Source organism: Tachypleus tridentatus, chromosome 12, assembly GCF_004210375.1.
Source record: "Tachypleus tridentatus isolate NWPU-2018 chromosome 12, ASM421037v1, whole genome shotgun sequence".
In the NCBI taxonomy this organism is placed as follows: Eukaryota; Metazoa; Arthropoda; class Merostomata; order Xiphosura; family Limulidae; genus Tachypleus; species Tachypleus tridentatus.
The window spans coordinates 2,726,544-2,848,439 of NC_134836.1; the positions used below are offsets into that span (position 1 = coordinate 2,726,544).

General features: G+C 32.5%; 2 protein-coding genes and 1 pseudogene across 15 annotated transcripts; 1 reads left to right on the forward strand and 2 right to left on the reverse strand.

Annotated features, from left to right (window-relative positions):
- Positions 1–12,031: 12,031 nt before the first annotated feature.
- On the forward strand, positions 12,032–53,610 carry LOC143235108 (kelch-like protein 24). 5 transcript variants are annotated; one of them, XM_076472929.1, is made up of 14 exons: positions 12,032–12,095; positions 13,529–13,641; positions 13,840–14,003; positions 17,860–17,982; positions 23,635–23,936; positions 31,164–31,335; positions 33,959–34,145; positions 35,221–35,367; positions 35,628–35,759; positions 36,766–36,942; positions 43,486–43,632; positions 46,673–46,838; positions 50,293–50,395; positions 53,039–53,610. In XM_076472929.1, the coding sequence occupies exons 5-14, from the start codon at positions 23,638–23,640 to the stop codon at positions 53,069–53,071; spliced, it is 1,563 nt and encodes a 520-aa protein (XP_076329044.1). In that variant the 5' UTR covers positions 12,032–12,095; positions 13,529–13,641; positions 13,840–14,003; positions 17,860–17,982; positions 23,635–23,637; the 3' UTR covers positions 53,072–53,610. The 5 variants fall into 5 exon arrangements, 4 of the variants coding, with proteins under 4 accessions (XP_076329044.1, XP_076329041.1, XP_076329043.1 ...); XM_076472926.1 differs by having other exon boundaries at positions 13,840–13,982; XM_076472928.1 differs by lacking the exon at positions 43,486–43,632 and having other exon boundaries at positions 13,840–13,982.
- A 130-nt stretch (positions 53,611–53,740) lies between these two features.
- Positions 53,741–83,086, reverse strand: LOC143235109 (serine/threonine-protein phosphatase CPPED1-like). Of its 9 annotated transcripts, none has more exons than XM_076472932.1 (7): positions 82,834–83,086; positions 81,826–81,902; positions 71,913–72,122; positions 70,716–70,841; positions 63,969–64,198; positions 60,280–60,472; positions 53,741–59,700 (listed from the first exon to the last, which is right to left on the reverse strand). In XM_076472932.1, the coding sequence occupies exons 2-7, from the start codon at positions 81,890–81,892 to the stop codon at positions 59,492–59,494; spliced, it is 1,035 nt and encodes a 344-aa protein (XP_076329047.1). In that variant the 5' UTR covers positions 81,893–81,902; positions 82,834–83,086; the 3' UTR covers positions 53,741–59,491. The 9 variants fall into 9 exon arrangements, with proteins under 9 accessions (XP_076329047.1, XP_076329045.1, XP_076329046.1 ...); XM_076472930.1 differs by having other exon boundaries at positions 82,800–82,851; XM_076472931.1 differs by lacking the exon at positions 82,834–83,086 and adding an exon at positions 82,630–82,746.
- A 5,739-nt stretch (positions 83,087–88,825) lies between these two features.
- On the reverse strand, positions 88,826–120,091 carry LOC143235111 (serine/threonine-protein phosphatase CPPED1-like; annotated as a pseudogene). Its single transcript, XR_013018921.1, has 6 exons — positions 119,180–120,091; positions 118,486–118,562; positions 113,145–113,354; positions 103,196–103,424; positions 99,766–99,940; positions 88,826–93,552 (listed from the first exon to the last, which is right to left on the reverse strand). The product of XR_013018921.1 is annotated as a serine/threonine-protein phosphatase CPPED1-like (transcript).
- Between the last annotated feature and the right edge of the window lie 1,805 nt (positions 120,092–121,896).

A 121,896-nucleotide genomic window follows, 5' to 3' on the forward strand; every position in this document is an offset into this window, starting at 1 on the left:
ACACCAAATTCTAGAGCTGGCAAGAATGCATCTGCTATCATGTACCCGAACCTTCTATCATCCATTGCCCCAGTGCCACACTGCCCTGAGCTCGCTGTACTTACTCTGCCAGATATGTGAAAATGATTTACATTACAATCGCAAATCTTGAGAAACTACTCACTCTGAAACATTTTTGTTCATTTTTGTGTACCTATAGTAAAATTACATGTAAATCTTGATTCATATGTTGTTTTACTCTGACCTTATGTAAATGAAAATGTGCAAATTTGCCCATTTTTACAGAGAAAATAGGTTAATTTCTAAATTTCATTATCCAGGTCACAAAAGCAAAGTTTGAAGGAAATAATGGCCATTTTCTGTACTTTTACAACATAGCAATTAAGAAATAACACACTATCCAGGAACAAAATTTGTGTTATATAGTGTAATAGTTCTATGAGATCAACTTCAAAAGTTGATTGCATAATTAAAAACCTTTAACTAAACTATAGCAATTTATGGGACAGCTTTTAGAACAGTACAGTAACAATGTGATGAAAAAGTCTCCAAAAATAATATATTGAAAAGTAAAGAAACAATAAGACAATCTACACAAAGTAAGTATTCTTACAAGGCCTGTGATGCAATAAAACAATTCAACAGAGCCAACTGTAGGGGGGATGATTGTATGCACCATACCCCCCACCTAAAATGAAGGGGGGATGTATCTTACCCATCCCCCCAAGGTCTACGCCCCTGCATATACATATATATATATATACATGCGTATATGTATAAAGGAGCCCGGTCTAAAGAGTGGTCTCGTCAATTTTAGCTGAATCATACACAGTTAAGCACACAAAATACTGCTTCTAGAAATAACTAAATATATAAACTATCTAAATGTTAACGCTCATATTTAACATCAACTGAAACGGTTGTGCATGTCTAACAAGAATACTGTGCCACATTACACGTTAAGTTACCAATCTCTTTACTTCAACATTGGTTTGTTAATTTCCTTTAAAATCAGATTAATGTTGTGATACATAACTGGGTAAAGCTAAAGTTATGTTTTTGAAAACTCCTATGTTCCTAACAAGAACAAAAAAGATTTATATTAATTTTTAATACCAACTAATGATTAAGATATTTCTCAGAAAGGGGTGTGGAGGTTATCAAATTCTGAATAAACTTGTTTGGAAATTCTTTGAACACATTTTTTATTCTTTTATTTATATTTTTAACTTGATAATTTTGAGTAGCTGCAAAATATTTACTAAGCTTTCTACGTTGCTTCAGTTTATTTGAAGTATGATCATAAAGGTTGAAATCTAGTTCTCACTAACCTATTTAATATGCATATATCATGGCTTGGCTGTAATCATTTCAGGACTTAGTAAGTTAATGTTTCTTTATTGTGTTGTACACTATGTATATGGGCAATTTTTAAAATTTACAGCAGAGGTTATCTGTATGTAGACATTCAAGGTGAAATAAGTGTACTTACTCATCTGCAAACTATGCTAAATTCTGTTCTCAGTTTAAGTTTTCAATCGTAAACAATATTAATGAAGATGTGCATCTTCTGAACATTGCCACTACATTTAGCAAGACTTTAATTATTTTTTCATAATGCTTTTGTAGAGACGGTAGAAACAAACATTGTAGTATTTTTTTTAGTAATACGATTATGTATCTTAATGACAGTGGCATTAAACTTTGAGAAATATTGGCACGGCTGGATATTGTTCCATACCAAGTTAGTCCTAGTTTAGAATTAATTCCGCTCAGAATCGCATCGTCTTCATTAAAGTCAACTGCCAGATTTCCCTTCGAGCATTATCTCGTGCGTTACAACCACGTATTATTACTCTTTTTTCCACTTTAAAGATAACAAATTACGTGTCATTCTGTTGTGATACTGAAATAAAAATGTTTTTGTTTCGCGGTGAAACAGTTGTGGGTATTCTATTCATTTTGATCTAAACAGATTTATTCGTGTACTGCATACAAATTATTAGAACATTCTGTTTTGTAGATTTGGTACTTACATGATATTATCATTCTTACAGTTGTAGTCACATTTCTTCACATTATCACTCTTATAGTTGTAGTCACATTTCTACATATTATCACTCTTACAGTTGTAGTCACATTTCTTCACATTATCACTCTTATAGTTGTAGTCACATTTCTACACATTATCACTCATAGTTGTATTCAAATTTCTTCACATTATCACTCTTATAGTTGTAGTCACATTTCTTCACATTATCACTCTTATAGTTGTAGTCACATTTCTTCACATTATCACTCTTATAGTTGTAGTCACATTTCTACATATTATCACTCTTATAGTTGTATTCACATTTCTTCACATTATCACTTTAATAGTTGTATTCACATTTCTACACATTATCACTTTAATAGTTGTATTCACATTTCTTCACATTATCACCTTAATAGTTGTATTCACATTTCTACACATTATCACTTTAATAGTTGTATTCACATTTCTACACATTATCACTTTAATAGTTGTATTCACATTTCTACACATTATCACTTTAATAATTGTATTCACATTTCTACACATTATTGCTTCGCAGTACACTCACACTGTCATCTCCATTTACGCTAATTTCTTATTCTCTCCTTACATTCACACAGTCAACTTCTCACTTTTTCTCACATTCACAACATAACATTACATACGTCCATCATTACATACATGTTATAACCTTTATACACATGAATTCCATCTCCTTTTCCTACTTTTTCTCACATTCAGAACATCACATTTCTACACATTATCACTTCTTATTATACTCACCTTGTCAACTCTATTTGCAACAATGTAATCTCCTCTCCTTACACTCACACTTTTCAGTTCATTATGTCTCACACTCCTATTATTACATTATTATCTCTTATTACATTCGCCTTGTTACTTCTGCTTAAATTCAAACTAAAACTACTCCGCACGCGGATACTATTTTGTTTTTATACCCGAACGCTAATAAATCCCAGTAAAGCGATATTGTGAGTTTTACACGTTACATTGTGGAATTATACACATCATCAGAATTACAATGAGCTTGAATAAAAAAAATCATCATACAACACTGACTCTTTTATAAATGAAACTCTCCCATAGAAACTAATTGTCAGTTAAAAATATAATTGAGAATAATATAAAAGTCAGTTAGATTTATAAATGCCCTTCTCCTCCTGTGAGACAGCAATATGATTATAGACTTACACTAGCTGAGTGGATAATAGCTATATGTTTTTAAATCATGGACGCCATGAAGAAATGAACAATCACAAGGTTATGCTATCGCAAAGAAAGGATACAAGATTTTCACAAGTGCGGAATCTTCATATTTTCACATTCTTACCTGGTTATTTGATTGTTTACTTCAACAGGGGTCTGTTTTAAAAAAAAAGAAAGTTACGGATTTATTTGCTAATCAAGAAGAGGGTGGTCATCTTTTAATTTATGCTAGTACGCACATTTTTTGTTTATTAATAAAAATAATCTAACTTCACATCACACGAGTAGTCTCATTATTCCTTACATAGTTTAAAACTCTGTCGATATTTAAATTCAAATTACTTCTTATATTCCTGTTCGACCCTTCAGTTATCAAGCATTCCTGTCTGATACTTGCTCGGAAAACATTTTACCTAAGTATACAGATAAAAACACAGTGTAAACTGAAGCGCTATGTAACAAGTTTTGGGGTAAAAGACTCTACGGTTTATAATGCATAAACACGTGTCTTCATTGGGTAACTAAAATGTTAACTGGGGTTAGAAGACTGCACGGTTTATAATACGTAAAACATGTATTCATAGGGTAAGCTAAAGTGCTAAGTAACATGTTTTTGATTAAAAGGTGTACGGTTTATAACACATAAACACATGTATTCAAGAATAAACTGAGGTAACAGGCTTTTGGCTAAAGACTGTATTGCTTATAATACGTTAAAACAGTTTTTGGCTTAAGGTCTGTGCATCTTATAATACGTAAAAACGTGTACTCACAGGGTAAACTGAATTGCTAAGTAACAACTTTTTGGTTAAAAGACTGCATGGTTTATAATAACACGTTTATTAACATAGTAAACTAATTTTAGCAAGAGTATCACACAAGCAAAACATTCTTATCGGCCTGTGTATCAAATGGTATAAAGAAAAACTGAATGTGTTCAAGAACAAGACGAGCAAAAAGTTATCAGCGACGTGTCACTGGTCAAATCTTGGACCCATCAGTCTGCAGTCCAGCTTAATAACCACTAGCTGATGTATGTATAACTTGGAAGAGGAACTAGTGAATATTAAACTAAATAGATTTAAAATATTGTCGTTTCTGGAAAAGAAATGTTCTTTAATTGTACAAAATTTAGATGGAATGCTATAAGAAGTTATCTCGGTTTAGACGATTCGCCAATTTTCGGTTTTGGAACGCTGGAGATAGCTAAAAAGCGGCATATACACCGGAGACAATACCAGGTAGTTCTTCATGTTTAGCTTCAGATAACATTTGTGTTGCTATTCCTACATAGAGAGTGTTAGCACACTTTCGGATAAGCATTATTTTATTAACTTATTGAAGAAATATTTTAAAATTAGTTTGTTTATAGTTAAGCACGATGCTACACAACGAGCCATCGATGCTGTGCCCACTACTGCATCGAAACCCGGTTTCCAGAGTGAAAAGTCCTCAGACATACCACTGACACAAGGTTGTTAAAATGAGAAAATGTTTTAAAATGCATACCTGTTACAATAAATACAAAGAGACTACAGACCCTTTAATGTGTGTATTTCCAATTGAAATACTTCCCCTTTAGTTTCCGTCGCGCCAAACATGCTCGCCCTTTCAGCCGTGGGGGCGTTATAATGTGACGGTCAATCCCACTATTCGTTGGTAAAAGAGTAGCCCAAGAGTTGGCGGTGGGTGGTGATGACTAGCTGCCTTCCCTCTAGTCTTACACTGCTAAATTAGGGACGGCTAGCACAGATAGTCCTCGAGTAGCTTTGTGCGAAATTCAAAAAACAAACAAACAAACCCCTTTAGTTAGAGTTTTAAATAGTGCAACAATATATGGCATAGTAGAGTGAACTTTGTTGATATTTATATAACTTATAAGCTCTTTTTATAAAACAACTCAGAAAAAAAGCCCGGAAATGTTGTTACACCTGGTTTGAAAAAAGATGAAACTTTCGTGTGAATTATGGTTGAGGACAGATTTCTAATCCATTTTGCCCTTAAAATTAGTTTATAGTTATATTGATATGCAATTAATAATATTTCAAATAATCTAAACAGATATAAAATAAACCTGTGCGTTCATTTTCAAAAAATAAAAGAAATAGATAGATTACATTTAAGCGTAAACGAGATATTGGCCTTGTCAATGAAATAATATATGCAATTTTGTTGTTGTTGTTTTCGCTCTTTCTTCGGTTGGAGGTAATTTATTTACAACAATCAACGGCCTCTTTATCTCCATTTGCTATCATGATTCAAATAAGCAATCTCATGAGGATCAGCGATACTTCTACAGATTTACAACGCTATAATTAGGGTTTTGATCCCCCTGTGAACACAGGAGATAGTGTGATATGTCTTTATTTTAAAACACACGCAAATAACGAAGGTACACACTAATATAAGTTTAAATTTAGTTAATTAATAAAACATGTTTTTTTCATCATGTTAAAAAACATGTAGGTTCAAGAAGTGTTGAGAGAAATGAATAAAAAAAAACCCTGTAACCCAAGCGCTTTCGAAAAGTGAAGAATGCTCTCCGGTTATAGAGTTTTTATTCATTTATTCCAAAACGGGTTTACTTTCTATATGGAAAGGGATGGACTTCTCTGACACTTGAAAATTTTATATCAAATAATATTTTTTATGCCGAAAATGCCGACTAGCGTTTCGTTTGATTGTAGCCCTCTCAAAATATTTGGTTCACAATTATTAACCAAAGATTATGATACTAAACTTGTCATTCACGCCACCAACGCTAAATGAGATTGCGATCCAGTAACTATAGTGATCTTGGATGATTATTGAAGTTGTGTTTGCTTATAGCAAAGCCACTTCGGGCTATTTGTTGAGCCCACCGAGGGGAATCGAACCCCTGATTTTAGCGTTGGAAATCCATACATTTACCGCTATACTAGCGGGGGGCTGGATGATTGTTGAAGTCATTGTCATGTTCTTTTAACCAATGTTTGGGAATTATACTTTTGGGTGGGGAGATTATATGCTTATCAGGGTAGAAAGGCAGCATTGTGGGATAGCACATTCAATGTTATTTGCCTTTCTAAAAATAACTAAAGAACGCAACTCTTATCACAAGAGAGTTCTCTACACCAGGGGTCACCAAACTACGGCCCTCGAGGTCAATTTGTCCGGCCCGCCAGCAGCTAGTCGCTTGGAAATAAAAAGTGACATTTCATCAAACGTCCGACTGTCATAACAAAATAAATCACACCGATGGTCGCTTTAAGCTGGCAAACACAAGACGTTGTGATAAAAAGAAACAAGACTGTCACGCGCATTTTTAACCAATAGCAAAATTCTTCTTTCGTCCTTGTTGCCCGTTTATTCATATCGAGGCGCGTATCTATGAAAGCATTAGGATTTCGAAAACAAGTACAGACTTAACCCTCGTCCTATCGACTCGTCTTGTAAATTCAGCGGCCTAGGGTTACCGCTTCAGCAAGCTCATTTCTCTTAGTAGTCGGTTTATGCGCTTTTCGTAACTCGTTCTTAGGTAAGTGTCGTGGGAAATGTACGTTTCAATATATTTTGTTTGTGCGTTCTTGGACTAGTACAATACTTTTCTCACAGCGTTTTGTGTTTTTCATTTTCAGATCCTGTTTTTTTTTTACCCATCGTTATGGCTGCTTTCAAAAGAAGTAAAGTGAACTCTGAGTGTCGTGCTTTCAATGAAGAATGAGGAGAAAAGTACTTCTTTGTGGAAACAAAAACCAGAAAGCTACTTGTGTGATATGCCCCGAAAGTGTTGCCGTTTTGAAAGAGTACAATCTTCGGCGTCATTATAAACAAAACATCTATCAACATATTTTAAATTTTCAGGACAGTTTCGTTCTGAGAAATTTGAATCCATGAAACGTGTTTTTGAATATCAAAAGAATCTCTTCACGAGAAAGTTTGCTGAAAATGAATCTGTCACTCGTACAAGTTACAAAATAGTGCATAGGATGGCAGAGCGAGGAAAACCTTTTACTGACGGCAACTTCATCAACAAATGTATGATGGAAGCAGCAAATGAGCTGTGTCCTGGAAAAACCCAATTTCTTTGAAATTCAGCCTTTCAGCAACTTTAGTTGTACGGAGAGCAGAAGATCTTGGAGAGAAATTATCGCATTACAGATACGCCAAAAAGCTAGAAACTTCCTGTGGTATTCTCTGGCATTGGATGAGTCTACTGATCTCTCGAGTACGTCACAACGTCTCGTGTTCATTCGTGGAGTTAATTTGGACTTTCAGATCACGGAAAAGTTGGCATCAGTTTGCAGAATGCATGGAATAACAACTGGAGAAGACATTTTCATGGAAGTGCATAAAACTGGAATCAGTTTAGAGGTATAACAGCTGATGGAGGAAAAAACATGGCTGGAGTAAAGAAGGGTCTGGTGGGGCTGATCAGGAAACAGTTGGAAGATCTTCAACTTCCAAGCGCTCTGTTCATACACTGCATCATACATCAGCAAGCACTCTGTGCAAAAGACTTTGATATTTTTTGTGTATTGAAACCAGTTATTTCTGCAGTGAACTTCATTCGGGGTCATGCACTTAATAATCGCCAGTTCAAGGCGCTTCTTGAAGAAATTGATTCTGATTTCTCTGACTTGCCTTATCACACGGCGGTGAGGTGGCTCAGCTGCGATAAAGTCTTGTCTCGTTTTTATAAACTGAGAAGAGAAATAGATATATTTCTTATCGAGAAATATAGAGCCGATCCACTTGTGTCGGATCCAACCTGGTTGTCAAAGTTGTCATATTTGGTTGACATCACATCCCACATGAATGAATTGAACTTGAAACTTCAGGGGAAGAATAACCTTGTCTGTGATCTCTATAGAATCATTAAAGGTTTTCGGAGAAAGCTGTCATTGTTTGAAGCACATTTGAAAGGAGGAAACTTCTCTCATTTTCAGTGTTTCAATGCATTTCATGCTGGAATCACAGAAGATGTCAACCTGGAGTTTCAGAAAAAAGATTATTGTTGATTTAAATAAGCATTTTTAGAGAGATTTTCGGATCTCGACAGAATCGAAAGTGACATTCTCCTTTTTCAGAATCCTTTTGATTGTGTCATTGATGACGTGCCAGTGGAACTTCAGCTGGAGGTCATCGATTTGCAAGGAAATGACTTGTTGAAAGCAAAACACAGAGAGGGACAACTTATTGAATTTTACAACTGCATACCTGAAGATGATTTTCCAAAGCTGAAGCAGTTCGCGTCTGGTATGGCATCAGTGTTCGGAAAAACTTATGTCTGTGAACAAGCATTTTCAAAAATGAACTATGTGAAGTCGGTACATCGATCAATGTTGACTGATGAACATTTGAAAGCAATTCTAATGATTTGATGCAGCAATTCAAAACTGAATGTTGAAGATATTTTGAAAGCCAAACGCCAATTTCATAGATCTCACTAAAATTTTTGCGGCTTAGTGAAATTCAAATATGTACTCACTATGTGCGATGTGACAATTGTTTTTTGCTAATGTCACCTTCCCTGATAACCTTTTGGTAATTAAAAATGTTGTTGTATTTCTGTTTGTTTTTTATTATATGTGTGTATTGCATGCTACTCCCGCATGGCTAATGTGGCATCCTAAATTTAGTGTTAAGTCTTTTACAGAGAATTTTCGTTCTAGCTTATGAGTATTGAATATAATGATCATGCGGCCTGCGCTTCTCATTCTGGCCCCCTGTGAAAAAAGTTTGATGACCCTTGCTCTACACCATTACATTACCTCTGGCAACTTTCACAGTGAAAGTGAAACAATGCTCACGTGGTTTTATCCAGTTTTGTATCCGCCACCAATACAATTTTTTATACAAATGAGTAGAAGAATGCCAAGGTGATAAAATAAATAAACTAGAATTTTAAGGAAAAATCACCTTTAAGCCACTACAGTAGTAACTTATCTACTTTGCGACGTTTTGAGCAAACGCTTTTTTTCAAGCCAGAAACAAGCACGTAGATTAATGACAATTAGGAAAACGTTTTTGAAACGAAACAACACACAAAACAGAATGTCACGCGAGAAAGAACTACGAAAATTAAACAATATGGTAAAAACAATATGATACAATATTAAAAATTATTAGAAAGTTAAAACTTTACATAACAAAGAAAGAAATTACATAAACATATTAAGATAATATATGAAGGATAATTTTTAAAATTATAAAAAGCTGAATTGTTTTTTAATGCCCAGAGGACTTAAATTGTTTGTTTTTTTATTATGTGTGTATGTGTTTTTTAATCAAGATGCGACATAAGTGTTTTCGCTTACGTTCATTCAGCAAGCATTCAATTGGTTTCTCCTTCGTAGATTTGGTCACAGTTGTTACAAATGATACAATAAGCTAAACATTTTTAGTTACAGATGAAATTGCTACTCACACAATACGTTGATTTATGGGTTGTAACAGATGTTCTGTGATCAATATAAGGGCAAGTGTTACATCCATTCTCTTACAACTGCACGTACCATCTTATGTAGCAAATGATAGCCTATGTTGTTCTGAAGTTGACTAATTAGAGTAAATCTGATGTTAGTGTCTCGTTTATAAGAAATTACAGGTTTGGTATGAAATATGTGACGGATGGTATTCTCCTATGTTATGATGTGGAAGTTGTCAAACAATAAACACATTATTTGTGTGCTGAATGAATGTGAATGTGAATGTGTTGATGATTAGTACGTTGGTTGAAGCGAGGTTGGACGCGTGTGGTTGGAACTTTTGAATTTTTTATGGTGTTATAATTACCGATATAATTTAAACTAAGAAATTCTGCAAAACTAAATACAAATGTTTATTGTTAGTATGTAAATTATCATTATTATGATGAAGAAGAGAAGTAGGGTAGCCACGTTTATCAAACAAGTTGATATATCTGTTTTATAATTTTGGTCGATATTGCAGAGCCTATACAATCTGATTAGACTGGATTTGGGAATGTTTCTTTTGACTTATTGAGGATGACGTTGGTTTGTAATCTAGAGACGTCGTGAGACTGCTATCATCAGTCACGGAAATATTTATGTCAAAAAATGAAATGATGGTGCTTTAAAGGTCATATTTCCATAAAAGTCAAATACACACACACGTGTATATATATATATTAAAAGTGAATGATTAGACCAAACACTCACTTGTAGTAAGTTATATCCACAAATCGCATAAAGTACTAAAGAAACTGCGTTTTCACGTTTGAATGACTTTTTAACTGAACTTTAATTGCCGCACAACAACTTTTTTAATGTCCTCTTTACTGTACGACTGCTATTTAAGGAATAGAAACAATTTAACGTATATTGTGTTTCACAAACCGATTTATTCGTTTTTCCCTTGGTCAGTCACAAGCAGCAGGCAATCTCAGCTTTTTCATATTTTTTTATCAATCAGTTTCTAACAATGATGTAATTTAATGGGGGTGCCTTTGACTGGACTTGTTTTTGATATTCTCTAGCTCTTAACTTATTTTGGTTTATTATGTTATCTTAAACATTTAAAATTAATTATTAGAGAAATATTAATTACACATATTATATAGGTGTCACAATTTTAAGTAGCTGTATATACACCCCTCAATAACTTTATTTATTTATTTTTTAAGTTCAATACCGCAGTTCAGTGTATTTAAGATTAAAATAAATTAAAAGTTTAGCTCTTTTGTAATTTTATAATTTTTGCCACCCAGAAGGCGACAGTATTCGATCTTTAAGTTAGATACTTAAGAATAAATTAAATGTTTTCATGAGTTCCTACAAATTATGTTTGTAATAGCGCGTTAAAATGACTTAAGGTTTTTATGTATTAGGCTGCCCGGAAATAAATGTCATTTTTGAACTGCGAAGTTTGGAAAACAGGCTTTAATCAAAGTAAGCACCATTTGCCTCAACACACTTTTTGCTAACGTGTAACAATGCTGTTTATACCCCTGCTGTATAAATTAGAGTTTCTGTGGTCAATGAACTTCTGAAAGCTTCTTCTGCAGCTGCCTGGTTTTAAAAGCATTTGTTGCTAAAAAAATTGTCAAAGTGCTTAAAAATGAAAATATGTATGGGGAAAGGTCTGGAAAATAAGGTGGATGAGGCAGAACCTCGATTCCAAATTTGTTTAACTGTTGGAGTGTTATCCTTGACAGCTCTCATAACGCCGGTTTTGTTGATCTTCAGTCAGCTCATGCGGAATCCACGTATCCAATTTTTCGTCTTTTCAATCGGATTCAGGTGGTTGGCAATGCTTGATTTGCTTGTGTCTAGCTTTTCTGTAAGCTCACGTATTGTTGTGCGAGGGTCTGCCTCAATTGCTTCCCTGAATGTGTTTTCATCTAAGGATGACTTCCTTCAACGACGTTCGTGGTCTTCAAGACTTTCATTTCCACGTTGAAACTTTTGAAACCAACGCTGAACTGTGCGTTCAGTAACAGATCCATGGCTGAATGCCTGCTTGATGTTCCGTGTAGTGTCATTAGCTTTTCGTCCAAGTTTGAAGTCGTAGAGAAAAATCAGACGAAAGTCCTTCTTGCCCATGCTGCCTTGGGGGTTGCGGAACTTACTCTGAGTAGAGTTGAAACAGTATACAATTAACACACATTGTAAGCGACAAACTTTGGATTAAACCAACCAATCAACGATAAGTTACTCAATATTCAGCTTCTAAATGTCATCGTGGGAATTCCGACATTTATTTCTGGACAACATAAAATGCATGTATAAAACACGACATTTTTGCAATAAATCTCAATAACCTCAACTAATACTGAGAGGGCGTTGTATAAGTAGAACTTAGGTGTTAGGTTGTTATGGGAATGGAACTGGTAATTTTTGTTTTACTTCGTGATTTAGTATTTTAGCTATATGTTCTACTTTGTATAGGCTTAGTAAAATATGTATTGGAAGAATGTGGCCTGTTTTTGAACCATTAACCCTTAATATGTGTAAATGTTAATTTGGTAATTCTCTGGTACTGCACTTATTTACTAATAGTACTAGTAACTATTGCTATTAGTAACTAGCATTAGAATTTGTTAATACTAGCACTGCTTCATTGATATTGGTTGGCCTGTTTTATTTCTAAGTTACAGCATTCATAATTATCTATCAATATCTGTTAGTACTTTCCATCTCTCACAAACATTTTTATAACTAATTTATTAATGTATGTACACTATTGTGGTTAATATGAGTACAGGAACCTAAAAGTTTGAATTACACACACACACACACACATATACTTCTTTTTTACTATTTGTAGAAAAGTAAATCAGATGTTAATGACTGATACGAATGTATTTTCCTCAGCTAAGTTGATGTAGCTATGACATGAATAACTCAACCTTGCATGAGCAAATTTTAAAAGATTTGTAGATTTACAAGTTAGGAACTAATAAAGAAATTATGCAATATTTCTTCTACATATATGTGGACAAATAATATAAAAACAAAGACTCGTTAAAACTGGGCAAGATCTGACTAAGAAAATGTCTGAATAGTAACTCCACTATTTCTACTACTAAACAATGCAATGTAAAACAAAGTTTAGTTGCAAATCTTTAATTGAAATTATAATCAGTGATGACGAGAAACCCACTTGTTGAGAAATTTATATGCAAAAACGGCTCGTTTGGGCTGAGGAAACACTTTTACATAGAAGGTCGAAACGTTGTTCGCTCTTCTATGTAAAAGTGTTTTCTCAGCCCAAACGAGCCGTTTTTGCATATAAATTTAATTGAAATTGTTTTTTATGCAACCAATTTTAAGGTTTTTGAAAATTTCTTCTGTGAAACGTCACTTCCTCTATGCAACAGATATTACAAAATACAACTTCAATTTTCAAACAATTAAAATATATTTACTGTTTTTTTCACATGTATTTCAACATAGGTATCATTATAAGTGTAAAAAAGATTGAGTGTAAATTTTTCTATAAGTTAGGAATATGGTTGTAAATAATGATGTAAGAATTCTTTATGATATCTTAGATGAACTTAACCTTTAAGTTGAAGAAAAGAATGAAAATTGAGCAGTTGAAATAATTTAATTGTTGTAAACTGTGAATACTAGCATGAACTCTGTATAGAGTGTAAAGTATTTATAAAGAATAAGCTGATGTTCATTGTTTGTAATTGTTTTATTTAAAATTTTCTTTTCTTCAGCCAGTTGATATGCTATCTGAAAATAGTAGGTTTACATATGTATATAAGATGTATCTATCTATTTATATATATTTATCTATGCTACTTTTTTTCAGAAGGGAAAAAACATTGCTAAGAGATTAAAGTGAAGACCTCAGTTATTCTTAATCAGTTATTGAAATGGATTTCATGATTTAAAGTTAACAGGGATAACTGTAAAACATTTGTGGTATGTACACTTCATTTCATTTCTTTTTCTGTTATATAATTATCAAGAAGTTGTCAGAATTATAACAGATTTTATTGATTGTATCTTCAAAATGCCTTATTAATTATTTATATATATATATATATGTAGGGAACTGATTATTCCTTAGGTATATTTTTTTAATTACTTTGAAAAATGTATTTTATATATTTCATCTAGAAATGCTGTTAGGAAGTCCTAATGATGAAGAAGGTCTGGTCAATCAGGAACAAGTAGTACCTTCTAATGGAGAATCAGATTCTAGTTTTAGCACCCTAGAGCAGGATGCATACGTCTTTGTCGAAAAATCTCACTCATTTGAGGTTTGCACATTGCTGTGATAAGTATGCTTTACAGAGTATACAAAATAAAGACTGTTTAAGTATATAGTGAATTTTTATTTATGACTTGAAACTTTTTAAAGGCATGATATTCCTTATAACTGTGTATTAATGGTAGGAATTATTATCTTCAAATGTAGTAGATTTATGGATATGCTTTGTCACTATTATAACATTAGAAGTATTAGTGGAAATGTAAATTACTGAAATTTAGTATATCTAGAAAATACTGATAATATAATTATTTTGAAATTTCAGGTTATGAGATATTAAATAATTATAGCCTTTTTTAAGAGGTTTGGACTTACTATATATATAAAGGATGAACTAGAGCTTGTTAGAATTACAAATATAAAAACTGGTAGTTAAGAGGTTAGATTTGTTTCAGTTACAATAAAGATTTTAAGGAAAGTAAGTTTTGAAAAGTTTTGTTTGATAATTGTGATAGGTTACCTGATCAAACAGATTCAGCCAATGTAAAAGTGTATAATGAGATAAATGTTTCTACTAATAAGAATAATGATGCAATAATTATGGGAGAATTTAATTTTATCTAGATTGTATGGAATAAAATAATGAGGAAGAAAGAATTCTTGAAGTTATTTAGGATAATTTTCTTTTACAAATCATGAGAGAGCTAATCAGATAGGAATGATATTTTAGATTTATTGTTAACCACTATTGTGGATATGGTTGCAAAAGATGAAGTGTAGAAAAATTTGGGGAAGATTGATTGTTGTTTAATTAGGTTTGATGTACTGCTACATGTTTAGAGGAAAAAGAAGAGCATTTTGAATTTCAAAAAGTCAATTTTGAGTCCATCAGACAAGATTTGTAATTAGTAAATTGAGATATTGAGTTAGAAGGTAATCTGGGATATGTAATTGAAAATCTTAAGAATAACTTACATTTATTTCAAGATAGGCATATTCCAAAAAAAAAGAAGAAAGAGATAACAGGTAAGATCAAACTTAATTGTCCTGCAACAGATAAATGCCATAAGTTAAAGAGTTTTAAATTGACAAACATGAAAGCAAGTGATTCAGTTCAAAAATAAACTAAAAAACACAAACTGTTTTTGAGAAACTGCTGGCTCATAATATTAAAAAATAACAGCAAAAGGACATTTTTCAAATATTTTAAAGGTAAGCAAAATGTCAGATTGGTGATTTGGCCCTTAATGGATGGCAAGGTCTTTGGTAATGACTATGGGATGACTAAGTTTTTAAAGTTTTTATAAGAGAAGTTATTAATAATAACCTGATCCTGACCATTTTGTTGGTGATGCTAGAATTTGTCCAAATCATGTAGATATTAATCTCTTGGTGGTAAATGAAAAATTGAGAGATAAAGCACCAAGGTCAAACAAGTTTCACCCATGTTTTTAAATGAAATCAAAAATCAGATATGTGAGCCATTTCCTCTTTCATTTTTGGTATGTCAATGTACAGGTGTACAGTATATCTAGAGAATACTGATAATATAATTATTTTGAAATTTCAGGTTATGAGATATTAAATAACTATAGCCTTTTTTAAGAGGTTTGGACTTACTATATATATAAAGGATGAACAAGAGCTTGTTAGAATTACAAGCAGGCACTTTTTCAGGCAGCCACCTGAAAATTGGACAGTTTCTAATGTTTTTTCTATTTTGAAAGAAGGAAATAAAATTGCCCTAGAAACTATAGGACAGTTAGTCTTATTCCTGTAGTGAGAAAATTTCTAGTGGGATAAAAAGAAGCCTTATAAAATCATTTAGTGAAATATGATATAAATGAATGCCAACCTTACCGATGCCATGTTAACCTTACTAATGTTGTGTGTTTTTTTTTAAGGTGTTACATTTAACCTGGACAATAAAATGATTTTGGACTTAATGTAGTTAGATTTTCAAATGTTTTTAATAAAGTGACAAAAAAAAATATAGAAAATAGCACTAACACGTGCTATTTAAATACTAAATACTAGTAAATTGGTTGGTAGAAAGCAAAAGGTTGTTATTGGTAAAGTACACTCAATTTTGCTATTAATGGAGTGTCTCAGGGACCAGTGATTAGGCTTTTTTTTTTATTTGCATTATGATATTGATATAAGCATAATTAGTAAATAAATAACTTTTATTTTGAAGGCATTAAACTCTTGGGTATTTCTAGGTGTGTTCAGGATGTTGAGGTATTACAAAATGATTTGGATCATTTATTAAGTTGACAAGTGTTTGGTAAATAACCATTAAATATATTATAATAATAATAACTTCTGATCAGAGTAAGCTATATACTTAATTTGGTCTGCATATTTACTATTTATGGGAGCTTATTAAAAGTGTGTGACTGAAGAAAAGTATCTTAGAGCAAAGTAGTAGAAAAGTCATCCAACCCATCAAAGCAGTGTTTTGTTGCTAGTAGTAAGGCTAATAAAATTTTTTGGCATATCTGTAGACAAGTTAATAACAAGTTAAAAGTTAACATTATTTCTATACAAAAATAATAGATAGATCTCACTTGAGATGCTGCATACAATTTCAATTTCCTTATTTAAAAAAGGCTGTTGACTTATTGAAACGATTCAGAGGAGGATTGATGGGTTGATGCGAAGGAATGCACATGTTGAAATCTTTTAAATTTATTTTTCCTTAAGAACAGAAGTGTAAGAGAGATATTAACGAAATTCTAAGGATAAAGGCTTCTAGTTTCTTTGTGTTTTATTCTGATGATGACAGGACAGGACATGAGTTTAAAATTTGGAAAAGAAAATTACATTCTAGTTGGAACAGTTTTATCTTTCTCAAGGCTGGGTGTACAAGACAGCACTGAAAGAACAAATGGTCACTTGTTGTGTGTTATGTTCAAAAGTATTCACATTGTTACCTGTGGAACAGAATATGTTAAATATTTAAGTGAAAAAGATACACTGGGACCAGAATTCTGGTTAACAAGTTTGGTAATCTACCACTGAGGTCAAAAGTACAAGCTGTCCTTTTCAATGTTTACTTGTGAAGTTTTTGTTATGTGTATTATTACTCATAGCTTTATACCACAGGCTTGTATATGTTTTTCAAAATCCATTACAAAACCATAAGTTATTTATACAAGCCATCCACATGAATCTTCTGCAAACAGAACACATACATACATTTATTAAATAAAAGGTTTATTATATTATTAAGTGAAAATTAAAGTCTTAATTTTTAAATGTAATTGTTGATAATACTTCAAATTTGGTCTTGTGATATTTTGTTGTTTCCAGTTTTGATAACCTTAACACTATCTGCTGCCTTACAATATAATTAATTACATTCTGATGTCTACTGCAGTATGAACCTCTCTACTTAACCCAGGTTTATAATGTGATCACATTTGATAATCTTATGTTCCAACTATGTATTTGAAGTGGTTTTTAGTATGTTTCCACCTATGACTTTGCTTTTGTTTCCAAAGTTTGTATGTTTCATGAAGGGCAGCAAAATTACATTATTATTATGTAAATAAGGCCATTCCTGAAGTGCTGAGAAGCAGTCAATATATTAGAGCCAAATGCCACATATAAACTTTATTATTTTAAATATTGTGGCCTATGAATGGCAGCCAGCATATTAAAACTCTGCTTCAGTTAGCCACATCCATATGAAAATATGTATTATGTAAGTCTGATATCACTAAAACATCTAAAAAGATTAGTTGATATTGTAGATAAATATTTTGACAAATTTGTATTTCTGTAGCTGACTACAAAAAACTTTTAATGTTATGTGTTACAAATCTGACAATAAATTACAATGAAAAAATGCTTATTAAATAGATTATCTTTTTGCATATTAAAATAACTTGTGGATTTAAATTGTTTGATTGTTCTTAAAGGTACTAGCTGGCTTGAATTCTTTAAGACTAGATGGTACATTCTGTGATGTCACTTTGTGTGTTGATGAAGAAACCTTTTATTGTCACAAAGTGGTACTGGCTTGCTTCAGTCCTTATTTTAGGGTAAGATCAAAGTATTTATTCAAATACAACAATTTACCTTTAACATAACTTCTGTGATGCTACATTGCCTAATATAGACCTTCCAGTTGCTTTTGCTAATCTCTTTCTATCATCTCTTTTCCATTTAATAGCAATATGTCATTATCTGTAAAATCTTTCACACGATATTAGTATCAGGCTGTATTCTATTAGGATAGTCCTGGTATACTCAGCTTTAGCTGTCATATACATCTTTTTGTGTTTGATGGGAATAAGTCAATATTCTACCTGCATACCTTTGTGTAATTAAATTGTTTTTTTGGTGTTATTGTCGTTTAGTAGAAATGTTTGTTAAATAAATCTATTTCTTGTTCTGTTAACATATCTTACTATAATGGATGTAGAGTGTATGTCAGTATCTGTGCAACCAAAACTCCTGAACTATCTATTAATTGCACCATAAACAAAATCATTAAAAAATTCACACCTTAGGTATTCAAGATTCAGAAAATTAGAAAATTGAGTGTGGTATATGCAATAACCATTTATTTATAATAAAAGGGTAGCACTTTCAATACATATGGAATCATTACAGTTTATATCAGTAAAATTTATGAAAATTTTGAGCTCCGTACATTGAATAATTTTGATGCAGTGAGTTGCTTATTACTGAAGAAAGCAATCTGAATACTTTTTCTGTACAGTACTTCCCAGAAAAAATCATTTTCTAGAAAATGTTTACTTTTTCTAATTTTTTCCATGAGAAATGAATGCTGTGATTAGGACAGCATTTCTGCTAGTGATTCAATGACCAAAATTTTTCTGTTTTTCTCCAGTCCCCTTTCCACATTTTTGTGGAGATTCTAGTACAGAAAATGTGTCATATTTTGAGTTAATACTTTTATTTTACAATGAAATTCAGTAGATTCGTACCTCTGTAACACCATTCTCATCTTCTTTTTCTTGCCAGAGACATTTCTTAATACAAGTAAATATAGTCCGGTGATATATCGACTTAGTCTCAGTAAAAAGTGTGTATGAACTTGATTGTACTAGGATTATACTAATAAATGGTATAAAACACATGATTAATATATAATATGATCATGAAAAGGAAATTTTGCAGGTAATGTAATATCAATAAAATGTTAATGCAAAACTGTATGTCGTAGTATGTTGAAGAGCTTTCCTGAGTATTAATTTTTTTTTATTAAAAAAATAAAATACATATTAAATCAGAGAAATAACATAGCATTATTTGGTATAAAATATTTTCTTTCCTTTTCTAATCTTTCAGTTCTCATTCTAGAATAAGTTATAATTGAATACAAGCAAAGGCTAAAGAAGGACTTTCTTTAAATATAAGATCAATCCAAATCTTTAATCAGATATTTTCATAAAAATTATTACTGAGCATTATTTGTAAGTAAGGAAAAGTGCTATTTTGGGGTAGGAAGTTGTATAAGGTAAGACTAATATTTCTTTTAGTTATAGTAAATACAGAGATTTAGAGAAGTAATATCTAGATTACAATAAGATGTATATTAAGCTTATCATGATGCTCTTATATTATTAGCATATTTTTTCATATCTGTAGACATTAAAAAAGTGCTAAACTGGGTCAGATTAACATAATGCATAAATACTCTTGACTTCTGGGGTGATAGCTTATTCTCACGGAATAGCTTTAATCCTTGCATATCTACCTATGTGATTTGCATTCCACTATCTTTGAGCTAATTTCTACCTAAATGTTATGCATAATAACATCATCATGCAATGATAACCTTTCACCAATAAGAGAGTGATGTAGTAACTCTTTTTCAACACCTGTGCTCGAAATAACTTCATTCATTTCCTTGACATTGCTTGTCTGGTCAGAAACTACCCTGTTGGGTTTGGCCATGTGGAGGCCTCTATATCTCTTTTTTTACCAACCATTGGTCTCCATTTTTCCAACAGATGAAATGTTCAATTTCTCACTTTTGATCTGGCTCTCCACTTCTATTTACTTGTCATTTATCTTTATTGATTATGCTGAGGATGTAATCCCAGGTCACTTGGTCAAGAATGCTGTTAAGGGAGTATTTACCCCTACATCTTATTAATACTCTCATCTTTTCATAATTCCCATAAAGATTGGAGACTGGTATGGGTTGTCAATCTGTTATCACTCAACCACTTCCTTATCATCCTTTAGCTCCATTTGAAGAATTTCTTTTCTCTTTTTATTTCAACTGTGGATGAACAAAGTTGATGTTTCAGACACTTTTTTATACATGCTATTTTCTTGTTTCTCCAGATGTTTCTTTGTCTTGTCCATCAGGATTTGGTCTTCCAGGTAAGTGCTCTTCATTTTAGCATTGGATCTGCTCCATGTGCCTTTATTCAAGTTGAGAGACATTTGCCTAACTCATTCATGGATTAGGGCTGAGATTCCATTATTACATGGGTGATTAGTTCTTTCCTCACTCCTTCTAAAATTGACTCCTTATCTCACACCTGTCTTCAGCAAGAGGATGCTTAGCTGGTCAAGCTTTCCAAGTTTTTTTCTCACACTTACCCTATATTTGGTAGATATGGATATGTTTCTCCATTGCCATTTCAGTCAGGCTTAGCCTTCCCTACATTGTTTATGAACAATAAAATGTCGTGTACCCTGGCTTTGAGCTTTTTTTTCTCACTCTGCAAACACGTTTCTTTTGCGTTTGAGAACTCTGTTTTTTTTAACCACTCATTCATTCAGGTTGCAAACATATCCCCTTCCTATTGAAGTTGTAATACTAGTGGCACCTTTTCAAGATCTACTGCTCTCGAGTGTGCACCTCTCTTCTCTTTTTGAGACTTTTTATAAAATCTAGCTGGGCTAGAATGAGCCTGATAGTGAGTTAGAGTGAGTGAGTTTGTTATTCAGTTGATGAGTAATCAGTGCACAATTGTCAGTGTGTTAAATATCAGTCAATTACTTAATCAGTGCTGTGAAGGTAAGAGTTTGTGCTTTGACAAGGAAATAAGAGATACAAAATTAACAATTGAAATTTCTATTAAATTTTGTTTACTTGTGAAGTGAGGCCTGTTGGTGAATGTTGGTTATACTAAATGCATAACTTGAAGTTGTAGAAATAAACATGTTTTATGATTTAGAGAGCTGATATTTCCATTATTTGTTTTATCAAACATTCCAAGAGGAACTGGCCAGTAGTAAAAACTATTACAGCAGTTTTGATATTCTTGAAATATTTTATAGTACTTTTAAACAAATAATTAAAGGAATGTAAGATTTATTGCTGTTTTCTCTGGTGTTCATCAGCTTTAACTACTTCCCTCATTATCCTGAGTATACTTGGTCCAAGTGATATTGTAAATAATTATTATACCATGTTAAGTTTGGATACTATTAAAGTATTTCACCTAAGTGCACTTGATGTGAGTCTCAAATTCTATTTTATACTAACTCCATCAATAAATGGCAGCATAATCTGTATTTTTTGTAACCTGCTTCTGATAAGAACAGCTTGCATACAACTTTTGCAGATTCCTACAACAGGTTGCATACAACCTTTGCAGATTCCTTCACACTTCATTCAGACAATTTTATTCACCCTATGAATACATGACTGATGCTGAGTTCAACCAACATTTTCTGCTCCTATGCTCATATAACTTCCAAAGATGACCCTATCTTCAAAGAAGATTACAACTGGACTTTCCCAGCTTCACCATCAACATTTAACCATCCTAGCCACTTTTAAATGTTTCGTTACACCTAATGTGTGTTAACCTTGTGTTTTTCATCCTTGTGGCTTTCACTAGGTATGGCCAGAGCAATTTTATTCAACACTGGCTGTGAAAGTGGGTTTAATAGGGGTACTCATGTTTCCCTCTACAGCAAAATATTTACTCTGAAGTTTTGGGTCCTGTGATCCAAACCCTGAAAAGGTGCCTTTTTGTGTTAAATTTAATGTCAAGTTCAAGCTAAATACATTTCCATTCTAGTTTAACTTTTTACAAGTTTAAATTTCTACTTATTGACTTAAAGTGCTCTTTTCAAAAATAGCATGAATTTATGTCATCCTAGATGCTGTACAAGAATTCAACTAATTAGTCAAATAGTAGTTAACCCTCTTTATTTAGAAATAATTAATAGATAAATACTTTAAGTTCCATGCAGCTCTTAATATCTTTCATTCTACAGTAGAGCCATACTTTAATTTTGTATGTGGGGCTAAAGAGAAACAACATTTTGTGAGTGCTCCTGGATATCTCTCAAGCCCTTTAAAGACTTGTCAAATGTTAAACCAAAATATCTGCCAAGTTAGTTAGAGAAAGTGGATATTTCTGTTGAAACCATGATGTACTACTCTGTGTCACACCCTACATTTGAATCTACCATACTACAACAAACATCTAGTTCAATGCATTATAGATTTTTTATATTTATAAATATTTTGTATTTCACTTTGCCCATATGCATACTTTCAAGAAAATGAATTGAAAAAATATGATGTCTTTTGGAACATACCTGGAAACAAATGGTAAGGGAAATGGTTTAACTGCTACTATTACCTATTACTGGTTCAGTAGGCTTGTATACTACGGTAACATGATTGACATTGAAATAAAAAGCAAACTAACTTTATACATCAACATCATAGGGAGGGATGTTAAAATGTGTGATCTTACAAATATTAAGACCTATATATCCATTAACACAGCTTAACTTTTGAATTACTGTATTTCAATAACTCATAAGCAGACTTTTTGTTTCTATAGTTTCTGAAGTTTATTGATATTCTTTGAACAGTCTTGATGATTTGATATCATTTTGAATACTTCAGACTAGATTTGTTTTTTACACAATATGGGTAGAATTATGGCTCTTACTCTTTTTGTTCCTGGTGTCATTTCACACCTTCTGGTCATGATTGATTTAATTCATCATGCTTTTTTTTCTGGAGTAACTAATATTCCAAGAAGAGGCTGGTAAGTTAGCTAGAAACTTCAGGATTTTGGAAGGAGCAGCAGAATGAAAAAGAATTCTTTCTAAACTATGTGGATTAATGAGAAAATTTTAAGCATCAAAATTAGTACATTCAACAATTTCATGAACCATCTTGGTCACTCCATCTAAATTGTCATTATGAATTTTTTGCACAGTAATATAATTTTTCATGTTTAGTAACAAGTTTAAAACTATTGTGATGGTTTTATTGCATAAATCACGAATAAAGTTTATCAAGTCAAGCTCTTTCAGTTATGAAATTGTGATATTTTTGAAAATTTTGTATTCAACTGGATTTTTTGTAGCTGAGAAAAATTAAAAAAATTCTTGGGCGTACTACACTTATTTTCTCAATTTTTTTATCATTACAAATTGATGTGGCACATTGCTAAAGGAACAATTAGAACAAATAAGTTGTATACAAATTGAAAATTAAATGTTTATTTTTTTTAATAAAATCACCACTTACTCTGGTATGTGTAAAGAAGTTTTTCATCTTTCATTCTCCAGTGACAAAGACAACACTTTACAGTTTTTGCTTTATAACTTCCTCTGTTGTTTAAATATTCTTCAATGTATTATTCCCTTTTTTAAAAAATAAAACCTTTCTTACATTTAGATATATATTTTTAGCCTTTATAGGCAAGTTTTTGTTTTGTTTTTATCTTTAGGCAATGTTTGGAGGTGATCTTGCAGAAAGCCAGCAAGAGAAAGTTGTTTTAAATGGTGTTGAAGCCACAGCCTTGCATTCTCTTCTACATTATGCTTATACTGGCCAGGTGACCATAAAGAAAGACAACGTTCAGGCTCTTCTATCAGCAGCAAACCTGCTTGAGGTATTACCTGTCCGAGATGCTTGTTGTGGTTTTATGGAAAGGCACATGGATGAAACAAACTGTGTTGGCATTCACTGTTTTGCTGAAACTCATGACTGTGCTGAGCTACAGCAGAAGTCAAAGGACTTTATTCTAAGGTATGCATAATATATTTGGAACCCATGTATAAACAAGAAAACTTAGACTATTTTTTTTCAAGACTTACTTACTTAACAGTTATCTATAACTGGGAAAGGTTAGATGTTTTTCTCAGGTATGTTTAAGTGAAATTGATTAAGAAATATTCTAATGATATATTTGTGAGACTTGTCAGGAACGTAGAAACTTCTCAGTCAGGGTTTTCAAATAGTTAATATATTTATACAGGAGAGACTCAAAACTTTTATTTATAGGTTTTTATTAGATATTTATCTTATGAATATGATGAAAAGAAATATGAGTTCTATATTTTGAAATCTATGAGATATATTTCACATTTGGAGAAATAAGTTAAAAGGTATTTACTCAAGTTTTGTGAAACTCATATTTCATGAAATTTAAATAACTTTACTTCTTTAGTAATAACTGTAATCAAAATAGCATTAACCATTTCCAGTTTTCAAATGTCAAGTGTACACTTACATTAGATGTTACAATTTAAATAAAAGTAATATTTTTAACTTTATTTTAACAATTTATTACACACAAAAAGTTTTAGAATTGACATTTTATCATTTTGTAACATTTATTTAGTGTAATTCACCAAAACAGAGTAGAGAAAAACATTCAAACTTAGGTAAATAAATGTATCTACACAGTTTCAATGAGGGTCAGCTAACAACAACATACTTATTGATTTTGTTAGAATTTTTCTATCAATCTTTTTATACTTGCTGAAAATCTATCATCTCTTAAGAATATAATTATAATGTTTTGTTTCTCTTTTACACATTTTATTAGATACAGTTTATGTTCCTACTCCTTTTTGTATATTCTTGCAGCATGTCAGCTGAAAAAAACAAAACACTAATAAAGCTTTGGTTTGCATGTAGCTAACAGGTAAAGATTGAATACCATTGGCTAGAGCAGATAGCAAACTATTTGCATTGATGTAGAGTGAATAAAGTGTTATGTGAAATAATTTATGTTTTTGTGGGAAATTATTAGAAGACTTGGGGAAAAAAAACCCCACAAATATAGGAAATTTTTTATAGTTTCTTTAGGCCTTTTTTTTTTCTAAAAACGTTTTCATATTAAGTTACATTTATATGAGTTATTGCAAGACATCGGGTAAGCTTTATTGGGTTTAGACAATAAAGCAGCAATGGTAGTATATTCAAGGGACTTGAATTGTTATTTATGAAATATAATTTCTAAGTTTATTGTATTAAAACAAAAAATTGTACATAAATTAATGAACTTACAATTCATTGAAAACAAAGTACATTTATCAGATATAAACAGACTTAAACCAAAAAATATTGTTACCTAGCATGATTTTACACTATCTTGAAAGGTCAGGTCTTACTTAGTTTACCAATAAATTTTCTTAGTTTATGCAGTGTTATAGAAGGTTATCCTTGCAATGGAATTGCTTCATCAATATGCTTGTCCCAGACTGTATCACCGATGCATCACATGAGTAAAACCCATCCCTGCCTTGAATTGAATAAATCTGTATGGTCTGCTTTTAAAAATAAGGTTTCATGGTCACACATTGCACTGTCTCAGATGTTGACATTCTTCCAGACTCTCCACTGTGTTTCACACCTTTTTTTCTTCCAGTGAAGTTTAGGATTCCTTGCCATTTTCCAGTTCCAAGCTGCTATGGACCATGGAGACATCTTTCTAAATAGTTTAAGGAAATAAAAAAGCAATACTGAAATACCATTCATTGTAAAGTAGGGTGGTTGTATTTTGCTTGTGTAGATAATGTGTTATCCTCCACTATAAAGCATACAAAAATCATAGAAGTGAGATGTCAAATTTCGGTTTACTCCTTCGATTAGGATACCTCATTCTACCCCCACGTAGATGCCAGCTCCCAATGGTCAGGTTTTGAGGAGTTGATTTCTATATAGTAGACATCTTTAAGATGCTGGATCAATATATCATTTTCTATTCTTAATGTGCTTTGTTTTGAAGTCAGGGTGGTTTAAGATCCCATCCAGTCTTCTGAACTTGAGGTGAAGGGGATATGATCCTCATTCTACCCTTGCATGGATGTTGGTTCCTCACAGCTTGGGTTTCCAATGTAGTTTATTTGCTAAATGTAGTCTGTCACACTCTATCCACTTTACACCTAGTTTACTTTCATTGTTTTTTTCCTACTCTACTTGGATATGCTCCTGTGTCTATGAGTGGCATGTTTGTAAATTCTGGGTTATTCCATTCGGGCTTGTCTTGGCCTCTTATGCGTCAGAGCTATCAATCACCGTCTACATTCGTTGGGACTCTGGTTCTCATCCTTATATGGATAACTGGCTTCTTATGGCTCCTTTCTGTTTGACATCTGCTGCCCACATCCATTTACTCTTTCAGGAGGCAGTATTAGTTGGTTGATTAATGAATATGTATTCCTTATGGGTTGGGGGTGCATATCTCAGTTCTGAGAAAATTTCCAGGACTTGATCATTAGCCAAATCAGGAATTTTATGTGTTGGAGCTCTCAGCTGTTCATTGATCTATGTCTTAGTCCCTCCATCTTTTGATGGGGAAAGTGGTTATGGTGCATTACGACAACTCCACAGTAGTTAGGTATATCACTAAACAAGGTGTAACAAATCCAGGCCCCTTTGTGTTTGGACTTTGGAACTCATATACTGGGTTATGGGCACTAGATATAGGTCATGACTTGCCATTTTAATGGTGGTTTAAATCTTGTTGCAGATTAATATAGCATCCACTCAAGGTTCTTCTCACGGAGTGGTCTCTAGATCCTCGTGTTTTCTAGTGGCTTTGCTTGCTTCTGGGTACCCTACTTTTGTAAACTATCTGAACAACAAATTTTCATCTTTCTAGTCTCTGATATCTCATCCTCAGTCTTTAGATGTGGATGCCTTCTATCAGATTGGAGGGACCTTCACTTTTATGTCTTTCTTCCTCTACTTCTCTTCCCCAAAGTTATCTCCATCATCCACATCACTTCATGTAGGTTCCCTTGGTAGCAGTGTTTTAGCCAGCTCAGTCTTGGGTTCCCCTGTTAGAACCTCTCCAAGTGTTGTCTCCCCAGCTCCTACCTCTGTCTTTATTTTTCCTTTGTCAACTTCCATTCCCCTATCACTGTTATGGGTTGGGTTCATCAACCTTACTTTTCCCTCTCCTTGTGTCTTTATTCACCATATTACAATGTCTCCAGCTGCTTGTTTTTTCCATCCTCTGGAGGTGGTAATTCAGACAGGAATGTAAACTACTTACTCCATATACTTTTGTCTCTCATTACCTGCACCATCTGGCTGTACCCTTCTCTGGTGGACATCATCTACCTTTTTTGGTGATTCTGCATGCACTGATTTAGACTTTACTCTTTTGTTTTATTCCAGGAGTTTTTGATAACTACTCAGCTTCCACTCAGTGATGAATTTTGCTTGGTCAGGTATGTTTTCCTCTAAACCCACTCCAAATATCTTTATGGTTATAAGGCATGCTGTTGAGATAGCGTGTTCTGCAAGATCACTTAATGGTATACATACTTGTATATATATTTTTTTCTGTATGTAGTATTCTGTTAAGTACTTGGTGGACTACCACTCATGGATTATTATGAGTAAAAGAGAAATGATTGCTGCTCATCCTTGCTGCTGCTTCCATTGAATAAATAAAAAAAGGTCTGTGTCAGGATACGTTTTCATAGACAACCATTGCACTTTCTGAGACGTGACATTCCTCCAGACTCCACACTGTCTTTTATCCTTCCCTTCATTGAGTGGATTTTGGGAATTTTTGCCACTTCCCTATTTCTATCATAACTGTTGGGGTGATGGAACATGGAGGTTTCCCTGTGTGTATTAACCACATGTCATAACATTACATATCACTACACTCAATTGAGACAGTGGAAAAGTTTAGAACCCTCCCTTTTTCTCCTTACTGGAGTTTTATTTCCTGAGGTGCTGATGTAGGTGTGAGCTGGACCATCCAATGCTGGATCTTCCTCATAATAAGATAGTGGCCTGTTCCTAGAATTGAGGCTAATAGATGTCCCTTCTCAGTAATTCTGGTTGCAGGATGTTTCCATTTATGTGCACCTACAGTTGAGCTTTAGAGACTTCATCTGTCTTGTAATACAAGGTGCAAGATATACAATACCTTATTCTTATGGCTAAGTAGAAGTCCAACATCTACCTTGTAATGCCAGATGCAGGAGTTTTCTTCCCTCTGTTCTTATAGTTGAGTTTGTTCTTTTCCTGCACGTAATACTGGGTTCAAGATGACTCCTTGTTCTTATAGTTGGGTTGAAGCTTAAACACAACCCCGTAATTTTTGTTTGGTTTGTTTTGCTTCCTGTCTCCTATGGTTAGTTTGGGAGGTTGCCCAGAGGTTCCTGTTTGCCTATTTCCTCATCTTAATTCCAGTTGCTTGCAGTACAAAAGTCTGTTTACTTATGGTTGGGATTGATATGTATATTATTCACTGTCCGTTTGCCTTAGCCACAATACTTTTGTTATTTTGGACAGTACTCTGCCTTGTAATACCAAGAACAGAACATGGAATCTCATCTTTATGGTTGGTGTTGGGTATATGCTGTTATTTTGTTTTCTAGGTGCTAACAGTTTAGCACCACTGCAATTTTTTGAGGGCAAAGAGCATACATATTTCTGACCTGGTGTGGTTCTCCTTGAGTGTGATTCCCCTCTATTATGAATCACCTATCTTCAATTCTCTATGGACGCTTTTTGCAGGGTATCTGTTGTTTTATATGTTACATCAGTCTCTCTACCTATTTAGTGTGAGATTCTAGCTGTTATATAAATGGAGATGTGTATTATATCATACTTTATCATATTCTTGCTGTAAAAATAGATATCTGATAGATACTTACCTTTATTCACATACTTTCTACCTTTCCTCCTTACTTCTGGGATTATTCTGCTTTTTTGTGTACCTAATCTTGAAAGTGAGGTACATGTAAAATAATACAGTTAGAGCCAGCTGCTCTAAGAGGATGTGTCATGTTACTATTAATGGGAGGTTGTCACATGCTCTGTGTACACTACATGAACAACTTATGGAGTAGAAAGGCTAGTGTTTTCACCAAGAAAAAAATTATTTTCAATGTTTTATAGGACAGTAGGAAGTTGAAAAAAGCTGTTATGTAAGAAGAGGTAAGTATCAGATATTCATTTTCAGTGTAAGAAAATGATAAAATTTATATTCTGAAATAAAGCATTTTTCATGTTGTTTTACCAAAAATTATAGAATGCTAAATAAAAATTATATGAATTTGCTTAAGCTGAAACTAGATACTGTGTAGTAATTTTATTGGAAGTTTCATGCAGTTTGGTTACATATTTCTACTGAGAAGGAAAAATTCAAGATGTATCATTGATTTTATCTAGTCCAGAAAGGATTAATTAGAATGAGATTGTACTTGAACAGAAAGTAAGAATAAAATATTTCATGTATCATTGTAACTGGAGGGGTTAAATAACTAAATAGGCTAAGGTTTGTTTAACACCTTCAATAGGTGTAAGGTGTAATAATGAAAAATAATAGTAAGCTAAAGAAATTTAGTACTTTCTATACAAATGATTTTGGAGCATCACCATGTTGCTACAGTTCATATAGCCACTATTGGTCATGCTCTATATGATTTATTGTACTTTTTGATACAGTCTTACAGTGTAGTTTCCATTACAAAAGCATTCATTTTAAGACTGTTATCTTCAAGCAACATACCTCTCCTCTCTTGACATATTCCATAATCTCTCTAGTCTACAAATGAATGGAAATACAATCAACAAACACTTTGCATGTGGTAATTGTATCACAGATCTAATGGAAGTATTGCTGACAAAGAAACAAATTCAATTTATAAAATTATGTTAACTATATAGTCAGATGTAATGGAAATACATGACCGAAGATAACCTAAGAAGGTTGAAATATTGTTCTGTACTTTAATTTAATACCCATACCAGCTATCTTGACGAAACATTTTTACTTTGAGTCGGTTTCTCCTCATCATTAATTACTAACATAAGTCAATTGTAAAATCAGTACGAGAATTTCAGAGTTTTTTTTATAAAAATTAAAATTTAAGCTTGTGTTTTATATATACAGTAGTTTTTTTACACCAACTCCCTGGAGGGTAGACCTATTAGACCAGTCCAATATGAATCAGATTAAAACAAATTACCTTACCACTGGTGGTAATATAAAGTGTTCAAGTAGCTTAGATTATTGGATCACCCTTCTTTTTTACAAAGGAAATTTGGACTTTTATGGGGCAATATGCAACAACCTTAGTATTTATATCAGATAATTTCAAAAATATACATATTTTGTATCTTTAATACATTCTATAATTTAAATCTCTGGTTTCCTGTATAATAAATTGCTTTCATCATACTGCAATGCAGTGCAGCAGTACATTATGCTGACATTTTGTCTGTTTATTTTATCAAATTGTTGTTTACAAAGCAAGTTATTGGGTATTAAAAATATTTTTATGTGGTGCACTTCTGTAATGATAATCTGAAGAATAGGTTTAGCCATTTTAATTTAAAAGTACAGGTTCATTTGATGAATAAGCCCTGCATGGCCAGGTGGGTTAAGGCATTTGACTCGTAATCTGAGGGTCGCGGGTTTGAATCCCCATCACACCAAACATGCTCACCTTTTCAGCCAAAGGCACATTATAATGTAACGGTCAATCCCACTATTTATTGGCAAAGGAGTAGCCCAAGAGTTGGCAGTAGGTGGGTATGCTACCTTCCCTCTACTCTTACACTGCTAAATTAGGGACGGCTAGTGCAGGTAGCCCTCATGTAGCTTTGCACAAAATTCAAAAACAACAATCATTTGATGAGAAAAATGAAACGTTATAATATTAAAATTAATTTTACCAATTGAGAAAAAAAAATGGTTGTCTAAATGAAAGGATGTTTGTATTCTCCAAATTAATATACAAGTTCCTTACTTTTATTTTGAAGTGCTAGTGTTATACCTGATTAAAAATCACTTGGTAGTACCAAAGATATTTTGTCTTTTATAGTACAGTTTTGATATACTTTAACAGTTGGTTCTTAACTAATGTATTTTTTCATGTTTTTCAAATAATACAAGTTTTTGTTTTAATATTGCCATAATTCTCATTTGCAAAATGTAACAGCTTTTGTTACTACAGACTTTCTGCTGTCTTTACTAATAATCCTAAATTTTAGGACCTTCTCTGACGTATTACATCAGGAGGAATTTTTGAATATCAGTGTTACCAAGTTAATAGAACTTGTCTCAAGTGATAATTTAGTAGTTTCCAAAGAAGAAGAGGTATTTGAAGCTGTCTTGTTGTGGCTTAATTATTGTCTGGATGAAAGGGAAAAACATTTTGAAAAGGTAGATACTTTAAGTTTCTTTTGACAGACTTGTATGGAAATTTAATAGTAATTTTCTCCATACTGTTATTTCTTGTAAACTGTTTAATATTAACAATTTTCGTACACCTTTTTTTTAAATTTTTCCCAAACTTATAAGAAGTAATTCACATGTTAAGGTATGTTCATTCATTACATACAGAAATAGTTAGTGTAGTACTGCCAGCCTAGAAAAAATAAGGTAGGTCTGTTACTTGGGACATATTGATATGTAAATTACATTCCAAACTTCATCCTTCAGTAAAGCCTTAGGCCTTTTTTACCAAATGGAAGAGTACTTATAATAATGTTCATGCCATCTTCTTGAAACATTATTGTTCAGATCGTCAAACACCATCTGTGATAGACAGTTTTACATATTTCTGTTTATTGTTAAAGAATAAAATTAGTGTGTAAATTTAGTTTTGAAGTACTTTATAAATTATCTTCAAACTACTATATATTTTCTCCAGTTTTGAACTACATGTTTTTCAAATACTGAATATGCTTTTACTATAAAACCCAAACTGTTTACTGTAAAAGTAGGATGAAAGTGGAGCAAGAGATGATTTCAGAGATTACTTTAGTTATAATACATAATGAATAGCAGGTTAAAACAGTTTTTTGTGTTTTTATTACATTTAATAACCTTATTCTCATTTATATTTTTCTGTAACTTCATAATTATTGAATAAATTTCATCACAAAATATTGGCCTTTTGGTATCTTGGTAGTAAGTCTAAGGAAAACAGTTTTGCTAGTTGTTATCATGCACAGACAGACCATTATGTAGTTTTATGCTTAACAGCAAACAAAAATATTGAGTATATCATTTTGTGAAATGGAAAAAGTTGCACTTCTTTTAACTTTTTGATGGTTATGTGAATGTTCCAATACAAATAGTAAAATATTAAAAAATAAATATATGTGTATATAAATGAAACAACTTACATTGTTTACAAATTTTTTATTCAAGAAATATTTCCTCAGAATAGTGTAAAATTTTTCATTGGTTTACCAATAGTTTGTTTTTAGTTACAAAATTTAAGAATATGGTTTAGTACTTTTAATGACTTTATTGTATTACTTGTTTTTATATAAATTTCAGAGGTTTTAACATAAATCAAAAGCTCAGTTTGTTGGAAATATTTTTTATGCAATTTAAAAAAAAATTGCACATGCCATACATTTCTGTATAGAAGAAAAAAACACCAAAAGTATTTTTATAGTATGGTACAAGTATTCAGAAACTGTGCCCCAGATTTCATGCATGTATATATGTCAGTGTTAGGTAAATATTACATTTAGTGGAAAAGCTGTAACTGTGTACTGCCACTCCAGTGGTTATTAATAAGTTAATAGAAGTTTTATTTAAAAGAAAAAGAATTGAAATCAGGCAGGATTCAGTTCAACAGTTCCTGTTGTTAGCAAACATTTTAATCCAACTAAGCTACTTAAAATGTCAATGTGATTCTAGTTTTGATTATTTATTTTGCTTTCCATCATGTCAGCTTCATAGTCATGATGTTTTTTCTAGTTGTGAAGGATTTTAGCCATTTGTGACAATGTAAGCTATATATGCATCATCATCATTAAGCATCCTAATGGCTCTAGCTGAAAGACTCCATTTTATAGTTATCTGATTAACTTAGATGTCTTATTTTTTAGACTAATTATTAGTTTCTTGGTTGTGTTTATCCATCAGAAACCTTGCTATGTTGCATTTTATATTATTTTATGTCTGTTAAAGGCTCCCCTGGTTTTTCTTAGTGAAATGCTCCATCTTACTTGGTTCAATTAGGTCACCAGGATTAGATCTGAACAAAATACTTTTATCTTGTATTATGGAATGTCTAGTATGTAACCTGAAACCTGTTTCATGTGTGTTTGTGAACTTCTGGTTGGTCTTTTTCACAAAGTTAAACCAGAATATCTTCTGCATTTATCTTCTTCCTTATATGATAAGGATGCTGACTCCTGTTTACTTCTTGCCATTTTCCATCACCCTTCATAAAAACTAGTTTCTTATCTAGTCACTGATGTGTTACTTATACTGTATTTGAGGTCTTCTTCAACTTTCAACTAAAATAGATACTCTAAAGTAAACATATTCTCACATCTCCAACTATTTATGTGAAAATTACTTAAATAACATTTATTGTTCAGAAGATGTAGGTAATTTATCACTGGTGAGTATATATGGGCACATAATATTAGAAAAGAAAATAAACATTTAATAAAATTTTATTTTTACAGTGCTGATTTTATGTTTTAAATATGAATTTTTGTATCTACTTCCTAAATATATAGCTGCTTACTTTCTAATGTGTATATGACCATCATTTTTAAAGAACTGGATTTAAATTTGAGAAATAAATGCTCAAAAATACCAATATCTATGTGAAGTAGAATCTAAATAGAAATTAAAATAGAAAGACTACTCATATATAGGTTTTCAGGCAAATATATAATGGTACTTGAAAATTACCTTCATAAAGAATTTGCTATAAAATGTAGTTGATTTTGTAGTACACTCTTCATTCATCAGATCCTGCAACCTTATGAAATCTACAAAAAGTTGAAATCACAGTGGTACTGAATTTCAGGTTCTACCATTTGTTAGACTTCCACTTCTCAGCCCTTATTATCTTCATGATCATGTAGCAACTCTTCCCATAGTCACTGACTCACCAGAAGGAAAAAGGATTTTGGATGAGGCCATATCCTATCACCTCATGCCTGACAGAAGAAAAGAGCACGGTAATTCCCGTATGATACCAAGGAGATCCCAAGGTAATTTTAAAGTCAAAATGTGTGGATTTCTGTTAATTCAGAGATGAATATAAACTTGATTAAATTTTACTTTTAGAATTCTGATTTTATGTCTGATACCAAGGAAATCCCAAGATAATTTTAGTTTGAACACTGTAAACATTCTTTTAATGCTAGTAAAGCTCTTTAGTTAAAGTAATGAGGGCATAATGAATCTTTTTATACATTGCACGATAAAAATTAAACTGAAAGTGTGTTCTAAGCTGTTTTATGTAATTTCTGTGGTACAACCCAACAAGATTTGAAGCAGTCAGTAATCATTATTATGCATGTGAATGCTTCATAATAGAATTTTCAAAAGTACAAGTGAGATATTTTACTTGGGTATTGTGCCAGTTCTGAAAGCCTTATAAATCACAAAGTTAAAAATTAAAATATAAAATGTAACTAAAAGTTAGAACCTCTGATGTCTGTAGGTTATCGTATAGCACACGTATGTTAGAAATTACATATGTCTAAATGTGGATCTTATATGTGTTATATATTAGCTCTTTAAAGGTCACAAGGTACACAGATACTTTAAGCTGTTTATTAGAATATCTTATAGTAATTAGAATCTGCATGTTTGTTATGAGATACAAATAAACAGATAAAAATTAATAAAAACAACTTTCAGATATATGGTGGAATTCAACTGTTGCAAGGCTGTAATCTACTTACATATGTTCAGTGGAATTTGAAGAGATATGATAAAATTATAATACTTTGGTGCTGTGCAATGTAGAACTTCCATAAATCATAAAGTAAGTGTATTCACTTGGAAAATAATACAAGTGAAGTTGTGTGATTGGATAGAATTTTGTAATAAATATTACAAGCTTAATACACTTGTGTCCTGTGTGTTGACGTCTGTGTTACTGGAAATAATATATTATTGATCTAGTGAAGTCATTAGCTGAATTCTTACTTTAGGATTCATTTTGGGAGTTTTTATTAGTAGGAACCTACTTGGAACTTGTGTACTTTTGTTGTTTTTCCTTTAATTCATTGTTGTAGGAAAGTATATCTAAATAAATAAGTATTTTATGATTATTAGGAGTTGTAGATGTGGTGGTTCTTTCTGGAGGAGAAGATGACAAAGTGATGTTGAAAACAGTTGAATGTTTTGATCCTGGCCTAGTTGTTTGGCATAGTTTACAGTGCTTACCTTTTGCAGTAAGCAAACATGGCATGGTGGTGACAGGTAATTGGTATACCATTTTAAAAAGTAATTAGATAATTATTTCATTGCTGCCTGGTTTAACAAAATGTTTGTAAGTCTATGGAAGATTGTTTTAGAAAGCTTGAGTATGGATCCTTTCTCTTAAGTTCTGATATCACTGTTGCATGGAAGATGTGATAATTTCATTAAAATTATAAATATAATATTTATTAGCATTGTTAAAATTATTCATGCATATAATGTTGTTAATTTTAATTATGATATGTTTTATTGGTTACCAGGAAGTAACACCTTATATGTGGCTGGAGGAGAGTGCCCTGATGGAGCTTTGAGTGATACTGTATGGAGGTATGACCCAGTGTGTAACCAGTGGGTGGAAGTGGAGCCAATGAATCAACATAGATCTGAATTAGGTACTCAAGTACCTTTTCAAAAGACTGAGAGGTACACCTTTCAGTGCTTTTAGAATGTGCTGAACATTTCTGTAGGAGCTGCTACCTCACATTAAATAGTATTCTTTGTTCAGAAGTGAATGAAAATTTTGAAATTCTCATAAATATGAACTATTTGCAAATGGTTGGTTTTCACAGCAAATATATTGTAGTATTTTAAAGATTTCAGTACACTTAATATATTTCAATGTAAACTTTAAAACCACAGCTGTTTCTATATTATCTTCAAAGTGCAGTTTTTGAACATCTTATTTTTATGTACTATTTTTTTTATAAGTAAGTAAGTTCTGGAGTGTAAAATTAAGGAGTCTGATTATGGCATTTCTTAAAATTAATATTCTGGGAATGATAAAGAAGGGTGTAAGTCTCAAATGTTGTACATGTATTTTTTTTCTTTTATCTGAAAATGCAATTTATTTTGTTTTTTCTTAGAAGTTTGTTTCAGATAAGTGACAATGACTTAATTAATATTTATTATGTTAGCTGAAGTTTTGTATAATGGATATTTTGATTGAACAATATGTTCAAAATTACATTAATTACATTTTAATGTACTGAACTCATCTATTGCTATCTAAATAAATCAAAAATTTATTGGAGAATTGGCAGAAGTGTATACCTTAAGTTAAATGTATAAGAAAAGTGCTTAGTGAATATAAATTTCTTCAGCTATATGCTAGCCATAAAGTGTGTGACTTGTAACAAAACATGTCAACTGAGGACTACAGTTTTAATCAACATCAGCTCTTCTCAGCTCAACCATCAGAAACATATGGAACACTTTAGAAAATGATTTATGTTTGGTTAGGGAGCTATTCAAGTAAAAGTTTTAATATTTCAGCCACTTAATTTCAAAATAGGTTTATGACCAGTTTGCCAGAAATACATTAATAGTATTAGAGTGAACTGTTACTCTTTATAGCAACAAATATTAATAGCTAGGTAGTAATTCATACAAATGTTTTAGGTTTAGCAGTTTTGGATGGACACATGTATGCTGTTGGTGGTTGGGAATGGGAAACTAGGTTATCCAGTGTAGAACGTTATGACTTCATACAAGATAAGTGGAGGTTTGTGGCTTCTATGGCAGTTGCATTAACAAGCCCAGCAGTGACATCACTTAAAGGTTTATTGTATGTAGCAGGTAGGTGCACACATTAGTAGCTTGATTATAGTAACAGTGATTACAGCAAGAAGGTCAGAGTGTGTTCTCTACATAAAATACAGTGACAAAAGTTTAGTGGAAATTGTATGTGGAAAAAGGTTTAATTTCCTTTGATAGCTGGTAATACTGATAAATGTGGAAGGTATTTCTGGTAATGTTTATTTTACTAGTTTTGATTATGGCATGTGTGTGGTCACGGATTATTTTTGGAGTTAGTGTAATAAAATACTTTTATAATACACTAACTCTGAAAATAATCTGCAACTATACACGTGTCATAATGAATAGGATATCCAAAGGACAAATCTATGCATTTTTGTGATTGTACATTTTTGTTTTACTATGCTGCATACTCCTTAGATCAGTGTGTAATTACTGGGTTAACACTTTGTTCACAGGGTTAGTCCATTTAATCAACCTCCTTATCAGAGAATTAATGTTTACTATGGTTCCAAATTTACTTAATGCAATTTCAAAAAACTTTTATAAACGTTTAGTAAACATTACAAGTCTGTTGTAAAAAAAATATAATTTTAAGCACAGTATTTTCAGTAATGATATTTATGTAAATTTACTGAATCAGTTTGATGTAAGTAACTACTAATTAACTAGACCTATGTGATACATTTATCAACAATGCAAGTGGCTGAAAGGAAGAAAGTGTCATATTAAGAATAAAATTACTTATTTTTATCTCACAGTTTTCATGGTTCATTTGTATAAATCGTAGAACCTTCTAAATGAATATTGAGTTTGTTTGTTTTGTTTTTTGTAAAACGTTCTTCTGTATGTCTTTTTGTTTTCTATATCCTAATGCTAACTGTAGCAAAATCATCAAAGTATAGACATGGGAGCTACTACCAGTTTGCTCCAGCTTCCACCAATTTTTGTGACTCCAACAGCCACTCATTATATTTTGAGCCACCAATGACCAGCTAAACCAGTGGGGTATATGCTAATTTCATAAGTGTGTGTGCATACAAGACTACTGACCACTACTTCTAGACTACATATGTTTATAGATTTTACACTGACTGCCATTATTTCTTGAAGTAACAATTTTAATCTGAATTTATTAGATTCCTACATCATATCTGATTAGATAATTATTCAATTTTATTGTGCTTACATCTACAAGTGTCATTCACGTAAATTGAAATTCAGGCTTAATCTGTAGTGTGTTCTAGTGTAAGTAACTACTAATTAACTAGACCTGTGTGATACATTTATCAACAATGCAAGTGGCTGAATACAACTATAAACACCCTTATAACACCAATATACTTAAAGATTTACATCAATCTGTATTACCATATATTATTGAACAGACAGTTTATTGCAGTATTAACAAAAACTGCAGTCTAAATGCTCTGAAAGAGCCATTTGAATTGTAACCAAAATGGTGCAACCTGTTGCACTTAAAAATTGAATTAGCAAACCTGATCCTCTTATATTTTATGCCTAGTACCCACAGAAGCAGGTGAGTTCATAGGCTTACAAAAAGGAAACAGAGGGGTATAATCTGAAAGTACAGAAGTTTGCAGACCCAAACTCAGTATTTAATAAGCTATACATTATTACCACTTATGAGAGACTCATGCTTTTCCTTATTGTTAATATTTACTTCAGATCTACTAAATGTATAAAGTAAATGTTATTAAGATAAGGTAAATAATAATAAACAAAGGATAACAAAATATTTCATGAAATGTATTACTGTGATGTCCATTTGTCATTGAAATAATACTATTTTAATATGTTCTGCCACTGAACTTAAATGGATATATCTAAATTCTGAAAAAAATAACTGCATGTTATTTTGATGAAATTATTAAATTAACTTAATAATAAAATATTTTTTATAGATCCTGTCTTACACCAGGAAGTCCAAATGAGTTGATAGTTGAACTGTTTGGGTTCAGGAAAACATGAAGTCACAAACAGCAATGTGTCAGTTAATTTGACTTCCCAAAATGCCAAAGTAATAACTTACACAATTATATTAGATTCAAGTGAGGTAAAGTAGCATAGCAAAGCTAGGTAGTATTATAGACTGTTGGTGGAAGAAATATGTGTATTACTGTCAACCATGTTTAACAGATGAGCAAGAACAACTGAAGTCAAATAAATTGGCTCCTATATCCCATTTACAGAAGGAGCAGGGATTGGCAACATTAAGGTTCATCTCTTTGAGAAACATGGAAAAGACATAGACGTGGAAAGAATAACAAAGAAACAAATTAACACTTTCACAAATTACTGCTAGCTTAAACCTTCTGCTTAACAGTTTCCATTTTGGACAAGAGTCTTATCAGGAAGACCCAGGTCTGGATGAGGGTAGTTCAAGACTTAAGGTCACCTCACAGTCACAAAAGTCTTAAATTGCAGATTTGTATAAGGTAGAATGGTGCTCTTAATATGCTGGAATCCATACTTTCATTAAAAGACTTATGCATAATTATACTGTAAAACATTGGAAAGTATGACACAGTAATGGATGCTGAAGAAGTAAACATGATGGAAAGTTTAGTCAGTTTTTCCAGACCATTTCATAAGCTCATAGAAATGATGAGTAACGCAGGAAACACTGACAGTTATTCCCTAATAAAGGCGAAAATATAGCACGTTTATCAAATACAACAAAAAGATAACTGCAATTAAATACTTCAAAGAAGTAATAACCTCCAAAATAAACTTACTTTAAATTATCAGAAATTGTAAAAGTGGCATGTGCTCTGGATCCTGCAACTTGTTTTAATAACCAAGGAAAAAGTAGTGGCATCCATTTTAAACATGTCTGCTTAACCATATCTAATGGGGTTGCTTCATTTTAAAATACTGATATAGAGTCTGCCTCTACATCAAAGAAAATGAAATTACTAAATTCTTCCATTGCTTTTCTGGAAGAATAATATGTGTAATTATTCATGATTACCCAGTGCAGCAAAAGAATATTTGTCTGTTCCCTGTGCAAGTGTACCAGTTAAGAACATGTTCTCAACTATAGGTCTCATCATGAACACAGAAAGGAGTTCACTCCACTGAATGACTATGAATGTTTATTATTCATACATGGCAATATAAACCTAGTAAAAAATGTATTGGCTAGTGAAGGTTAGATAAATTTCACTCACTGATGTCCTGAACCAGGCATTTAATATACAATATTAATTTAAAAGTGCAACAGATCACAGGCAAAAGGCCATGTCATCATGTTTGTTGACTTGCATTAAAAATTTTATTGAACTACTCTTTTATGAATTTATATCAATAAGTTTGGAACCAAATTGTAAATTATAATTTTAGCTTTAATATTATATATGAGTTAATTTCTTACTTTAAAAGTAAATTTTAAAAGAACCCACCTAAATTTAGGTTTTGGTGAGTCACGTGGTATGTTTAATGCACCACTGGTTAAAATCAGATATTTGTGATGACGAAATATTATGTCTATAGTTTTGTGCAAATTATTTATTTTGCTGAAATATGGCTTATGTACTGAATCAAACACAGTGGCCCAGTTCAACTCTTTTCGTTTTTAGAAACAGTCCCTTATACACTCTTACTACAATATATGATGTATGAATAATCAGTTGACAGCTCAGAATGCCCCTGGTGGTTTTCTCAGCTATTTTAATCTGTGAAGATTTCAAATAGGTAGGTTGTGTCTTTACTCTGCTCAAAGTTTAATAATTTTTTAGATCTAAATACAGCTTAGTTATTAAGTTTAATAAATTATCGTGCAATTCTATAGTATCAGTATAGTTATTTATTATTTTTTGGTAAGTCAACTGTACACTTAAAACCTAAAAACATTTGTTTGATATCTTCCACATGTGAAATTTTAAAAGGCTCAGAAACCTATGTCCACCAGAAACTGAATTCAAAGGTCATGGCTTTAAGTGATAATTATTCAATTTACTTCTTTATTTATTGCTCTATATTTTAATAAAAATAAGTTTTGTAGCTTAATTTTATATAGTAACAATCTATATACATATATAATATATAATAGTTTCAATGTTACTGTAAATTACAAAATACCAGTCCACTAAAACAACCAAGACCAGTTCAGTTTTATATTATTGGATACAGTAACCAAATAGACTCAATATTTTTACAAACAAATCTCTAGTAAACATATGTCATTAAAAAATCTGTTGTTTTTTGGGTTTTTTTGTACAAAAATACTTGTACAAATTTTGTGAAAGTATGTGCTCTGGGTCAGTGCAAGTTATGTAATGTAAGGTTTCACGACTGAAGGTCAAAATAATAAATATATAACTTAAGCTACCTAAACTAAACATTAGTCACAAACTAACATTAGTCAGATTTCTAGCATGAAAAAGATAAATTAATATTTATTTCCTAATTTTTTTCCTGATGGTCACGAGGTTGGTTGGTTGACAAATGTAACATAATTCGAGTACAGAAAATAACATAAAATATTAAAGTCTTATTGAAAACAAATGTTGAAATGTGTTCAGGAGTTTCTACAGGTTACACAAATAATATTTGAGATTTTTGGAACAGAAAATAGTTTTTTAATCATCACATGAAATCACTTTGCACTCTGAGTAGTAACCAAATAGACTCAATATTTTTACAAACAAATCTCTAGTAAACATATTTCATTAAAAAATCTGTTGATTTTTTTGTGTACAAAAATACTTGTACAAATTTTGTGAAGGTACATCTACTGTATTAAAAGTTACAGAGTAAAAACTTGTGTGTTCTATAATGAGCCCGTTGCTAAAGGGTTAATGAACAGCGATACTGATAATATATTTTAGAGTTTCACGTAATTGCTGTTTTGTGGACATAGATACTCGTCTCTTAATATTTAGAAAAGTAATAGCAATATCTTTAGTTAAAGACAGTATTTTAATTATGTGCTTAAGTAATAATGCAATAAATTTTGTGCATTTTTGTTACTTATGTACTATAATACCTGATAAAATTTATTATTCTGTGCAGCACAGAACAACTTTTTCAGTCTTAATTTACTTTTTACTTTATGATGGATATATAATTATCTCTAAAGTGCTGTTGTAATGTTTTTAAAACACAGTTTTTATTATTATGTGTTGAGCTATTCAGCCATTGATGGTCCAACCAAAAATTTGCTAAAGCAGCTACCACTGATTTTATACTAAATGACTGGCTCCCAGGGCTATCAATGTAATGTAAAACTAAAAGTTTAAAAATATGAACTAAATCTAAATTACCCTTCTTTCCTTCTAGAATGGATGTATATTGCAACAGATAGTTACATACTATATGTTCGTATAGACAAATATAATAGAATTTTCACATCTGGGATCATTTAGTTTTATTTCTTTACAAATGCTCTTGGACAATTTCAGAAATATACATATAAAATTTAATGCAACCAGACTGCTTTGTGCAAACAAACAGTCAAATGTGAAATTTCACAAGATATTGTTTTTGTTTTGTTTTTTAAGTTAATTTTTCTTATGTAATATAATAAATTCCTAATTTTTATAATTTAGTTACCTTTACAAAAATGAATACAAAATCTGACAAGAAATTTAGTACTTACATTTGTATTCCTGCAATCAGCAGATGAAGCTTCATAGGCCTACTTTTTGGTCTAAAATATTATTAATTTTTATTTTAAGAATGCAGTTTTATAAACAAAATACTATCATGCATAAAGAACAGAATGTTCTGAACCTGTTACGATATATCTATTTTTCTAACTAAGCTGAAAGTGAATTAAAAGATTTTGTTAGCTGGTTGAGTCAAACACCACAAAGACAGAAAATGAAATTGAAATTATAAGTTTCCATACCTTGTGTGTGAATGAACAAGCTTCATAATAAATCATGTATAAAGCAGAATCTTGTTTTTATTGGATTAATTATTTTTGAAAGACAGGATGAAATAGGAGGGACATAGCATGTGGGTTTGAGATTTTTTATATTTAAGTAAAGAATGAACCTTGAATCTATTCACTGTAGCTAAGCAATATCTATAATATAAAAATGTAATTGATGGCAAATTAAAAAGATCATAAAAGAGTAGAAAGAGATTCTAAAATAGAAAATTTGGATTGAAGAAGCATCAAATGATATTGAGAAGTGAAGATTGAGTTTCTTTAATTTTTTTTTAAATTAAGAAACTAAATTGTAAATAATACAAAATCTCAATTATGAACTACATTTTGATGCCAAGCATATTAATGTACATTGGTGATTAGGTTTCTAAATTAAAATGTGAATGCAATTATGTAAGAGTTCATAATGAACACTTTGACCCTTATCTGTAAACATAGGGTTAACTTGTAGTTTGGATCTATGGAGGTGACTTGTGTTGTTCAGAAATTGATTATGATTATCCTAATGTTGTTTTAAAACTTGAACAATGTTTTACTTGTCTATATTTCAGAAAAAATGTATAGTTTTTTTGTGTCATTCAACATCCATTTGAAATAAAAAATTATCCTATTCCACTCTCATAGCCAGTTTATGATTGCAACCATTGGAATGATTGTTTCAGGTGGTTCCTCACAACAAAATGAAGATGGTACCAGTCTTGTGCAAGCATATAACCCTACAAAAGATTCCTGGTCACTTGTGGCTCCATTACTTGCACCAAGATTTGGTGCTGGAATTTGTGTGCTCAACGAATTAATCTATATAATAGGTATACATTTAAAGATAATGTTATAGTCTAACCTTTCTATTTTCACTTTTCCAAAATTTGAGTATAACACAAATTAAGAATTCTATTGCAGAGTTTAACATTAAAGTCAGTTATGATTGTCTAAACATGGTTGAAAGTGAATTTAAATGTTAGTAAAAAAAATATTGTGAATTGAATAAGTAGGAGTTTTTATTTAAAAAGTCATAGTGAAATGGTCTTGTTATGGCTAGGTTTACCTAATGAAAGTGTCATGCAACTACTAGCTTTACCTTTTGGGAGTGTAATGCTGCTAGTTTGTTTACTTAGGGAGAGACCATGATAAACAATAACTAAAACTTTTAATTCATTTGAACAAAATTTCTACCATGTTTTATCATTCAAGAAATGCTCCGTTTGGTTAGATTAACTTCTTTTGTTCCAATTTTTCCATGTTAGAACAAGACAGATTTTAACAAAAGGTGCTTTTCGTTTAACTTTTGAGATTAGTTATTTATATAATCTTAATTATCTGAAAGATGTGTTTCATATTCTACGTTTTTATAATGATTGATTTTTCTAAAAGTTGATTCTATGAAAATATAAACAATTAGACTTATCAACTTGCTAACCTGAAACTCTTCTTGTAAGTTAAAGCAAAACATATTTAGAAATATTTATGCATTAGCTATAAAATCTGTTTAATGTATTTTCTGTTTACTTGCAAAACACTTATAAAATAATCTAACTTTTTTGGGAAGAAAAGTGTCATAAATGGTAGTACTCTCACATGGGAACATCTGAAATTTGTATACAGAAATGTATTAGGACATAGAAACGAAGCTGCTTTATTCATTCTGTAGTTTATTTTGTCACTAAAAATTAAGTAAATTGCTACTTGTCAGCTCAGGGCTTACAAACTTATGCTGTCATTAAAACATAATTACAATGTTAATTAGGAGAAATAAATTAATCAAATTCATTGAATATGCAACTTAAATATATATTTATCCATCCACATGAGACTGAATAGTGGAGAACAAGTGCAGTGTTTTTTAGTAGTTGTTTGTTATGAGAATGTTAAACTGCTAGTGTTTAGTTCGAAAAACATTATGCACACAGCCATTTGATAACTAATTGTCCTCACATCTCTGAAATATTATTAGCTTCTTATTAATCAGACTGGTATATAAATTTATACACAAAATATTTAACCACTAAATACCAAAAATTGTCAAAATAAGCATAGTTGCTTAAAGAGAGCTGTGACTGGTAGGAGGTAAGTTGAGAGTAATGAATATAATTTATTTTCGATCAATAAAATATATTCTGGCAGATTTGTAGGTGTACTTAGTTGAAATTATTAAGTATGATTTAAAAAGATTTGTAAACAACAAGTATGGTCACCCATAAGTTCACAAAAATAATAAACACACATCGTGACTAATTTTAGACTCAGTCCTATGTTGTCCAAATACAAACTGGTCTAACTGGACTGCTCATATTTATATACATATAATGCACAGGGCATATAACTCTGTTAAAAGTGAACCATTTATAATGTTGAGAGACTACAAGAATATTTTTGATGACTCTGAAATTAGAATAGAATATGTGGACAAAAATGTAGATGGTTTGTGTACATAAACAAAATCATTGGTTACCAGTGAAAGCGTTAACTACGTGAAATAACTGAAATTAGTGATTCCAATCTCCCGTAATGCCAATCTTGATATGTGTCCACTTAATTAGCAGATTACCTTACACTATGTGGAGTAATTATATCTCACCCTAAGGTCATGTAGATCATAAGACAAAACTAACTTTTGTAGATTCAAGTATTTTATATCACAGTATTATATTCAACATTTTAGAAAATATGAAAGCATTAAACTATTATCCAAAAATTACATTCCTGTGGATAACTGCTGCTTATGACTACAGAAAGTAAGATCAAACTACCAGTAATCTATATAATGTTTTATTTCCATCAACTCTCCCCTCCTAAAAAACAAAAGAAAGAAAACTCTTACAAGGGCCTGCTTCTCTGAAATTTCCTCTTATGGAATCACTTGTTCAGTTAATTAATAATCATAAATATAACTCATATCATGGATATGACATCAAAAATACATGTTTTGAAATGTACTACTGTAACAGTTTTAAATACTCTTAATTACTGTTTTTCATTTGTTATGAAATAGTTATAATGCAGTATACATTCATAACACAGCGCCACCCTGCTATTTGTTTTGTTGATTTATAAAAGAAGCATTTGCCAGTTTTTTCAAGATACAGAATAGCTGTATTACAAGGTTTTGCAATAAGGATACTTAATGTACAATTAAATTAAATACTGTTCACAAAATAAATTATGGAAATATTGCAAACTGCTTTGGGTACTCATAGGTTTTTGTCTGTAAATGAGAATGGGGGTTTAGTATTCTATACTAATAAACATGTTTTAATAAACATACTTTTATATATATTCTTCTCCTAAAATGTTTCTTGTTAATTTTTTTTTATAGATAAATGTTGCTCTAGTATTTTAAATATTTTATAATTGTGTGTTATAAGTTTGGTGTTTTAAGATGACTTAATTTTCTCTTAAATTCAGGGATAGCCCTAGGACTAGAATAAATTAAACGTAGTTTCTGTAATGGGCTGTATAAAGAAATTGTTATATTAGTAAATGCTTAGGATGGTTAGATATTCCTGATGACTGGGGGATGGTTAAAAGTTGGGACTATATCAGAGAAAAAGTCAATGCCAGCAAGAATTTGAAAAAAGCAGCTGAGTTTGGTTACTGCATTAGAATTGTGATTTACATTGGGAATATATCAGCTGTTATTTAGGATTATGATTTGCATTGAGAATATACCTTTAGAAGACCACTTCTATGAACTATATCTGTATATGTGTATTTGCATGTTTCTATCAATAATATCTATACATAATAAGCATTAGGTTGTTTAATTTCTCATTAAGCCAGTGAGTCACCTGTACATTGTAAACTAATCTAACTTAAAGTCCAGTTCATAAATAAGTAAACTATTATTTTTAGGTGGTTGTCAACCATCTGTAGGATACACTAACAGTGTAGAAAGTTTTGACTCTGAGAAGAACCAATGGAAAATATGCCCACCAATGAAACAAAAGCGATATAGGCCAGGGGTTACAACCTTACATGGAAAAATTTATGTTTGTGGTGGAGAGGATGGCTTTGACCAGTAAGTATTAGGATGTATTTTTGTGATTAGTACGTTTCTAAAATAGTCCTAGACTAAAATATAATATTTTTATTGATGTGGAGTATTAATCAGATTAAAATAAGAAAGTGGAATTTTTTTTTTATATATATAAATGTGTTGCCAATACAGAAGACATGTTAAATAGAAGTTTTAAAATAATTAAAACTTTTTGTGTTTATACTGTGCAAAATACCTACTTTTGGCATCAACTTGTACATTTCTGTTTAAAAACATTTTAAGCACTGCTTTCAGGCATGAATTCCCATGTTACTGATGTCAGCATTAAGCTTAATTATAGCTAGCTTATTCCTCATATGTTATCAAGCATCTTTTTATGAGTGTGAGGGGGGTTACCCTCAGCTGAGTCCATGATTTATTTTGGGGGTTCTGAGGCTGCTTTTCTTGATGATCCAGGATATTCAGGGGGGATTTGGACTCAGGTTTTACAGTGCTATTCTTTAATAAGTCAGCTTTTCACAAGGCCAATTTGGATCATCCACTTCCTGTTCCCTTTATTCAATTAGTTACTCCTTCCTACATGACAGACAAGTTGGGCAGGGGTTTACTTAGTTTTTCATCTCATATTGCTAGTTTATGCTGGGATGTCTTCTGCTTTATTATTTGATGGGATAGATGTACTTTGTACTCTTGTTTGTCTGTTTGCATGCTTTGGCTTACCACTGCCAGATGGATGTATATTTCAATTTGATAGACTAGGTCTGCTTTTAGATGTGTGGTGTTCTAAACTGGACTCTGCAATCACTTTGACTAGATCACAGTTTTTTTGTTTGACCCTCACTCTTGCTCTGAGATATCCTCCATTTGAAAATTTTGTTGGATGCCTATCAGGGATCCCCACCTCAATTTAAAGATGAATTGGGGCCTTCTACTGACTTCTGCTTTGGTTGGATTGTCAGTTTTTTTTTTTCTTTGGTTACCTAACACATTTGTTATTAGGATTTATTTCGTAGAGAACACCTTGTTGGATTTCTTCTACCTACTGTAACTCTCAATCAGTTACACGAAACTCCTTTTATTTATGTTCATGGGCATCCCAGAGGCATTCAAATCTTGAATTGATGTTACCTGTGTGCTTTATTTCTTATTTTTGTTGATCACCAGACTTTATTTGTCTCCTGCTGGTGGTCAGGGTGTGATGTGACTACACCTTGTGTGTTCCAACTTATGGCTTCTGTTCCTTACTTAATGGATACTTTGAATAGATTCTGTTCTTAGTTTCAAGGCTTCTCCACTCTAGCTCACTGTCACCAATGGCGTTGATGTCTACCCTAAATGGGTGAAGTCTGGGGGAGCAGGGTTACACTATTTGATGGACACTTGGTATTCCTTCACTGTAGATTAATGGGTACTTCATTTTCTGGCATCAGAGTTGGTCTTTTCATTCACTTTTACACCTCCATTATCCTCCCAAACTGTAGCCACATACTTACACCTACAACTGAGTAGTGGAGTGTGGAATTTCATTCCAAGGCTATCATTGAATTATTGAGATAGGAGTGAGAATCGATCCTGTTCTTCTAGGATTTTATTCCCATTATTTCTTTTGCCATAAACAAGAAGAAAGTGGTCGATGGTCATCAATCTTCATTGTATCATCCACTTCTTTGATACTTCCAGGAGCAACATCTTAATTCTCAAGTGGTGGTTAGATTGGTTCAATACTACCATTGGTATACACACTCCTTCGCTGAAATGAAGCATCTGTGAACAAGTGAAACTCAGGAATTTTCAAGGTATATGTGTAGAAGACAAATCGTCCTTCCACATCAGTAATCGGGAACTTCTTACTGTCCAACAGGCTGTGACTTGATCTACTGAAGAATTTAAAGATACATATTCGGTATTGAATTTGTAGTGTTTAATTTAAATTATTTCACTCTAGTCAGCAAGTTAAATACATAAACCTGCATACTTTCATCTAATAGTAGGTTCTTCTTTTTAAAAAATGTACATATTATCTTCAATAAATTTTAGTCTTAAAATGTTTATTGTTGAAAAAGAGTTCAATTTTTTAATGTATGTTTTGTTTGTATACACTGTTAACCCTTTCATTATTGGTTGAGTGGAATCCACCCATCTTGTAACCATGTAAGTATCCATGAGAGTAATTATTCTATGATTTTTGGTAATGTATATATAGATTTACAAAATTTGCAGGTTACTAGTAAACATTTCAAGGCTTTCATACACAAAAATATCAGGTTTTGAATTAAGTATTTTAAGAATTTGAATTGACTATTTTCTTGTAAAACATTTTCTTTCAGAATGTTGACTATCCAACATGCAGAGGAATGTTCATTTTAACATTAAAGATACTTTTATGCATCAAAACATTTTAAAATTTCATATCTAAATCTTTATAGATTCCACATAATTATCAAATGTTTTTTAAGAAAAAAAAACTCTATTTTATCTGTTATTCTCACTAATGAATCAGAATCTCTGAATGTTTTTGGTAGATTTGACTGATCTTGTAACCACCATAAAAAGTTACGAAGTAAATAAAAATTATGCTGTTTTATTTCTAGAATGACTACAAATTACAACTGAAACACAAATTTTTAGTGTAAATAGCTTAAATGTCATAACATTATACATTTGGATATATTTATTATATTGACCTTTCAGCAGAAGCCTGGCTTTGCTGCTTGCTGCATGTGGTGGATGTGAAATAAAATAATATTTTAGGTTTTATGTATACATTTGAATAACCAAAAAAAATCATAAATTACAATATCAATGCCATATAATTCCATCATAATCTATTTTGTTCAGTAACGAAGCTGTATTTGGGTCAAAAAAATGTGAAATTTTAGATAGGTTCAAGACTCATCTTTCCAGCCCAAAGGTTGTCTCAAAAGAAAGAAATGATGCTGTTATATTTAAACATGTGGATATTTTGAGTTTTTGATTAGTTATTCACATTCATTATAAAGAAGTATGTGTTTATAATGGACCGTTTCCCAAAATGGAAAGAGGTGAGTGGGGCTACTGTGTATGATTTCGTACATGAGCAACATCTCACCAAATAGAAAAATCGGAAATTATTATTTTATATCTTGTCAATGTCAGTAATTTGAGTTCCTTGTTCATACAACACTATTGATTTTGTATTTTAACATCAGAAACATCTAATTTGAACCAATGTTGCATTCAGTGTACCACATGACACAAGAATCAACATTTTGGGTGTGTCTTTCTAATGTCTACTTTTAAATTAAGAAATTAAATAATGTATAACATCAAAATCTGAATTATAACCTACAGTTTGATACTAAACTTAATGACACAGATTCATAAAATAGTAGTTCAATAAATGTGATGACATGGCCTTTGACCCATGACCCATCTAAAAAGGGCAAATATATGTTATAAATAATTATTATTTTTGTTACCTTTTATTTTTTAACAGGTATCATAAAACAATTGAATGTTACTGCCCTGAACAAAATCAGTGGAATATTGTTGCTGGAATGCAAACTCCACGGAGCTGGGTTGCTTGTGCAACGTTAAGGGTAGGAGTATTTCAAATGCTCTCTATATTCACAAAAACAGTTTGCATTTACTATGTAATTACTTTTATTAATATATTTTGTGGATGATAATACAAGTTATAAAGATATTAAAAATACAGTACAGTTAACCTTCAAATTACTGAATTGTTTATATCCAGTTCTGTATTGGTAGGGTTCACATATTGCATGGTTTTCTTTTTCATTGTTAGAAAACTTCTATAAAGTGCAAACCAAACAAAATCTCGGTTTTTGAAATAACTCATTGTATTTGTAGTATAAGTTTGGTACTTCAGCAATAATTAATTGCAACAACCAATTATTTCACATTTGATAGACATAAAAGCATTTATAAAATTATATGTGCAAAAAATGGCTGGTATGGATAGAGAAGGCACTATGTTGAGGAATGAAGAATGTTTCGACCTTTTTCGGTCATCATCAGGTTCACAAAGAAAGAAAGAGGTAACTAACCAATAGCTGACTATATGTTTGAAGGCGGTTGTGTAATTGAGTGTAGAAATGTAGAGGGCATGCTTAGATGTTGGATTATATTTATTAATATAGGTATAAAGGTGTTTCTCTATATTGGTTTAATTTGGGCTTGAGTTTTTGTATAAGTAAGGCTTCTTTAATTTTGTGTTTGTTTCTTTATTTAGTATTTGGATGTTTTCTATGCTTATGTTGTGTTTATTTGATTTGCAGTGTTTGAAAACGTGTGGTGACTTTTTGTGTTCTCTGAATCCTGTTTCCATTTTCTACTTGTTTCTCCAATATAGAAGTCGTGGCAGTTATCACATTTAATTTTATAAGTAATGTTGCTGTGGTGTTTGTCAGTGTAGTTTTTATGTAGTATAGACCTCAGTTTTATGCCTGGTTTTTGAATAAATTTGATATTAACTGGAATGTCATATTTTGTTACTAGTTTTGCCAAATGTTGGTTATTTGTCTCCTGATGTTAGGAATATATGGTATACAGCAGTATATGGATTTGTGATTTTTTTAAATCATGGGGTATGTTTACTTTTGTTAGTTGATTTTGCTTTTTGTCTAGGTGTGCGTGTATAATGTGTTGTACGGTTTGTGGAGGAAACTTGATGTTAATGAAGTATTGTTTTTTGTCTAATTCGTTGTTAATTTTATCGGGTGAGCATAGTTTTATGGCTGTGTTTATTTGGTTTCTTAGTGTGTGGAGTTTTCGTTTTGTTTCATTTGCTGAATAGTCCAGTATGGATGATTTTTCGGTGGATACCTGTTTTAAACTGTGTATCGGTTCTTGTAAATTTGATGTTAAGAAATGATATTTGATTGCTTTCTTCCTGTTCACATGTGAAGTTAATGTTGAGATGTATAGAGTTAATGATTGAAAACATTGTGTTCCTTAGATGTGAATCCCGCAATTGTCTCGTCTACATATCTATACTAGTGGTGGAAATAATGCTGTGTTAATTGCTTGTGTTTCAACTTGTGTCATAAAAATGTTGGCTAGAACTGGTGATACTGGGTTGCCCATGCTTAGGCCATTTGTTTGTATATAGTTGTGGTTATTGAACATGAAGTTTGTCTTCATCGTGGTGAATTCTATGAGGGTTGCTAATTGGTTACTGGGAATGTCTATTGATGGGTTAGGGTCTCGGATACAGAGTTCTAAGGCTATCTTGCAGGTTTCAGTGGTTGGGACTTCTGTAAAGAGGGATATGACATCGAAACTGGCCCTTAAGCCTTTATGATTAAGTTGATTTAGATTAGATTTGAAACTAAAAAGAGTCCTTGATGAAAGAGCTGGCTGATGTTACATATTTGGAGAATGCCCATGCTATGTATTTACCAAGATTGCAATTAAACGAATCATATGTGGACATTGTTGGTCGTAGTAGACAATCTGGCTTATGAGATTTGGGGATGCCACATTTGTGGTGTGTGAGTCTATCTTGCGTAGGTAGGAATAAAGTGTTTTTGAAATTGTGTTGGCTTTTTTCATTTTTAGTTGCATTTCATGTGTCTTTGTTGGATTTGTGTGTATTGGTTTAAATTTGTGTCTGATAGGATGTTCTTAATGTATTCAGTTGTGTTCATTATGACTATAGCATTTCCTTTATCTGCTTTAAAGGATTTTAATGGAATTAATGTCTTTTTTTGCAAGGTCGTGTTTTGGTTTTCTGTTTTGTGAGAAAATTCTTTGAAAAAATCGTTTAAGATGTTGTTTTTAGGTGTTTCTAGAAAATATTAATTTTTAATTTTTCCTGGAAGGCTTGGCTGTTGGATGTCAATACAATTGTCGAAATTGCTTTTTTTCTGTGGAAAGTATCACAAGTCTCCTGGCTCGGTCTTCTAAACATGCAATGGTCAGCTGCAAATTCCCTTAGTTAACCTGAAGATGACCTGAGAAGGTGAAGACATATTGTTCTCTATTTTAATAGTTTTAATACCCATACCAGCTGTCTTGAGATACATCTTTGGTGTTTATTGTAAAACACTTATTGTTATGTCTGAATTTGTCCATTTCATTTTCTTGTTGGAAATGTTGTAAAGTTAAGAAATAAAAGAATCCACTCAAAAAGCTGTCTTTGGACTTTTATTTATAGTATTCAGTTGATTTCCTCTCTTTTCAAGAAATGTTAAATTTAGTTGTTTTTTTTCTCACAGGTATCTGCTGTTACATCCATACAGGAAGGATGAAGATTTTGTTTTGTGTCAGACTAATTTACGAGAAAGAAATCTCAATTCAAGACCATGTGCATGTTTAATTTTACTGTGAAATATGTGGAAAGTTCACTTTTCATAACAAGTGCTTTCTTCTATGTATGTTTACTGGGTGCCAGTTTTATACATTTAAGTATATACTGTCATCTGTGGATTTCAAGCATGCTCACTTTAATAGTTAAATATAATGTTTCTTCTACAGCACACATTGAACTGTGTTTTAAAGCTAAAAAAATGTTCAGTCATTTCATGTATTTACAGTTAATTATTTGTTTACTAGGATAATTTTAAAAACAATTATTTTATAAAATGTATTTCAGATGAAGACAGTTATTACAGTTTGGCATACGGTTTTCTTAACTATAGAATTTAAATTGATTACATATATATTTAAACATATGTTCATAGGTTGTCATAAACATGGTTATTCATAAAAGCAGAGAATACAATGATGAACTGTGTTAAAAAAAAAAAACTTATTGGAATAAATATGAAAGTAAAATCTAGAAAAAAAATTGTCTTTAATATTGCAGAGATTGCCATTCATAGTCATCAAAGTCACTATATATATAATAAAGACTAAATATTGTAAAGACTTTTGCTCTTTAGTTCTCTAAATAATGATCAACAGATGGCAAATTGTTATTAGCATTAGGAAATAAAATTTTAATTTCAACATACATAAAAATACATTTTTAATCAGTAAATAGAATATTATGAACATTACATTATTTTAAATTTTCATTATTGTAAGATTCACAAAGAAATACTGTGAAATGCATTACTACACCACACCTAGTTAGTAGTTATAGAACACCAGATCATACACTACCAGACTTTTTTGTTTCTGCTCATCTGCTTAAAATAGACACTTGAATTTAACTTGTACTTTTAACTTCTGAGTGGAAATACCAGGAAAACAGTATTTTGCATGAATGTTAATTTTTTTTTCTGTGGTAAATAGTATAAAAAATAATTGTGTCTTGAAAACATTTGCAAATCCCTCCCACTCCAAGCCACGCACTTAATAAAATAAAAATATGTTGTCAAATAAAGCAGTTAAATGAGACCGTTACACAAATGAAAAAAAAAGAAGAAAGAGATAACTTGGTATGGATTTTCATTACAAGTATAGGAAGATTATAACTTCTAATATGGTACTTACCTTCTATCAAGAGAGTAGCTAGAAACCCACGTTCATTAGGTGGCACGACCAGCACGAGGGGATAATAGAAGTACCCCCAGAAAGAATCTGTACCTAGGGGAACTACATCACTTTTGAGCCAAGTATATACTCTTTGCCCATCCATGACATGTAGTAAATAAGGGATGAAAGAAAGAAGAGTACACCTAAGAGGGAGAAAAGTATGATGGGAGACTGATCCCAATTACGGTAATATATACGTAACTTGTGTAACTTAATCCCACAAAGTATAAAAATAGGTAAACAATGGATGTGCCCCTAGGTATAGAGTAGATAAGTCAATAAGTCAACTATATTCAAAACCCATGCCACTCAGAACCAACATCCATGCAGGGGTAGGATGAGAATTACATCATCTTTACCTCATGATTAAGAGACTAAGGGAAATTAAACCCACTCTGACTCCTGACCGTGACATGTGTTAGCTTTGATCAGTTGATCTGGTTATTTTACATATAGTATCTACATAATATAAACTCCCTATGAAATCCTCTGAATTAGATACAAGGGATACCAAAAAGGATAGAACAAGAACAATCCCCCTTACCTACACTATGGGCCACAATTTGGAAATAATACAGACAACTATAAATATGTGTATGGACTTGAGTTGATTGGTCCTACTCTACATCTAAAACCCAGCCACAAGGTTCCAACCTCCACACAGGCAGAATGAGGGCTCCAAATCGAAAGCCTGTACTGCATTTAGATGTTTCACTTCATTGTGAATGTATACTACATACTGCAGGATTGGATGTCATCTACACCCACAGAACATCACTGTCGTACTCTGCTCAGAATGGTTATCATAAACATCCATGGTTGACCACCTCTACAGCTTGAAACTGGAAAGTGATAAAAGACTTCCATTTTCCATTAGAAGAAAGGGAGGTGAGAACATGTTTAGTCCAGAGGAACATCATCATGAGACAGTGCATGGGTGACCACAGAACCCTATTTTGAAAAGCTGACTATACTCATTTATTCAACACAAGGGATGGGCTGTCTCCTTCTGCTTTACCCATGCAGTGCATGCAAGTATACGAAGCATCTACATCACAAGTTTATTCACCTACAAGCAATCTTGTGAAAACTCCATTTCAACAATGAGCACTACAAAGCCATAAAAGAACCTCATGAGCAGAAAGTGAGGGAGCCAAAAGAATGTGGCAAACTAACATTTCCATGCAGAAGGTTGTACTCAGCTGAGATGAGTGTTTAAAAAAAAAAAAGAAAAAAGACTTCTGTATATTGGGTAGATTGAAGAAAAGAGTTTTCGATTATGGCTGGCTAACTCTAGTCAGAAGCCAGTCATTCATATAATGTTGAATTCGCAAACCCCAGATCACAAAGACAGTAAGCAAAAGCTCTGACCACCTGACAAGAAGCAAGCCCAAAGGATAGAGCACCAAACAGATAAATTACTCTGTGATAAACAAACCAAAGATACTGACCATGTGACCATTTTTATTTGTATATAACTTTTAGTACAGTGTATGAGAAATAGATAAGCTTCCTCATAATGGATGAACCTAAAATATGGAGACTGGTGATATAGGGATGTGAAGATAAGCATTGGTGATGGTCATCTACAAGTCTGAAGAAAATTTCCACCACAGGATGAGAGTGACTTCATGGTAAAATAGGACAGTTGAATGAAATGATTGAAGAGAGACAAATCAATGACAGGCCTCCAAGTCCCCAATTTTCTTGGGAACAGCAGAGAGTCTGGAGTAAATACCTGATAAAGGAAGTAGAATAGGTTCAATGGCCTGCTGAGATAACAGTTCCTGAACTGCCTTCAACAGGTGCTGGCTGGTCATGGGATCCTGAGGTGGAGGAAAGGAAATGGATATAGGAGACACAGGAGATGGAGAAAAAATAGGATCACAAATCCTTCCAATAAAACTTAACCCAGTAATCCTTGATGGAAAGATGTTAGTGATGAAGAAAATCAGCAAACTGAGCTTCCATTGGAGCAGAACACACCAAACAGTCACTGATAATTACAGCGACATGACTTGTGGTATTGAAGGAAACAAGACAAGGCAGCCTGGAAAAAGAGACAGATAAGGGTTGGGAAGGGGAGGAATAGGAAATGATACTAGATGCCATACTGGGACCTGACTGGGACAAATGGGCAACAAGGTTGGAAAGGGTAGACTGTTGTTGTTCAAATGTAATGCATGATTCCAAAGACATACAACCTAAAGAAATGGAGCCATATGTAAATTTTGAAGACAATATTATGGTAAACAGAGGATAGCTGCAACCTCAGAATCTGCTGCACAAAGCTTCCTGAACCCTATGGCTGAACAATTCTGACTTCAAACTTACACCATCCTCAGGAATGCCAAGAAACCAAAACCGAACATCACTAAACATGAATGCAGCACACTGAACCATCTAAAATAAGACAACATCAATATTCTACCAGCAAACAAAGGAAACAGTAAAGTCATCCTAGACATCAAAGACACAAAGATCAAACAGTTAGAAATTTAGAAACTAAATTTCTGGACCGTTATTGCCAGAAATAATGAAATAATTGTGAGATTAACCACAATCTCAAAATTGTGAGATCCAATAAAAACTTCCCTCCTCAGTTCTACAGACTATCTAAGGTACACACACCTAATATACCTTTAAGGCCTATTGTCAGTGCTAGAAACTCACCTTGCCATAAACTGGCTCCCTTCCTAGTGCCTATCTTCTCTCCACTATGAGGAAACACTATCACATTCAAAACTTGATAGATTTCATAGGACAACTCAGAAACCCTTCACATCACCAGACAACAACAACTGAATGACAAGTCTCTACCACACAGAACAGAGATAAAAATAGATGCCATAAGAGAACTAACAACTATTTGCTTACAATCAACCTATTTCTAATACAACAAGAAATTCAACAAACACAGTCTAGCCATGAGATCATTTTCATGGAAGACTTTGAAGGAAGAACCCTTTCATCCACACCTTTAAAACCACAGAATAAACTAGGATAAAAATAGAATCACTGACACAGACAAATTCTGGAACACACACAAAAAAAAAAGTCAAAGAATCATTTTATATTAACACTATTAAACCTTCACTAAACAGAAATTCCAGATTAGAGGTGAGTAACCTGTGGCTACCACTGGTTGAGTCTACAGGAAATCTCTCTGATCAAAAACAGCAATAATCCAACCAATCATAACATGCTCTCCACAATCCACCAGGATACTATAAAATACTGACAACACCTTACACATACACTGAACTTAAGACAAAAGGCAGAAGACTTTCAAAACAGTCCTCTACACTTGTTTCTACACGACAGGCAGTTGCTATCCGTTTTACAAAGTTTAATCATAAAACTTAACAACTGCTGGTCCAGAAGAGAACAGTCTGCACAATGATATGCAAGAGTAAACTACTCTGAAGCCCAAGGAGGGCAAGTCATGCTAATCCTGTTACTTAATTGTGAGGCTAATTAGTCAGAACGTACTCAAATATCCAGAGAGAGATGAAAATCCAAATAGGGATGGGAAGATTGGTCATGCAGTGAGGAAGAATACAGTTCACAGGAAATATGGGAAAGGGATAAAACATCTATATCCAATAAGACCATGTTAGGCTTAGCTGGCTCTTCAGGCAGAGCATGGGAAGGCATGCCAAAGTCAAAAGAGTCCACATGAACAGGCTCAGCTCATTGAGGAAGAAGCAAGGTCTGGAGACAGAATGACCCATGTAATATTCAATACCCCATCAGGGTGCCCGCATCTGAGGCCTGAGACATAATGCTAATCACACATGTGACCATCAGTGGTAACATGAACTTTGGAATTCATCAATGAGGAAGAGTCAACCAGTAATTGAAAGTATAAATAACAATGTCATGGTTATAATATGGGATTAAAGAGAAGTTAAGAAAGACCATTTTGTGAGTTTACTAAAGTTGAACATGAAACTAAACTAAACTAACAAAAAGGAACATGTATGAGCAAAAGCAGTGCCAAATAAGAAGCAACAATTTGGTAGTGTCATATAGATGATGTTTCGTGCCACACCCCTACCGATAGAGAAGTAATGCATGATGATTTATTTGCATGACAAACATGTTGCAATCATTCAATTCCAATAAAAGAATATAAAATGCTTGTGGCATGTATAAAGAAAAATATGCATATATAGCAAGCAGCAATGGATGAGAATGGATAAACTGCTGAGAAGAGGGAAATATCATGTTGGAAAAAAACACATAATTGAAACTATGCTATTACAAAAATATTCCAATGTTTCATAGCTTTATTAGAATTATGAATCAAATTTATTATCTCTTTATAGTTCTTTATCACTTACTTTTTCATTCACTTCATATATTTATTTCAACTGTAGTATATCAAATACTCGCAAGCATAATATAACCCTGAAACGTATGTAATGGGGTTATTTTTTAAAATTCTAAATAAGAGAAATATTACCCTGTATGCTCATTCCTTGACAGTTGCAATTTTCATGTGCTTAGAATGTAGACTACTGAGTACTAACTAGGTTTTACTATATTTTAACCATTTTCACTTAGGAACAGTTAGATTGAGAAGCTTAATACTGAATATTCTCATTCTAGAAAGTTTGTATTATAATGATTGGTGATCTAGCAACTTTAATGAAATATGAATACTGTACATTGTTAAAATAATAATAAAAAATTACATTCCAGAAAAATTTACTTTCTAAACTGCGAGTACATATTATCCCTGACTGTTACAAAATATTTTATCATTCATCATAATCAGAATTCACAGAGGATCAAAAATAAATTGACAACCCAAGCACCTTCAGAAGAAAGAAAGTGTATTCTTCTGAAATTCCAGTGAGATTATTTTGAATTTTGTGCAAGTTCTTTGTATTTGAATGATTTTTCATACATATATACACATAAAATAATGTGGACAAAAGAATATCAGCATACAAGTTCCATCATCCATGGAATAATTACTAAGTTATGATAAATGTGTATCCTGCCATTCAGTATCATGAACATTCAAAAATTAATTGTTACACACATTTTTTATTATATCAGTAATATTATGCTGCAGTTATCTTCATATTAATTAAAAACTTTATATTTATAATTAGTTGTGTTAATCTGAGTATATAATATTCCAATGTGTAGGTACACCCTATGACACTGCAAGAAGTCTATAGACTGGTAAGATTGATTTCAGTAGGTAAATCCTCAAGAGCATAATAATCATGTTTAATTGTCTCTGAAAAAACTCGAATAATTCTCATTCCAGATTTATCTGTTCCCAATTGTGCTCCAACAGCTGAAGTGGTCACCACTTCTAAGTTTTCATAAGATCCTCCTGCATTTCGATGATAATGGCCACAAAAGATAATTTTTACACCTATTAAAATAATTAATTAGTATCTGGGTGTGCACTATAGTAACTTCTTGCAGTTTTAAACTTCAAACAATTTTCAATACATAGTGCATAAAAAGAGTAACATGATTTTTTCTATCAACATTTATTAGAAAATTCTAACTTAATATAATTATTGGCTTTAATTATAGGTTTGTAAATTGGATAAATTAAAATCAAAACAGATAAAAAGTGTTTTTTGCTAAAACTTGAAATGGTCTTGAGTGATATTTTTAATTTTGATAATGGTCTGACACAATTTATATAAAATACACAGAATAGAAAAGTGGTTTGATGAGAATTTGAATTTCTTTATAGGGGAAAAACTAAATATAACTGACAAACAAAAAAATCTTTTTTTTGTATTATATGATTTTAATTATATTTAAGCCTTTGATGTCCTGCATCTACTTTAATCCACATTTTCTAGGAGTTGTTCTACAAATAACTCAATATTTTCATCCTTATGCACTTAATTTTTTAATCACTTAGCTCTTAAAATATTATAGTAGCAACAACTTTTTAAACTTCTTATAATGTTATATTGTAAGATTACAAACTTACCTGCCTCTTGAAGTTTCTTTAGCATTTTTATTCTTAAATCTTTATCTATATTGAAATACTCCTTTTCCTCATCAGGTTTAAACAGAAACCATGGAATATGTTGGAATACAACAACATGTTGAAATGCCCCTAATTTTGCCAGAGAAAGCTGTTCCTCTAACCATATTTCCTGTTCTCTAGCATTGTCAAGCACCTAAGTTAAATAGTGGAAGATACTACATTAACTTACATAATAGTTCCACGAGATCAAATTCAAGATGGATTGTAAAATTTAAAAAACTTTTAACTAAGCTATAGCAATTTATGGGACAGCTTTTAGTATAGTACAGTAACGATGTGATGAGAAAGTCTACAAAAAAAACTGCAAAGTAAAGAAACAATAAGACAATCTATACAAAGCTAACATTCAGTCAACCATGACACACAAGAAAAAAAAATTAAGTATCCTTTAAACAAAAATGTTTTACATTTGTTTAACTTTGTATTTTACTTTGTTTTATTGGTGAATAAATATCTTGATGTTAGTTAATAAAAGCTTCTGTATAAATTTGATTTAATTAATAAAAAAAGAAGTTGATCAGTATGAAAACAAGAATGGAATTTATTTTTCAGTTTACAAGATATATAGCTGAATATTCTCTTTATTTCCTGATTTATACAGAATCAATAGAGGATTTTTTGTAAATCTGCTAGGTTCAGTAAAACTATTATCATTAATACAGATCATGGGGTATGTACTTTTAGTTATTACTTTTATCAGTAGCATTTTGAGCAGTTGGCTTCTTGAACTGAAACATTTAAGCACCAATACTTTATACCTAAAATAAATCAAAACAGGTAATTACATAATCACTTTTACACACAGCTTATGATTTTTTTTAGAAAATTCAAACCTTTTATTTTCCCCTCTCCTATCCTATTCTATAGGCCAAGAATTTCACTGCTACATGTCTTTACCTGGTCTCTACAATATATACTTGTAGTCTTTATGGTAAAAACTGATGCATGTCAAATGACAAGTTGATAAGTTATAAAATGTCTTGAAATCTAACTTGTATAACAATAATCATTTCAAACATATATTTTCTTTACAATTACACACATCAAAGGCTAAGCATGCATAAAAGTATTGCAAACTTAAATATTGTATATAAACCTAAGGAGAAAGGCAGATATGGTAAAGGATAGACACTACAAACATGGTTCCATATACAATTCCACATTCTCTAAAGACTATGCCAGGCAATAAGTGGGCAGGCCATTACTACTACAAAGAAATATAAAAACTGTAAATGACCAGTGCCTAATGTATAAAAAAAAAATTAGTTTTTTTGGGGAATAAAAAGTGATCCAAATCAGTTAAAATATTTTAAATATGTAGCAAATGTAAAAATAAAGGAGATAAGGTAATTAACATCAATACTTCAACTTACCTTTAGGCTTAAAAGTTGTATTAAGAGAGAAAGATGTAAATGGCATTCAATGCAGAAGTATGACTGACATCAATACAACCAATTCTAGAATTTGAAAACATGTTCAAAAAAGTACAGTAACTAAGAATATAAATACCAAAGTCTGAAAGTTGCCATAAACTCAAAGAATGCATAAACTGACAGACTTAAGATAAATAACCTGACTTATTTTATTTGATATCGCATAAAGTAAAGAAAACAATATCTAATGTGATGAAATTGGAACCACCATTAGAGTATGATACAAAGACAAAAGCACTAACCTAGAGATGATCAAGAATATGAAAATTATACTAGAGATATTGAAACTATTTTATAGGAAAACCTTTATTAATTGCCCAGAAAAAATATATAGTCTTTATAATGAGACAGGCTCACAAATTAACTGTGATATTGGGGCCAAATGAGTTTTACTGTGTACATAGGTAGATAACAACTGGTCCTCACCAAAACCACTAATGGTCAGAATGAGATTTTTTTTTTTAATGAAATCAAACGAAATCTATAAAATAAACTTCTTGAACTTATAATGCAGCACTCCCATACAATTTCTACAACAAAGATGAATAAGATATACATATGGCAGAGACATCTTCAAAGGAAAACTCTTAAATAATATAACCCATACACAATCATTATGGGCAACCTAAATAAAGAAGACAGGGCTATCCATCTGAAACTGACTCTAAAGGAAAGTTTTATGTTGTTGTTTTCTTAAATTTTGTGCAAAGTCAGATGAGGGCTATTTGAACTAGCCATCCCTAATTTAGCAGTGTAAGACTAGAAGGAAGACAACCAGTTATCACCACCCACTGCCACCTCTTGTGGTGCTCTCTTACCAACAGATAGTGGGATTGACCATAACATTATGACACCCCTACAGCTGAAAAGGCAAGCATGTGTGGTGTGATGGGAATTCGAATCTGTGTCCCTCAGATTGCAAGATGAGCACCCTAACCACCTGGCCATGCTGAGCCTCTAAAGAAAAATAAGAAGCAACAAACACTAAATTTTGATCAAAGGTGAAGATTTGGTGACTAGGGAAAACACATCCCCTCTTCTCGACAAAAACTTCACAGAAGAATGAGTAATTAAAACACACAAATTAATTAAAATATCATGATAAATGACAAACTATTGCTTTGCAAGACAAAACCCATATTTATGAAAATAAAGGCTTATCTAAAGTCAAAGAAGAATCAGTCTTGGTGATGAATTTTGTAAGTAGCTGAAGTAAGTTAGCAAATAAAAAAAATTCTGGAGAAAGATTCCAAGCAAATCTGTAAAAAATATGTTTATAAGCCTGGTTGTCCTTCAAGTAACAAGATGGTTTGTTACAAGTCTAAAGAAAAACAAGAAAGTGATTTTCTCTTTAGAATACAGATTGGACTTGTGACAAAAAAGAAAGCTAGTGCAAACATAAAAGCAAAAACAAATGATAAAATATTACATAAGGAGTTTGTGAAAATATGACAAATATATAACTGAGGAGAAAAAAAAAGCAGAGCTTGGTAAAATATCTAAATGTTGGTAAAATTAACAAAAGTAATGAGCAGACAAAGTATACCATCTTGAAATGTTAATTGTAAAATATCTACATTTTTTACAACTGACATAATAACATATGTAAACAAATTCTTCACATTTTTTGATAGCCTTCCAAATATGTGATAACATGTGAGCACAACACTACCTTTCAAACTTTTTATGATATGACAAAAATATCAAATAATCAGACTAACAGTAATTAAAATAGAATTTATCAACATGTGTACTTTAGTCATTTTGTTGTTACAAAAACTTCATCAATGAAGCAGCTATTGTAGATTTTTACCAATTATGAATGTTCTAACTGTGTAGAAGCTCAAACATTAATATACACTATTCTCCTCTGGTGTCAAGTTTTTCATGTGAACAATATGTTGTTTTTGTATCACAGAAATAAAATACTGTACTAATAACTGAAAAGCATGCTACGACAAGGTTTGTGGACAACATACACCATAAGAGCTGTAACTCCACTTTTGAAAGCATATTTCACTTACTTAACAAATTTATTAAAAATGCAACATTCAGAAGAACATGACAGAGGATGTACAGACAATTGTACACATGGAAGCATAAAAACCCTTATTTCACATATAACGACTTCACAAACAGCACAGCCACACACGACAGGACAAAATACCACTAAAAATTCTTAAATCTAACACGTACCATACTTGGGTCTTGAAAATATTGAGAGTTCAGAACTATGCACATCATCCCTCCACACCAGAAAGAAAAGTAATCATCTCCAAAAGTGTTCTTATAAGATTTTATTGAGTCTGGAGTTGGAGTGTCTCCAATATCATGATTTCCACAAACACAAACCAGAGGAATTTCTGGATCTAATTCACTGAAAACTTTCTTGAAATCAATCTCTTGGGGTTTACGTAAAGCAGTTCCTGCATTAGCAACATCAAAATAATACTGAAAATTATAACTACAAGTTCAGCTCTCAAGAGTAAGTTCCATAAACTATGTACTTATGCTATGTATATTTGGGAAATTAACTCTTAATGCACCTCTTCATACGATACATTTGTAGTAGTTTCACTTTCTTAATCAATCTTGCAAAATTCTTAAAAACCTCACCTGATCAAAATGTTAAAGTACATAACAATAAACCCAACACTTAACATATTTTAACATACCCTATGACAAAATTTTTCTTATCAAATCACTTTCAAACAAAATATATAAGAAAACCCTCCATTACCTCAAAACACATTTTCACAGAAACAAACAAAATCCACTTGAAACAACCTTGTTTACTTTCAAAACAGATATTTACACACACCACTTCAGGGAAATCTCATCTCCACACCAATAACAACACACAACTTGTAAATAAGTAAAGCTGGACAATTAGTAGAAGTTGTGAATCAATTTATTGTCAGTCTCATCTTACTAACTGATTACATTCTACTCATTAATAATTTACAGTAGATGGCTAGAAAGAAACATGAGTAAAAATGTTATCATTCAAAACATATGACAACTGCAATTAGAAATCACCATAAATATAAAAATAATATTCAATAAATAAGGAGTTTAGTCATAAGAATATTATGTCATCATACTGGGCTCATTACACTTACCTGATATCTTCCCATTTAAGAATAATTTCTGTAGCTTTCAAAAACTTTCCTTCAAAGCCATAAAGTACTGCTGAAGTAGCTTATATTAATTTTCATGTGATGTGAAAATTCTAATTCTTCCTCAATACTATCAATATTTCCTCGTAACTGTTTTAAAAACTATATTTCATTAGTAAATGATTAAACCATTTCATGTGATATAATTAAATGAAATTAAGCCAAGACATGTACAATAACTAAGTAGAGAAAGAGAAGGGAAATGCTTTCAATTATGAAATGGATAATACACTCTCAAAGGTGGTAAAGTTATTATTTGAGATAGGAAGGAAAAATCTAAAATACAGATTGATAAGTGCTTTAGAGGCAAAATTTTTCAGAGATGTAGACAAATTAAAATATGAACATTATTTACACAAGTTACTTTAAATGAATGAAAGAAAATGATATAAAACTGACTTGTAATTTGTGGTGAACATTTCATCAAAAAAAAAAAAACGTTGAGGAAAATGTATCATCAGGTACAATAATTTAGAAATAGTGACTTTGTTAATCCTAAATAGTTGTATATGAAAATAAATCATACACAAAGTAGTAGAAAGCCTGTAAAAAACTGAAAATATGACTAATTTCACACATACAGATGGATCAATGTGTACATGGCATGATGTTTTACAGAATTACATCTAAAATATAATTTAAAATGTTATTATCAGAGTATGTTAATAAACTTGGCATCAAAATGTAGCTTATAATTCAAATATTTATATTATCTAAGTTTTAATTATTAATTTCAAACAAATATTAAAAACTTGTCTTCACTTGAGATCATGTGAATTTTTCTTACAGGTTTTATATACTCACTAATAAATAATTACACCAATTAAAAACAAATTATAACTGATTACAACTATTATTTTCTCTATGCTAACCTTGTAACTACCAAAAAAAAAATTTTTTTTTTCTTTTGAGAATGATTTCAAATTCTAGCTTTGAACTCATAACAGTATACATCTATTTATACTTAAATTTTATTTCTTTTATTGCCTTTTAAACCATATCAAATTACTACTACTATTCACATCATTATAAGTTGTAAATCACTCAGGCCATAGGGCAAGATGCAGCTCATATTACGCAACCAAATTACATTACTCATGAACTATTCGAAGGTATTTGTTTTCATGCCTTGTGAAAAATTATTATATTATTATTGTATATTTTACGTAATCTAACCTTAAGTAATCTGAAGAGTTTTCTATTTTTATATTTTAGTTACTTTTACAAGTAAAGAATACTCATCAAAAACAAGAAATAAAGTACTTACCACAGGAGTTATTTGTATTTGCTGTCAATAACTCAATGGTATTAGTACACAAAGTAATTTTTATTTAAGTAAAGAATGCACCAAAGAATATACAATAACAACATACGAAAAGTAGTTAACATCCCATAACTAGCACAATTATTCTGGCTTTCTAATTATGTTACAAGAGCCATCACAGTGTCATACAAGCTAATCAGTGTGTTTCCCATAGTAACAAAGCTTGCACTGAGAGAAGTTAACATTTTTCTGTACAGAAAACAATATGATAAAATGCATCACAACTGAAAATCATAACTACAAGTTCAGCTCTCAAGAGTAAATTCCATAAACTATGTACTTATGCTATGTATATTTGGGAAATCTAACTCTTAATGCACCTCTTCATACGATACATTTGTAGTAGTTTCAGTTTCTTAATAAATCTTGCAAAATTCTTAAAAACCTCACCTGATCAAAATGTTAAAGTACATAACAATAAACCCAACACTTAACATATTTTAACATACCCTATGACAAAATTTTTCTTATCAAACCACTTTCAAACAAAATATATAAGAAAACCCTCCATCACCTCAGAACACATTTTCACAGAAACAAACAAAATCCACTTGAAACAACCTTGTTTACTTTCAAAACAGATATTTACACACACCACTTCAGGGAAGTCTCATCTCCACACCAATAAAAACACACAACTTGTAAATAAGTAAAGCTGGACAATTAGTAGAAATTGCTAATCAATTGATTATATTCTACTCATTGACAATTCACAGACATATTTTTACAAAAACTCCCAATATTCAATTGAGATCACATGAATTTTCCTTTACAGGCTTCATATCTTCATCAATACAGAATTTAACCAAGTAGAAACACATTATAAGTATTAACAAACAAGAATGCTTATTCTAGTTATGCTTACTTAGAAAGCAAGGTACATTATAGTTATTTTGAAATCTTCGATCTGAGTGACTGATATATTTTAATTCTAAAATGTATATTTGAAAGCAAAATAAATTATTTTTAGTTCACCCACATAAATTGTAGTGTTTTTATTTTCAAACATCAGTAGTACAAAAATGTACTGAATAGTTTCTAAACAAAGTAAACAACTATGAATATATTAAACATATTTGGACATCTTTGATAGAAATTATTTTGAAATGAATGTGCATGTGATTGGCAATCAGACATTAACCTAAAACATCAAGTCTTCAATCACTATTCTACAACTTTTGAAAACACTTGACTGGTGGAAAATAATTAAAAAGATTGGAATTCACCAGAACCAGAAAACAATTTTTTTCACCATATAATTTTGTTTTAAGTATCACAATGTAAATTACCATGTTATCCTGTTATACACTGAAGAACTATTAACGGCATTGTAAGATTTGGAATTTTCATAAATTTATTGTTGAGTAAGTACAAGTTTAACAAAATAGTAATCAGATTGATGACAAAACTTATTTTGTAGAAAACGTTTAAGTAAACAAGAGAATCAAAAATTGAGCATGCTAAAGGTAACTAAAGTAGAAATTTGTTTTGTCACCAACTGTGGAAAAAAGCACAGATAACCCACTGAGTAGCTTTGTGCTTAACAACAAATATAACGGTAATAATTAATCACTTGAATAGTTAGTACAGCTGAAAATGGTAATAATCAAAATCCCTAACTTCAATTAGTTGTTCATTTTAGTTAGTTGTGGCACTATTTGATTAAGCTGAGTAAATTTAGATTAATCAAAAATCATAAATGGTAATACTGATTATTTTGGTAGTTAGAGTAACAAAACAAGATAATCAGAAGTATTAATTTATATTACTCATTAATTGTACATGACATTATTCGATGAAATCAATTATCATGGGAAATCAATTAATCAAGTATATTGCCAAACTCTATTGAGTAGTATAAGTAGATACAAAGAAAGGTCCAAGTCAAATAAATTACAATTATAGGTAAAATGTAAAACCTTGGATTTTTTTAGTTTTTATACACAAAATATATTTCAAGTTGATATTCATCCAAATTAATAGAGTAACTTTGAAAACATTGTTCACACTAAGTTCTTGCTAGACTGTCAACTTGTACTCCTACAATACCTTTTCCCAAATTCACTAGATTTCTGTTATTATGTTTAGACTCGAATGAAGTGAATACACACTTCAAACTGTATTATGTTGTAGATCTGCCACTCAGCTTAATCCTCTCAGATTCAGAAAGTGTTGCTTCTTTTTTGCTTTATTTTGGAAAGCAATGAAATAGAAATTCTCTCTCTCTCTATCCTGAAGAGTGATTGTATAACTATGCTATTGCATTCATACTGAACTACTATTTTATTGTGAATGTACATCAATAAGTTTGGTATCAAATTTTAGATATAATTCAAGTTTTAGTATTATACATTAGATACTTTCTTCATATAAATTTAATTGATTCAATAAATGTATTAATATCTCACAAAATAGAAATGATAGGCAATTCTAATGTATTCTAAAGACAGTTGGTATGGGCATTAAAAACTTTAATTAAAATAAGGAACAGAACAATGTTTCAACTTTCTTAGAGCATGTTCTTTTATTTTAAGTGAGTTTTTTGTTATCATGAGATAGGATGTTCTTATATCACAATTTCCCAATATCAGTAATTTGAGTATTTAATTCATAAGAAATTATTGACTTTGTATTTGTAGATCACAAATGTCTAGTTTTTACCAATACTGTATTCAGCATACTCTGACACACAGAAATCCATACTTAAAATTCTTTTTACGTTTTTAATGCCCATACCAACTTTCTTTAAATACATATCTATCTATCTTTTCTATTTTCTGAGATATTAATATATTTATGAAATCAACCAAATTCTCCCCACCCACCTCTTCTATTGTTGAAAATACTTACTAACATATACCTAATTTGCTCAATGACACGTATAACCAACCAAAAGCTCAAAATGTCCCTCTAGTGGTTTTCTCAGCTTCTACAAGGTATCTGCACAGGAATCTCTCTTTCCATGTTAGGTTCCAAGTGGTAAGGTAAAACATCAATGAGGTCAAAAGGCATATTTTTAGGCCCAAATACAGCTTGATCACTAAGTTTGAAATATTAATATTGTAGTATTCTGTAGTATTGAAATTCTAATTTATGATTTTTTTTGTTATTTCATAATGCATATATATAAAACCTCAAAGAAAAAATTTATTCTACACCCTCCAGATGCAAAATCTGATAATATTTACCAGCTTAGGGCAAGCAACAGTAAACAACTACAAAGTTCTTAGCTAGAAGAGATAATTGTTTTATAAAACTTCTTATTCACCATTCTGTGTTTCAAGAAAAATAACTGAACTTTAGAAATTTGTTTATAAATAGTAATAATGTTTATACACATGTGATGAATTATAACCAAAACTTGACTATGTTACAAAATACTAGTCCACTAGAATGGTCAAGACAGGTTATTTGTAAAGATCAGTTTTATACTCTTGGATACAGTAACATAAGTACATTTGAATCATGTCATTCTAACTTTTGTGATATCAGTCAGGTAGGGACGAAAGGTCAATAAAATGAAAATGTGTGTGTGTGTGTGTGTGTGTGTGTGTGTGTGTGTGTGTGTGTGTGTGTGTGTGTGTGTGTGTGTGTGTGTGTGTGTGTTATAACGTTTGTTATAATGAAAAACAAGCCAAAACAAAAAAAATAAACAAAATTAAAAATGCTGCACTAATTTCAAGGATTCCAGGACCCACATTACGGTTGAGATGCACCATCAGTCAGTCTTAACCTCCATACCCCAGTCTCATATAAAGAAATAAAGGAAAGGAATAGCAGCAGAAATTAAAATTAAAGATACAGAAATAGAAATTAGGAGAGTGAGATGTGGGTGCTCAAGTCCACAACATCACAGACAGTTGTGGGAAGGTCATTGTTCTCCAAAGTTAGTTAAACATTCCTCTTAAAGTTAGCATTACAGCTCCCATTATGGTAGAAAGGCACTAATTGGTAGCCCAGTAAACAAATTATACTAATATGAAGGGTCCCATCCAGTTATCTAAATTAACTAGTGTAACTCCCAACCACCACACATTAAGTCCACTGTAACTATCATGCTCTACAGAAGCCATTATATGCTGTAAGGTGTACATCTACATAAAGTAGTTCCTAGTTGTTAAATGACCTTATTTATAACTAAAAAATAGTTATTAGAAATGTTTCATAAAATTCCATTGTTTATTTTGGAGAATGAATTTGTGTAAATAACAGGATGAAAGGATTCAGAACAGGACATGAGATATCTTTTGCTATTACATTTGATAACATTGGCAGTAATATAATTTCTATAAATCAGCTTGCTAGGCTAAATTATAGTTATGTGAGACATCTTTTGTTATTACGTTTTATAACATTGGCAATAACATAATTACTATAATCAGCTTTCTAGGGTAAATTGTAGTTTCACAATATGTTATTAGTTAAGGTTAGTACACTTACCTTCATAAAGATTGAACAATGTAACGGAAAAGTGTGACATAGTCAGCAACAAACCAAAGATTAAGACTGATAGAGGGTGTATTCCCACTGTAATGTGGGTCCTACGTTTCTGGTCACCTCCAAAACCTAGGGTACATTTATATCCCCCATTATAACTTGTAACCTGGGATCCTACAAATTAGTGCAGTGTTTTTATTCTTATTTAGTTGTGTTTGGCTTATTTTTAGTTATAACAAACTAATATTATGAGTCAGAGGTTTTGATATGCTGTTTTTAATGCAAACCTTCCTTTTGATTTTAGTTTAATTCACTTAATCCTATCAGCATTAATTTTCTCTAAAAACACACACAAGTATAATGTTACGAGATTCAAGCTATGTTTTTATGTTATAATTTGTAGTCGTTCTAAGAAGGAAAAGCATAATTTGTGTCTATTTCCAAGTTTTGTATAAAAGTTATGAAGTCAGACAAATCAACCAAACCCATACAAACATAACAGTAAAAATAACAGATAAAATAAAATGGCTGGAGGGGATTGGTAATTATCTAGAGATTATAAAGATTTAACATGCAGATTTGAAAATTTTCTGATGCATAAAATTATTTTTAATGTTAAATGAAAATTACTCAGTGTTGGTAATCAAAATTCAAAAGGAAAAAGTGTACAAGAAAAACACTACTAAAAAGTTAAAACTTAATTTTAAAAATCTTATATTTTGCATATATAAAAGTCTTGTAATGTTTACAGATAATCTACAAATTTTTGTAAAGATACACTAACTGTACTAAAAGTTATAATATAAAAACTAATATAAAAAAGCACAAAATGATTATGAGACTGGTAGAAATTTCCAAAAAATAAACATCAGCTTTGACTTTGGTATATCAAACTGAAACATTATTTCACTTTTATTGTGTTGTGGCAGGTCTTGAAGACAACATACAAGGGAAAAGAATAATTCACACATTACGCAAAGCAAAGAGGAAAGTGATTTGTAACTGGGATTTTTTTTTATCTGCAAATTGCAATGTGAACCTGGATATTTTGTCTTAGCCCAGATATATAATTAAATTAGCAATTAAAGAAAAGAATCTACTAGACAGTGGGACAGAATATTCAATTATGACATTTCTAGCATACAACATTAAACCCAAATAAAGTTAGTCATATAAAAAACAATACAATAGATCACATACCTGGAAAAGCATGAATCAGGTCACCACATACAATAAAGAATCTTGGTTTAGGCGTCATCTGATTCACAGCTTTTATAGCTTTCTTTGTTAAAACAATTTCTTCTTGCCAGCCAGGGTTTTCTTTTTTTTTGACGTAATCTTCAATCATTCCAAACTGAGTGTCGGCTGCTTGAATAAAACTGAATGGGCCTTTCCATAATCCTTCTTTTTCTGCCAGAAAAATAAACAATATATTCCATACAACTTTACAAAAAATTTATTATTTATAAAGTGCCTTTGCAAGTAATAATATCTCTATTTTATTTATAATAAAAAGACTTATTTACAGTTAGTAATTTTGCAAATTATATGTGCATATAATTCTATTCCTGCTTGAAAGAAAAACTTAAATACTGACTTCACAGAAACAATGGACAAATACATATTTTGCATTTTTTATTTTAACTTGAAACATGGAAACAGTGATAAAAACATGTTTTATAAAATGTCAGAAAATACTGCAATCACATACTTAATGTACATTCCCTAAGATCATTCAAAAATGGTTAACAACTATAGTGTTCAGTTAAGAATAACCATAGTTTTTCATACCTTTGGTAACCCATACTCTAATTTTATGCAAAACAAGTACATTACGAAAAAACTGCTATTGAAACTCATGTCCATAAATGCTCTTTAGGTACTGTTGAATTCTAATGCAAGAAGTAAATTCAGGTGAAATTCTTAAAATAAGCAAATAAATGAAATAATTGGAAATATTCCATGAGAAACTCAAAGCTCAGTGTAACCACCAATACTGATCTCTGACAAACCAGTGGCTATCACTGCCATATTAATGTTTTCCCTGCAGAGCTGGGATTAAAGCTGATTTCAGTCACTCTCCAGATTTGTAAATGTAGTATGCAGCTTGAACCATGATTGATTTGTGAACAAGACATTCACCCTTCCTGTACCTGACCAATTCATACATACTTGACATGCAAAATTTTGGATAATATGCATATTAACTTCTTGTTCTGGTTTTTGCTTATTAGTGGTCTAATAGAGTTTCACATCCTTCTTGTTACAATTACATCCACTCTGAAGTACTTGGCTTTTATAGCCCCACAGTGGCTCAGCAGTATGTCTGCAAACTTACAATGCTAAAATCCAAGTTTCGATACCCGTGGTGGGCAGAGCACAGATAGCCCATTGTGTAGCTTTGTGCTTAATTCAAAACAACTTGTCTTTTATCTGTTTCTAACAAACCTGTTGTCCTCCATAGTATAGAAATGTCCAAATGTTTTCATTGGAGTCTTGGCATTTTTCACTATCCATCAGAATCTCTCTATACACACTGTTCTTATTCTAATTGCCAACTAGAAGCAAACTGTACTATTTTCACTTTCATATTCTACTGAAATATGTATCACATCAGATGCTTGATCACCTACCAATTTCTTTGCATAAAAATTTATCAGGAGGGCCATTTACAGTAATTTATATACTCCCTGTTATGTTTTTTTTAGATTACTAAACCATTGGTGCTAAACTTTTTTTTTGCTTATTTCCAATTTTATGGAAACAATGAAATAAAGCTACAAAAGTTTTGTTCCAACTTCAAATTATGTCTTTTATTCCTTTTTAGCTCTCTGTATATTTTCTTGGGATGGTATGCTTTGAAGTATATGTCTGGATAGATAGGAGGTTTAGTCTTTACAGTATCAACAAATCTCAGTCATTTTTCTATCAGTTTTCTGCCACACTCAACATAGCCTAGTTGGTCTAGGCTTCCCTGTAGTTTCTAGATATTTCTCCAATACATCCCTCTTTACTCCTCTAGAGAGCCTTGAGAGGGGATTAAATCTTGGCATATTTATAACAACTGGTCCTGAAAGGTCATTATTCTCAGCTGTAGAGTTGTCTTCAGCTGCACTTGCAGTTCAAATATTGATTTTATGTAGCTCATGAGAAAATTAAATAACACCTTCTTTTGCTCCTGTTGTTTGTTATATAATACTTGAGAGATGAATACCAACTCATTAAATGGAACACAATTTTTTTAGTTTACTTTGCAGCTCATCTAGTACAGGAATGGTATTTCGCCATCTCATCACAGTGATGATTGATTGGTCGGTTTGGTGTTTTATAACACAAAGTAACTAGGCTATCTGTGCCAAACATTAGATAAAAAGTTAAAATTAAACTAATTTAGTAAAATTCATAAAAATAAATTAAGGTAAAACAAAACAAAATTAAAAAAAACAAACATAAATAGCATTAAACCAATGTTTACCTCTACTCTACAGCGGTAAGAGAAAAACTACAGTAATACAAGTTGTAAACAACTTTCTGTAGCATAATTGTAATTATTATAAAACTCACTAGGAAGACTAACAGGTAAGTTCAAAAATCACCATTAATCACCTGAAGTTGGCCTTTCCAGTCCTGGTTCCAAGTTATTTGACATTATGGCCATTTTCAGAAAATAAAGTAATAAAAGTTTTAAAAGACTTGTAGCAAAATTTTAATTATAATTTGCCAGGATGAATAACAGATAGTTCTAACAGCAGAGTTAGTCACCTGAAGATGGCCTGTCCAGTCCTGGTTTCGAGTTATTTGACATTACGGCCATTTTCTAATTTCAAATTGAACTCGATGTACTTTGATTCTTAAAACAGAATCACATTAAAAAGATTGAATATATAAATTAAAAACTGAAATTGTATTAAAAATATTAATAGCCTTTAAAAAACTAAAAACATTTCCAAGGTGGACAGTGTCAACATCACAAATAACACTAACATTATGGAGAAACCTTGGGACAGAACATATTTAAAATGGTGCCATCTTGGAGAGTCATAATGATGGTAAGACACTAAAATGTGGCTTACTGTGACCTGAGTGTTACACAGATAACACGTTGGTGCATCAGTCCCAGATAAAATTAACTGGAGAGTTAAAAACTGACCAATTCATAGTGTAGTTAGAGCAACTTCCTCTTTCTGATCCTTATGGTAGCAAGACAGCCAAAGTTCAACAGAAGATTTTATTTGGAAAAGCTTGTTTTCATGTTGCTCACTCCAAGTCGAAAAGTCGAATGTCAACTGACACAGAGCTGAGGCATGAATACAGCACCACAGTTCATGTATGGAATAGGCACAGCAGTGATAGTGCCAAAGCAGACAGATTTAGTTTGGTGTGATGAGCTCGTTCCTGCTAATACCAATGTGGCCCAGTATCCAGAAAAACTGGATAGAAGTAGATGTGAAAGAGAAATGGGCCAGTTGGTTTTGAATATCAGTGAGAACAGAGTGCGATCTAATGTGAAGCGTTTCCAGGGCCAGTAGAGAACTTAGCAAGTCAGTAAAAATAGTGCAATTTGAGTACTGTGTGATCCAAGGCAAGAGAAATTGGGTACAGTGCAACAGTGAACACAGAAGCTGTAGAGAAAATTCTGCGCACGACCACCGAACCACAACAAACCATGGCAGAGTCCACACTGATTTTGAACCATTTGTATAAATAGGAATGTAAGGATGGTTTGTGAGATGTTCAGCATATAACAGACAGTATTTCCAATCAGGAGTGTCTGGCTTTTCTCAGATAACTTAAAGATAGGTCACATTTGGAGACTGTAATAAGCCACGGTGGGATGAGCACACCAGTAGATACAGCAATGTTATCCAAGGACAGACCCAATTCATCCAACTGTGTCTGGATACGAAGACCAAAAGCAGCAAAGACAGATCATCTGTTATGAAAAATTATGGCCCACTGAGGGAGGGAAACACAACCCCAGGTGGTATGCTTTGGTAAGGAACGAAGTTTTGAAGCATGAAGTGAAGACAGTTGCAAACAGCAGAGGTGCAAAGAAGGTTCATGAGGCCCTGTGTATAAGCTCTGAACTGGGGAAGTGTGGAAAGCCCCAGTGCAGAGCCAAAGTCCTTGATGATGAATGGGGTCCAGCATCTATAAAGCCGAGAGTCTGGCAGAGCCACAGACCAGTGATCCATAGTTGAGTTTCAATCAAATAACAGCACAATATATCTTTAGCATGAAACATCGATCCTCTTCCCAAGTGGTAGAAGAGAGACCACGAAGGTTGTTCAGTGCTCTTGATTATTTGACCCTAGCTGCTTGATGTGTGGTATAAAGGTCAGCTTATGCTCAAAGATAAGCCCCAAGAACTTTGTCTCGTCTCAGGGACCACAAGCAGCACAACTTAATCGGTATAGAGTTCAGAATCAGGGTGAATACCCTGTCGGTGGCAAAAGTGCATGCAAATGGTTTTAGAGAGGGAGAAAGAAGTTAAATCCATTTGCTGTGGTCTACTTCAGTAAACAACTGAAGGCAGCCTATAGCTGCCGCTCAATATACCTCATGTTCGATGGCTGACACAAGATGTGAAAGTCGTCAACACAGAGCCTGTTTGCAACAGTAAGAGGGAGTTGTTTAGTGATGGCACTAATCTTTCTACTGAAAAGTATGACACTCAAAACAGCCCTGAGGGACTCAAAGTTCTTGTAGAAAAGAGCAGGAATGTGTCAAACCCACACAAATTTGCAATCACATGTCCATTAAAAAAATTTTAATAAAAATAGGCAAATGGCCATGTAAACCATATACACACACACACACACACACACGGAGGTCTCACAAAATGCCGTACTTCCATATTGTATCAATGTCAAAGAATATTGATACAAGATGTTGTCGTTTTGAGAAAGGCTTCTCTAATTGATGTTTCAAGTCAAATGAGGTGGTCCATGGCGGAGTGCTGTCATCAGAATCCACACTGGACAGGTGAGAGGAGGTTGTTTGATTTGAGGAACCAAACAAAAGGAGCATTAACACCTCTCTAAGGTCTTATAGAGACAGCTTATCAAAGCAATTGGACAGTAGTTTGAAGGAGTCTTGGGATCCTTCCCAGGCTTAGAGAAAGGTAGGACAATAGCCTGGTGCCAGGCATCAGGAGAAACATTCTCCTGCCAGATCTGGTTAAAAACAATCAGAAAAATAGCAAGAGAAACAGGAGATAGATGGTGCAGCATTTCATAGTGTACATCATCAGGTCCGACCTATGAAAGGCCAGTTTGAGTTCCACCAGTGTAAAGGGATGATTACTGTCATAGAGACAATCAGCTCAAAAAGAAAGAGGTGACTGCTCTGCCTGAGTCTTGATGGCTAACAAGAAGAAACAGAAGTACTATAACCCAGCAAAAACTTTTCACCTAGAGTATCAGTGATGCTCCAGGTATCAGCTACTTCCTGGTCATCAGAGAGCAAGATTGAGAGGGATACAAAATTATATTGCCCACTAACCATTCAAATCTTGTCCCATAACACTTTGGAACTAGTGGTAGAAGATGTGCTAGTTGTGAACTTAATCAAAGATTTCTTCTAGCTTTGACCTTGGAAAGTGATATGGTGCAAGAGTAGGATACCAACGAAAAGTATCCCATGCCCATTTTTTAGCCTTCCATGCCATGGATGAGGATATCGTGGAAAATGTGTTGAGGTTTTAGAAATACACTGAGCAGCTGCCTGTATAATACAGTCAGTTACTTACTCCATACAGTTGTCTATTGATGGCTTACAGACAACGGCAGGATCAAGTTCAGTGATAGTAGTGAAGAGTCCCCCAGGATTAAAAAGGGAGACAGAAACTGTTCAATGAATGCATCAAGGGCTGACTGATCATAGGTCTCTCCATGTGTAGAGAGGTCAAACAGTGATGGTAAGACCCAAGGAAACACAGATGGCTACGGCCTCCAGGGGTGTGTTGAGTAGCAAAGACAGGGTGGGCATATGCTGATCAACCAACAGTGCCACCCTTCCATGCACTCATCCATCACACAGCCTGTCATTTCTGTACAAAGAAAACCGCTGAAAGGTGACTGTATCAGCAGGTGTCAAAAACGTTTCATGACATACAGGATGGTAGGAAACAATCAGCACTTTGATGTCACCCAGATTAGAAAATAAACCTCGACAGTTCCTTTGTATCAAGGTAGCCATTTTTATTTATGTATAGGCAAATTGGGTGGAGAGCCCTTCTGTTTACGACCACATCTTTTTCCTTTATTGTATTTATTTGAGGGAGGTGTGTCGACACCCATGGATCCTGCCCTGAGTCGACTGGGCAGGTCTTTGCTGTTGGAAGAGAATTCCAGTGACTGATGACATGAATGAATGATCATTTTGAATTTTGGGGTGGGAGAAGAAGATGTACCTAAGGAAATGCCCGTATCTGGAACCAAAGGAAGTGGAACTTGGGTTTTGCTGGAATGTATGTTAGGAACAGAAGTCAAAATACTTTTCATTTGGTTTCAGAACAATTCTTTTGGAGGCACAGAGAGATCTGTCTGCACTCCCACTGTAGTAGTGGAACGAAGTGTAGCAGCATACGTCCGAGGTGAAGTGGTAGACAGCAACTTTTGAGCCTCATGGTGAGTAATGTTTTGAATCATTTTCAAATGCTGCACCTTTTTTTCTTCCAGCCATTTATCACAAGAACGATAGTAGGAGAGCTCTCACCCATTGCAATTGATGCAATGAGGATCCTTTTCACACTCATAGGCATTGTGGTCCTTGCCACCACAACGAGCATATTTAAGGGAAACACAACATGATGTCTTCAAGTGACCAAACCACTGACACTGAAAACATCTGAGAGGGTTTGTAATGTATAGCTATACCTTGTAACTGAGACAACCTGCCTTAATGGTGGCAGGTGGATGTGATGATGTAAATATTAAAATGAGGACACTGGTTGGCATCATAATTCCATCTTTGCAAGTGGAGAAACACCTCACTGCAGAAACTCCTTGGGTGGAGAAGCCAGTGAGAAACTCTGACTCCTCATGACAAATTCACAGTAGCATAAGGCATAACCCCCAATCACCTTTGAAACGCAAGAGGAATTCACTGTGTTGAGATATGGATGTTTCCACCAATATGTCACCAGAGTGAAGCTTCTTTACTGACTTTGGAGAGTCAGTAAGTCCCTTTTGAATAAAAAGGGGAGACATTTGCCATAAATGTTTGTCTAAAAGCTAATGTAGTATAAGAAAATGAGGTACAACAAGTTACAGATGTTGAAGATTGAAAGTGTTCACAAAACAAATTTTTTAACTTGCATATTTCTAAAAAAAATTGACAAAACATAAATTGTACATTTGAAAATGTTCATGCAAATCTACACAAAGTTCTCTCCATAACTTTGAACTGACAGACTAGATGGAAGACAACTAGTACAAAACTTTTGTTTGATTGAACAGTGAAGTTTGATCATCATTTTATACCCCATCCAAGGTCTCAAAGAGCACAACTTTGTGACAATTGTTTACAAACTGTAAACATGCTAACCACTAGGCCATGTTTAATCCCACAGAAAGATTGCCTGAGCATGAAAGCAAATTCTATAATTCCAAATATTAAACAAATAGCTTACCTGGAAAACAGGTTTAATCCAATACTTCCAAAACATTCTACATAAAACAAATATATTACAAAAAGAAACCTGTTTAAATCCATTACTCCAGGCCAACAAACATGTTCATATGAATAATAACCAGTCTGATTGGAAAACCATACATACAAGTACAATGAACACTTCTTTTCTCTCTTTAAAATATTTAGTTTTAAAAATGTAAAATATAACCAAAAATTAAAATTCTCAGCCTGATTTTTAACATCCTAATTTATTGCATTACACAGTATATTAACTTGAGAGATTATATTTGTATTTCTATTAGTCCAAGTCATTTAGATGTGTGTTTTCTTATAACAAAGCCACATCGGCTATCTGCTGAGCCCACCGAGGGGAAGCAAACCCCTGATTTTAGCATTGTAAATCTGTAGACATGCCGCTGTACTAGCGGGGGGCTCCAAGTCATTTGGATACTGGTTTGGTTTCGATGCTAGGTGATATTTTTCTAATAATTAAATACTAGATTCTGTAAGTATGACTTAGGTGTTCACCCCACTCTACTTCTTCAGAATTTCCAACAATCCAAAGTACAAGCAGTACATTTACTTTCAAATTAAAGATTAATTGTACACAGTTGAAGTAGATGGAGTTCAAAATATTTATTAATACATATTGTATAAACACATCTAAAAATGGTCTTATTCACTTTAATGTTCAATGCCAGTTCTTGAGAAAAATTAATAGTTGTTATAAGCACTTATGGAATGGGAATATGTAAAAATAAGCATATTTAAGAGGCATACAGAACAACATACACTTAACAAAGTATACATTGAGAAGTCAAGCATGTGATACCATGAATATCCTATAACATGTTAGCCATGTTTCAATTTACATTAATTGCAATGTTGGCTGAAGTTAATACCATGCTTAGAAATAACCCTTTTTTAAGAACAAATCACAAGAATCAAAACAAAATATTGGTAAGAAAGAAAAAAAATGTTTACCATAAGAGTTTCCAAGAACATATTTTAAAAACCTAGCAGCAGATACAAAGCCTCAGTCCGACTACCATGTAAAGTGTACCATATAACTGAAGAAAATTATAAGGAAAGAATTTTGTTCAGAAAAGGAATATTACCATACACGTTTAATATAAAAAGATAATATAACAGTATAAAGGTTAATGAATTTAAACCTCAATTTTCAGACCTACAGCCACATGAACAAACCCAGTATAATTTCTTATAGAATACCAGTAGCTCAACCAACATGGATTCACTAGGCCAACCTGCAAGTATTGCATAAATAAAATATTCTAATCATGCAGTTGAAAAAATAAAATTATCTTAACTGAAACCTAACCTGTATTTTACAAATCTTAACTTTGTGAATTTTCATTCTGTTATCTTAAAAACAAAGCACAAAAAAAAACAAGACATCCTATTGATCCCTCATGTAAGCAGGTTTCTATTTTATACTTTATCATCCCTTACTTCTTGCACAGGACAAACAATATTTCATATACTGTTACTGCATTCAAAACAGTTGCCATACTTTCTAAACTTGATTCCTGATAACAATATTAAATCACTCTTATGTTATTCCTGGTGTAAAATAAAATGAGTTATTTAAACCACTAAATACATCAGTATTCAAACTCCAATTTTTTTTGTCAAAATCATTTCACATCTCCAATACATCAAACTTTAAACAAATTAAAGCATTTACAAAGCAATATTTCTAATGTTAATTATCAGTTCCTGAAAAATGAATGCAACATGGTAACAACAACAAAAAACAATCTCATAGCTACAAGACATGAATTATGCATACATCAAACATTACAACATTAATAAATATGTAACTAAATGAGTAATTTCAAACCTCAAATTTACATCACAATCTGTGTTAATAGATATCAGATGAACTTTAAATTAAGTGCAGACTGTCACATTCCATAATAACTGGCAAGCAAAAAACAGTGTTCTAAAGGACACTTGACATAACTTACAAGACTAATTTGCCATAAAAATACTAATAAAATGAAAATTAAATCTTGCAGTTAGATATACTTAAGGAGTTACATAAATTACTTGTTCAGGAGGCATACAACACAGACTCAGTTCTTAATTTGTTTTTAATAAACTACTACAATGAGGAGAGTGCTTATTTCAAAATTTCGTATAAATTAATATTTCAACACTATTTTTTATTATAACAAAACTAATAAAAATAATCTATTATTACGTATTTTGTTTAAAATATAAACAAAAGTTACTCTTATTACTTGATATTAGTCTTATACTGTTAGTTTTTTTAGCTGCAACAAGACACTGCACATGACATTAAAAGCAATAAATGTTAACTACTTTCTTTGAATCCATAACTTACAAGAATAGGTTATTTAAACACATTATTTTATAAAAACTTAAGACTACAATTGTTTACTGAAAGTAAAACAACTGAATGAACTTAAAGTCCTAAAATCAAACACACCTTTTTCAAATCCTGTCAAAAGTCTGTTCTTGGTGAAGATTTGGAAACTTCTATTGTCAAATGCCATTCTGCTTTTACTATAAAACATACATTTAAATTACATAAGTATTTAAAACTGAGTTCATATATTAGTGTTATATGTTTCTCACTTCCACTGATATACATTATCAAACAGTTCTTCTAATAATCCAATACTGTAATAAAAAAAAATACTTATTTCTCATAATAGATAAACATAAGGTATTGTGTCTCTATACACCCAACCTCAACAAAAAAAATTAAACCATCTCTTATTTTTCATTTTTAGATTTAGTAGAAGTAACTCTTTCAAATTCTTACAGAATCTTCAAAAAAACTCTAAAAAAAACATTTATATTAAGTTCTATTAATGAACATTTGAACAAGATCAGAATTTCAACAATGACCTCTAAGAAGTTAACTCACACAAAACTTTATAAAATGAATGACGACATCACATGATACTTCCACATATACCTAACATATACAATGACTAACAAGACACTAAAATATTAAGCCTAAACTTGGACCTAAAGGTCTGAGTACAAAAACTAAAACAGTCTCACTCTAGCAATAGGCAAACAGTCCTCTATTTTTCTTGTTTATTTTTAACTAAAAATTCCTTAACCTGAGATTTTTTTCGCCTTTTGAATTTTCTGCTATATATCAGTGTACCTGAACAAATTCTAAACAAAGCGTATAAAAATGAGGTATAAAATAAAATTAAAATTGCACCAATACGCTTTATGATTTATATTTAGTTTAGTAATGTAGATACACTATTACTTAATCATCCCGGTTGCGGCTTTTGCAATAAGTATACTAAACTGTTGTGATTACGATATGCATAATAGTACTACATACTAAGTAATTTCTACTACTAGTACTGCTTAATAAGTACTACATAACTAATAATCAAACTCATAGTACAATATTAATACCACCCTATCACTTACTACAGTAAGCAACGACACACATCTACCAACATACCTCAAAACGAAGTTAAAAGGTTAATCATCCACTCACAATGTGCCTTTTATAAGAAAGAGGCACCCAGAAACACGTGTTCTATTCTGCAAATAAATTTCATTTACATCGATAACACCTTCATTGTTTTTGAACGGAAACGTATTGATTTGGCTAACTGCGAGCGACTATAACTTTCGCAAAGTTTTAATCGTCTTCAACACATACCTTTATTTAGAACCAAACACATTTTATTAAAAAACAAACGCCCTCAGGGCACAGCGGAATGTTTGCGGACTCCCACCACTAAAAAGCGGGTTTTGATACCCGTGATGGGCAGAACACAGGTAGCCCATTGTGCAGTTTTGTGCTTAATTCTAAACAATAAAAAATAAACGAGTGCAATACAAAAGAGAATTATGGCAACTTTTGTTTTTTGTATGTCAAACTGATAAGGACGGAGGTAAAACTTTATTGAAAACTTTTAATAAGATAAATGCATTTCCACTGTTAAATGAAAAACTGTAAGAAAAATAAAAATGAAGCACCTTACATTAAAAAAATTAATATAATGAAGTTAAAACAATTACAATACTTTCTTTTCACAACAGGCTCGACATGGCCAAGTGTGTTGAGGCATCTGACTCGTAATCCGAGGGTCACGGGTTCGAATCCCGGTCACACCAAACATGCTCGCCCTTTCAGCCGTGAGGGCGTTATAATGTGATCGGTCAATCCCACTATTCGTTGGTAAAAGAGTAGCCCAAGAGTTGGCGGTGGGTGGCGATGACTAGCTGCCTTCCCTCTAGTCTTACACTGCTAAATTAGGGACGGCTAGCGCAAATAGCCCTCGAGTAGCTTTGCGCGAAAAACAAAGCAAACTTTCCTTTTTACAAATATTATACTCTGATGTGATCAAGATAAAATTAAATCTGCATTTCTTTATCATATTTAAAAAGTAACGCTCAAACCAGTAATACAAAATATAAAGTTAAATAATATTAAATACTATGAAGTTTCTATATTAAAATGAAAGATCTAAACTGTGTGTTTTTCTTATAGCAAAGCCACATAGGGCTATCTGCTCACCCCACCGGGGGGAATTGAACCCCTGATTTTAGCGTTGTAAATCCGAAGACATACAGCCGTACTAGCAGGGGCCGAAAGGTCTACAGTTACACTTGAAACTCAAGTAACAAAAAAGATCCAAAAATATTTCTCACAGAAGCAAGCCCGACTTTATGAGTATATGAACATGATACGTAATTCAACCTTCTTGCAAAAATGTTGTATTTATTCTTTATTCTGTTTCGCGTAACATGTAATCAAAGACACTATTAAACTGATTTTATTCTAGCTACCCTTTTTTTTCTCAAGTTGATAATATCTGTTCTGCTCGGGGTAAATATTGCTGCAATACTGTAACTTCTACAAGACCAACGACAGCAGTATCCTCCGATGGTCCCTCAGGTGGTATCCAGATATTATGGTTTCTCCTACACTGTAATCATTATTAATGATCAGTCATGTTGGTAGTGCTAACCTCTCTTGGTAAATATGATATTTTTTGCAAAGTAAGTAATGTTAAATTTAAAAACTGTTTCTAATTCCATGCAAAACTACACAAGAGATATCTCCACTAGAGGGAAAGCAGATACTCATTACTACCTGCCTTCAGCTCTTTTGGTATTCTTTTAGCAAGGAATAGTGGGATTGAGTGCGGAAAGAGCGAGCATGTTTGGTGGGATGGGGATTTGAACTTGCGTCTATCAAATTGAAAGTTGAGCGCCTTATCTTTCCTCTTCCTGTGCCCCAGTTCACCTGAATGCTTGGTCTTGGCCGCGGTATTTTAAAACCATGAACATGATCTGCTCCTTCACCTTCGCTAGAGGCATTGTAAAAAGCTTCACTCTCTCTGCCTTCATGTATGGAGCTATTATAAAGGTTCCCACCAATGATGCTAAAATTCATGCACTATTGCGCATGGTAGTAGGGGAAGAAGTTATCAACACTGTTGCTGGTAAGGATAGAACCAGTGCAACTACAATGATGACTGCTACTTGAATGTTTGATTCTATGGTAGAGCTGGATAAGTTGAGCAAACTATTGACATTTTAGAACATGTATTCCACCAATTTTTAAAGTTTTTTTTTTTTAATTGAATGAGAGATAAACCACATATGGAATATCGACTAGCTTTAATAGCACAACACTCACCAATAAGCACATGACTACGTTACAGTTATTCTCTTTCAGCTCCTTTGGCTTATACCTGGCTCTTTTTATTCAAGCTCTTTTTACTCTCATAGGCTAGTAACATTCAGTCTGAAATAGAGATTACTATCGAAACATTTGGTATTGTCGATTTGGTTATGTAGATGGTACACTAAGTGTGAGGCAAGTAGTAATGTCTTGTAAAAAAAAGACATTCTCAAGATGGCTGGTATAGGTATTAACACTTTAATTAAATTTATTTTAGTTTAGTTTAGTTAAAGTGCTAATACCCATACTAGCCGTCTTGAGAATACATTTTTACTTTAAGCGGGTTTCTCGTCATCACAAATGTCTTGTAAAGCTCCGGAGCATGTTTGGTGCGACGGGGATTCGATCCCACAACCCTCGGATTACGAGTCGAACGCCTTAACCCACCTGGCCATGCCGGGCCGTTTCAACATTTGTATTTTTCTTTCAGTTCACTTTGGACATGTAAACAGTGAAGCAGCTCAAAATTTCTCTGTGTTGGTATTTGGGCAATTTGTATTTGGAAATACCCACGAAGGTCAGGTGCACTAGGCAACTCAAGTGATTGTTTGTTTGTTTTAATTTAGCGCAAAGCTACCCAAGGACTATCTGCGCTAGCAGTCACTAATTTAGCACTGTAAGACTAGAGGGAGGCAGCTAGTCATCACCACCCACCGCCAACTCTTTTACCAACGAATAGTGGGATTGACCGAACATTATAACGCCCCCACGGCTGAAATGGCGAGCATGTTTGGTGCGACGGGGATTCGAACCTGTGATCTTCGGATTACGGATCGAACGCCTTAACCTACCTGGCCATGCCGTGCCCATTTCAACTTTTACCTTGGCGCACACGAGACTCAGTATTACTAACTGGGCGTAAGGTGTGCTCTCTGTCAGAGATAGTAGCCATTATATCACTCAGGACGTTTTGAAAGACGTAACTTCATTTCTGTCAGCGAATCGTGTTATGGGCAAAGGTAAGGGATCTCGAATATCATTCGAAAAAAAAGGCAAAGTATGGCTTGGTTTTATTTTATTTAGTTGGCCACAAAAACTGTGTGGGGGAAGGTGACGTGTTTTCAAAAGGTTACCCTCCCCAAATTTTCTTGTCTTTGTTCAGTTTATAGATATAATTAACTTCTCCACTTTAAGTACCAAAATAATTTGCCAGGAGGAAAGATTTCAATTGCTTTATGTGGTGTTCTAGCACATACCCATCATAAATCAGCTATAGTATAAAACTATTATGAGAATTTTTGTTCATTAAAAATTAAAATTTAAGTCTGTTTGATATACTGAATAGTGTTTGTTTTATACTAAATCCCTGGAAGATAGACCCATCTGACTTTCCTAGCATAAGTCAGATTAAAGTCTTAAACAAATTACTTTACCACTGGTGGTAGTGTGAAGTGTGTTCAAGTAACTCAGATATCACATATCTTCCCTGTTCTAATGTTTGGTTGAACAACAATTGAACCTATTAACCATGTCTGAATGCTTTACATATTGAGTTGCGGCTACGTGATTTGCTGTTTGGCTATTTGTGTTCAAGAAAGGGTGTAGTTAATAAAGTAGCCACTGAGTGTGAGATAACAAATTGTTTGGTAACACCAAAGATATTTATTCTTTTTCACAATACACTTTTAATATACTTTGACTGTTTATTCTTAACTGATGTAAATGTTTTTTTGCAGTTTTCAAATAATCCAAGTTTTTGTTTTAATATTGCCATTATTCACATTTGGAAAATATAACAGCATTGTTTCTGCAGACTTTCTGCTGCCTTTACTAATAATCTATTGATTATATATCTTCAAAGATTTCTGTTGTATAATACATTAGGGAAATATAAATTTTAGGGCCTTCTCTGATGTATTACATCAGGAGGAATTTTTGAATATCAGTGTTACCAAGTTAATAGAACTTGTCTCAAGTAATAACTTAGTAGTTTCCAAAGAAGAAGACATATATATGAAGCTGTCTTGTTGTGGCTTAATCATTGTCTGGATGAAAGGGGAAAACATTTTGAAAAGGTAGATACTTTAAGTTCCTTTTGACAGACTTGTATGGAAAAATAATATTCATTAAAATTAGTCATTACACACAGAAATAGCCAATATAATACTGCCAGTCTGAAGAAAATAAAGTAGATCTGTTATTTGGACATATTTTTATGTAAATTGCATTTCAAACTGTTATTTTATTTTGTTACCAGGAAGTCACACCTTGTACATGGCTAGAGGAGTGTCATGATGGAGCTTTGAGTTGTACTGTATGAAAGTATGATCCAGTGTGTAACCAGTGGATGGAAGTAGAGTCAATGAATCAACATAGATCTGAATTAGGTACTCGCATACCTTTACAGAAGACCTTTCAGTGCTTCTAAAATGTGCTGAACATTTCTGTCGAAGCTGATAGCTCTTGCTAAATAGTACTGTTTGTTCAGAAGTGAATGAAAATTTTGAAACTCTCATGAATGTGAACTATTTGCAAATAGTTGGTTTTACAGCAAATACATTTTGGTATTTTAATAGATATTGGTACAATGAATACGTTTGAATATCAATATTAAAATCTGTCTGATCTGTAAAAAGTGGTTTTTGAACACATTTTTTATGTGCTGTTTTTTGTAACAAACACATTTTGGAGTTTAAAATTAAGAGTCTGATTATGGCATTTCTTAAAATTAATATTCTGAAAATGATAAAGAAGGGTGTAAGTCTCATATGTTGCAGATATCTTTCTTTGTTGTTGTTGGAAAATGCAATTTATTTTGTTTCTTCATTAAAGTTTGTTTCAAATAAAAGTGGCAATGGCTTTGTTAATATCAATTGAAGTTTTCTTTTAGAAATGTTTTAATTGAACAAAACCTTTGAAATCACATTTTAATGTACTGAACTCATGTATTGCTATCTAATAAATAATGAATTTATTGGAAAATCGAAAGAAGTGTATACCTTAATTTAAATGTATAAGAAAAGTGCTTAGTGAATATAAATTTCTTCAGCTATATGCTAGCCATCAAGTGTGCGACTTGTAACAAAACATGTCAACCGAGGACTAGAGTTTTAATCAACGTTGACTCTTCTCAGTTCAACCATCAGAAACATATGGAACTCTTTAGAAAATGATTTATGTTTGGTTAGGGAGCTATTCAAGTAAAAGTTTTAATGTTTCAGCCATTTAATTTCAAAAGATGTTTATGACCAGTTTGCCAGAAATACAGTAATAGTACTAGAGTGAACTGTTACTCTTTATAGCAACAAATATTAATAGCTAGGTAGTAATTCATACAATTGTTTTAGGTTTAGCAGTTTTGGATGGACACATGTATGCTGTTGGTGGTTGGGAACGGGAAACTAGGTTATCCAGTGTAGAATGTTATGACTTCATACAAGATAAGTGGAGGTTTGTGGCTTCTATGGCAGTTGCATTAACAAGCCCAGCAGCGACATCACTTAAAGGTTTATTGTACGTAGCAGGTAGGTGCACACATTAGTAGCTTTGATTATAGTAACAGTGATTACAGCAAGAAGGTCAGAGTGTGTTCTCTACATAAAATACAGTGATAAAAGTTTAGTGGAAATTGTATGTGGAAAAAAGTTTGATTTCCTTTGATAGCTGGTAATACTGATAAATGTGGAAGATATTTTGGTTGTGTTTATTTTACTAGTGTAACTTGACATAATGAACACTGTATACTCACAAATTATTTTTAGTGTATTATATATGTATTTCAATGATGAAGATACCCAAAGGAGGAATCCATGCATTTTTGTCATTGAAGTTTTTATCTTTTAATTTTGTTGCATACACCTTATTATCAGTGTATAATTACTGGATTAACATTAAAAAACAATAATCTACAAATCCACACAACATCAGATAATTCTTTACAAGAAAATTTTTCATTTGTCAAAAACAGAAGAATTTTATCCAAACACTCAACAAAACGTTTAAGGACAGAACCTCTACCCAGCCAATGAACATTGTCACACATAAGTAGTCCTGTGAACATTGAATTCTCCTGTCTCAGTAAATTCTAAAATAAACTTTTTTTTCAAAACATGCACAGAAATTAAATTAACTACCTTGAATACAATTTCCATAACATTTTTCAAGCTCCTTATGGCCAGCTTTTGCACATAAAAGCTCCTCATGTATAATACAATGAAAGCCTTCAAGTAGAGGTTCAAGATATTTTGAAAACAGATTTACAAAACTTGCTTCTTTACCTATCATGCTGGGAGCACCATTAGTTGTCAAGGAAGCTATTTTTGAAACATCAACCTGTCAACTGGATAATTCATTTACTTTAGCCCCTGTGGTATGCTTAGGTAACATTACCAAGTTAACCCCAGTTCTTTGCAGATTTCATCACCTGTAAAAAATCAAGGAATAATGGCTATCCTAGCTGATGATGTAACATCAGTGCTCTCATTAAGACAGATGGTAAAGAATTTACATGAACCCATATCTTTTGTTAGCTATTCTGCTATGCTTGTTTCCGTCTTTAATATTCTATCTTTTACTGTGCTTCTGCTCACTGGCAATTCCTCAATGCACTGAATAACTTTTTTACTTTTTCTAGGAAAACCATCAAAAAGGAAGGGAGCACATTCTGGCCATGATTCTTTAATACACTCCCCATCACTAAGTGGTTTTCCATATTGAACAATAATCTTTGAAATCTCAAAACTATCAGTTACTAAGTTTGAACTATCTGAAACAAATTTCTTCAAAACATTTGACTGCATGTTGTTGTTGCTAACTTCTTGAGAAATGTGTTCTTTTTGTTCTTGCTCACTCTTATCACAAACCCATTTATGAACAGTTTCATAATGCTGCTTTACAGAGGAAGTCCTGCACACTACTGTTTCAGAACATAAGATGCATAATGCTTTATCACCCTTTTTGATCATGTCAAATCTTTTATTCCACGATTCTTGAAAATCTCTGCTGCTGCTCCTTCTATTTGAATGTTTTTGTTTCTTTGCTGGTTGAGCTGACATTCTGACAAGCCCAAAAGAGTAAATACAATTTAAAAATGTCTCATCTATTAACTTAAATATGATAATTTAACTCATTGTAACATAACAGCAGGAAAAAATTAATGACACAGATTGAATCTGAAGTGTTAAATTTAGCCTTGCACCCACCACTATACTGGTACAGATATGTTGATACAATAGCTGGATTCACATCTACAGAACACAAACTTTTTTCAACCATGTTAACATGATACACCCCAACATTAAGTTCACCTGTGAACAGGAAAAACTAACTAAATAGCATTTCTCAACCTTAAGATCACAAGAATCAATACTAAATTCAAAACAGAAATCTACTGGTCTATACATTCCATGGAACTCAGCAAATGAAGCAAAACAAAAACCAAACATGTTAAACCATATAAACATAGCCACAAAACTATGCTCATCTGATAAAATCAACAAAATTCCTTCAAAAATGATTGAAAAATTATATTCGCACACCTAGATCAATAACACAATCAACAATAAATAAATAGTAATAAATCCCAAGAAATAACAAACTACAAAACCTTACACTGCTGCATACCATATGTTCCCAACATCAGCAAAAAAATAACCAACATTTGAAAAAACTTCAAACATAACATTCCAGTAAATACCAAATTTATTCAAAAACTAAGTACAAAACTAAAAGTTCATACTATGTAAAAACTACACTGACAAACACAACATCAACATAATGCAACAACTGCCACGACTTCTATATTGGAGAAACAAGCAGAAAAATGGAAACCAGATTCAAAGAACTTAAAAAAATACCTTCACGTGTTTGTTAACACTACAAACCAAATAAACAACATAATCATAGAAAACACTCAGATGCTAAGGAGGGAAACAAATGTAAACAAAGCACATCAAAGCCCTACTTATACAACAACGAAATCCAAACTTAAACCAATATAAAAAAAACACCCTTGTTACTATACTAATTACTAAAATAACATCCAACTGTATTGCCCCTTAGAATCCCGTACCCATTTACACTCTCGTCCCTAAGACAAGTGCTCAGCAACGGTCAGTTGCAAAATCTTTATTAACCTGAAGATGACCTAAGAAGATAGAAACATTGTTCTGTACTTTATTTTAATGAAAGTGCTAATATTCATACCAGCAGTCTTGAGAATACATTTTAAATTCAATTTCTCAATGTATAAAAGCAGATAAATCCACTGTTAGGTCCCCTGCACCTAAAGCCTGAGAAGAAAAGCTGATCATTGGTGTGGTAACATTAACTTCAAAATTCACTGTACAGAAAAGGTTCACCAAAGTCAAGTGCAGAAATAAAGCAACTAAATTAAGTTATAAAGACTAATATAGAAACTGAATGAAAGCAAATTAAGTTAAAAAAAAACCACTTCATAACAAAAACAAAATTTAACACGAAGCATGTTAAAACTCAAATATGTGCTAAACAAAAAGTTATATTTTGGTAAAGGAGAGTTGAGAAAATCACATGCATCATGTGAGGATGTGATGCATAATGATTTGCATGAAAGACAAGTTGGAATATTGCAACCCCAATACAAGAAGCAGAAGGTTTGTGGCATGTGTAAAGAAAATGTTTGCAATACAGAGAGCAGCAATGAATAGAAATACCTATTCTTGTGAGAGGAGGCATGTTATGTATCAGAAGTTTTATCTCACCATATAGTTTTCACAATTTTAGTGTTTTGTACACAATGTACATCTCACCATATAGTTATATTTGTAGTGTGTAATGCACACAAAAATATTTATCCCTGATCACCTAGTTATTTTTCGAATTGTATGTGCAGCATAGATTACACATCTCATTGTATAGTTGTCATATTTTTAGTATGTTATACACACAAGAGTTTACATCTCAACATAAAATTGTAATATTTTTTAATTCTTAAACACACAAAAAGAACACATCTAGCCATAGTTTGTTGCATTTTTTTAGTATTGGACACCTTGCCACATAATTCAGAGTGAAAGAAACAAAGCTTTTTTTAAGTTCGATTTGTGCAGATGACAGAAATTGAAAAGTTTAACATACACTCACTACTTCCAGCTAGTTTTACATAATTTAAGGCTGAGTTTAAATTAATTTATCATTCCTCAATTGCTTCTTATCACTACCCAAGTTTATCATGGAGTCTTTTCTCACCCTTAGATGAGACGGGTATTGGGATGACAAAAATGGATGTATCCAACATTTCTCTACATATATCAATATCAACCTTAGCCTTGTCCTTATCTTCAGTTTGTCAATTCTGTGGTTGTTCACTAATTTCAGGCTCTCAGGTTTGCCTTAGCACTTTGTGTGTTTTGTTGAATAGTCTGGGCTTTTACACATCACCTCTATGTTCTTGGGCTGCAATTTGATTATTATGTGGACAATTGGCTTCTTCTAGTTCATTTTGAAGAGAAGTTGATCAAAAATACTTGGCAGCTTCTTTTTGTGGCACCTCTGGTGGGCTGGTTGGTCAAATTGGAAAAGTCCTTCCTCAAACCCACTTAATATCTTATCCATTTAGGGGTTGTTTATTGACATGAATATCACTCAAGCACTGCCTTCTTTATGATTTAGTTAAATGGAACTGTTGGTTCACCACATCCTCTTAGCTCAGTCACTTACTGCTTGTGTGGTTCTATCACTTTTAGGGATGTGGTCTTCCATAACATCACTGGTCCCCTCTTGGTCATGCTCATATGTGGGCACTTTACAAATAATGGAATCTTGCTTGGGATCCTCTTTACACCCACATTTCCTTTCCTCCTTCACTGCAAGATGATCTACATTGGTGGTTAAACATCTTTTAATGGACACATTCCTTCAGAGGTGGGTGCATAGGTCAGTCATCAGGAAGTGTCGGACTATTGTTTTTACCATGCTCTTGTTTTCCTTCTGAATTCATTGCCCTCCTAGGTATCCTGTCCTTCTGAAATGTGGTTTGATTGGCCTATTATTCCCTATATTCTTTCTCGTAGCCTTTGTTCCACTTGTCCTTCCATGAGATCTGACACTTTACTTTTTCTCTTGCTTCACCTATTCATCATCCAATGAAAACATTATGCAATCTGGCATATGGACCACTTAAAGTATATTCATCTCCCACTATTTCCATTATACATATACACTTTTTTAATATCAGTAACAATATGCAGCAGTAATTTTCATATTAATTGAAAATTTATTTAGAATTAAGTGTATTAATCTGATAATATAATATTCAAATGTCTTTGGTACACCCTATGACACTGCAAGAAGTCTATAGACTGGCAAGATTGATTTCAGTAGGTAAATCCTCAAGAGCATAATAATCATGTTTAATTGTCTCCTGAAAAACTCAAACAATTCTCATTCCAGATTTATCTGTTCCCAACTGTGCTCCAACAGCTGAAGTGGTCACCACTTCTAAGTTTTCATAAGATCCTCCTGCATTTCGATGATAATGGCCACAAAAGATAATTTTTACACCTATTAAAATAATTAATTAGTATCTGAGTGTGCACTATAGTAACTTCTTGCAGTTTTATACTTCAAACAGTTTATAATATATAATGAATAAAAAGAATAACATGATGTTTTCTATCAACATTTATTAGAAAAATTTAACTTAATATAATTATTAACATTAATTATAGATTTATAAACTGGATAAACAAAATTGAAACAAATGAAAGTTAACACTTTCTAATGGTTAAAAAGTATTTCTAACAGTTGCTCACCTTATATATCCCATAGTTATTTTCAAACTTCATTTGGCCTCTAGGCATTGATAAACTTTTTAAAACTACACTGGTCTTTTATACCCTTATGTTTTTTGCATCATTGCAGCAACACATGCTAATCATGTGACCACCATCCATCAGCCACACTGTGCCTTCTATATTAGTGCAGGTAATTCCCTCCACCCTCGCAACACAGTTTTTACTTTTGAGAAATGAGTAAGCACACATAAGTACCTACTGGAAATAGATTTTCAATGTTAGAAAATGTTAACTTCTAAAATGGAACAACCTCATCTCCCCCATAGCAAAATTCCAACATTGGAAAGGTGAGGGGAGGAAGGGGGGAGTAGGTGTGCCACAATTAAAATATGAGGCACACCTGTGGGGTATAGCACTACTTCCGCAATAAAGATAAGATACATAGGGTGAAAATTAACAGAATGCATAGCCAAGTGAAGTTCATACAGGTAAAAACATCTTGGGAAAGCCCCTCGGTATATAATGGATTATGTCAAGATGGGTTCATCTGGACAGAAAACATGCAGAGAAAGCATCATGGATTGATATCAAGATAACCAAGTGAGGTCCACCCAAGCAAAAATATATCAGGGAGTTCCCTTAGCATATATTAGATTGTGTCAAGTGAGGTCCATCTGGGCAGAAAATATCTAGTGGAAGCATCTTGCTTAAAAGATGGCAAGCCATATTGTGTGTATAATTTGCAGCATAACAATAACAACCTTCTTCTCATCAAGTGAGTACACATGGCCATGAGATAGTATTATTGCACAAAACTCACTCATAAGGAAACCTCCATGATTTACTACTCCAGCAACTAAGAACCAGATGTGGTAAGTACACCTGTATTCCACTACAAGACTGAGGGGAGGCCTGGAAAAATAACTCACCAGAGACAGTACAATGAGTGTCTGCATTTCCCTAATTTGAAAAGCAAAAAGACACAGATTGTAAGAATCATGGGTCTTTAAGAATGGGCAAAAATCCCCTATCTGCTTTACTTAGAAAGTCCATGAATGATAGTCTTCAGGATATGGGTATATATATATAAAGTTATATACAGATACCTCACTGTAAAATCATTCAGTAGGCATACTGAAACACCCCATTTCTACAGCAAGCATTGGCAAAATATACAAATCTAGTGCTAAGATATAAAAATCAGGTGGAATCTTGATATATGTATGAGCAACAATAAAAGAGAGCAAGAAAATAAAAAAGAAGACTCACACAAACCATAGGCAAATGTGTGTGTAGAACTATTACAGGAGGAATATAATACCTTTCTAAAGAAGACACAGCAAAATGGTGCAGAGAAAGAAATGGAAAAACCTTAACGAGCTTTCTACATATTGTCCTGAAGAATCCCCTCCAAAAAAAAAAGACAGAGTTAGATGATGGTTTGTGTATGAAGAAACATGAAAATTGTGACCTGCCAAGTAAACATCCAAATATGCCAGGTGTAGGAGATTGGCAAAGATCAGGAGCAACAGGAATGCCTTGGAATGAGGACAATAAAAGGAGACAATATGAGTCAAACAACAGAACAGGAAATGAACTTGACAAAGAAGATGACCAAAATGAATGGGAATGCAGGCTGGAAAAGAAAGAGAAGAGAAGAAAAGGCAAAACAACCTACCCAGTCAGCTAAAGTAATGCCAGATCTGGATAATAAAAAACATACAAGACATGATGAAGGATGTTGCAAAAAACTGGAAGAACAAAGACTGCATGCCAGGAGGAGGAGGATTGGGTCCTTAAGAGAAATATCTTACAAGAAGCAAATTTCAGAGGGTTCCAGGGAGAACTAGCCAGGAAAAAGAACAATATGGAGATCTCAATTTGGCAGAAGAAAGAAAATATGTCAGATGGACCACAGATGGGGAAGAGAAACCTTCTGAAAGAGTGAGAAAGGAGGGCATTTGACAGGGCAATTCTATAAAGAGCAACAGATGAAACAGACAAACACTTAACAAACAACCAGATGAAAAGCTTGGACAGGTGAAGAACATAAGTACAAAAGAAATAGAAGCATTTAGAAAAAGTCCAAAAACTAAAGCAAGACTAAAGTCTCTGGTAAACAAACAAAGATGAAGGATAAAAGTCAGAGGCTATGAAAGATGCAACACAAGAGGGGTGAGCCCATAAGCTTAGGCACAGAAACTGAAAAAAAAACCAACAGAAGTGTAAGAGTATGGTGACGACGGAATGCAAAATGGCAAACTGCAATGGACAGAGGAGTGAACATCACTGAAAAAAGGGGAAAGGTCTGTTGCTTCATCAAGGACCAGAACAGTGGGAACTATATTGGAGCTGGCCAAACTCAAGGAATTAATAGAACACAAGAAGGATGGGTCTAGATAAGGGAAAAGATTCAGAAAAGGAGGAATCTGAATGGAAGGCAGACATATAGGAGCTAACCCCCTGAACTAAGGGACATAACTGGACAAAGTCACTCTTAAAGAAGGAGGAAAAAAGTCAGATCAGGGACAAGTGAGGAATGGACAGGACAGAGAAAAGGATAAGGAGTGTTGCTCCAGTAAGGGTCAAAGCAGAGGGAGCCACATCTAAGTGGCAAACACAGAATAACCAGCAGAGCACAACAAGATTTGGTCTTGATAAGGGAAAAGACCCAAAAGATAAGTCAAACTGGAGGACAGGAATACAAGTGGAGACTCCTCCAATCTTGACCAAAAGCATTTTCTCCACTGCTGAAAAGTGAGGAACTGAGAAACTAAAATGAAGAAAGTGTGGCATACCACAAACATGCATTGTTATCATTTGAGAATATACCCACAGAAAAATGTGAGGATGAAGAGACCATTCTGTCAAGAAACTAGTGAACAGTTGATGAGATAACAAGGACATTCCAGACCAGATAAAAAACTCAATATTGTTTGTAAAACTTCTGTACATAAATCATTATTTGAAAGAATCACTACTGTAAATTGTGACATTGTTTGTATATTAAAATGTGTGTGTGTGTGTGTATATATATCAATCTTGTTGGCAACTATCATAAATTGAATAGATATAAACATTTATTTAACTTCTCAATCTAAATTACCATTTAACTCAGTTTCAGACTATTCAGTTATGTTTCATAATACACATCAATGTTATTGGCTTAATACACAAAATTCAGAGTTTGATCAGACAGAGATAAGTACTTGCTTCCCCCTTTCTAGGTAATAAAGCCGATGATCGTAGAATTACAGACAAAAAATATTCTTCCTTGCAGTTAAAGAAGAAAAGGATCCCAATGAATTGCCAAGGTACCAGAGTGTGAATATGGAGAGTAGCTTTCTCAACTGATCACCAACACAAAACACACAGGAATTGAGGAAAATGGATGGAGCAAGGGATTGTAAAGGAAGTTCCACTGGTTGAAAAGTATCTAATGAAGGGAATCTTTGTGCATCTGACCTGACCCAAGGGAATGACCACTTCCAAGGAAGACCATGTCAAAAAAGAGAGAGGAAACCTCATGGAAAGAGAGAGAAGAAAAGATGGCAAACATGATTGTCCAGCTAATATTCTAAGCCAAAGTGGAAAAGACTGCATTTGATCAAATAGGGATGTGAAGAGAATCCCCAAATGAATAACATACTGTTGAAGGTTGGTAGAGAACCTCTCCACCAGAAACGAAACCCACCTGAGTAGCTTCTTAAAGAAGGAAGCAGGTGTGAGTGATTATGGAGCTATTATAAAGGTTCCCACCAATGATGCTAAAATTCATGCACTATTAGCATGGTAGTAGGGGAAGAAGTTATCAACACTGTTGCTGGTAAGGATAGAACCAGTGCAACTACAATGATGACTGCTACTTGAATGTTTGATTCTATGGTAGAGCTGGATAAGTTGAGCAAACTATTGACATTTTAGAACATGTATTCCACCAATTTTTAAAGTTTTTTTTAATTGAATGAGAGATAAACCACATATGGAATATCGACTAGCTTTAATAGCACAACACTCACCAATAAGCACATGACTACGTTACAGTTATTCTCTTTCAGCTCCTTTGGCTTATACCTGGCTCTTTTTATTCAAGCTCTTTTTACTCTCATAGGCTAATAACATTCAGTCTGAAATAGAGATTACTATCGAAACATTTGGTATCATCGATTTGGTTATGTAGTTGGTACACTAAGTGTGAGGCAAATAGTAATGTCTTGTAAAAAAAAGACATTTTCAAGATGCCTAGTATAGGTATTAACACTTTAATTAAATTTATTTTAGTTTAGTTTAGTTAAAGTGCTAATACCCATACTAGCCGTCTTGAGAATACATTTTTACTTTAAGCGGGTTTCTCGTCATCACAAATGTCTTGTAAAGCTTCGGAGCATGTTTGGTGCGACGGGGATTCGAACCCACAACCCTCGGATTACGAGTCGAACGCCTTAACCCACCTGGCCATCCCGGGCCGTTTCAACATTTGTATTTTTCTTTCAGTTCACTTTGGACATGTAAACAGTGAAGCAGCTCAAAATTTCTCTGTGTTGAAACCCACCTGAGTAGCTTCTTGAAGAAGGAAGGAGGTGTGAGTGATTAGCTGGGACAGGTGAGCAAAAGCCTGTTGGCCATGAAATGAGAGCCTGAAGACTGATTAAGATAAGGTGATGTGCAAAAGTATACTCTACAAAACACATACAAAGCTAAAGAAAGACAGTCAAGTAAGTATCTACAACAGGAAGGCAAACTCACCTAGAGGAACCAAAGAAAAGAAGACACTGGGGTATAAAAAACCCAATAAAGTGAGAGGTGGGACTCCATGGTGAAGTAAGATGGCTGAATATAGGTATACAGACAGAATAGATCAAGAAATGGACTTTAAACAAAGAAGAATTGGAGTAAACTTCTGGTGCAGTGGGCTCCAAACATTTGATAGTTCTGTTGTGTAGTAGGAAATGAACAGATCAAGCAAGACTATAAGACAAGGAATGATTCCAGTGAGGAGATCTGGAAAGTGAGTAGAGAAGGAAGCAAAATGGAAGCCAAAAATTCTCATAGAAAACCCATAAAAAAGAACAGAAATGTCATGAAATGTAGTCAAAAAGACATAAACTAAAGAAATTGAATAATGTACACAGAATTAATGAACTGAAAAACTTTAAATTATGTAGTCTACAAAAAGACTAAGAGTAACACATCTGCAAAACAAAAAATTGACCTAAAGCATAAAACAATAAGTAACATCTAAAGTTCAAACAAACTAAAAGAATTGATAAGATAAATGACCCATAAACACAACGTAAAAGTTTATTTAAAAACAAACAAACAACAGACAATGAAGACAAAAGAAAACATAACCTGAAAAATACAATGGTAAAAAAGGCATCCAGTTAACAAAAGCAAAGATTGACTTGTGACAGGTTTTATATAATATTCATATCTATGTTTGTTTGGTTCAATATACATTTAGAAATGTATGTAACTTATATTGTTAAATGTGTATTGCCCAAACAATAAAATAACAAGGACATTCCAGACCAGATAAAAAACTCAATATTACAGTGAAGCAAATAATATGGGGTATAAAATGACTGATTCACTTTTAAAAACTTCACCAATCTCTAAAGGGCAAATAAAAGTCAAAACAGTTATAGGGATGTAGAGGTAATACCATTTTGGAAAACCTTTTCCTGATAACATTTATGCAAAATGTACAGAACTGCAAAGAAAAATAGCTTGTGGGAAGATTGAATGTTTTATATGAGAAAAACTAAAAATAACTGATAAATAAAAAAATTCATTTTTTGTATTATATGATTTTTAACTGTATTAATCCACATTTTCTAGGAGTTGTTCAACAGATAACTCAATATTTTCATCCTTTTACACTTAATTTCTTAATCACTCTTAGCTCTTAACAAAATATTATAGTAGCAACAACTTTTTAAACTTCTTATAATGTTATATTGTAAGATTACAAACTTACCTGCCTCTTGAAGTTTCTTTAGCATTTTTATTCTTAAATCTTTATCTATATTGAAATACTCCTTTTCCTCATCAGGTTTAAACAGAAACCATGGAATATGTTGGAATGCCCCTAATTTTGCCAGAGAAAGCTGTTCCTCTAACTATATTTCCTGTTCTCTCGCATTGTCAAGCACCTAAATTAAACAGTGGAGGATTATTTACTACATTAATTTACATAACACTATGTAACAAAATGTTTACTTTTTCTTGTTCCTGGGCAGAAAGTATTATTTCCCAATTGCTTATGCCTAAAGTAAATGGAAAAGACCTATTTTTCTCTTCAAACCTTGCTTTTGTGACCTGGGTAATGAAATTTTCAAATTTACCCATTTTCCAAAACATTCCAGGTTGATTCAGTGCCGAGTAGCTGACAGAAAATTTTCTCGAACTTACAAGAATTTTCTCGAATATTGTAGAACTTATGAGAATTTTCAAGAACCTTTTAGAATTTTCTAGAACTTTCCACAGTAATATATATACATACAGGGGCTCACCACTTCAGTTTAGTTCTAGCTGCCTAAGTGAACACATAGACCAATCTGATTTCATCAGAGATGGCATCAAGAAGCTGCAAGCATTCTCCAGATGGATTCTGCTATGCATGTGGCCAATTTATCAAAACTAAAACGAAAACATATTCTGTGACAGCATCTGCTAAAATGTGTGAAGCCAATAAGGCATATTTCGGCATGCCTGTCAGGGATCAAGACACACCCTGAGCACCTCATTTTACCTGAGAAAAGGTAAAATGCAAGCACTGCAAAAAAATTCTAGAATGTAAGACTGACAATTTTTGCTTGCATGAATAGTAAGATTTTATATCACACAAATATTAGACCTTTTAAAAATAAATATCTTAATTTTTTTAAGTTTCCAATAGTACAGAAAAATATCACAAAAATTTTGCATGAACCTCTTATACATAAGAAGGGGCATAGATTTTTTACACCCAATGGGGGGGATGATTTTTGCAACCGCTTATGTGGACTGTTCAATTTGCAAATTGGTAATCTCTGATTACGTGAACCTGAAAGCTGTAAACATGCAATCACAGAAAAATCTTGTTGCCACGATACTTGCATGTATACTTAGACCTACTGACTGATACTTATGAAATATCGCTTAGATCGAAAAGCTTAGAAGCACGCCTATATTAAAGACGTACATTTCGACTACTGAAAAAGCCTACATCTAGGCCTAATTATGTAATTTGATTGGCAAGAACATGAGAAACACAAGAATAAACATACAATTTGTAGGCCTGTGATGCAATAAAACATTTCAACAGAACAAACTGTTGGGGGGGGGGGATGATTGTATGCACCATATCCCCACCTAAAATAAAGGGGAGGATGTATACCCCCCCAAGATCTATGTGGATGAAATAAATTTGTTCTTCATAATAACAATTTTATTTTGCTCTTTACAGGGTAGTACAGAGAGCCACTTGGAAGGGTCCACCATGCAGAAGTAGCAATTGCTTGAGTGGTCAGTGGGTTCACACCAAATTCTAGAGCTGGCAAGAATGCATCTGCTATCATGTACCCGAACCTTCTATCATCCATTTCCCCAGTGCCACACTGCCCTGAGCTCGCTGTACTTACTCTGCCAGATATGTGAAAGTGATTTACATTACAATCGCAAATCTTGAGAAACTACTCGCTCCGAAACATTTTTGTTCATTTTTGTGTACCTATAGTAAAATTACATGTAAATCTTGATTCATATGTTGTTTTATTCTGACCTTATGTAAATGAAAATGTGCAAATTTGCCCATTTTTACAGAGAAAATAGGTTAATTTCTAAATTTCATTATCCAGGTCACAAAAGCAAAGTTTGAAGGAAATAATGGCCATTTTCTGTACTTTTACAACATAGCAATTAAGAAATAACACACTATCCAGAAACAAAATTTGTGTTATATAGTGTAATAGTTCTATGAGATCAACTTCAAAAGTTGATTGCATAATTAAAAAACCTTTAACTAAACTATAGCAATTTATGGGACAGCTTTTAGAACAGTACAGTAACAATGTGATGAAAAAGTCTCCAAAAATAATATATTGAAAAGTAAAGAAACAATAAGACAATCTACACAAAGTAAGTATTCTTTAGACAAAAAATGTTTTACATTTGTTTAACTCTGTATTTTATTTTGTTTTATTGGTGAATAAATATCTTGATGTTAATTAATAAAGCTTCTGTGCAATTTTGATTTAATAAATAGAAAAGAAGTTGATCAGTATGAAAACAAGAATCAATGTTTTTCAATTTACAAAGGTATAGATCATTTTATCTTTCCATATGGTGTTTTTGGATATACTTTTTATTTCCTGATGTATGCAGAATCAAGAGTGGAATTTCTTGATGACAATAAACATACTTGAATTAAAAATGTATCTCAGAATGACTGGTATGGATATTAACACTTTTATTAATGAAGCAGAGAACAACGTTTCAACCTTCCTAGGTCATCCTCAGGTTAACAAACAGTTTGAAACTGACTGCTGCTGGGCACATCTTACGGTTGAGAGTATAAATGAGTAGAGGTTTGTAAAGGGCATTGCAATTAGATGTTAGGTTATTAATTGGTATAAGTATAAAGGTATTCTAAAATAAAACCAATATGAAAGGAACACCTTTATACCTATAGTTATTAATGACCTAACATCTAATTGCAACACCCCCTACAATCCCATACCCATTCGTACTCTCTCGTCATGTATCTGACAATGGTCAGTTGCAAAGTCTCTCTTTGTTAACCTGACGATGACCTAGGAAGGTTGAAATGTTTTTATCTGCTTTATTAGTAAAAGAGGAATTTATTTTTATAAGACAATGTTTTACAATGTAAAACTGTATTATGTATGAGCTTTTAGTTACCACATTTTCTTTTATTAGTAAAATTTTAAGTGGTTGACCTCTTGAACTAAGACATTTAAATACCAATACTTCACAACTAAAATAAATCAAAACATAGGATTACATAATAACTTCCACACACAGTTTGAGACTTTTGTTTGTTTGTTTTTGTTTTAGAAGATTCAAACCTTTCCTTTCCCAAGTCTCAAATTTTTCATGTGAACAATATGCTGTTGCTTTATTATCACAGAAATAAAATACTGCACTAATAACTGAAAAGCATGCTATGTTAAGGTTTGAAGACAATAAACATCAATATAGCAGTAACTCCACTTTTGAAAGCATATTTCACTTACTTTATAAACTGATTAAAAATGCAACATTCAGAAGAACGTGACAAAGAATTACAGACAATTGTACACATGCAAGCATAAAAACCCTTATTTTACGTATAACGACTTCACAAACAGCACAGCCACACAGGACAGGACAAAATACCACTAAAAATTCTTAAATCTAACACGTACCATACTTGGGTCTTGAAAATATTGAGAGTTCATAACCATGCACATCATCCCTCCACACCAGAAAGAAGAGTAATCATCTCCAAAAGTGTTCTTATAAAATTTATTGAGTCTGGAGTTGGAGTGTCTCCAATATCATGATTTCCACAAACACAAACCAGAGGAATTTCTGGATCTAATTCACTGAAAACTTTCTTGAAATCAATTTCTTGGGGTTTACGTAAAGCAGTTCCTGCATTAGCAACATCAAAATAATACTGAAAATTATAACTACAAGTTCAGCTCTCAAGAGTAAATTCCATAAACTATGTACTTATGCTATGTATATTTGGGAAACCTAACTCTTAATGCACCTCTTCATATGATACATTTGTAGCAGTTTCAGCAGGGGCGTAGATTTTTTACACCCGATGGGGGAGGGATGATTTTTGCAACCATTTATGTGGACTGTTCAATTTGCAAATTGGTAATCTCTAATTACGTGAACCTGAAAGCATGCAGTAACAGAGTATTCTTGTTGCCATGATACTTCAAGGTCTCCATGTAGGTTTGTATAAGTGAGGTGTTGTGAACAGTTTTCAAAATGTAATAACAACAAATGTGTCACAAGTTAACTGCCACATGAATTTATTCCTGCACAATGCACAGTATAAAAGATGGCCATTATACTTGACAAGGTTACTGATAACTTTAATTGCATGAATTACGTTTTCAAATATTAATAAAATTAGTAATTACCCTTGATAAGTTTATACCTACTGAAAAACTGTTCATGTTGTTTGATAAAATAATTAAAATGTCTTTGCAAACTCTAGAAAATTACACATCAATACAATGTAGCACATAATTATTCATACTTTTCATTGAAATTAGATTCATTTAGTCCTCTGGTCTATATGTTCCCTAACGTAGACCTCCTTTGTGATGATCTGTTTATGAATTCTTTCACAAACTCTTCTATATTTATCTTGTCGACCTCATCTTTGTGAGTGTGACAAACTGCCACATGGTTCAGACGGCACTGAGACATAGTTGATCTTAACCATGTCTTCAACCGTCTTAATGCAGAAAAGCTGCGTTCACATTTGCAGTTGGATACTGGATATACAAGCAAAATTTTCATGAGAAGAAACACTTCACTAAACATCTGCTGGCTTGTTTCATGCATTTTACAGTAAGCATCCTTTGCACCTTTCAGAGATACTGCTTTTGTTGTTCCTTTGAACATGAGCAACTGAAACTCGAGCCGTTGTGCAGAGATTTCTGGATAGAAGTTAATAGCCGAGTTGTCAATCTTGCCAGATGTGATCATGTTATCAAGTGCCAGATATTGCCTCAAGTCATTGTTGTCTGCATTGAATCTAGTGGTCAGATGTTCAATGACTGTGTCCACAAATTCAAAATATTGGCTTCTGTTGTAATCTCTAGCTGTTGCAGAATGGTGTGCTAAGCCATCACCTGTGATCTTTCTGGGGAGTCTGCGAATGTGTGGTAGTTCAATAGGCACCAGATCTAGGGAAGTAACCTTTTTCTCAGCTTCATCAAATATCTTGTTGTAATTTTCCTCTGTTTGCAATACCCGCAATTGCTCAACTGTCATTGCAGTTGCTTCAATCATGCCAGATACTGTCTCTGATTTTGCTTGAAATGCATGGTTTAGTTCCTTTAATGCAGCTAATGGATGCTGAGCCATCAACAACCCTAAAACTGTCTTTCCTTTGTCATATCTGTCCAGTAGACCTCTGCTTTCACAGCTACATCTGATTTCTCATTTGCTAATTGAGACAAAAAATCAACAATGTCACTGTAGTGATCATTAGCACATGTAAGGGCAGATAGGCGGCACAACCAGTGTGTTGGACACAGTGGGCGGATGTATTTAACTGGACCATTGTGGCTGTGTGACGATACAATATTTTCAAAGATTGCCTTGTATTTGCCTGACCTCTGAAGGAAGACACCAAGTTCATATACCCACTTGATAGAATCTCGAACACATTTACAAGCTTAAACTGCATGTTGCATTATTAAATTAGCCTTGTGTGCTCAGAAGTGAAAAAACAAAGCTGAAGGTTGCTTCTCTTTTATTTTTGCCTGGCATCCACTGTACACACCACTCATGTTAGCAGCTCCATCATAAGTTTGTGCTCTTAATCCTGACAGTGGTAAATTGAGTCTAGTCAGTACATCAAGTATAGTCAAGGATATTGTTTCACCACTTGTATCGGAAACACTGCACAAACCAAGAAATGTCTCATGGACGTCAAGGTTCTCATCTATGTATCGTACACATACTGCTTCCTGTTCGGCACCTGTAATATCTTGAGTGCCATCAACCATTAACACAAAGATTTTACTTTGCTGCACTTTGTGTGCTATGTTCCTCGGTATTTGATGGCTGAACATCTCCATTATTTCATTCTGAGCCTGGGGTGATGTGACTGTGGTTTTATTTGACAAGTAGGCCATCAACTCAGGATCTTCCTCTTCCAGGAGCTTCATTAACTGCAGGAAGTTCTCCTCTGTATCAGTATGTCCATGTAATGCTAAACCTTGATGCAGTAAGAAACATAAACTTCTGAATATCTTGGCTAGACTTCTTTTTTTCATCATGTAGCTAGACAGTCACTGGAGCTACATCAAATGAACCTTCTGGAGATATAGCGAATCTGTGCTAAGAGGAGGATTGGTGTTTGTTGAATTTCTGTTTTGCCTTTTACCCGCTGCAAAAACTGGTGGATGTGAAGGTATTCTCCACTGGGCTCTTCAATTTCCCTGTAAAAAGGCCTCTATTTTCTGCCTTGGCACAATGAAAGCACACGACTTTTTGAGTCTGATTGTTGAAGTACAGCCATGGGAACTCATCAAACTACCTGCCCTGGAAATTGATATTTTGAGATTTTACTTTCTGTCGTGGTATTAGTTGTGTGTTTAGATGATATGGCTTTCCATACTGTATCTGTGTGGATTATCTGTCAGATTTTTCATTACTGCACAAACTTGTTTCACAACTATCTGGTGGTTAATGATGTGCAATAGTTGCACAAGTATTTTCAGACTCGTCCTCTGATGAATATGGTATTTCCTCTGTATAACCAGTTTCTATTCCTTTGCTTGAGGTTGTTGGATTATTTGCATCTGCGTTGTCACTTGTAGTACTAGTAACTGGCTTGTAGAACTGTGTAATATTGGAAAGTTTCTGACACTTCTCAACAGGCTAAAATATAGTATTTACTGAAAAACTCTAATGTACAACGAATGAAGATAGAACAGAATGAAAGTGGGACTGAACTGTACAATGTATTTAAGTCGAACGCATGAACCTCACAGTGACTTCCAAGCCGATTGACCTCCTAGGCATCTCTGGAACAATAAATTTGTGCTAGTTACAACACAAGTAATTGCAAGTTTCTCGAAAAATACTCAAACAATCACAAATATATTATATTCCTGTTAAAGCTCATCAAAAGGCAAACATGTTGTGATATAATGTCTTTCAGGACGTCTATTAAATAAAAACACCTAAACAAAAACTAGCAATACAATTCGAGTAGAAGCATCAGGCCATTGAAGTCACTCCTTTTGTGTTCTAATTATACAATTAAATACAATATTTTTACTATCTATGATAAGAGAATATATTGTTGTTTTACTATAAAGCACCAGCACTTTATTAGAGGGCAGTGATAATCTGAAATTTCATGGATTAATGAGGGCTACAAACACAGGTCAAATGAGTACTGTTGTAAAATCAAGACTCAGACCAAAGGGAGCAGAGGGGGCTGATGTTGGGCGCGTCTGGATCCGAGTGGCCCAAACCTGTCGTTAACTGTAAACTAAACGTACACTATGGTCAGTGGCTTCGGCAGCTTAGGAGAGTAAGGCATTCGACAATAAAACCAGCTAGGCATGCATAAGAAGATATGGCGTAGGAAAACCGCATAATATACACATAAGATTGATGCAGCTACAAGCTACAAATGGCCTGCCAGATCTAGATCACAGGTGTTTATGCTTGGGAGTAATATTTTCGAATTTCATGCTCTGTTCAATCTGTTGTGATGAAAATTTTACTTAATCTTACACTACGTACAAGACGTAGGTAGATTCTGTGATAGTGCTTGCAAGCCTTGCATGTATACTTAGGCCTACTGACTGATACTTACGAACCATCGCTTAGATCGAAAAGCTTAGAAGCACGCCTATATTAAAGATGTGCATTTCGGCTTCTGAAAAAGCCTACATCTAGGCCTAATTATGTAATTCGATTGGTAAGAACACAAGAATCACAAGAACAAACACACAACTTGTAGGCCTGTGATGCAATGAAACAATTCAACAGACCAAACTGTAGGGGGGGATGATTGTATGCACCATACCCCCCACCTAAATGAAGGGGGATCTATCCCTCCATCCCACCAAGATCTACACCTCTGCAAGTTACTATTACTATTCACATCATTATAAGTTGTAAATCACTCAGGCCATAGGACAAGATGCAGCTCATATTATGCAACCAAGTTACATTACTCATGAACTACTCCAAGGTATTTGTTTTCATGCCTTGCAAAAAATTATTTTGTTATTATTGTATATTTTACGTAATCTAACCTTAAGTAATCTGAGGAGTCTTCTATTTTAATATTTTAGTTACTTTTATAAGTAAAGAATACGCATGAAGAACAAGAAATAAAGTACTTACCACAGGAGTTATTTGTATTTGCTGTCAATAACACAATGGTATTAGTACACAAAGTAATTTTTATTTAAGTAAAGAATGCACTAAAGAATATACAATAACAACATGCGAAAAGTAGTTAACATCCCATAACTAGCACAATTATTCTGGCTTTCTAATTATGTTACACGAGCCATCGCAGTGTGTTTCCCATAGTAACAAAGCTTGTACTGAGAGAAGTTAACATTTTTCTGTACAGAAAACAATATGATAAAATGCATCATTTGATAAATGAAAACCTTGACTTTCTATTACTTATAAATAACATATTATTAAACATAAGAGAACTACTGACAAGTTCTGAAAATGAGAATGTGACAGGTGAGTGTAGCAAGAAGGGTCTGATTTTCTATTTAAAGGCTCTGTAATCAAATAAAATTGAAAGCAATGAAAATTATGCTTTATCTGAGTAACGATAATATTAGCATGAACAAACGAAATGTAGTTTAATTAACTTTTAAATGCAACTTACTGAAACCCTCGTGACATGCAGAGTACAGAATGCTTATGGAGAGAGGAGTAAGCACTGCTGAAAAGTCACAAGAAACTTTTTTCCAAAGGCCAAGGAGACCATGTTGTGAAGAAAGTGATGAGGTCTCAAAATATAAAATAAAAAAAACTAATTTTAAAAACAATTTTGGGAACCTTGTTTTACTTTATATACCAGCAACCACATTCTTCATGAAATGCCATGTATAGCACAATTAAACATATGGGTTTGCAGCTGAATAACAGTACTATTAGAATAAAAATATACCATTTACCCATTTTATTTATTTACAAAAAGATAAGACCTAGTGCTGGATTTAGTTGTCTTAACGTGTTAAAATTATGAATGTTAAAAAGATGCAGAGCAATATCTGAGAATTGTTAATCCAATTCAGTACTGATTCATAGTTTCTGCTAATCAAATCCACCGTACTATTTTATTCTTTGTGATCAAACATATTTTGTGGAAAACATGCATGTAAATAACAGAAATGAAAATCAAAACATACTTAACAGTTTCTAAAGGAAAATAAAATCCACAAATCTACATACATTTTTACTAATAAGTGTTTTTACAAAAAACACATTTCAATAATAACATGCAAGTATTTCTTTCACCTGTAGAGCAAACCAATTAATGTTAGGCTTATTAATTAATTATGTTCAACTAACTGCTTATTTTTCAAGGGTCAACAATAACTTGCAAATCAGATTTTGATAACCCCTGTGGAAAAAATACAGATAACCCACTGAGTAGCTTGGTGCTTAACAACAAATTATGGTAATAATTTAATCACTTGAATAGTTAGTACAACTGACTATATAATAGAATAATCAGAAATAATGGCAAGAAATAACCAAACACCTCACTGTCACAAAATAATGCAATAAGTAATTAACCAAAGAAAGATGCTACTCAAATATATTGCAACTGAACAAGGTTGCCAAAAGTAATTTTTCAAACTAATCTATTTCTTTTATAATTTGGTGAGACCTCATTACTATCTTCAAAACATGGTCTCCTTGGCTTTTTGAATACGAAAATGTCTAGTGACTTTTCAACAGTAACTACTCCTCTAGCCATGGGCATCCTTTACTGTGAATTTCACGAGGTTTTAGTGAGTTACATTAAAAATGTAATTAAACTACTTTTATTTTGTTGATGTTATACCAATCAATATAGCAAAACATCATAGCTAACAATCCATATTTTAATAGTATGCAAGTTCTATGTTCTTCACTTTATTTTTAAAAAAATACATTTTCCTTAGTGTGAGGAATGCAATATTTTTTCTCTAGACATCCCCCTCGTCTCTAACTTATTTACCAACCTTTCTAAAAGTACTAGATTTAACATAAATAACTTATAATATTGTCATTCCTCAGATAAATCAATGTTCATAAGTTTCAATTTTTTTATTTTATGTTTTTTAAATACAGAGCTATCAAAAAGAAATTAAGACCTCTTTTGCCAAAACCACCTGTCACATTCTCTCTTTCAGGATTTGTCAATGGATCTTTTTTATGTTTAATACCATATTATATATAACCAAGAGAAAACAAATGTTCTCACTTATCAAATGACATAGTACAGTAAAACCTGTCTCAGGTGGAATTGCACAGGACTGAATATTATTTCTGGCTAAGCAAGTTTTCTGGCTTAGACATAGTGAATATCATTAATTATATATAATTTTTTAGTGGAACATTATATCTGCTTGACTCAAGAGAAGTAAGACATTTGTGAATAAAATTATTATACTGTTTATGCTATATTTATTACAATAAGAACAAAAATAGATGTTCAAAATATACACAAGTACACAAAATCTTAATCAAATTTATTTAAAGAAAGTGTCCAATTTCAACCGTCTCATTTTTTTTTCTTTTATTGGCTTTCTCATGCAGTTAAAAGAGAATGCCAATTCTACGGCCTTTTCATGAAGTTGATTTTCCCCGTCATTTTTGCATATAATTTAATAGCATTAATATAACTTAACACTTACAATGAAGTAGGAATTTCTATTTCCTCACTATCTTTTCCATTTCATTCATCTTCTGAATCTCTCACACTGTTACCATCTTGCAATTTTGTTATAGATTTTGAATCAATTTCATCAGTTTCTGTTAAAACATTCTTGTCAATGTTCACAAAACCTTCTGCGTTCACAGAATCATCTGCATCAATCTTCTTAACCAGTTTGGATTTCACTAGAATCATCATAACAAACAACTTCTCCACAATCTCTACCATTATCAAAAATAATTCCACAGTTTCGAAAACACTTTACTACACATTCATCTTTTATGCATTTGACTGAATGGCTTAAAAATGCAATTGCATCTAACACATCAATTTTCATGGTCATTTCAGATGCACTCTTACAGTCGTCCATGTTTGCAATAATATGCTGAAGCATCAATTTTCTGTATTTCACTTTTATACACTGTTCAATTCCATTACTAGTGGCTGTAAAACTGATGTTGTACATGGAGGGAGAAAGACTAAATGAACATTTGAAAGTTGATCTTTTGGATAACAAGTTGCATTATCTAGGAAAAGGAGAATATTCCTATTTTCTTGTTCCATTCTTTTATTTAATTTGTTCAAAAATTCCTCAAATATAGCACTTGTCATCCACACTTTGTTATTTGCTTTCTATTCCACAGGAAGTTGATTCTTCCTTAAAATTTTTGAAACAGCATGGATTTTCACTTTTACCCATTATCCATGATAAATTTTCCCTAAATTTTAAAATTAGGGAAGATAGGAATTTATTTTTCTCATGAGAATTTTTTAAAGAGTAGAATTTTGCACTTAAAAGACAAATATATTTCTACAAATCATGAATCCAATTTAACTGCAAAAATAATAATGGCAGAAAAAAGAACAAAATATATTTAACCAATACCTACTGTAACAAAATGTCTGAGAATTTCTTAATATTTAAAGAAATTATTAATTAAATAAGAAATTAATATCTATCAAAAACCTTTTCTGCCTTAATCAGGTTCTAATCCTACTTGTTAATAGATGAGGTAGGTGAAAGATGGTTTTCTGTCTGGGTCACACACGTTCCACCTTTTAAAAGAGAAATCTTAAGACAATGCTGCAAAATTGATATTTCTGGCTTGTACAAGTTTCTACCCTATGTAGATTCCAGCTTAGACAGGTTTTAGTGTATTATATTCTTTTCTGTGCAATAAAATGTTAATTTCTCTTTCAGTATAAGCTTTGTTCTCACAAAAAACACAACAACTAGTTTGGATAAGCTTTCAATGGCTCTAGACACATAGTTAGAAAGCCCAAAAAATTGTGATAGATATTGGTCGTTGTTTTTGCATGTTATTTATCAATGTTCTTGGGTGTTACTTGTTTATATAAAAAATATTTAGTACACTACTACCATTAATATAAAAAAAGTAGAGTTAACTGTCATAAACAGCTGACAGCAACAAAAAAAATGTTTTGCATGTGTGTTCTCTATTTACTATTAGAAAAAGTAACTAAACTGTAAAAATAGGAAGCTCTTTAGATTAGTGTAGGTTAGATTATGTAAAATTAATAATTATATAATAAAACTTTTTCATGAGGTACACATGAGCAGCTCTAAATAGCTCATTGGTAATGTAATATGTAAAGCTACTTAGGATAAAAAATTGATACCACATTACAATTCTGGAAAGAAAAAAGGTAAATTACATTTATTTCAAGTTTTTTTTTTTTATTATTGGGTATGAGGTCCATCAAATTGACTAGCCTTGTGTAGATAAAACAAAGTTTCACTGAAAAGAAAAAAAAACATCTGAAATGTATTTATGATGTTTTAGAGATAACTCAAATGACATTTAACATTTCTGAGATGAAAAAATTATTTTTAACCTTAACATGAAAATTACTTTGCATTTGGATGAATAAAAAAAAGCTATTTATTCAAAACAAATTTTTAGTAAAATTACTTCATTAAAAAAAAAATTTTTTTTGGCTACAAATGATTTGTAATATTTAGTAATATTTTTAGTAAAATTACTTCATTAAAAAAAAATTATTTTTTTGGGCTACAAATGATTTGTAATATTTACTAAAAGTTTTACCAATTTTGTGAAGATACACATAATGTATTAAAAGTTATGGTATTGAAACTATATACAAGTAAAAATGACCATGTGGTCATCTGTTGGACAGAGCCCATACTGAGAAAATTCATAATTGGTGCAATGCTAAATGTGTAGACTATGTACTGAATCTACATAATATAATCTAGGTGGCTAGAATGTGGATGCTGACCTGGCACATTCCAGACATTATGAACATACAGCTACACAGTGTATATCTATGCTTTATGGGCATCAAAGTGCGACAACACTATGTACCATTTAGCAGAAATTTCCAAAAAATAAACATCAGCTTTGACTTTGGTATATCAAACTGAAACATTATTTCACTTTTATTGTGTTGTGGCAGGTCTTGAAGACAACATACAAGGGAAAAGAATAATTCACACATTACGCAAAGCAAAGAGGAAAGTGATTTGTAACTGGGATTTTTTTTATCTGCAAATTGCAATGTGAACCTGGATATTTTGTCTTAGCCCAGATATATAATTAAATTAGCAATTAAAGAAAAGAATCTACTAGACAGTGGGACAGAATATTCAATTATGACATTTCTAGCATACAACATTAAACCCAAATGAAGTTAATCATATAAAAAACAATACATACCTGGAAAAGCACGAATCAGGTCACCACATAAAATAAAGAATCTTGGTTTAGGCATCATCTGATTCACAGCTTTTATAGCTTTCTTTGTTAAAACAATTTCTTCTTGCCAGCCAGGGTTTTCTTTTTTTTTGACGTAATCTTCAATCATTCCAAACTGAGTGTCGGCTGCTTGAATAAAACTGAATGGGCCTTTCCATAATCCTTCTTTTTCTGCCAGAAAAATAAACAATATATTCCATACAACTTTACAAAAAATTTATTATTTATAAAGTGCCTTTGCAAGTAATAATATCTCTATTTTATTTATAATAAAAGACTTATTTACAGTTAGTAATTTTGCAAATTATATGTGCATATAATTCTATTCCTGCTTGAAAGAAAAACTTAAATACTGACTTCACAGAAACAATGGACAAATACATATTTTGCATTTTTTATTTTAACTTGAAACATGGAAACAGTGATAAAAACATGTTTTATAAAATGTCAGAAAATACTGCAATCACATACTTAATGTACATTCCCTAAGATCATTCAAAAATGGTTAACAACTATAGTGTTCAGTTAAGAATAACCATAGTTTTTCATACCTTTGGTAACCCATACTCTAATTTTATGCAAAACAAGTACATTACGAAAAAACTGCTATTGAAACTCATGTCCATAAATGCTCTTTAGGTACTGTTGAATTCTAATGCAAGAAGTAAATTCAGGTGGAATTCTTAAAATAAGCAAATAAATGAAATAATTGGAAATATTCCATGAGAAACTCAAAGCTCAGTGTAACCACCAATACTGATTTCTGACAAATCAATGTGCTATCACTGCCACATTCATGCCTTCTCAATTAAAACTGATTTCAGTCACTCTCCAAATGCGTAATATGCCAGACTGCAGCTTGAACCATGACTGATTTGTGAACAAGACATTCACCCTTCTGTCATCTGATGAATTCATATATACTTGACATTACTGAAGATGTAATGTCCATGCAATACTTTGGATATATGCATACTCATTCGCAGTCCCACTTACTACTTGAGATAACTGATTCATTTGGAAAGTTGAGAATCACCAATTTCATTGAGCACATTATACCAGACAGCAACCTCTTAGTAATGCCCTTCCCTCTTCTAGTCTCTGGCTATTATTCATCTAATAAAGTGTTCACACCCTTCTTGTTATATTTGTAGCCACTCTGCATGACTTGGGTTTGATTTGTTTCTAGCTAATATGTTGCCATCCACAGTATGTAAATGTCCAAATGTCATTCGTGTTTTTGGTGTTTTTTACTGTCAATCTGAATCCCTCTACATGCTCTGATCTTATTCAAACTGCTAACTAGGAGCACATTGTATTATCTTCACTTGCATATTCTACTGAAATGTATATTACATGATGTGACCAGTCACCTGTCACTTTCTTTGCATAAACATTTATTAGGAGTGCCACTTACATTATTTAATAGCAATAAACATGAGAAAACTGAATATTCTTTACTGTTTCAAGCAGTGTAGTTCCTTCAAATTTCACATATAGGGAACATAAAACATTTAATGGTGAAACAGTTTCCTCAAAATCATTTTAAAAGGATGAAAGAAAAATTATAAACAGAAATAAAAGTATTGTAACATTTCAATCTAAAAGTATACATAATCAAATTCTGAGAGTGATACTAGAAACCCAAAACAAAGCTACACATATATTACTGTAAAACCCAGGACTACATATTTACATAAAAGGTTATGACTACTATATTTAAAAAAATATTTTGAAAACTAAACAAGACATTTAATGTTACTAAAACCAACCAGATAACACAAAAAATTACTATCTATAACAATTTTTAAAACAAATAAAATTCTATAAAGAAAGTTCAGGTAATTAGAAAATGTTTGTTGAACCAAAATACTTCATATCAATCCTGTGAAAATAACTTGTTTGCAACATAATCTAGCTCTTCAAAATTTAACTGATATTAGTAGCTACACATATTTTTTTAAGTTACATTAGATCATATTATGGAGAATTTATACATATGCTGTTTTAACCCTAAGTAATATAAATAGCGAAATAGTTACTGAAATATTCTGTGCAATGTACACCATACATTAACATTTCCTTAATGGGAGAATAAATGATTCAATATCTTAAACATAAATTGTAGTAGTTAAAACCTTATACAAAGCCAAGATGTGTAGAGTGCAAGCTTTATATTTCTACCTGCCACAACGCATACAGAATGAACCAAATGGAATGAAAAAGAACTGGTATGTTTCTTATTAATTTCTAATCTGTGCATCCAGCTAGAACTACAATTCTGAAGACTGAATATATGATTAAATTGCAATTCCATTGATATCTCTGCTATCTATCTGTACCAGTTTAAAAATTTATATGGTAGAACTTTAAAAAATAAAATAAAAACACAAATTAAAGGGTTTTCTCTTGGAGTTATTCAACTTACTAACCATGTAACAAATTTTAAATTCACAAACATGCTATCAAATCTGTTTGAATAAATTCAACTATTAATACTCTCAAACCTTCCTGTTTTAAATTCTTCATTGTTGGACATTCGAGGTAGTTTCACAAAAAGTTTGTGAACTAATAATAAAAAATAAAAAAGACAGGTTTTATTTGTAGTATTTTAGGTCTAAGTCCCGAGAATCTTAAGAAAAGTCATCACCATTAAAATAATCTTTCAGATCTAGTTGTATCTTCTGACCTAAAATTAACAAAAAATTTTTAAGATCACACTACTTGGAAGATGCAACAGTGGTTACATTCTGAGCAGAAAATAACTAATTAAACAGAAGCTATAACAGACCATATGAGTGATTTATTCTTATATAGAATATTAATTTTTTAATGCATTTAGATTTATTTTATCTAGTTAAATGGAATAGTACAATGATTAATCTTGCCAGCATCAGAAGACACAAAAACAAGTGTGATCATATGTGCTGTTCATATACAAGTTATCTTGTTCTTTAAACAAAAACCACAAGTTAATCTTATAGGTTGCTTTAAGCAAAAAGACAAATAAAGGAGGTTAAAGTATAGGAGATGATCTTAAAAGTAAATCTAACTGAATAAAATTTCCAAATTAAATTTCAAAACTGTATGAAAAACTTAAGGCTATCTACACTTTGTAAATTTTCAAATATAATATTTCTCTTAAAACTTTTCTATAAAAATATTTCAAGAGATCTAGGAAGAAAATCTTTGTTTCTACAACATCATACTAAAATACACACAATAATAATGATGCAACAATACTTTTACTGCAAATAATCTAAAAGAAAATTCAATATTACAGCAAATAAGTAATCATCTTTCCTAATTTAATTTAATGCAATATGAAAATATTTCATACATTATTAAATTTTTAAAGTTTCATTTGACAATATGTTACTTTTGTTTGAAACCTTACAGGGTAAAATTAACAGAAACCTGTCTCATCTATCCAGAGTAGATACAACAACCATGACTGAAACATGTTGAATTAGGCCTACCCTATATTCTAGCAAAATATCACTAATGGAAGGTAACAAACAAATAAGCTTAATTTCACACCAAAAAAATCCAATTGCATATTATAAATGAAACAAAATGTTAACATTTTTATAAAAATTAAATATGTCTCGTACATTTCTAAAAATGTTGAAAAGATAAACTGTACTTTTGAAATATTTAATGCAAAGATAACCAAAATAAATCTGTGCATAGTTGTTCCTAACTTTGAATTGGTAGACTGGATGGAAAACTAGTACAAAACTCTTATTTGATGGAACAGTGAAGTTTGACCATTATTCTTACACCTTATCTATGGTCCAAAAGAGCATGATTTTGTAGCAATGGCCAGATTTGACCCACAAAAGTGATATAAATGACTAAGCATAAAAGTTCAGTTTCATAATTCTATAACATTAAATATAAAACAAACAAACAAACATGTTCATACAAACAATAACCATACACACCAATACAATGAATGCTTTCTTCTTCACTTCTTTTTTTAATTTTTGGTTATATTTTACATTTTTAAAACTGAATATTTTAAAATTCTTACCTAATTTTTAACATCTTAATTTATTGCATTATACGGTATATTATCTTTGGAAATTATATTTGTATTTCTATTAGTCCAAGTCATTTAGATATTGGTTTGGTTTCGATGCTAGGTGATATTTTTCTAATAATTAAATACTAGATTCTGTAAGTATGACTTAGGTGTTCACCCCACTCTACTTCTTCAGAATTTCCAACAATCCAAAGTACAAGCAGTACATTTACTTTCAAATTAAAGATTAATTGTACACAGTTGAAGTAGATGGAGTTCAAAATATTTATTAATACATATTGTATAAACACATCTAAAAATGGTCTTATTCACTTTAATGTTCAATGCCAGTTCTTGAGAAAAATTAATAGTTGTTATAAGCACTTATGGAATGTGAACATGTAAAAATAAGCATATTTAACAGGCAAACAGAACAACATACACTTAACAGAGTATACATTGAGAAGTCAATATGAATATTGTGTTATATGAATATCATGTTGAAACAAAGTCAAGTTTCAAGAATTCAGAACTACAGCCACATGAATAAAACCAGTACAATTTTTTATAGAATACCTGTTGTTCAAGCAACATGGATTCTTTAGGCCAACATGTAAGTACTGCATATATAAAATATTCTGAATGTTACCTAAAGCTTAAAGCACAGCTTGACACAAGGAAGGACACTAACACATCATATGTAATGATGACAGTTTAACTAAAAATATTTACAAGGTAAATATTTTTATTATCTTCACAGTTTCTAGACACTAAATAAAGACTTCAACAAAAAAAAATCCCTACTGTTCTTGTCATTTCACAAAAGAGCAAATTTTGTGCACTTGGGATATATTTCAATTTCATGTTTCACAGTTATCTCAGAACACCAAGTCATAATAACCATGATTATATAAGTTAATTATATAATCTATTATACTAAGGAGTGCTCACTCCAAAATTTTACATGAATTAATATTTCATCAATATTTCCAACATAAAAAAACTAATAAACATAATCTATTATTGCATATTCTGTTTAAAATATGAATAAAAGTCTACTCTTATTCCCTAATATTAGTCTTATACTGTTAGTTTTTTAGCTGAAAAAAAGACTAAATATAACACTGAAAGCAATAAATGTTAATTACTTTCCTTAAATCCATAATTTACACAAATAAGTTATTTGTACACATTATATTGTAAAAACTTAAAACTATTTATTTATTGGAAGTAAAACAACTGAATTAATTTTAAAGTTCTGAAATCATTACATACCTTTTTCACATTCTGTGAAAAGTCTGTTCTTGGTGAATATTTGGAAACTTCTATTCCCAGATTTCACTGTGCTTTTACTATAAAACATACATATAAATTACATAAGTATTTAAAACTGAGTTCATATATTAGTGTTATATGGTTCTCACTTCTGGTGATATACATTGTAAAACATTTTTTCTAATAATTCAATAATGTAACAAAAATTTACTTATTTCTTGAACATAAATAATTTATTCCTTCTGAGTTGTTTCTGCATGTCCAACCTCTACAAGAAGTAAAAATTAAACCCATCTTTTACTTTTCACTGGCATACAACCCATCAAAATGAATGGAAAAGTACTACTCCTCTCTATTGCTTTGACACCTAGAAATATCAAAATGTAATATAACCCATTAGGGCATTAAGGTTATGCTACCAGGCTGTCACTTGCACCCTTGCCATTGTATAGTTGTCATATGTGGCAGGAAGAAGAGTAACTATATTATTTAGAATTTATGGTCAAAACATTTTCTTACTTTCAAATTAAGTTTATTCACACACTTCCTTGTGTACAAAAATAACTTAGGTGAGGGGAAAAAATTAAGAGCACTATAGTTCTGGCCAAATAATTAGCCACAGAAAATAGATGGTGGGGGAAAAAATTAGAGAAAGCGACAACAGTATATACTTCTGGTGTGATTAAACACTAACCCATTTTCAATGAAAGCGTTACTATCAATTGTCAGTACTCTATTCAGTCTGCAGTTTCGCATGCGAATTGCATTTAACCTGCGTCTCCGTTCTAATTCTTCAGCATTCAGACTTGCTCTGTGTCTCTGCTGCCTTTCTCTGGCTAACTTACGTCTCCGTTCTATTTCATTAGCATCTGTAGTAATTTGACTTGCTCTGTATCTCTGTTGCCTTTCTCTGGCTAACTTGCGTCTCCGTTCTAATTCTTCAGCATTCAGACTTGCTCTGTGTCTCTGCTGCCTTTCTCTGGCTAACGTACGTCTCCGTTCTATTTCATTAGCATCTGTAGTAATTTGACTTGCTCTGTATCTCTGTTGCCTTTCTCTGGCTAACTTGCGTCTCCGTTCTAATTCTTCAGCATTCAGACTTGCTCTGTGTCTCTGCTGCCTTTCTCTGGCTAACTTACGTCTCCGTTCTATTTCATTAGCATCTGTAGTAATTTGACTTGCTCTGTATCTCTGTTGCCTTTCTCTACCTAACCTGCGTTTCCGTTGTGTTTTATTAGCGTCTGCAGCATTTTGACCTGCTCTATATTTCTGTTGCCTTTGTCTGGCTAACCGTCTTCTTTGTCCATTCCTTTTATGTTCCATAGTATATCCTTACCTCACCTTTCACAACTAAACGATTTTTTTTCTTCAAAATCGAGCCTGATGAACACAGAGGCAGAATTCAGCCAAGGCAGTCAAGCGTCGGTAAATTTCTTTGTGAGCCAATCAAAATTAAGATCATTCATGAAATGAATTCTTAGCTTATTCTTGGAATACTTATTAGTGAAAATTAGTTACATCAACAAATTTTAATACATAGAAAAGCAGGTGCGTTTTGGTAACATTACGTCCTAACAGTAGCCTTTATGGCATGGTGCTAAGCTAGGAAAGTATAACGTTATACTGTTGTTGGTCTACGTATTGAAAATATAAAATTAAATATAAAGACAACTAAATTGGAAAAATATTTGTTGATTTCGTTAGTCAATTTCCATTGGTTAAAGAGGATTCTTTATATTAAAACCTTTGGTATTCTAACGAAAAATAACTTAATTTAGAAGCAGTTAAAGTTTAAAATTGAATCGATATTTTTACTTTTGTGAAACATTTTATGCACCTGGCTCTAGGCTAGGTAAACAATCGCCAAGTTGTCTATATTTTTATTTAAAGAAGAATGACGTTTCTAGTTGGCGCAGCCCGACATGGGCAGGAGGTTAAGGCACTCAATTCGTTATCTGAAGGTCCCTGGTTCGAATCCCCTTCACACCAAACATGCTTGTTCTTTCAGCCGTGGGAACATTATAATGTTACGGTCAATTCTACTTTCGTTGATTAAAAGAGTAGCCCAAGAGTTGGCGGTGGGCGGTGATGACTAGCTGCCTTCCTTCTTGTCTTACACTGCAAAATTAGGGACGGCTAGCGCAGATAGCCCTCGTGTAGCTTTGCGCGAAATTCAAACCAAACCTTCTAGCTAGCGTTCTTTTCCACCCAGTCCTGAATAATTTAGAAGAATACTGCCAGAAATATAGAATAAAAATAAATATTCCGCAAAAAACCAAATAATACTATCCACCAGATTAAGTAAACTGAAAAATATCCACCAAAGTTATACAAGTCACATCGTACAGCTTACAAATGCGTGTTGTCCCCTGCTGGGGAAGCGGTAAATCTCCGGATTTACAACGCTAAAATCAGGGGCTCGATCCCACTCGGTGGGCACAACAGATAGCCAAATACGGCTTTGCTATAAGAAAACACACACATACAAATGCGTGTAAATTAAATGTACAGCAGAAAAACTAGTTTCCAGTGGTACAGCGGTATGTCCACGGACTTTCAGTGCAATAAACCGTGAAGAAAGCACAAATAGCCCATTATATGTCTCGGTGCTTACTTTCAAAAAATAACAAAGCTAGAAAATAATTGTATATTTCTTAATTAAAAGCCTAGTTCAAAATGTCACCTTTTTATCAAAATAAAACTAATAAAATGAGCGATTGTTCAACCTATTGTTTAAACTTGATATTTTTGTTACTCAAGGCTTATTTTACCAACACTCACGACACTACCACTCCTCACACTCCCTTGCACCCTCTGTCACTAAAATCCTGACAGTAAACACATTTTGACTTTTATAATTCCTCCTATTTTGAGCTTTTATACAGGTTAGATAGATACCTGAATAACGCAAGGCATGTTTTATTCCAAAAATAGATCTTGACTACATTTCAGGAAGACCATCCACAATACAGTCAATTCTTGGGTAGGTACCCTTCTTTGTAATTTTATTCGCCTTCCAGTAGTCCATGCAGAATGTTGTGAACCATTTCTTATTCTACACAGGTACGATAAATAATGGACTAGTACTCTGTTCTGTCGCTCCTTTTTCCCCCTCAGCTCTAAAATAGCGTTTACCTACTAGCTCAGATTCATTGTGCTAGTAGATAAAAAGCTTTAAATATCCTCTAAAGCAATTTCCCTTAATTATTTGCATAAGTGGCAAAGTTCTGATTGGACACAATACCACTGAGCCTTAAACTTAGTGATGTTTATGTTACAGTCGTTAAAGACGATCCTTTCTTAATTGTTCTTCTCACTGAATATTGGATCATTTAGACTCGGCAACACTTTTCACTACCTATCTCCGGGTCCACTAATACCGGATGATAATGTTCCTGAATAATTTGAGGA

Coding starts and splice junctions, on each gene's coding strand:
- LOC143235108 (XM_076472926.1), top strand. CDS start 13,842: ATGCTGTTAGGAAGTCCTAATGATGAAGAAGGTCTGGTCAATCAGGAA. Junction 36,943..43,485: donor AGGTTTATTGTATGTAGCAG/GTAGGTGCACAC, acceptor TGATTGTTTCAG/GTGGTTCCTCACAACAAAAT. Junction 46,839..50,292: donor GGAGAGGATGGCTTTGACCA/GTAAGTATTAGG, acceptor ATTTTTTAACAG/GTATCATAAAACAATTGAAT.
- LOC143235109 (XM_076472930.1), bottom strand. CDS start 82,831: ATGTTGGTAGATGTGTGTCGTTGCTTACTGTA. Junction 81,903..82,799: donor GTGTGTCGTTGCTTACTGTA/GTAAGTGATAGG, acceptor TATGTTTTATAG/TAAAAGCAGAATGGCATTTG. Junction 59,701..60,279: donor AAAGAAACTTCAAGAGGCAG/GTAAGTTTGTAA, acceptor TTATTTTAATAG/GTGTAAAAATTATCTTTTGT.